The sequence below is a fragment of the Channa argus genome, chromosome 3 (assembly GCF_033026475.1).
Source record: "Channa argus isolate prfri chromosome 3, Channa argus male v1.0, whole genome shotgun sequence".
Taxonomy (NCBI): Eukaryota; Metazoa; Chordata; class Actinopteri; order Anabantiformes; family Channidae; genus Channa; species Channa argus.
The window spans coordinates 12,727,560-12,853,644 of NC_090199.1; the positions used below are offsets into that span (position 1 = coordinate 12,727,560).

Genomic DNA, 126,085 nt, shown 5'->3' on the forward strand with positions numbered 1-126,085 from the left:
CACTAATCCCTCAATTTTTGTTGAGGGATTATACATTTTATATTGTAAATATTGTAATGAAATTAAGTATAGTCAAATTACAGTTCCATCTAAATTTCAGCTCAAACTTTTGCATCATACCCTTGAAGCCGGTGCTTGAGGGTGGTCTTCATCTGCTCTTACTCTGCAACTGTGCTGAATGCCAATGCTCTGATACTGTAGCAGTGTGGTTTAGCTAGGTAGCAAATACAACTTGGCAAAGGCACAAAAGACATATCCAGGGTAAAGAGCCATCCCCAGAGAGAAGAGTGACACCAAGGAGTCCCTCTTCTCCTTCTCAGCAGCAGTGATTAATAACCCTTGTGCCCCATAATCTCTCCATCATCTATCTATGTAAATGCCCCCGGACCTGCAGCGCCAACACAGTTTGACTGATGGCTGTTCCACAACATTGGGCTTTTGCGTGTGTGTGTGTGTGTGCGCATGCATGAGTGTTTTTTTGTGAGAGGTAAGGAGGAGATGAGAAAAGTCACGTGGTCTAACTGACTTGTCATAGTATGGCCTCACAAACACACTCACTGTCTGTTCCAAACACACACTAGGAAAGGATGCCATTGTACTGAGAACAAGTCACAAGGAAGATCATAATTTACTCCCAAGAATAAGTAAGAGTGAAAATTATATTTGAATAAAAGCTCCTCTTCATTAACACTGTAGTAAACAGGGACAATGACATTAATCTGCCATCTCAAAGCTACATTTTAAATTGTACATACTTTATTAAAGCTAATATATAGCTAATATATAGGTAATAATATATATATATATATATATATATATATATATATTTTTTTTTTTAATATCTCTTTAAATTTGTGAGAGTTTTTGTGGTTTCACCTTGCTATGCTGACAACATTCCTATGTGTGTCCCATGTATTGGCAGTATTTAAGCGGGAAGTTGTTTTTTTATGAGATATGAGGCAAACCCAGAGGAAATAACACAACCTTCACTTTTACACCTCTTTTCTTGGGGTTGGGAAAATTTCAAGGCTTCATGTGCATGCAGCTGTTGCCTCCAGTAACTTTGTGTTAATGGTTAAGTAGAGGAGAGAGCAAAACAGAAGAATAGAACATTAGTTAGAGCAAGTTGAGAGTAAAGTCGTAATATTGTTCTTTGAGTAAACACTGTGTGTGTCCAAGCCAATCCTGTAGTGTCAGTGTCTTCTGCAGTAGTATGCAATGCTGGTGAGGTACTATGTTATAACCAAGACCAGGAATGCACCAAAAGCACGGAACTTAATTAACTCTTTGTTAAAATCTATTTCAAGTCCAATGTCGAACACCCAATTTTCTGCAAATTTGCTTTACCACATCTGCAATGGTAGATCAAGTATTTGCATCTTTTCCCACCTTGGCTTTACACATGATGCATGCTGAAAAGTTACAGTAGTTGGGCAAGGTAAAAAAAACAAACAAACTGTATGTCATGTCATTATGCAGGGAAATGAAATCCTAAAATGGACACCTGGTGACATCGTATATAAGGGTTTATAGTGCAGAATACAAAGACTCTTAAGCAAGGCAAATACTTTCTTGTTCATTAGCAGGAGGCTAATTACAAAGATAAACAAAGACAATAAAAATGATATATAAAGCATAAGCTTGTGCAACTTTGTTAATATATTTGTCAGAAAGAAGCTTTTCATCAAAGCAATACATTACCAAAACTCCCTTTTAAAAGATTTCATATAAAATCGAGGTTCCAAACAAGAACAATGATTTTTAACATGAAGTGAACACATTTAAAAACATCACAATTATTAGATTTATTTAATTACATTTTTTATCACAGAAGATATTTGAACTTTAAAGTGGCCTTCCACTGTTGCATCAAAACAGTAGTTGTAACTATTTCAATATGTGTTTTTTTCAATGTGTAAAAAAAATGTTGTTCATTTAATGGTTTGATGATGTTGGCTCTTGGTTTGCTAAAAACAAAATCCTGTTCAACTAAAATTTTAATCACGCTCAGCTCTAAAATGACACCCAGTGGGTGTCCTACACATGCAGAACCAACATTCTGATCCTTTAGGGGACTTTACACAAGTTTGAAAGTAAGGATTTATGTTGCAACTGTGTTTACTAAAATCTTGTGCTGACTCAGGGATGGTGAGCGCCGATCCAGACGACCAGGAGGCTTTATGTTTTGCAACAATTACATCCATCAGGCAACGTTAGGACCAAAAACATATAACAGGAGAGTTATGAAAAGGTCAAGGAGTAACATTGTCTTAAGGTTCAAAACTGACTGTCTGAGAACAGGAGCAAAAAAGAGAGAGAGAGTGAGAGAGAGAGAGAGAGTACATCTAACTGTAATACATGTGTGATTGTGTTCATGTAATGACTAAATCCATGGTTTTGTCAGGTTTGAATCTCAACCCTAATAAATACAGTAGAATTTGCACAATATGATTTGTCTGCAATCAGCACATGCACTGTAAATATACTGTATATCTCTGATCTCTGATGGAAAGAAGGGCTCTATATATTCTCTGTTCTGATGGGTGTCCTCTGGGTGATTCCTGGGACGATGGATATCAGTGGTGGCGAGAACCTAGCAGATCTTGACCTAATTCTGGTTTTAATGTCGAGAGTAAACCTGATCTCATTCAGTAATTATCAAACCACCTCAATCTTGTAATTGATAATTACATTTGACTGATTGTTGGATAATTACAATGCAGCTGAAATGAAAACAGACACTTATTGATTAGATGCTATGTACACGCTGTTTGGAGACCCCTTACGTTTCGTAATGCCAAACCAACCACGGTGTATTGGTAAATGTCCATATTATGGGGTGTTATAGGCCTATTTTACTACACATATTATTATTGTTGTTGTTGTTGTTATTAATGGTTAGTTTACTGATCCTTATAGTTAAATTGTCATTGGACAGCTGCACAAAGATGATGATGCTAAGGGCATTTAAACACAAATACATATGTCATAAGACAATGAACAGGAATAAGTCATGTTTACTTAAGTTAAATAATTAATCTTGTTTATTGTATTAATATAAAATGTTACTTGATTTGATCAAATGCAAAATGGATGAAACTGAATATTTGTTTTGAGTGAAGAAGTTGTGAACTTGTTTTTTGACCTTAGTTAACAAGTTTAAATGAATCCCTGAGAGACGCAATTAAATTATTTATGCACGTTTTCAAATTATGCAGTTAAATATGCTACACTGGTGAATCATCAGGTTACCTTCAGCAAATCAACAAATCAGGACTTCCTGTTGTTTATGAAATGAAGAGCCAATCAGTGCAGTTCTTCTGATGGTTTTCCACGAGGGGAAAATATGGGTACAAACCTTTACAAGTGGTCGTTTTCAAATCTTTCATTGGCATTAAATGACGGGATGATGAATGCTTGATTTAAATGAGAGATTATCTGAGTCACTCTGGTTTTGCTTATGTGTTTACAAGTAAGCTTCATTTATGGCCTCACAAAAAAATTTCACATGAGAGGAAAAGGGGAGATAAGTACCTACAAACCAACAACTTTCCCTCAAACACTGCCTTAACGGAATGTCTTAGTATCCAGAGGGTAGTCAGCACCCAGCCCACACTCCAAAGCACCTTTTTCTGTGAGCCGCCCTCACACAGCTCTTCAGAGGGGAGACATGTTGTTAATAATTAAGGCTGTGGCTGGAGGCACGTGGAGGCTAAACTTCCTTTAACAAGTGGCTCTCTGACAGCGCAGACATATGGCTCTCGCTTCCCCATATTCTCCTCAGCCCTCCAGACGTGTGCATTTCACACACATCCAAGGTGGGGGTGAGAAACCTCCATCCCGACTGCCAAAGAACAATAAATCAAATTCCTAATGGCCGGCAACAACCGGACAATTATGAGCATGGCTGTGTGGCACGAAGGGGGATTTTCTCCTTCAAATTGAGTTCAAAGTGTTTAGCCTGATTACTTGCCAATCCTCAGAATGTTTGGTTCACTGGGCCACACTTGGTTTTTCATTTGGAACTGAGACCTCCCAAATGTAGAAATGTGTACATTATTGGTTATGTCCTCGGGCTCGGGATCAGCTAACAGCCTGGTATTGCATACAAGGTCTAAACCTCTCAACTTTGTCAATAAGTTTCCCTGATTTTGGTTGAAATACAAGTCTGGTGTTGGTAATTTTCCTTTTACTTCATGTCCTCTAGTAACTAAATACATTTATTACCCATTTTCAAAGGAACCACTTTAGGGCGGAGAGCTACGGACAGGAAGCTGGAATGACTTTCACATTAGTTTTGAGCTTTTAATGGGATTTGCTGTTGATTAGAAAAATGGACAAGAAAATCAGTCTTAACCTTTAAATGTTTCTTTTATTTTTACAATACTGGAATATACTTGTTATTCTGTAACCTGCGCTTGCTTTGTAACTTAGAACTGAGCCTGAGAAGTACAAAAAACTCAGTAATGTCATGCCCAGAAATTGTGACCTGCAATTTTTCACGTTAGAACACATTTTGTGTCTTTTACATTCTGATACAATGTTGGAACAATAATTTGCAAAAAAATGCCACATAAATGTAATACTTTAGGGGGCAAACTGAGGAGAAAACACAAATCATTTTAAGCAACCACTGCCTTTCTTGCCATCTTCCTCTTTCTCTGCTGGGTGGTGAATGAGGGGGGGGCGACAAATCTCGTTTTGATGCTGCTACTGTCGGGGGGGTAGCCAGAAAGGATAGTAAACACTGCCTTTGCAGAACATTTAAAATCAATCCTTCAGCCACAGGCCTCGAAACCCCCCCTGGCTCTCGTCTCTCTCTTTCCATGAGCCTTTCTTCCTCTTTTTCTCTCTCCCCTCTCTGTAATGTGTCTGCTGCTCTCTGAGAATAGAGGCAGCACTTAAAAGCCAGGCGTAGGGGCTGAGTTTTGTGACAACAGCTCTGGCTTTTATTACCATGCTGAGATGTGACCAGCACCCACCACCACTGACTACAGCAAGCACACATAGAGACTTTTACACACACACATACACATTAACCCATATACAGTGTCTCTCTCTCTCGCTCTCTCTCTTACACACACACACCTCCCTGATGAGCAAATAATCATGTCATTAGCCCGCATGCATTCAAGGCAGTGGCTCATTTGCCAGCATCCAAGCCGTTACCTTTGCTCATGATTGGCCAGAAGATTAGCTGAAAATCATTTTGTTTCCACCATTATTGCTTGATTAAGCCACCATTTCCCAACCAGAAGAAACAGTCGGCAGACACTATCAGACGACCATTGGTGATGGAGAGGAATACTAATGAATACACGGTTGCATAATGATTTGGCAACATATTTTCCATATGTGTTAGTTAAAATGCAAGCAACGTTCTCACATAAGGCTGACTTTTCCTTAGCACTTCACCTGTGGCTTATCTCTGTGTGTGCCATTAGATGGCTGAGCTCCACCATAGTGTCAAACAGTTGCATGTGGTGAGAGCATGTGGAATCTGACCCCAGGGAGGGTAATGTGAACCGTGATCCACAGAGGCTGCGCTCTCACTCTGCACCGACCACCCTGAGGATTGTGTGTTTCCTGGAGTGTTTGATTCATTCAGCACAACTATCTCCCCGCACATACTTAACTTAAATTTATGAATCGTAGGTGCATGTCTTTCTTTTTATTATTTATTCTATACCCAGCAAACTACCTGGGAAGTGTCAATTGCACATATCAGCTAAGCAGTGGCTGGCAACTCAATACTGAAACAGCATAGCAACAATAAACACGTTATCTACCTTGATGCTTTCATCTTTCAGACCAGTCACTGATGAATACTGTCATTTTGTAACCTGTTATACTAAATGTCCCTGTTCTTCTTTGGCCATTCACTGTAATTTCAAAAATAGTTGAGTGTATTGGTGAGATGTACAGTATCATATCTGTTCTGTCAAACTGACAGGCATCCAGGCGGGTCGGTGGAGAAGAAGCAGAACACATAACTCCAACATCAAAGGCTCAACACTACACTGTTAGACGTCCAATAGCAACAACACCATAAAGAGTATGCTTAAGGATAATTTCACTCATTTTCTAAATCATATTGTTCACAATGAACATACAGATGCTTGAGCCAACATCAGCACATCAGTCAGAAACAATCAGATAATCCAGATCTTCCACTGAATGACATATTTCTTCATTACAAAACCAGTGACCTTTCTATTTTTGACAAACATTGCTCCGTGTGCTCCAATTCAGCATCTACACGGCCAGTGAACTGCGCATGCGCAACATTCAAGGTGGAGTTACAGAACTTCAGAGGGATCACTTGCACAAAGAGATATCAAAGATGGGGTATTTCAGGCGAGCAAAGGAAGCGTAGACAAGAACCAGCTTTCATAGTTATTGAGCGAGACGCAAGGTCACCAAAGACCACCACAGACCACCACAGTAAAAATTTACACATTTTACTATCCACACTGAAATAAGACAAAGTAAAATGTCGACATTTCATGGACTCATTAAGTCTTAGAAATGACTTAACACTGACAGCGGCACAAGGAGAGAGTACATTACAAATTTATTACAAATATATACAAATATAAGTTTTTTTCTTTACTTAGTTTAAAGGGTCAAATAGACATTTTTTTGTGTTCTGCATATGATTGAGTATTTTTTTATTTAACACACACACACAAAACACACTATCCCCTTTGCATTTATGGGAAACCTGCTGGCAAACAGTTGCTTTCAGTATTTAAAGTATATCCAGCAGCTGAGCCTGATCTTTATCTGAAAAGTAACTAGCAACTATACTAAATGTACTCAAGTAAAAAGTACAATATTTCTCAGCAAAGTATAGAGCAAAAGTAAAAAACATCACGTACTGGAAATATTTAATGCACAAAGTTCTGCAGTGACCATCAATATTATCAACATATTAGCAAATCATCCATCTGAGAATCACTTTAGTATTTAATTTTAGAATGTAAACAGTCTTTGAACATTTGTCTTTGTCTGGTGTAACTGAATCTTTAAAAATCTAATGAAATTGAATTTCAGAATGAATCAATTCTGGACCCCGAACCGAAATCAACTCAACACAGAAATACAAAGCAAATACTGAGTTGTTTTCATTTACAGTAGGTGTTTGATACTTTCATTTGAGTATTCTCTTTAAACCTTACATGTAGCATCTGACTATGACTGTGAATTTCTGCAAATACATAAACTTTAATATGTATCTGACAGAAAAAAGTGTATCTGGAAAAAGCTGCAGTCACATCAAACATCAAATATTAAACAAGGTCACAAAAGTTAAAACAAAAGACCTACGCAGTGGGGCACTGCTATTTGGTCCAAACATAACAACTGAAAGATCTTAAAGTAATTTCTACCTAATAATCAATACTCAGCAGGAGATTCATTGAGCTCCATTCAATGGACAAATCTGAAAAATGTGCTGGGTTTAACAGATGCACATGGATGGAGGCTGGATTGATGAGCTGCACTATCTTAAAAAGATGATTTGAGCCTAAGTGCACAGCCAACATCCCTCAAATGATATTCAAAGCAACAAGGTCCTTAAGCATGTTGGCAACAGGTGTTGTTTCAGTGGACAGACTGCCCGGGGATGTTGTGGGATTATATCTGGCCTCACACCTCCCATTACTGTACCTAGTGTAAGTCATAATGAGCAGGTTTTGCATTGTGTTGAGGGCTTCCTAAATGCCACAACAGTGATCAATGATACGCATGTCCCTGTTAAGTTATGCTCACCTTTTAGCTTGAGCCAAGACAGGAATTCGATGTAGACTGTTTCATCCCACTCTTAGCAGGAAACCGAATAACATAAGAAAAATGAAGTATTTCTTAGTGAATCATGGGGACAGTGACCAGTTGTTTTATGTTATCTTTTAATCAAAGGAAGATTAAATAAAAATGCACTGGCACAGGAGACACTGCTGCTGGTGTTTGCTGCATGAATTCAGACTTTAAAATGTACACATGTGGGAAAACCCTAAAAGAGATTCAACAGGAGGTGTTTGAACTCACACAGTAAAGTGCAGTTGGACTATACCCTTCACAGTGTTAAAATGCACAGCAAAGGTAATGTTACCCTGTATGGATCTTTGTGTATGCACTGATTGCTCAAAAACTGCATTTTTGTGTATCAAATGTGTGTTCGCAAACATGTAAAGACCCCCACAAAGCGTCTTGTACCAACAGTACGCCTTGGCTGATTCTCCGTTAATTTCTTCGTCCACACCTGTTTGTGTTGAAATCTACACACAAATCCCAAACAGAAATGCCATCGCCAAAAACCTCCTTGAAATATGGATCTTTTTTTTTATTCTGTAAGAGGAAAGCTTTCTTCATGCATGATTTCCGTTTGCAGCACAGTGAAGAATGTTGTTACCAGGCAACAGGCATAACAATGACAGGTGCTCTCTCCCTCCCCGTCTCTCTCGTCCAGTGTTCGTGGTTTTGGCATCCTCTCCTCAATAATGTTAAATGGCACTCTTTCTAAGTTCACCATGAATTTGTTACACTTATAAAAAGGTTGCGCCTTGATTATTCAGAACATCCTGATCTTGTCTCTCGTTTTTTTTCTTTCTTTAGGCTATTGGCTTTGGTTTTTCTTTCACTTTCAATTTTCTGAAGGAGTTAAGAAAAAGATAGATGACTATTCACTGCCACAGCTCCCATTATATGAAGCATTTTTTCCCGTTATTACACCTTAAAACTCTTTTTAAAGTGATATTTGTTATTGTTCTCATAGTAGTGTTCCTCCCAATACCTGTACCGAAATGTGTGTAAACGTATATGATCACACTAAGGTCAAGAAAAAGATATTTGGCCTGAGAACCATCTTGCTACATCTTGACCTGTGTTAAGTCAATGTACAATCAGATATTTTTGTCATGTGTTTTAACAAAATAAGACTTTTAGGACTTTAACTGCTAAGATTTTTATTTTACAAAGTGCAGATAAAAAACAAAGTGGATAATCAACAAGTTCTACAGCCCTGTTGGTTTTTACAGAAACGCAGCAGCCTGCTGCGTTTCTGTAAACAGATTTTCAAAGTTTCTTTCAAAAGCCTGTAGTAATCCTGTCTCACATTTTTCTAAACACCAAATCACAAACAAAGGGGAAGGAGAGGAAGAAAAGCAAGGACAGAACTAACAGGCTGTTAACACCAGCCTGAGCCCGGCCCGATCTCCTCCATGTCTGTCTCCTTTTTTTGCTTTTCAGAGATGGCAGATGCTTTGAGCTTCGTTAAATTGTCCCTACTGCACCTCCCCCACCCTCTCTCTCTGTCTTCTTTCTCTTTTTCCTTCTATCTACCTCCCCGTCTCTCTCCCTTTCTCACTCACTCTGTTCTCTGCATCTCTCCTCCTCCTCCTCCTCCACCCCCACCACCTCTGCCGGCAGTCTTTCGCCCTTAATCAGAAGGCTACGGCTCCCCTCGCTCCTCTGCCTCCTCCCTCTATCCTCCTCATCACCCCATCCACCCCACCCCCCTTACTTCCATCCTTTCACCACCAGCCGCCACTTCCCTCCCAGCACTCTCTTTCTCTTTCTCTCTCTTTACATTTTTCCTTCCTCCTCCCACCTTATTCCCCCTACTACACACACAAACACACACACACACACACAGACTCACACACCTCCTACACCCCTACAGTTAGCGTCTGCCAAAGGCCGCTTCTGTTCATCACTCACCCATGCACTTAGCAACAAAAGATGTGTGGTAATTTCCCTGCGCGTGTGGCAGACCGCCGGCCCGGTCACACCCCGGGGGGCAGTGGAGGGGAGGGGTGGGTGCTGAGGCTGTTTGCCTTGCCGCTGCTCACAGCTGACCCCCATGTCACGCATGATCAACGCTGAGGAGAGTGGTGGCTGTGGCTGCGTGACTGGCAGGCCGAGGAGATGATGGGGGGTTGGAGGTGGGTGAAAGCACTGTCAGTGTGGTGGCAGTGGTGGTGCGATGGTGTGTGTGTGTGTGTGTGTGTGTGTGTGTGTGTGTGTGTGTGTGTGTGTGTGTGTGTGTGTGAAGACAGGGGGGGTGGCTGGCGGGGGAAGGAGCAGTGCTGATGGCTGCCACCAGCCCTGGCCGCCACGGTGTGTTTGTTAAAATGACTTCCTCGTGCAGTATTGTCACCAGCTCGCTGCTGCACCTGCTCTCCCCCTCCCCAGCCACGCTATCAGCCACAGCTCTTTCTTTTACTTTCCACAACCAGCTTCGCAAACGACCATAAATTCTCAAAGTTCAACATAGCTGCACATTTGTTGTGTGTTTCAAAAAGTGGCGCAAAAAAATCAAAGCAAGAGAAAGCATTCACAACCAAACCCAAAGAGATGAGACATACAGGCGAGCCTGCGAACACTTTAACACATGTGAAAATACTGTACAAGCCGACACACACATAAAAATAAAGCGCGCATGTGTGAGTGAAATCACAGCCACACAGGAGAAAGGCATATTACTGGAAGTGTCAGAGCCTAAAGCCCTTTTCCCAGCAAGTGAGAGAGTGAGAGAATGAGGAGGGGCGGTTGTATGGAGCGGGTGTGGGGACACCTCCATCCAATCTGATCAATGGCGCTATTAATCTGAGCACAAGTCAGCCTCGCTGCCCCGGCATTTGATTAAAACAGGGAAGAAATATGACGTAACCAATAAATCTGTTTGTCAAAATGGCACGCAGCTCAAGAGGAAAGGAAATACTGGCACAGATAAGGTGCAGTGAAGGAGAGGGGAGGATGTTGATTGACAGGAAGAGATGGAGGGGGGGGGAGCTGGTAAGTGACCTCCGCAGCATTTCCACTGCACGAGTGAAGCACTCAGGCTGAACCAAATCTTCACCTGTTTACCTCCCATTGCACTTCCACCCAAATACCCTACCCATCACTCCACTCCTCTCTCTCTCTCTCTCTCTCTCTCTCTCTCTCTCTCTCTCTCTCTCTCTCTCTCTCTCTCTCTCTCTCTCTCTCTCTCTCTCTCTCTCTCTCTCTCTCTCTCTCTCTGTTTCTTTCCCACCTCTCCCTGATTCTGTCTCTCACCCTCACCCAGCAGCACCTATGGATAGCAGAATAATCCTGCTATCCTGCTGGGAACCTGCTATGTGCCTGAGTTGTGGAGTTTTGAGCCTCTGCTACTCACAAATAACTCCAGACAAAGTGTATTGTTTTCAAATTTAGGAAGAGACCAATGTGTCAAAGTTTACTGTAGAACACACTGACTGTGTCCAAAATCATATATATAATGCACACGAAGTAGTTCACTCAATAGTGAACAGTCAATTGACATTTCTGACACTAACCATTGTCACATTGCGTCATCACTAACAGCTTTTTAAACCACACAACGGTAATTTTCTCATCTCTTAAACTGTTTACCACTTTCTTTTAGCATAAATGGCAGAAATATCATGATGTTGTTGCAAAACGATGGGTGATGGACGAAGGAGGGTAAATGGGTCAACAAAGCAAAAAGAAGACAGATGCTGTTTGTTTGCTTTTTTCTGCATTTGAAATTAAAAGGCTTCGCAGAGGATATTCTGACATTAAGGTAGAACCACAGTTATGAAGAACAAAATGAACAGTGGTTGAATTCCACTATAGTTGCAGAATCCTTTCTGTCATGGTTTTTGGGAAAATGACAAAACCATCATTAACGTTATCAGTAACACCCACATGTTGAACGCACGGACAGTTGAATGTTATGTTATTCATTTAATATGTGCACATCAGGCTACACGTGAGAGTTAAAAAAATCACATTAAACATAATTCTTAAGCAAAACACCACCTGTGAGCTGGCTAAAGATTTTTACATTTGTCCACACAAATATTTATTAGCTTGTTTCCCATCTGTTACTAAATGACTTTCTTTGATGTTTTAAAGTTTGGTGTGTCAAATTCCTATTTTTTACATCACGTATTTGCTTATTTTCAGGTTTTCTATTGAATGGTCTGCCTATGTAGCACTTTAAAATGTTTGTAAAATTCTTCTCATTCATCCATTCATACGCTGATGCCAGCGGCTCCCATGCAAGGTGCTCACCTACCAGGACACACTTGGAGTTCAAAATCTTGCCCAAGGGCACTTTACCACGTAGCCAGGAGGAAGCAATAGTTGGACCACTGACCCTATGGTCAGTGGACAACTGCCTTAACAACTGAGCTTTGCCCACTGTGTTCACTGATGTGAAAAGAATGCGTATATTAGTTTCTAGAGGCAAGAAACAAAAAGCAGGCTTGCGAGTGGAGGAAAGTTAGCACATTCATTAAATTCTTCTACCCACTTTTGATGCAATGGCACTTTAGCCCAGGGGTCAGATTAAAATGACACACCCTTCCTGCTCCTTCTGTAGAAAATATGGATTTAGTGAGATTTATTAAATCCAATCCCCAACAAAGTCCCATAAAACTTTTCCATTTTCACTTCTTTTGCTCTCATATATTTACCTTTTCAGTGGCAGATGGCTACAGCGTGCAATATCTGCATTAATAAAATCAACCCTTGTTCTGTACCTCATGCTCTATCCTAAGTAAAACATAAAAGCAAACATTCTATTGTCTTCATTACAACTCTGTGTTTCTCATTTAGGAAATTTCAGAAGAATTGTATTCATGACATGATTTATTTCCACAATGAAGTAAAAGAAGACAGCAGATTCTCTGTAAGATTAACTTGCAGAGCTACAGCAGCAACAGGAGTGAGGGTGTTGAAAGCATCTGTGATTGTGAATGCGGTCTCTAAAGTCTAAATGAGAGTGTCTCCAAGAATTTGAAAATTACAAGTGCTTTGAGCATTTGAGCAGCTAAACAGATTCATTCTTGTTTTGGCCAGTCAAGAAATACACAAAGTACCTTAATTAGGTAGTAGTAGGTAGTACTGTAAATGTACAACAAAGAAAATGCAAATTGGAGAAAAACATTTTCTGAACAATTATGGTCAAAAGTTAAAAGTGGGAATGGAATGAAGAAGATTCTTCCTGTTGTGTAGCACAGTATCAAGCACATACAATCCACTTTGCTTCTAGGTTCAAAGTGCTTTTGAACACTCTAAACAAAACAAGGTGTACTTGTTCCCATGGTTAATGTTACATAGTCACCTTTGACCTCAAAGTGACTTTGGAACAACCAGCAGCTGAGTTTATCCTAATCTAAAATTTGCAAGACTAACAAGTCCTCCAAACTCCTATAGAAGCCTTTTGAAACTACCCTTTCATACAACCAATACAATAAATTGTTAAAATAGCGCCCCCCATCCAGGGAGGCTGGCCTCTGTTGAAATTACTCTGCTCTGGTGTCAGCCAAATGGCGGATAACATTTCTTGCACAATGTTTACACCGTGAACATGTCAAAAACATGCAACCTGTGCAAATATAGCAGTCTGGGTAGGGTCAGGCACAAAGACATCAGGGGTTAGGGTAGTGTCAAGCACTACATAAACATGGTGTTTTTATAACGTTGTGGTTTGATTTCTGTTCACTGACTCATCACATGATATATGTCACATGAGTCACTTCACGTTACAACAAAGCAACAAAAACGTGTTTTACACTCAACCTAAACCCCTGTTTCATGGGGCATAGTCACCTTTTTTTGTTGAAGCATCCATCCAATCCATCCTCCTCCTGCCAGAGTTTTCTTTCTCTTAATACTTTGTCTAAATGCACCACAGCACGGTAATACATCTACTGTATGTTAATTGTTTTTGCCTGCTTCTACAACCAACCTACAATACAGAGCTGTATTTTACAGGAGGACAGCAACGTAAGGATGCCAAACTGATATGTACCCAAACTGACAATTACTGATATTATTATCTATTAGGAAATTCTAGAATTTCAGAATTTGAATTGTAATCCCATATCCTACGTGCTACTCAAGTAAACAAATTACAGTAAAGCCTCACTGCCAAACACAGTTTGTAAGCGTAAATATGTTGGAGTGTAGGTGAGGCTGTTAATTAAGTTGGAAAAGAGATGACTCATGTGCAACCCAACTCTATATGTCAGTTCTTCAGTTGAAGCTTTGTGCTGGCCACCATGGACACCACCTTAACAGACAAATGAAACTTGTTTATCTGCTTAGTTTTTATTTGTGTTTGTCCTAATGAATTTTGTAAAGGCATACAATTAAAGCATGTGGATAAAACAACATTTAAAAGACTTGACAACTTTAATAAGTTGTCCTGAAGAGATTCATGTCAAGTGGCTGCTTCCATTAAGCAGCATCACTTTGGGAGGCCAAATAATGCTTTGTTTGCCATACTGACTGACCACAGATCCCCACCATCTGTGTGCAACTCCACCAACTGCATCCTTGAATGTCTTTAAAAATGAGAGGGGCCACAAAGCAAAGACGAGGATAAGATAAAGGGATTACTAAGGATGGAGAAGGATGACGGAGAGGTAGAAGAAATGAAGAGTGAGGCCACACAGGAAATAAGTGAGGACGGTGGTGGAGGAGAACAGACCAAGATGTCATGTGGCCCCAGCCTCAACTCACTGCAGGGGGAGTCGTGCAGACAAAAGAATCTGTCAGCATGCACGTAAACAAGCATACACACACACACACACACACACATACACACAACAGTGCAACACTGCAGCCAGGTGCACCTCTGTGGCAGAGGCTACAGATGAAGGAATGGATTTTTTAGGTCAAGCTAAACCTTCAAACATCAAGGTGGCTGGTATAAATAACCCATCTACCAAGAGATATCTGGCCAGCACAGAGGAGGGCGGTCAGTTCTTGACATCTGCCTTTATCAATATCACACTGCTGTGTGGCCAAGAGGAAGCAGGAAGGAAAACCAGGCACATTTACAGTGTTAACAAAACACTGTATACAGCTGAAGACATGGCAGAGCTCATGTGTGAATCTTCAGGTCCAGGAACAAAACAAAACAAAATAAAAACTGACCCAAAATCACAGTGACATTTGTAATAACTGGTAGATGTTGCTTAATCTTATCTTAATGTAGACTTAAGTAAAACAGTAAAACCCTGCATTACGTTTTTTTTTTTTTACATCATTTGCACATGAGAACTATGGAACTATAAACTACAGTATAGCCACTTTCACATATGAACTTTGGAGAATATCTGGAGAATCAGAAAGGAAATTCTCCGGACCTGCTCTTTCACACGTGTAGCGCACATCAGCAGATAGTCCATGTAAGACATGTTCTCACTTGTGAGAAAATACTCTATTTGGTCTGGGAAAGCGGTGTTGGCTGGGTAGAGGGCATAGGGGGTGAGACGTGATGAAAAACGTACGCTGCAGAAATCCGTGTTCAGTTGACAGCACATCGAAGGTCTCATGCTGTTCCTTAAGTTTGCTTCGCAGTTTCAACAACTGCCCTTGTAAAAGTTCACAACTTTTATTATCTTTCCAGTTAGTAATTGTTGCCATGTCTTCGTACAAATTAATGTTCTTTACTGCAGGATACAGATCCCATCAACACGCCCACTCAAAGGGGAATTCCCTGAATAATTACCTGCTCTATTCACACATAGAACTTTGTACTGGTCCATTGCAACACTGCACATTAGGATATGTGTTGGAGCATATTTCTATTTAAAAATCCGAAACTCAGGGCTCTCTTGCTCAAAGTGGGCTTCCGGGATCTTTTTTCATCGTCCTTCTTCAGTGCATAGAGTTACAGAAGCTAACAGGACTGTGGGAGGGCCAGATGTGACGTCTACACTTTGAGCCTCTATGTGCTTTTATAGCTGTTTGGTTGTGTGTTTATTATCTTTATGCCCTGTCTTATTGCATTCAGTTTCAGTTCCAGTTCACTGGTGGGTGAGGAGAGGAGAGCCATATCTGGGTCTTCTTGCTAATTGAGCACAGCACCGGACCCCAAGGTCTCCCTCGCTGACGCTTTCTTAATCCATGCTGTTTAACGCTGGCTGTGCTTGAGTAATTAAGCAGATAATCTTCAATTAAACCCGGCCCGACCTAACAACCCCAACCCCCATCCTGAGACAGATGGGCTGTAGAAGACACAGCTCCTCTTCCCCAAGATAAATGGTCCACTCCCCGGCCTTGCAGCCTGGGTGTTGCCATGCTTTATGGCAAGTGTGTGTACCATTATCATTTTTCATCACTGGACTTCAATACAGTATTGCTACATTGACACATTTTTGGCTTTGCTTGTCGTATATACAGTATAGCGAGAAATTATAGCAATCTGTTTGCCTCTTGACATTTGCCTTGTTTACAGTTGTTTCAGTATTGTGTTGAGTTTTAATTGATCAATTTGATAATGTTTGTAATGCATCACAGTAATTTTGTTAACACATCACACAGATTGTCTTTCATTTTTGTAGAGAGAGCCGTGTGCACTTACATATACAACTTATGGACAAAAAATTCATATGCACATATTACTAAAACAATTCCCAGAAAGTTAAAAAGTACATTTGCAAATTTTGCATTGGCAAAAGAGAAGCAAGTATTAGGGTTGTAAAAAACAACTCTGACCTTTGGTTTTCTTGTCAGGTGTTTCACTTCGGTGTTTGAAGGGTGTCTGGTGTCCACATTGTCAAGTATTTATAAGATTGAATAATTTCACATTGGGAACTCTGAAGAGTGCGGATAGTGACAACGGCAGTAGACTACAGCAGTGTCCTTGACAAGAGAAAATGTTTTTTTATGTCAGAAATTAGGGAATCTTAGGTTTGAGAAGGTCCTATAGTATCAAAAATGGACTGTAAATTTGCAATTGCCATACTAGAAGAGTTAATAGTGTTAAAATAGCATCATCTGCAAATAAATTAACATTATGGAGTGGTATTTGTCATACTGTTGTGTATATTGAAAATACTAGAGGACCAAGAATGTGCCCTTGTGGGACACCTTAGTGTATTTGGTTATAATTTGAAAACCATTTGTTGAGTTCTATCAGCAGAAGGAAACCCATTTGATTGACTGTCCTCTAATCTCAGTGTGGCTTAAAGAGATAAAATACTGTCAGAGCAGTGAATGTGTCATGAAAATCCTACAGATGGAGTGGTAGCCGACTGTTTTCCAAACATATGGCCAGATAAAATAAAAAGCCTCACATGTTTGATTTACTTATTTGATTATCAGAACGGATTTTGGTGGGAAAGATTTTCTAAACGCATTTGCAAGGGTGGACAAGTAATAGATAGTTAGATTTGGTCTTATTCGCAAGACTGATCCAGTCATTTCACCACCTCATATCATCATTCAGTCTGATGATATGGAATGAAGATGATGACATTATGTTTCTTTTTTTATCATAACCCTTTGAACCTATGTTCATACCAGGGTTGTTTAAATAGTTTTTCAACCAGCCTAAATTTGTTTTGGTCATTAATTTGCCTGTAGGACAACATTGGATCAGGACTGTGGGGTTGAGGGTTTGGGTCTATGCACAGGCAGTTCTACATAGGTGATGAAACAAAATTGCTCGGTGCAATTCAAGAGTAAGACTGTCATTATTTTGTATTTCACCTGCTGTGAAGAAATTACATCAAAAGATCAAGAACAATAATGCAAAAGTCCTACCCCTTCACTATCACACAGTGTTACATTTTAGTTTTTATGGATCAGTAATTTCAGCTGAGCACTGGAGATTTTAGCAAATGTTATTCAAGCGGAAGTAATCAGTACACTTGTCACAAACTATTTTCTGTTGTGAATAAATACACATTCGTGTGTTCTGTGACTATTCACAGCAGTAGTAAAGTGTATTCAGGAAAGATTCAAATAAAGACTCAAAAACAAAAAGACTGCAGGGCTTAAGTTTGTAGTTATGAAGAAACATGGTAGCCAGTGCAAAAGACTGACTCGGTGTGTTTTTTGTAGTTTTTAAATAAAAATAATCTCTTTTATACAAACAGATTAGCCTTTTGGTTTCGGTGATGGCAACAATATTTGTTAGCAGGAAACCTTTATTGTTGACATCATGGCTATTCTGTTGAGATTTTTGTGAGTTTCACTTATGGGAAATTACAAAAAAAATCTATCATTGTAAAATTACAATAGGCAGCAACAAGAAATCAATACAAATATGTCAGCAGAGTGCAGTTAAAATATGATCACAATGCATGAAAAATGCATCCTTATTCAATGAGCACAAATAAGCCTCTGAACTCCCCTGGTATTTAAGATGGCTTTTGAGTTCTCAGTGCCATTTTAGCCTCCTGCTAACAAGCTTCACAAGCTTTGCAGTGCTGCAAACACTTGCACATAACGTTGTCTTTCTCCCCGTCTCTCTCTGTCTTTCTCTAACCACTCCTGTTTCCACAGCGATAATTAAGCCATCAAAGCGTGCAACCATGCCCATCCTCCGCTCTCTAAGGTGAGAATAAGGGCCCGCATGTCAAGTGGAGCGCAGCCACCCATGTGTCTCTTTAAAGTAGAAGGCACAAGGGACAGGGAAAGAGAGCAGTGTGTGTGCGTGTGTGTGTGTGTGTGTGTTTGTGTGTGTGTGGCTATACTCACAGTGTGACGTAAGGTGGATGGCTGATACCTGCTGCCACACTGTTCTGTAGATCCACAGAGAACTGTTTGTCCTCAATTCGTTTTTTGGGGTTTTTTTTCAGAATTTTGTTTCCATTAAAAAAAAAAGAGTTAAAGAGGTCAAACACAACCACCTGTTTCAACGTGCTCTTTCTGCTCTTTCATTAAATTCCACCCACAGACACTTTTGCCTGTGATATTCAGTGCATCCCAGCAGTAATTTTATCCAAGTTAAATTATTTTCACCTGTCTATTTTAGTTAATGATTTTCTGAAAAATGCTTTTTGACGTTCCCCAGAAACTAGGGCTGATGTTGTTGGACTCCACTTTGTAAGTTACTATGCTGGTACTTACTATGATCAATGTTTGAATTTGCAATGACGGTGAAGCAACATATTTTGCTGTGTTTTCCCCATTCTTTATTTCCATTTCTTATTTTTTACATCAGTAATATTTTCAGTGTTCTCCAGAACGGAGATTTTCCCTCCTATAAGTTTGTGCATGAGGCTTGCTGTTCGTCCAAGAAGGTCAAACCCCGAGCGTGACATATCATGTTCATGAGACACCATAGGCTTTGACACAGCTGTATGTGATGCTCTGGGTTAATTGATTAAATGGTCGTTCACACATACACTTAGAAAAGTCTGAGCTTTTTGGATGATAGCTGCCCATTCACTGTCAACGGAAAGCCAGTTATGCTGGTGCACTACAGATTCAACCAGAGCTCAGCTACAACATGTTGTGGCCTGTCTGTTAACCATTTAGTTGGTGTATTAGCTGAATGCAGGATCCAGTAATGCAACCTGTTTTATTTTAAATGGCACACCATCAAAAAGAGCTACACACCTAATTTAACACAGGCAATTTTGCTGTGTAGGCTTATTTTGTAAGTGCTTTTTTACATTTCTTATTTTGTATAAAGTTGAAAGCTCATTGGACAACGGTCCTACATTTGATGATCACAAAGTGTTTCCAAAAAAATGTAACTCAAAAACATCAAGGCTTACTAATTATTAAAAATGTAGCACAAAATTGTGTTTTATGTAGCACAAAATTGGCAGCTGTCTTACTGTTGTCAACAAAAACTATACTATATAATATGAATTGACAACCAATTTGTAATGACTAATATCAGATTAAACCAAAAATAACATTAGAATAAGAGAACTATATAATAATCTGTATTTTTGATAAGTGAATAACAAATGGACAATTTATTTTAATATCTATTATAGTTTAACTGTCTTAATTCTAAAATCGTGTCAAAGACCAGCAATTGTAACTCCTGATAGGAATGAATGAATTAGGACCTGGTGTATAAATTTTTAACCAGAGTATTCTGTCTCTGTCATCAGATGCTTCAGCAGTTTTTGAGGCAAATTCATATAAGTCACTGAGAAGTAGACAAGAGGAAGAAGAAGAACTGAGACAAAAACACGGGCAGCATGCCAACTTTTATGAAAAGGTTAGGTACCTAAGTGCTGTAGATGTGGAAGTAATGTCAACATTACTTTCAGTCAGGTATCTTTTGTGTCGGTATCAAAAGAATAAGGTAAGTAACAGGATTAATGTCAGCAGCTAACCATCTGAATCTTCGTCTAGACATTTACCAACCTTGTAATAGAGGGAGCAACATCTGTAGCCATGGTAACTGACAACAAAGATGACAACAGCTGTAGCCTCAAAATGCTAATGAGTCAGAAATACATTTAGTTTTAGTTGAATAAAATTACAACAACAAACAAATGCTAAAAATGTTACTAAGTCGAATACAATACATGGAATATAAGACTATAAGGCTCAAACTAAATGTTGTATGATCTTACCAATGTGATGCTGACGTCAACCTTGTTTCAGTGGCATTTAAATCTTTAATGTCGTATGCTTTGTCTTATTCTGACATTCACCACTGCGTGTTATTGCTGCCTTGTGTGCCAGCTCCTCATACATGTTTTGTTTGTGGATTCAGTGAACAGGTGCACAGGTGCAGATGTACAGTTGTAGCAGACATAGAAACTCACTTGGGGACGTTGCCAAGTTGGTAAACTTCACCCCATCCCAGCTGTGACAGAACATCAGAGGGGACAAAGCACCAGAGCCCTCATCCAGTCAACTACAGGCCATGTGCATGGGGACCACATGCAGACACACATGATGTAGACACGGATCACAAAACCAGACTAAGAGTGCTGTGTCTGAACCAGAGATTACAAAATGTTATTGTCAGTGTTACTACAAGGTTTTCTTAGACAAATACTCATTAATGATTCCTTTGCTATTACTAAAGCCCAATCTAAGGAATGTGTAATGCTGGTTTTACAGAAAGATTGTCATTAATGAGAGACATATCTGTATTTCATCCTATTATTCACTATGAAACTTCACTTCTTTTACTGGGGGATTGGATGTTGAGGAATGTGATATTGTGACCACTGTGTTACTTTTTTTATTCTATGTGGTTTCTATTACAGTCAAGTTCACGTTTACCTAAATTACCTACATTTTCTGTTCAGGTTTGCCAAAAAAACCTCAAAGACAGTATCACTGTGTGAGAAAATCAAGCTTCCACAGGCTTAAACATGGTTTTTCTGTGTTAATAATGAAAAAATAATCTACCAAGCAGAGATGATAATATACAATGATGCAAAAGTTGAGTTGTCAAGTGCAAGCCTAGATGAGCAAACATACACTTAAGTTATTCTCAACGCACAAGCATGTCTGCATGGTTGAATGATCTATTTTCGATCTCCAGTGATTCTCCTACAGTTCTGAACACTAAATGAAACAAAGGTTCAGGTCAAAGCCTTACACAGTTTGCACACAATACACACATACACACACATGTAACAGATTGTGGACTCCTGCAGTGGCTGGTTGTGTCCCCTCATGTTACTGACAGCTCCTAATGGCGTTGAGAGACCTCGCGTAATTAGGAGACCGCAGGCCTGCCATGAAGCCTGTCTTTCAGAAGCCAATTCCCCCTGATGTTCCCCCACCCTCGAATCTTTACACACACACACACACATATACACATGACTAATCCTCCACCTCTTTTTCTCCCCATTGCCCCCTGAATGACTGCCGTCTGCTCTCCCTGGCGCAGTGCCCCTGGTGGCAGCACGTGTGTGGTGTATCTCTGTGTACGGGTACCTGGGGGAGGTAATTAACGAAATGAGCAGCATGAGGGAGGAGGGTCTAGTGTGTTTGAGCATGTGTGGATGTGGAGGGGATGTCCATGCAGTGTGACTGAATGCTCAAACTTAGACAAGCCCCCCCCACACACACACAAGTAGGAGGAGATTTATGTTTATTTCCATTTCAGTCTTTTTTCTGATCTGTATCCTTCCTTCTCCTTTGTCCCTTAGTTTCAACCTACTCCATGCCATCTGTTTTTTTTTCTCTCTCTTTCCTTTATTTAAATTTTTCTTGTAAATTGAGACATTAACTCAGCTGTGCTTTCAATCCATCATCCACTGAGCATTGAGGTTTTAACACCTGACTCACCAACCATCTTTAATGAATCCCAAACCTCCCAACCCTCAACATTAGGGGACAAAAATGCATGAACCATAAGTATCTCTTCATAATTCCATCCCTAAGATTGGTATCAAGTGTCTTCACTAAGATTAGGTAACTCCTGAGCTAAAGAGAGACTGGAATGGGAGAGAAGGCGTAAGAGACTAGTAATTATTCTCATTTGATGGGTGCTCACAGGCAGTGGGCGTGTGATGCTTCATGAGAGAGAAGGAAAAAGATGAGAGCCATTTGTGAATGAGTGGAATTACAGTCTGACATGTCAACAAAGTGTGCAACACTGAGATACCTATGGATCACAGTAAAGCACAATTTTAACGAGTACATCAAGACCCTTCAGGTAAGCTTGTCTTAATATGACTTATCACTAACATTTGTCTCCAGATTGAATACACATCCAGTACATGATAAATCTTTGTAAAATGATGATCAATTCTTATAATAAAGCAGGTTTTGGTGTTCGGTCCGGGGCCAGTGGTCCTGAAGGAGACAGATTTAACCTTTGTCTCTAGCGACAGCAAAGCCGGGCGACTGCCATGGATTATACACAGAGGTCCTCACCAGGAGATGGAGAGGGGAGAAAAAGCCTGTGACCGTAGAATAATTTCAGGCTCTCTTCCTCCCTTGAGACCACACGCTGCCTGAGCCACCCACCACCACCGCCACCATTTCCCCTCCACCTCTTGCTACTTTCCTCCCCCTCCTCCTTCCCTCCATCCCTTCCACCAATCCCATAACTGCCTGCCGATGCCGGATGTTTCTTCTTCTCCTCCTCAACATAGTGGGGAAAGAAGTGGGGTGGTGGGGTGGAAGGTGGTTTGTAGGTGGTGGAGGGGAGGGAGACAGAAACTAGAGTCAGGTTCCTGTGCTGCTGCAGCTAAGTGCTGCAGCAAATCATCCCTGCATTAGGAATATATGGGCAATTAGCACAGTGGCACATCCCTCTAGACACACTTTTGCCTAGATGCCCGCACACACACTCACGAGCACACAGCACTAACCAAAATATGACTCTCATCAGGACTGATATGCATCTGCAGTATATTTTTTTGAGAAGTGCATTTCCACTTGTGAAAACTCATTTGTATTTGTTACGCTGTTTTGAGATGATAGTTGTAAATTACATGTAATATAATGGCAAAAATGAGCATTGGATGTTTAGTTTTTGCTAAGATTTTGCTTCAGCCCTCATAAAGAAAGAGTGAAGCCCTTTAAATAACGCAATTCACATCTCAAGGAGAAGACAGATTATTTTCTATAAACACCCTAAACAATAAATCCATTTCTAGCATTAAGGTGTATGTAGGAGGATGCAGAGCAGGAGTTGCTGTTCCACCTTAAGAAAGGTACCTTAAAAGATTATCTCGGTTATTTCACCGCCACTGAGCCGGCACTAATAGTCCAAGGCAGATATTGAAGAGCAGCGCAGGGCCGCAGAGATCTATTAGAAATTCCCATCTACGCGCCTCATACATATTGATTTCTGACACCAAGCAGCAATGAAAGGCCCAGGGGAATAATATATTTAGCAGGGTTTGCAGTGAGGAGGTCACAGAGTGCATAAAGATTAGCTGCACAGACCCCTGACAGGACGCTGTGAGAGCCCAAATTGTAGACAGACAGGCACGCACTTCTGCACACTGCTAGACACACACCAAAACATGCACACGCTCTCACGCATAGATATTTGCATACACACACTGTATACACTCACAGATTCCGAGTGGAAAGCTTTTGTGCATCTCCATGACGCTGGAACAGGGCAAACTGGGGCTGCTCTGTTTTTGAAAGTTGTTAACCCTCACAGGATAAATAAAATAACAAGATAAACACATGCTTAGTGTCAAGCCTCCACCACAGAATATATATACGTATATTTTTTCCCCGTAATGTAACCCTTTGTCTATTTGTGAGACAGGATCCACTGCTAATTGATTCAGCCAATATTAAACATTGTGTTTAGGGTGATCTTATGTTCTTATGAACATCAATTGCTACCAGTGGAAACTGTTTATAGCTGTGGCTGCTGTGTGCAAGGGCAAATGAATACACACAGGATGTGGACACGAAAACAGAAACATCTGCACAGTTACACTATACAATAGACCTGTAGTGTATAATACTTCTTTGAAGTTTTTATCTTTGGTTTGCCTTTATAACTCCGGCCATTGGTTCTATAGATTATGATAATACCACACTGTATCAAGTCATCAGTGAGATCTCAAAATGAGTCAACATTGCTCAGATAGGCCCTCGAGGCAGCAAACAAGTGGCCTGAACGTACTACTGAACTGAACACAGCATGAATCAACAACATATCTTGGGCACATGCAAGGTGATGTATTTATTTGCTGCTGTACATTTAGAGGATCTTATCAATTGAATGTATATCCAAGTATGTCTCTCATGAATAAAGAGAAATAAATGTTCAGAAACTACTCAGTTTGGAAATGCAGTGATGATATGAATCAGCAAAGCGTTTGTTGCTTTCCCCCTCACTACAAGAATACAAACTAACTCATACCAAATTGTAGATGTGAGGTGTTGATTCAGCTCTATGGAAATGTTTCTGTCCTTTATGATGTTGTTGTTGTCTACACCCCCTGTCTGTGCCTAACACTGTCAACCAGCCCCTTTATGCAGTAACATTTCACAGTCGTGTTGGAGTCCTGCATTGCTGCAGTGTGGATGGCGTGGTGGGGATGACCGGAGTGATTCTGCAATGAGCTTGTCCAGGTGAAAGGGTAATTGCTTCAAAGGAGATCAGACTGCCAAGAGCGAGGATGCAACTGGTGAGAGGGAGGGCTTGACTCCTCCGCGAGAGCACTTAACACTGCCTCCCCATCCATTCATCCTCCACACCTCTCCCTGCTCTCACCTAGCTTCTACGTCCTGCATGCCCAATGCCATTGCCATTACAGGCTTCTCCCCTTTTTTCCAGTCCTGCTCTCGCCCCTCCTCCTTCCTCCCCTCCTTCAAAGCACCACTCGGCAGCCTCTTCAGAAATTACAATCACTCAGGGTTTAGGCAATTTGACCAAATGCCAGGCCTGGATGTAAGGATTGGAAAGGGGAGGAGGGGGTGGTTAGGACTACAGGGTGAGCCTGGGGGGGCATTGGAATGAAATTACCAATTCAATGCTGAAGCTCCGTACACCAGTGGCAAACTATGGAAATAAAACAAGGATTATACTGGTTTAGGAAAGAGTGAAAGAGTCCAAAGTAAAAAGTGCAAACACCCCCAAGTCAGCTTTGACAATTGCCTAAAACAAAACGTACATTTTTGCCAAACCCACTCAGTGTTTTTGTGAAACAGAGAGAGATTTTTTTAAGAGATTTAAGCAACTTGTTAATGTTCTAATCACACAGACTGTATGACTGTTGTTGAATTGTTAAAGGGGAGTGAGTAGGCAGAGAAAAATATGTCTTTCTGGCTGATGACATTTGCTCATTTCAGGAGGAAATACAAAACAAAGAGCTGATTACATACACTGGCTAAAGGTTACTAAAGAGTTAAGGATCTGCAGTTTAAAAATGAGGGAAATAACAGCACTAGGAAAGAAAAAAAATCTGAATTCTAAGACAAATGCCAGTTTTTAACTGTTAAAAACAAAAGATCCATTTCCACACAAAGAGATGTAATATACAGTACCAAGGGTCATAAATGCCTTGAGGAAAACTCCTCCCCTGTGTCATTTGAAGCACAGAGAAAGTATTTAGTGAGCACTACCTGCTCTAAGGAAAATACCTGATTTCCCACTCCATCATGGACTGAATGGTATGCTGACAGCCCAGAGTTTCTCTTTTTTAATCTAACTTTGATATGGTATCAGAAGCAAAAAGAAAAATTCTTGAATCATTTATGCGCAACACCATCTCACTATACTCTTCTCCACTGACCATTGGGGACAGTAGATCAGAGATAATTTTTCCAACTCTTGATTTAATGTTTTCACTGATGCATACTTGGAGTAATGTATGTCAAAGTCAGCTCTTGTAAACCCTGTAGTTGTCAAAAAGCACCCAAAGCACTTCTGTCATTTGTCATTACCTGTCAAGGCAAAGTCTCACAGCTTGATGAGGCTGACCGTCACACCTTGATGACAAGGCTCACAGTTTGAATGACGTGGAAAAACAAGCATAAGCTAATCCTCATGCAAACCAGTGAATTTGATGAATCACAATCATTCTCCAAGCTGTGATGAATGGCGATGATGCTAACTACTACCATTCATCAAGCACCATCAGTTATCCTAAGGTGGCTTAATGTTTCATCCACTCAGACCTCAGAGAGAGCGGACAGCCATCCCTCATCACAGCCGCCCGGGAGAGCTTCACACACATTTCACTCTTGTCTTGTCATCTCTCCCTCAGGCGCACACACCCTGCCTCAAAATCATCATTTTTATCAGCCCCAGTAAAGCTGGGACCCTGGGCAGCATTGAAGATGCAGATTTATATGGACTAGAAAAAAACATCAGTACAGCTGAGCGGGCTCGGTCTGTTTACTTGTGTGTGTGTGTGTGTGTGTGTGTGTGTGTGTGTGTGTGTGTGTGTGTGTGTGTGTGTGTGTGTGTGTGTGTGTGCGTGCGCGTGCGCTTGGTGTGTATTTTTGATGGGAGCAGTGATGGGGACAGCCAAGACAGGGCTGAAGGGGTGGCTGCAATGACAGGATGGGTCTTTCAGCATGTTGGTTACAGTAAATTAGCATTCGAGCTGCAATGCGCGTTTAGCACTTTGCGATTGGGTTCAGCAGAGGCCTCGCCCAGACTGTCCCTGGGGGAAATGTCGGCAGCAGTACAGCGGCATGATGGGCGGGACCAGGCTGTCAAAATTAGATAATAAAGCACCGCGGCCCTGGCGGATAAATGCGTGTGAGAGGGCATCTATCTTGCAAGCGTGTTGCGGAAGAGGATGCTGCTAAATGACAGTGAGGGGCTTTGTGTGTGTGTGTGCATGTGTGTTGATACATATGTGAGATGATTTTGGGGAACAAATGTGAAACCAACTTTTCTTTTGAGCTCAGCTCTATAGCTCTCTAAAAACATCTGTTATAAGGAATGTTTTTAAAGAGCTTAATGTTGGATTTATGTTGGAAGAGAAGAAGGGAAAATAGGAAAGGAAAGGACCAAAGAAAGGGAAGGGCAACAGAGAGAGAGAGAGAGAGAGAGAGAGAGAAGAGGAAGGAAATTAAATGTCGGTCGGGCACTTAACCTTTCCCTAATAACGTGTGGCCTGCTGAACCAGCAGAGTTCCTGATGTTTTATCAATACTCCTAATTAATGTGTAGCTGCCATATTTTTGACAGTATTTATGCAATATGGCTGAGTAATGCAATCAATATTAGCCGTATTTATATTCTATATTTCTATGCCTTTAAAATGTGCACTTCACCATTTTAACAGCTATGGTAAAGTTAAAGGAAAAGTCTGGTCACATTCTTCCTCCCCCTCCTTCCCTGCTGTTGGTCCCATGAATAAACCAACAATGAATTGATGCTACTAAGTGCTGTCTGTGTAGCTTTCCCCCTTTTGTGACAAAGAGCCCTATTGTTTTCAAAAAGCTATTAAAACACATCAATAAACCACAGTGTTACACCAGGTGACACGACACTGTTTGGTTTATTCTGAGTCGGTCACACATACTGTTCATGCGTCTTGCTACTGCTCTTAAGGTACGGTAGGTAAGGTTAAGGTAAGCAAAGGTAAGATATGTCTTATGTACGACACAGACTGCCATGTGGCCAGTGTGATAAAGCAACCCCACTGCCCAGCGTCTAGGATAAGGGTTTTTACTACATAGTCCGACTCCAAGTCTTCTGTTTTTCCATTGATTGGGTGGTAGTGGCGGTAACATGCCCGGACGTGTGGCAAAACTAAGGTTGTGAAAAAGAATTCCATCAAGTTTGCAAATGTTTTATGATGAAGTACATTCACCACATTTTAGGACAGTTACACACATGTGTTTCAGCAATAAACACTTACTATAAACAACTTTGTTTACAAGAAAATAAACCAAGGCACATCTAAATAAAGAGATAAGCCAATAAAATCTGATACCCACCAACATTTGGTACCAATACCAACATTTTATATTTGACACCTTTTTAACTCACTGGAGCGTCAAACAGCTGAGTCCACAGTTTACTCCAGTTTGAGTAATATTTGATAAAATATTACTATGTCCATCTGTTTAAAGAAATTAGTAATCCTTGAAGGGACAAAATTGAAATATGTCACGCTTTCAAGGATTTACCTGTTCAGGAGAAACAACACAGACTGAGGAATTGACAGTTCTGAATGATAAACACATTGTTAGTTTTGGCTTTTGGAATTTGTTGACAGTAAAAAAAGTAGAATATTACCAGATTTAAAACACGTTAACCCTCTAAATACAAAGAGTGGCTGAAAAGTTTTAACTTCCATAACCTGTAAACTTAAAATGAAGTGATCCATTTCCGGTAGGCTATTAAAACCTTTGATCTTTTACCTCATTGCCTTGGCAGCTCTCATTTACCAAGAAAATGCTTTGGGAAAGTAGGTTTGAATCCATTTGCCCTAATATAAGGTAGTTCTAATGGTCCTCTTTAAATTTCTTTCTCTGCGTAAACAGAACCTGTCCTTATAATGCTCTGCGTGTATCTAGCCCAGAGAGACACTTTACAAAGAGAGATATCTTTCATTTAATAATCACTCGTTCATTCTCCTTGGTGTACATTGTGCTTGCCATTGTGAGTGGCACTGCTGCTTCTTGATTAATGGCTTTTTCAGAGAGGTGCTGCTAATGGTTCTTTAATTGCTCCGACTTCCTTTGCAAGCTTCCAGGATTTTCTTGTCCTGCATCTCACACTGAAGAAATAGTCCGTTTAGATGGTGTAGGGGAAAATTATTTTTCTATGATGCTTCTCTCTGCCATGTATGTTGGGGCATTAATTATATGTGAACAATCTCACGAGGGCATAACTATCCAAACCCTTGTCCAAGATGCTTGTGATCATCCTGTTGAAGAGATTGGCGTTTTTATCTATAGTTTTATTTGAGACTTTTAAATCACAAAATCTGTGCACCTTATTAGGAGGAGAGGCGTAGTTCACACTGTATGTCCCTATTTGCCAAAAAGGGGTCACAAACTATACAAATACTTAGTATTTCTGCTAACAACACTTAAAACAAAACACATATGCCCACAAGCACATGCACAAAACTTTTCTTTTCTTTTTTTTTTTGTAAAAGCCCAGCCTCTAGGTAGTAGGAATTCTGTTTATATACGCTGTTTAGAGGGGAATATCCAGCAGGCCCCTTGTTAGTTTTTTCACAGCAAAGTTTATCTTATCTGGAGGTCCATAGCTGTCATAAAGCAGAGAGCAAGGAAAAGTATAGCAGGGCATGGTGGTCATCTATCTTCGGTCTATCATCAGGCTCAAAACTAGCCCAGTCACAGAGCTAAATCCAACATTAAAATAAGTTATTATAAACATTTACCAGCATTAAAAGTCTACTGTAAGCAACTGAATCCACCAGAAGCATCGGAGATATAACTAAATAAAATGATTTTAAATAAAAACTAATGGAATGGTAAATATGCCGAATGTAATATGCCGATTTACATGTTCTCCAGCCCATAGAAGGGAGATTCACCCCTCTCATCTACTTATATTGACTGATAGAGGACACATATTCGAAATCGTTTTGATAGAGGCCTGTTATATCAGCTTTATACAACTATTGCAAACAAGCCCAGTGAATAATCAAAAATGTGAAAGGCTTCATCTTCCAGACAGAAGTTCTGGTATATACATCCTGACGTTTTATGTTATTCAGCGTTTTTTTACTTTCCATAAAACTTTTACAGTATATTAAAAAAAAAAAAAACAGATAATGTGCATGACTTAGTCCTAACATTTGTACTTGTCCCCATTGATGTGAGGGGTAGGAGTAATCCAAGGTTTAGATTCTCAGTTCAAACAGCTATTCTATGTGGCTTTGGTTTACACATTTCAGGATAAACGGTTAACAGTTTATCCTGTTCAGGGTCTCGTGGGCCTCGAGCCTACCCCAGCTGCCATTAGTTGAGAGTCAGGGTGCACCCTGGACAGGTCGCCTGTCTATCTCAGGGCAAACGCAAAGAGACAAACACAGCCAGACAACCATTCATACTCACATTCACATCTACATGTTCTCCTTGTGCTTGTGTGGGTTTCTTCCGGGTACTCCGGTTTCCCCCCACAGTCCAAAGACATGCATGTTAGGTTAATTGTTGTCGGTCTGTGTGTCTCTCTGTGGTGGCCATTAGATAGACTGGAGACCTGTAAAGGGTGTACCACGCCCCTCACCCTATCACAGCTGGGATAGGCTCTACCACCCCTGCCCTAAAGGGGTAGGCAGAGATTGATGACATAATTCATACCATTTACGATTGAATTTGCACCGTATTGTAACTTTTGTGATGTTAACTGGTGACAACATTTGTTTCTCACGCTCTGGTGCTCTGGTTGTTTTGTTGTAAGACAGGTTTTTTGTTGAGCATGAATGATGGTTATTCATCATTCGTGTGATGGTTAGTTGACAGATCGAGAAGCAGGTTAGTTGTTGAATTGTTTTTAACAGCAACCGCTTTCCAACATAGTTTGCGAATAGTTGTCTTTTGAACAACATCCATGTTTTTAAAGCCAATGTCAGCTTTCTTGTTTTAACCGAGCCGGGTTTTAACTAATTCAAAACTCAAGTTCGTGCAAATGTTACTCAAATAGCCTAACAAAATACTAGAGTAAGAATAATGAATGGTTGTGATCTGATCGTTGAATTTAGTTGTGTTGCTATGAAGGTTGAAAACCTACTAAGCATGATGCAACACCAAATTCATGTGGCAATGGCAGTGGAGGAGAAAGCTCTTGTATATTCTGGGAATCCCTTTGTGTAAGTCCCCAGCCTCCAGGATTACAGGTAAAAACAAAACTGAAGTGCTGCTTGACACAATGCCACATAGGTTTTTGGATCAAGTGCGGGTTACTTATTTATACAATGTTTGCTCATGAACACGTTGCTCACTGGCTTTTAAGCACTGGTAGATTCACAGCAGCAAGCAAGAAGTGGCAGAGGCAACGTTGAATGATTTGCTTATCTGTTTTATGTGTATGAAATTATACATTTTTTTATATGTTTGCAATTTACCTTGATTTTATGTATAGAACACTGCAAACCCTCAACAGGAAACTAGCACTTTGTGTGCAACCAGAACCCTGTAAAATAAGGGGAGCAAGCAATAAATTCTCAATTTTTTTATTTTATTTTTTTTGTGGCCACAAAGCTAGTGGTCGTTCATTTCTCCATTTCCATTTTTTTTTTTTTTTTTGGTAACAAGGGAGGTTCGGGTGGGCATATCCTTAATAACAGAATAGTGATTCATCATTTAATTATGATTTGACAAATGCTCGCGCCTTCCCATTCTCGGCATCCTCCTCCCTTTCAATTCTCCGCTCTGCCAAACTGTCACGCACTCCCCCCGTGGGATTAATTCGAGCTGTCTGTCTTTGTGAGGCTGCCGGCGCTCTCGGGGCGGCGGGTGCACGACACTGTCAATGAACAGAGAGCCTGACACTTCCAGGGAGCCGCACACAGACGCACGCTCCCCGCTCCCCTTGTTATTGTTTTCACCTTAACCCCTTCTTGCCTGCGTCCCTGTCTGAGTGTATGTGTGTGCACCTTCCTCCCCTCCCATCTCCTCTCTTCTGTCTCCTTCTCCTGCTTTCTCTACTAGCTTTCTTTGCCCCTGTCTCTCTAGTTTGTGTGCTATCTCCTCTTTCCTGTCTATCGCTCTTCATCATCCCTCCCTCTCATCCATCCTCTAAGCTTCTCTCCTTCTCTCTTAACGCTTATGAAGCGAGGGACAGCAGCATCGGGAGGAAATATCACACAAAGAAAATGGTGGTTGTAGCACCAACAGATAGACAACATGGCAAAAAGTAATTCAACTCCATTTAAATGTACATCTGCATGCATGGAAAAGTTCAGGGTGATATTAAATACATTTTAAGAGTTTGTAACCAGCCACAGCACATGCAATAGGAAAACTTAAAACTCAACAGACCCATTTTGAAGCACATTAAGCCTCCTGGCGACAAGTGATGCTAATGGGTGGTCATTAAAACACAGCATGTTTGAGTTGAACTGGAGCGCCTGCGTAGCCAAATCCAGCAGGCCTTAGCTCCAGCTGGAGAGATAAGGTTTAATACCAGGCACAGGGCCCAGCCTTATCTCCCCGACTGATAGAGAGAGCACGAAGGTGGGGGGTGGAGGGTGTGGGGAGGGCAGTCGAGGAGAGAAAACAAGAGGGACAAAAACAAGTGTCTTGCAGGGACCCTGGCTGGCTGGCTGCATGAGTTCGTCCTCCCGCCGTTGGCATAGAAACTAATCCACGTTCACATTTAGCACCTGACGTGTTTTTTTTTTTCACCTCTCTCTTCACGGCTGTGATGCAGTGGGAGCTGGGGGAGGAGGGGTATCCACGAGCTTTCTCCCTCTAATAATGAGGCCCTTAGAAGGGAGAGGAGGGGGACAGGAGAGAACAGTGAAGGAGGGAGGGTCAGTCGCCTGGCTGGTTGCCTGGATGACATCCGTGGCCTGGAGGATCCAACTGTGTCTCTCTGTAGGACGCAAACCTGCTCCCACAACTAGATTTGCAGTACTACCGCTTTTTGCCACCCACCTGGAGGGAAGCAGAGAATAGGTTATTGGCAAGAGTTTTGATCGCCGGGTCTAAATACACATTAACTAGGTGCTGGAAATCATGAATCAGTTTGGGCAGATGTTTGATTTTATCCATTTGTTTTGATCCTGTCATGTCTCTTATTTGCTCATTACAACACACAGTGGACATTATTGCCTAATGAGTCCACACTTTATACTGTTGTTCTCATGCACACAAAAGCTTATGTGGTGTAAAAAACTATTAAGAACACATCAGCCAGACACACCACTGCACTGGTTGACATGTTTCTTCATTCCAAAACCAGTGACATTTCTATTTTTAACAAACATCCAACTATATGCTCCAACTTCCCACTTCCTTGTATTGCAGCTGGTGAACTGCACATGTGCAACATTTAAGTTGGAATTACGGAGACCGCAAAGGGTCTTGGTTTTTTACAATGTAGAAAGGGAGCAAAGAGTGGAGTGATGTGTTTTTTAATAATAAAAAAATTGAGGTCTATGACATAAACAAAGAAGCGAATCCAGGCTGCAGCCTCACAAATAACTAAATGTGAGTAGAGAAGATTCAGTTTTGGCTTTAGCATTTGTACTGTGAATGTCGAAAATATGATTTATTTAGAAAACTCCCAAATTTGTCCTATAAGGTAGTAAAATCTTAACGTTTTTGGAAAATAAATATATTGACGTATTCATGAAGATAAGTCGGTGCATTTATAATGGGATTCAAATGGAGCCAGGACTTTTTGGAGCAAGCTTCAGTGGCATTGCATTTTAAGATTGTGTGTCACTGGCTTCAGCCTACTGCTGCAGTAGTTACTGCTCGGTAGAGGCAGTGACTGATCAGCTTCCGCTGCTTCTTTCTTATCCAACAAGTTTCCAATGTCACTGGATTTACTGTGAGGACAACATGAAGCACATTTCAAGAATCATCAATAATCGTCTCCTTTTTGGTAACATCTAATGAAGCAATCTCTACTCTAAAACTTCCACTGCAAGCGTGGATGTAGTTGAATACAGTCCTATGTCCATTACATCCATGTTGTGCTGTACTAATGTTCCCAACGGGTAAAGTCTGATTGTCAACGATAAATCAAAGACTATGACATATATCTGACATAAATGCTGTTAACTCCTAGCATCAGGTATAAGCCCAGCTTAAATACTTACCTGATCAGCTGTTTCAACTTATGTTGGATTTCAATCCTAATGCCACTTTACACTTGAGAACTTTCAAATTAATCCAGCATAAAGTTTTGTTTATGGAAAAAGTAGGCAATACCAAAGGCTGCTTTTGTTTTTAAATTAAACAAAATTATTAACTGGATGGTGTTCAGATTGCCTGAACACGTGTAAACACACTGATATTTCTGACTCAAACTGATCAAAAATGCCCAGTAGAATAAAAATGGCTTGAAATGGGTGTTTTAAATCAATTAGTGTAATTGAACCAGCATTTAACTGTCTTTCAACATGCTCTTGGCACAGTGCTTTGATAGTCCATCATAAAGACATATTTCCAAGTGAACTCGTTAAGCTGCAATATGGCACAAAGACGTCTTTTTGACAACAACAGAATGTGACGCTCACATAAACACAGGCCAATTTAATGTTAGGTGTATACAACTGCAAATAGACACACATAAACACACTGCCACAGCCTGATGGGCTTAGCAAGGTGTTTATTTTCCTCCGTTGACGTGGGTTGCACTCTCACGTCACTCCGTTTTTTTCCCTGATGGTGCAGCCGCCCCCCCCCCCCCCCTCTCTCTCTCTCTCTCCCTGTGACATCAGTCAATGAGCTGGAAGAAGGAAGAGACGAGAAGAGGCTGCTGGAGCACCATCTCGCTTGTACCCCTACGCCACCCCACTTCTCTTTCATTTGTATGTGTGTGTGCGTGTATGTGTGTGTGTGTGTGTGTGTGTTTGTGTGTGTGTGTGTGTATGTGTTTGTGTTTGTGTTTGTGTGTGTGTGTGTGCGTGTGTGTGTGTGTGTGTGTGTAAGCTCGTACACTCACACAATAGTCTCTTAAGGCTTTTGGAGGATGCAGTATGAGAGGAGTGTGAGGTGCTTTCCCGTGGCTGTCCTTCAACTCCCTCTTACATCTCAGAAGAGCACTCTGCTTCTGTGCTGCCCATGTCACAGCCATTGTCCCTAATTAGGAATTCAGGACCCAAGCCCATTCAATGAATGTGCTGCCACAATGCACCACAGATTCACTCCACTCTTCCCCCTTTCACCACCTCCCTCTGGCCCTAAAAAGCCCTTTCCAACCTCTTTTCTTGCAGCAGCAGCAGTTTACAGTAGATGAGGTGAAAGGGACATAAATGTTGCAAGTACAGGGGCAATTTTCAGAAATTCTAAAGACACAAATCAGACCTGGTTTGGCAAGAAAAGGTAACATATCATTAGAAAGTGTAATGTTAATGTTGTCACTCATTGCAAAAGGCATTTTTACAATTTGCATAAGGGAAGCTGAAACCATGACATGCTGCTAGCACAAAAGCATGTCACTGGTGACTGGTTTAAGTACCTGGAATGTTTTGCAAAAATCTGTGCAGGCCACAGAGAAAGTGTCTGTCACTATATTTCTGCCTTCCAGCAAGGCACTTAACCCCCAGTTGCTCTGATGGAGCAGCTCAGTGGCTGACAAGCTGAGGTCCTAGCGGCCCACTGTGATGTCTGCTCTACAATACAAGGACAAATGTACTTTCCAGAATTTACAATCAAAGTTTTGCAAAAGCCTATTTGGGAATAAAAATGAACACAGATGTACCGTGTTACACTGGATAAAAAAGGTTTTTATGATGGAGGACGGGAAGTCAGTCAAAGATTTATTAAACTATTACTATGACCAAATGTTTCATATCAAATCACATATTTAGAATCTGTTCCGTCAATTTGGATTCCCCTAAACAGCTCTGTGAGACTGTACTGTGAGCCATAAGAGCGTGGTATTCAATTACAGTCTTGTTACAGTCTCTTGTCTCTTGTCTAAAACAGGCCGAGCATAGGCCTGATTTATTCTGATGGTTGGTCTATCCAACGTTAGCAAAGATCTCTCATTATACTGTACGTATACAAATCTGTTGCCACAGTTGCCCAGACTCTGCGAGGACACCTCCAACTGAGTGACACTAATCTTTCTTCTGTGTCAAATGATTCAATTACTTACACTCACCCAGACAGGAAATTAGGGATTTTATGTATGAAGTATTTTGCAGGAGTAGGAGGCGTGAACAGGCTACTTAATGAAGCAAGGCTGCCTGAGTTCATAATGAAGATATCTGAGGAATAGGAAAATTATTATGACTCGACCTGCAGACCTTCAGGAGACATTTACAAATGCATTCTCTCTCTGTCTCTCTCTCTCTCTCACACACACACAAACACACACACACAGTGCACAGGTGGCCACTTGTAAGGTGTAAGCATTCAAACAAAAGCAGAACTAAAATTAGTTAATTTTATTTCATCTGTATAAAATAATTTACTTCTTGAAAAAACCCAAGTGGTAGATAAATAAATCTAAGGAGAGAAATGTAGGATTTCCTCATAACTTTGATGCTGACATCAAAGTGTCAACTGTTAGTGTTGCGGCTAGCAGCTTTACCTCTGCCTTAATGTAAGCTTTATGCACTAACAGGACTAATAGATTGAAAAAGATGAGTGCTGAGATTCAAAAGAACTCGTGTTAGACATCAACAGGTCTGTGCCCTCACATGCTCAGTGGATACACGCAATTTTCAAATATACTACATCATGAAAATCGCTAGTCACAGAAAGGATGAAAGGATGTCATTACACATATCAAGCTGGTGGGAAGCTACAGGAAATTAGCATGGATAAAAAAAAACGCCAACACATTGACTTCAAACCACAAATTAATTTAACTGGACAATGTTTTCATCCCAGTGAGATGTTTAGATATTTTTAAATGGACACTATAACCATATGTGTACCAAGAGGCTCCTTAATAACAGGTTTCTTTAAGAATTTAACTTGCCCTTTATGATAAACATCACAAAAACATTATTAGCCACAAATCCAAAAGTACGACAATGAACAAATTCACAAGAACCCAACAATACCGCTTCAACATGAAAAGAACAAATAGGTGCAAGACTATGTGTATCTGCATATGCACATGTACAAGGTAGGTGGTGTAAAAGTGCACCAGGATGCATGTCTAGTAACTGCACCATCAAAGGTGATCCAATAGGTCTTTATTGCATCATCCTCCTATTTCTGTCTTCCCACATTTTGGTTCCCAAAACTTGATGGCACAGTCCTTGAATGCTAGAGAGTATTGTAGTCAAAAGGCTGAAGTGGTTTCAAGTATTTTTGATAACAGCAGAAAATAATTGTGCAGTATATTTCAATAAAAACATAATTGTGTGTAAAAACAAAATGTAATGCATGCAGTTTTTTTTTAGCTCATTAAGTTGTGTTGGGGTTTAGATGCCTTTCTGCACAGCTGCAAAGCGTCAGTTATCAATTGTTTCATTTATATTTTCACCAGAGGTGAATACTGTTAAACTAAATTATGAAAGTTGTGTAACTTATAATATGAAAAGGAAGACAAATGGAAATAAAATTGATATGCCAAAATCTACCAAAAAAGAAATCTTCAGAACGATTTAGGCTATGCTTCCAGTTCACGTCACGTGTCAGGCAAAAACTATGCAAAATAACATAATTTTAAAACTAGTACTGAGCATTGTGACAACGGCTGCAGTAAAAAGAAGGTGGCTCAATATACAGTCTAATGGCTACAATCATTGCTGCTGGTGTCATTATATATATATATATATATATATATATATATATATATATATATATATATATATATATATATATATATATATATATATATATATATATATATATATATATATATATATATATATATGAATTTTGTAACCACCACAAGTAGAAGGTAATAGCTTCATTCTAAGTGGAATATATTTATCCTTCACAAATGTCAAACTGTTGTTGTTGCAACGTCGTTGCTACAACAGCCATGGTGTGTGGCAGGCAATTGCCCCATGGGCATATCACACAAATATCGCACGGGCATGGACCCAGCCATGCATGCCCACACACATGCAAACACACCTGTAAACATATAGCATGCACTTCAATGTCAGCAACTGTCTCCTCCTCTCGTCACATCCATAAACGCATCTCCTCCTCCCCCCTCTTCTCCCACACCACCTTCCAATCCACACGCAGAGCCTCCCCCTGTGTTGTGGCCAGCCCATGACAGTAATTGAGGGAAGCTGGCCAGAACAGTGTGAAGAAGGGGGAGGTAAAAGGGAAGGATGGGAGGAGAGTGAGATGAGAAGAGGAAAGCAAAGGAAAGGGGGGGAAAACCATTCATCTGAGACCCATGGATGTGGAATGGCATATTACAGCTCTAATGTGTAATTAGATAGATAGGGAATAAGGTCAGGGTGCTCTAGGAGGAAGAAATCATGTCGGCACAGTGCCATCTAGTGGTGCAATGTTAAAGACAAGGCATCATCCGCAGGTGGACAGTGTGGAATGAATAAGGATTAAATTGGAAGTTAACAATGATTTATGACACGTTTTTCACTGTCTGGAAGGGGAATTTCTCATGTGATTGTTCCTTGAGCTGTGCCCAGTGCAGCTTTCATATGCATTGCCACACAATAAGGTATTGGATCGTCATGTCATGTGAACATTGCATTGTTGGCCAGCTGACTGAAATGACCAACAAAACTGAGACATTAATGATTAATGACTAATGAGACAGTTATTCTTACAAATGAGAGTCTGATAAGTTGTTTGTATTATTAGTTAAAAGCAAATGTCAAACACTACTTTTTATACTAGTTTCTAAGGACAGAAAGCTATAGACAAGTGTCATCGCATGTCCTCGTGCCTGGGTCCATGCTTGTGTTCACATGTTTGCTGTGATAATGCTGCAGCCCCTAATGAGAGATTCAGGCCTTCCCTCCCTGCCTCCTAATGACAGATGTTTGGTCCAGACCTCTTGGAGACAGTCAGATCACATGACAGGAAGCTGCCATACCTGCTGGGCCAGTAATAAATGCAGAGAAACTACCATCCGTGGGCATGGAATTATCGCATCCCTACATTTACAAGCTCCACATAATATATGTTTGTGCAGCTTTAAACACTTGAGCACAAGATTTTGATTTACTATTCCCATGATGAGTATTCATGGCAATCGTTTATTAGCATTTGGTCTGTGGTTGGATGTCAGACCTCTGTTCAGGTAACACTGGCAAAGTCTAAAACTTGGGTGCATAAAGCAAGAGTTATAAAATACGCTTAATAGCTAAAAAAAAATAAAAATAAAAAACTTTTACAGCTTTTAGGAGGTGTTTTAGTGAGCTTAAAAAAGCTTGTAGACAGATGTTATGAGACAAGAAGAATAAAAATGATGATGATTTTATACACATTTTGTATCCAGATTGACATATTTCCGTTGGTTGTGAGGATAAAAGTATTTATCCTATGCAATATGCAATAGTCATTTTGATATACTTAGTTTACTGTGTGTAGTACGAATGACTCAGTTGAGAGTGATTTTGATAAGTGATTTCTCAAACAATAATACCTTCAATTTCTTGGCAACAGCTTCTCAATGATAATAAATTCAAAATTATTTGGTCTTTTTGGTTCTTTTTAACCTCAGCAAATTTAACATTTTTAGGATTTTGGACTGGTGATTGACAAAACAGCTAATCAAAAGATGCCACCTTTAGCTCTGAGAAATTGGCACTGGGCATTTAATGTTTCTAGGCTGTGCTAACTGTGAAAAAATAATAAAAGTCATAACAACTATGAAGTGATTAATTGCAGTCCCACTCGTGTGACTTGTTTTAATCACTGCTTTTATCAGTTTTGTTTGAACCCTGTTCTTTGTGACACACTTTATATTCTCATTTGGAAAGTAATTTTATCAAACACACACACACACACACACACACACACACACACACACACACACACACACACACACACACACACACACACACACACACACACACACACACACACACACAGCACAGTAAGAAACAAAAGAAAGAATATAATGCAAAAATGAATGTTGGACTGTGGTTACTCTGCGGTCTAAACGCCACCAAATCATACCGCTCAGCAAATTCGAATTACTTACAAATGTGTGTGTGTGTGCATGTCTACACGGGCAGAGTCCGCTATCGTTCTATTACATGGGCCAGTGACTGCGCCATCTCTCCAGTTTCACCCCTCTGCTCTCCCAGATGTCTCATATTGCCCGGAGGGATGGTTTTTATTGGGGTGGGGAGGCGGGGTGCGGGGGTTGAGAGGAAGGGGGTAGGGAGGAGGACTACACCCATCAGTTGTCTTGAAATAGTTCAAGTTGCACATCCACAGCCTCAACCTCCTGCTGACACTCAGTCCTGTTAATTTAAGACTTCCTTTGTTCACTGCAGACTGACTAATCAAGGTTCAAGGTTACTTTTAACATATCCCTTAGGAAACACTGTGTTGGATTAAGGGAAGTAATTCATTTGTAAAGCCAATGACTATTTTATTCACTCTGACTAAAAGAGGGAAGCAGCAGTGCTGACAGATATATATGTGCAAGTATCTTAGTAGCTTACAGCCTTATACTGATTTATTTTCACCTGATGAGTTCAGTCCAAAAACATAACTATATTCACCACAGAACTGTGACCACGTATGTTCTGTTTAAATAGGCAAATCAAATTTTAAAAAAGACAAACCGTTTCACTAAAAATCAATCAGGTGTCTTAATTTGAATCAGAATCAACTGTGCCCTCTGGTGGTGACATGAGAACAAACATAGTTATCTAATGTAAAGCAGATTACCACAGGTGTGCTGATAGTAAAATAATAATCATAAAGGTAATTGGCATTAAAAAGGCAATAACTGTTGATGGTATGTTGTATACTAATCTGACCATGTGATCTTATCATGAACCAAAGGTCTGTCGTTAAAAATACAAGCTGTCACAGTAATGGCATGAAGCCGATGAGTCAGCTAACCTTTAAAGACAATAATAAGGAGTCCTTGTTATGCTCTTCGTGTATTGTTTATGCTGGTAGCTTTCTCTTTCAGTTCACCTTGCAGGGTAAACGATGACAAGGAAGAAGACAGAATAGATACTATGCGCTACTACTATTCAAAGTCCATCCATTAGGCTCTTTTTTGCCAGAGTTTATACTGTATGAATGCGGGTGTGTCAAGCAGCTTGCAGCATATTTAGGTATATTTTTTAGTACTGTTTACGATTATTAAACTGTACACACTGATTGTGTGAATGGAAAACATGTATTCAGTGTGTTTGCTATCCTCTTTAATGGATGTACTGCCTACATTTCTGCTGTGTCTGTGTTTTAGGGTGATAAGTTCATCAGGATCACACTACATTGTATACCCTCTGAGTAATCCATTCAGTTAACAGCCCCACCAATAAGAAAAACAGGATGACTGCATACTGTTTTTGGGTATCAGTGGAACTGGTCTTCACGGAGGAGGAGGATTTTATGTGGTCAGAATTTCTACTGACAAAAATGAAAACTATTCACCATAAATGCTGATGGCAAGAATAGACAACGGGGCAAATGCGACCGATCCCACCCTGAGCACGGAGCAAATACTTCAGCTAAAGCTCACCTTTTGCCAGAGCTACATATTGATTTAAAAATAAACTAGATTTTATTTAAATAGCTCTAATAAAAGATGGAAGTAATTCTGACACAGCATAAAGTCACGGATTTGCAGCTTTCTGTTAAATGCCTTACTAATTTCTCTTTCCTGTGAGCGTCAGACATTTCAATGAGGCCTGCCCACAGCTTAGAATGAAGGTTTTTTTGAACACCCACACAGTTCCAAGAGCAGATATGACGAGCTTTGTCAGGAACTTGAAGTGAAATGCTGATGGTTCTGGATCCTTGAGAATGAAGAAAAAAACTGTTCCCAAGTTCTACACACACTAGAAGGGAGTGGAACGTGGATAACTGTACACATCATAGTATAAATAGCTTCACTATGTTAAAACATATTTTTAAAAATTTTCAGTCTACACAGAAATATAACTTGAAAATAAGCGTTACCCGAACAGCAAAGTAGAAAAATTAAGACGACCTCAAGTTCTCATATAGTATCACTGAATGCAGTTACCCATAGAAACCAGGTTGCTCTGGCAATCAGGGAACCAACTTTTTACCCTTTAAGAGACCTAGTTAATCTGCAGATACATACTTACATACATACATACATACATACAAGTAATCAGATTTCTCCTCTACCTGTGACTTATGTAACAAAAAAGCCAACTGTAACCTGTAACCTAATGTAAATTGACTAATGTTATTATGCTGAGTCACCCTGATACCTAGCGCCTGCTTACACTGAAGGCCTGTATGCACTGAAATTGACCTTAAACAAAGCCACAAGCTAATAAACCTGACACAAATCAAAACAAATAACACATAGGGGTTATGAGTAAAGGTGTTGGAAACATGAATACTGAAAAGAAGCACAGCTTTTTTAAATTGTTGAATGTACGAGTACACCTTAGTGTAATAATATATTTTAAACGATTGTAAAACAGGTTGGAATACATCTCTGCAACAAATGTGAAATAAATGTAAAATAGCCTGCGACAGCCACAGCGTTATTAGTTTTGGCCTTGCTTATTTTTCATTACAAAATGGTTCCACGTTGTCATTAAATTACCTTAAGTTGTTCTAGCCTCACACAATTATTTTCTGTGGAGTTAGTGTTTTGATGACTGATCGTCCATTGAACCAAGTCCACTCTCTAAATGGCATCCAAGAAAACAAATTCTCCAAAAATTGCTAATGAATTAGCGCAGACATAGTCTGGACCAGCAAGGTGACTGCATAGAGCCGACAGTGCAACACACTGCGTTTTGCTGATATGGGGCTGCATGAGAGCAGCGTTTATAGGGGAACTCACATTTATGGATGGCACGATAATGCCAGAATAAAAAAAGGCATTTTGCAAAATGACATTCTCAAACATGCTGTAAAAATTGCACAAAAAAGAAAAAAATATCTCCCCAACAATTCACCTGAAGCAGCACTGTAAAGCTGAAGGTAGAGAAACAAAATCCCTCCAGTAAAGTGCAGCTGAAAATACCTTGTAAAGACTGGTGTCTTCCATTTAATAACAATTTGCTAAATGACAGGTCTGTAGTTATTGAATGATTTTAATGACTCTGATCTGGGTTTTCAGTTTTGTTTTAAGCTGTTGATTGACACAATCTGAAAAAGTTGTTTCCACTGCGTTATAAAATTTTGTTACATGTGAAAGTGCTGCCAGTAATCACTGTCATAATAGGAGAATGATGTCACCATCTCTTTAATGATTATCCAATCATGGAAGTACTTAAATGCCACTTTTATTACCAAGGAAGTATTTTGAGCCTGTTCACATCCTGGTAAAATCGAAGTAAAAAATCTTAAATCTGTACTATTTTACATAGGTTTTAATATCTCCTGAATGAATCCAGGTGCTTTTATCAGTTCAGTTTTAGCATGCGTCCTAAATCTGAACCCAGGCAAAAGCTTTTTGTCGATGCACAACAGACTCCTTGTTACAGCAAGGGCTGAGTCAGCCTATTTTATTTCCTTTCTCTACGCTTTCTAATTCCCTCATTTGTTTATCTGTTATAGCCCATCTCGGGATTGGCCCGGTGGCTTGAGATAGTCATAAGTTTGAGGGCGGTGACTGCTCCATGTGCATGTGACCAGTAGAACAAAAAAATGGCAGCGGAAATAAAGTCTGAGTACTGTCAGCTAGCTCACACTGTAGCCAAGTCCCTGAAAATCTGTAGCCTTATATGCCTCTGACACACTTACAAACGGCTTATTGATATCATGTGTATGTGTGATGAAACGAGAACAAGGGTAGTGCACAGGCGCTTCACTCAGCAGCTGCTTTTGTGCTTTCTGTTTATGACAAGCAAACGCCACACATACTTTATGGGCTAATACTGTGTGCATATAAAACTAATTTCTTTTATATTTATGAGAGTAGACTAGAAGCAATTTCAAATGAAACCACTAAAAGTTAGCTTTCACTTTTCATAATATACAGGCCTTTTTTTTTGTTAAACTTAGTAAAAACTCATTTCTGGACAACCATCCGAAACACTAAGCAGTGATGTGGTTGTCTTCCACCAAATCAGTGAGAGCATGTGAAATTGGAGACATTCACACAAATGTGAAACGACTTCAGTTACAGTATGATTCAGCTTTTGCTGAGAGGTCAGATAACCTTTGCATCATGCTTGACATTTGGTACCTGAATGAGAACAGTAAATGGAGGAAAACATGCAGCATATTGAAAAATAACAAACCTCTTCAAAACCTCCAGCAGATATCAGATGGCTCACTGTCATTTACACTCAGCATTTTCAAGCTGATGTTTTCAAGCTGATGTTCCTGATCTTAAGCATAGAAAATAGCTCCTATTTAGATTTGAAGAACCTAAATTAATATGTCTATCATAACAATAATATATGTAATACATCTAATGCACAAAAGTATACACTCATTTCTATTTAGAGATATGTATTACCGAATGAAACATATTAGAGATGGTTTTCATATCTGATGCATTGTGTGGCACAACTAAACAGATTGTTGTCTTTTACAAAAAACTGCAATTTCTACTAAACTCTTCTGATCAAATGGGCCACCCAGAGGAAAATTTCACTTTTTCCAAAAAATAAACAATCCAAAGGATGAAAGCAGAGTTTCAAAATGCAAACCAAGGTCAAAGTGGCCACAAAAGCTACAAATGATTGACTGATTAACAGGTATCAAACTACTTCCTCACAAATTCATTTCTTTCGTCCGTTTACAACAATAAAAGAGAAAAAAAGTTTTGATGAAAATGTTTAATAAATTATTGTATTTCTGTTTAGAATAATGTATTAGACTCTGCTAAACTTTGGAAAATGTGCAAGATGAGTAAAGAAGAAACAAGTCAAAAGTAGCTGCATATTATGACTGGATGAAAGAATTGATTACGTCTGTATTAAAAAAGTCACCTCAAGTGTCAAACAAAAACCTCCCTGTCTGTGTTCATGGAAATTCTTCTGTCAAGAGGACTTCAAAGCAAAAAATACCAACATAACGAAGGCTTTATCAGCAATACTGGATACTGAATTGTGTGTGTTTAACCTAAGTCACGATTTCTGATGTGTCTTTGATGTAATGTGCGGTCTGTAAAAAGTAGAGGAAGGGCTGGATCAGTGTGTGTAGGTCTTTTCAGGATACATGAGTCAAAGTGATCTACAACATTAAAGAGTTGTGCAATTTAATCCTTATCTAAAGAGCACAGATACACTGCATGGTTAAAAAAGCCTATTTGCTGTATTACCTTAATTCTTTAGGAATTGTCATAGTTGGTTAAGACACAAAACATCAGGCAAGTGCTAGCAAAAAAAAAAAAAAGAACAATGTGAAAGGCCAGTGTGTAAGTAAGGCAGAGTCTCTACATATTACAGCATGGTGAAATACCACACATTGTGTAGAATTGCTAACCAGCAATAAGAGGCTATCAATAGAAATATGTTTACATGACTTATGGTGCTGATACCCAGGTGACATAGGATAGTTTTAGGCATAGTTCTCATAACTTTGCTAACTTAGTTTAAATGAGGCTGCGGAATTTCCAGGCTTTAGTTTAGGATGTAAATGTACATTAATGTTTTTAAACTTTCCTCTGACTTTCCTGTATTAAAATATGACGTCCCCCAGACGAGTTTTTCATTATTAAGAGTTCAGATGATGTCATCTGGGTGAGCTCCGGAAAAGCAGGCTGACCCTCTTTACAAACTCCATAGTATGAGCAACAAGATAACATCATCTAAACTAAACTAAAAAAAGTGAACTTTTTCAAGCTGATGTTCCTGAACCAAAAAAGCATGTTTAATATCAGTGAAGGCATCCTAAGTACTAAGTATTCTTACAAAAAGAGCATTTTCTGTATCCACAAGCTTCCTTTGATGTGGATATGACAGAAATAGAGTAAACAGAAAAAAGCCTGCACGCCACAGACGGCTGAACGTGTGCTGTCATTGCAAGCCTTTCATATCAAACATTTTTGCAATGTCTGTGATTAGAGTAATAATTGTATTTGTGCAAATATTTGAAGTACAAAGTATTAGATTCAACAGTACTGTCAGCCCTTACAAACCAGAAAACAGACAAGGAAGCCATTTAACACAAGTTATAAAAGGGGAATTTCAGATAGACAGTCAGCAGGAGGTGATTTCATTCAATAGGAATCAGAACATAGGTATTCCCCGTCTCAGTGGTTGCCGGCAGTGGTTTGGATTGCAAAGATAGTGACAACATGCAAAGCTCAGTTTGGTACAAAGTTTAAGTGTGAATAATGAGAAACTAAAAAAGCAAACACAAAAGTGGACTTATTCATTCATTCTCAGAAACCACAGGCTCTAACAATAAAACACAGAGCCGGCTGCTAAACGGCGGTATGTAACTCAAGAGGAGGTTCTGTGAGAAACACCTTATAACTGACAGATTAGACCGATGACAACATGAGCTACTGACCACGTTTCTCCAAACTGAGCTGCTAAATTTAGCAAAATGAAGAGGAGGGTTGTCTTCATAAAGCATTTTTTTTTGACCAAAAGAACGTCCCAAATGCACTGATGTCATAAAATCAAGCCCTACAAAGGAAAACCGCTGGGTAAGACATGTTTGATGATGGCCTTGGTTGTTATTAAAAGAAAGCTTTAATTGTCCCCTACAAAGTCTCTTCCTTTACTGTGTATAATTGTGACCTGTTTACTCTTCCATACTTTAAACAGAACATAAAAGGCATAAGCCATAACGTCTGTAATCATTCACTGTGACATTTTTCACACAAACACACACACACCCCCACAAGCGTACACACACAAGCACACACACAGGGGACTTCCAGAGCAACACACCTCCACCCACACTAAACCTCACCGCCGCTACAAGCTGTGAACCCCGTCTAACAATTCCACACAGGTCTGCTCACATTTACACAGATAAACTGAAAATTCTGACAACATACACACACAACCTCAGTCCCTGGCAGCCAGGATACTGTATGACCTGACACCTCTAGTTCTTCAACTACATCAGATAACTGATGTAAAATCAAGTCAACACGCTGCTGATGAGCTGGGAAGTCATGTGATATTCAATAGTAATTCGCGTAATTTTGTTTTCCCTTGCTTTTGCAAAAGTATTTCTATTCAATGCTGTTTTTACCTTCGTTGCAGATTGAAAATTTACATATTAAACTTATAAGAATCTTATTTAAAAAATGATAATCTAGCATACACTCAGCATCTAGTATAGAAATATGTATAGTTGACATAATCTTAACCGGCTATAATATTAGCACACTATGTTATGCACAGTATGCATGAGTAATAATGCACTAATATAAAAACCCTGACAATGGTAATTTTGCTGCATGAGAACTAAAGTTAAACCTAGCCATAAAATTAGCCTTATGAGTTTAATAGATATTGCCAATAGGGTTTTATTCCTGTCCCTACAGAGGGGTTTAGATGATTTTTCTGAGATGCTAAAGAGAAGATCTGGTGTCAAAGCACTATTGATTACCAAATTCCTGAAAAATTTTCCTGTTGATTTCAGTTGTTTGCACTTTCATATTTTATTGATGTGATTACATGGAAGATGGATGATTCCCATCAAAATTGGCTATTTAAACTTAAAAATATAAACATAAACTACCATTTGCAGAAAAATTGTGACGCTGTAAAATGTAAATTAATACAAAATGCAATGGTTTACAAAACAAACCTTTTGTAAATGGAGATGGTACAAAGACAACAACTGAGAAATGTTATTGCTTATAAAAAAACCAAGGCAACTTTTTGATGATGTGATGCCAGCATTTTAAAAAGGCTGGAAGAAGGCAGCAAAAGACTAAGGAAGATGTACAATGCAAATAAAATGTTTTTAACTGGTGCAAACAAAATCCATAAATGTCACCGGCTTCTCTGGACATTTGCAATGAACTCAGAGGAAGTGGAACCTGAGTTAAAATACATTTGGAAATCATGAATGCCAAGATCTCTGTTCCCAAAGAATTAAACATGGTGACATCATGTGCATTAATGGCCCCACTAATGCTAAATAATATATACAGGTTTTGGAGCAACATACAGTATGCTGCCATCCAGATGTCTTTTTTCAGACAAGGCCTTACTTATTTCAGAAACAAAATGCCAAACCACATTTTGCACGTATTACAACAGCATGGCTGTGGAAGACTGACCTGTCACCCACTGAAAAGATTTGGCACATTATGAAGTGAAAAATATGACAAAGGATGCCCTGATTTATTGAGCAGCCGAAATCCTATATTCTGCAAGAATGGCAAAAACGTTTTACTTTTAAAATCAAAGTCAGTGCTCTCACTGAGAGAGTGCTGTTAAATAAAGAGGTGATGCAACACAGTGGTAACATGCCTCCTCCCCAATGTTGCTGGCATCAAAAAACAATGGAGCTTATATATTTTTTAAAATTAAATTTCAAAAGATGATGTTTTCTTAGCACTATTTAAAATCAAAAAAATTTTTTTTTTTGGAAATCATTTTACTCTTATTTTTTTTTACTTTTTCTCCAGGATCTAAACTTCTCTGGAGTTTAAATTAATTCTATTTGTGTGACTATGCGTCATCGTGGCTAAACACTATTGAAACAAAGAAAAAAATCAGGAACTTCTCTCCCACCCACAAACATGCTGATTAATCACATCAACTTATCACAATCATACGTCTAATCATAAGACTTGCGTGTGTGTGTCTCAAACTTTATGTTGCAAAATTTCATCCATTACTCGGAAATGATGGACCGTGTTTCTCAGCTTGTTGTATATTTCATCTTCCCAGAGTCCTCTGTGTAATGACAAAACCATGACACATATACAGTCAAGTGACAAAAGCAAACATCAACGTAGGTCTACTAACAACTGGGAACAACCATGCAAGCCAGTGCAGGTTTGAAAAAGAGGGTGCTAACACTTTTGTCTCCTATTTTAAAAAGCAAGAATCACACTTGGGGACTAACATTTCTCAGTCTAAGCCTGGTTTGACACCAGGCTTAGACCCTAATAGAATGTGATGACAATTGGGATTTGATACAAGGACATACTGCAGTAAGAACCCATTATTCCATCTACAATAAACAATGACTCTATCTATTCTCACCTGACTCAACACGACACGCATTTCATTTACTGATCAATTATAACTCACATTCCACAGATCTCACATACACGGTTTATGTGCTTGTATCACCTGCTTGTACCTCCACGTGTAGTGGTTAAGCAGGTTAAACAACGGAGAAGCATTTCATTACAGTTTCACTGTGACGTAAACATTTTCCTAATTAACATGCTGATTTTGTTTTGGCTCCGAGTCTTCCCGGACATTAACACTCCATGTATGATTGCCATTGTTTTCAACACAATAGCTGTTGTTTCTTCCATGGGCGAGACAGACAGGCATTCTATCCATGTTTGTCAGAGCTCTCTTTTAGCACGATGAATTTGTCCACTACCTTCTTCGTACAAATCAGCTGTCATAAACAGGCCCCGGTTAAAACCTATTTTAGTGTGCTCAGCAAAAACTGACCCAATTTTAGGCCTGTTTGTTCCTGTTTGTCACAGATGACCTGAAACAGCTGCTATGTGTAATTTTCTCTCAACATAGTGCACTGTTTTGTATATTTCAGATATTTAAGGGCAATCTGGATTGCCAAATGAACGTCACAAATCCAGGAAGAAAAAGCCACAATCGACCTCTTGTGGTTTTGGTTTATTGTAATTCCGCACTATTTACTGCCTAAACACGCTGTAATGGAAACACTGCAGTTCAATTTTACCCTTGGGTCCTCCAGCAAATGAATCCACGGCATGGCAGATCTTAAGGACATGCTTGTGTGCAGTCTTATCACCTTGTGAACCTACAATTTACTATACCATCTCTGCTGAAATACTATCCTGTCATTTGGCACTGACAGTAAATAATTAATAGGTCTACTGAACTCCTTATAGTGCAGGTGTCACACTTCATCGACTTTACAGGCAAACCAGTTACAGTTGGTAAAACAAGGTGCACTTAGTAGTCGTTCTGGGGCTTTTAATCAGATAATCTTTATCTGTTAATGAAGTACGTTAAGTTTTAATGGAACTGTAGATAGGCCTACTCTATTTCACTTGTTTTAATGAATCAACTTTAAGGACTTTCTGTTAATAATGGATTAAAGGTTATGGGGAAAAAATATAGGCAAATGCATCTGTTGATTACGTGGTATGATATTATAAGAGCTCATGAGCTGCTATGAAATGATCTATAGCTGAGATTGTTTAATCACCTGCTGTGTGCAGAATCTAAAATGAACTTTGAGGCTACAAATTAGTTGCAGTTTCTATTAACTGTGCAGCCACCACAGATGTAAATACATAACTTTTATTAATATAACAATACCTGGCAACAAGTAAATGTTCTTCATTTAAATATTAATACACAAAATGTGAGGGTTTAAACATAAAAATATAGACCTAATTAAAGTGCAAAAAGACACATGCAAAGTGGCCCATTTTTTTAAAAATTAGGCAATTAAATAGTAATTATCTATTTATCACTTTCTACGCTACACTGGGAGTTTATGGGACACACCTAAGACTAACCCAGTCTAATAGAGCCATAATCCTCACTTCATGTAAATGGTGTTTTGGTTTCGTTCAAACTTTTCAGAGAGATGTTGTTTGAGCGGTTTTTTAAAAATGTAGCTGCTTCTTTTGAACTGGCCTGAGCGTTTGTGTTGCTTGTGCCGACCACACACACTGTTGGATACCTCAAAACATCGCAGCTCAGAGATCACTGATTATCAACGCAGTGTTGCTGCTTCTGGTTTTGCCGTCTCCTGTCACCCATGCAGCGCATGCGCACGAACGCAACACTGCAGCACAGACAGTGACGTCACCCATTCAAACAGGCAAGCCCAGACACACACCGAGCGACAGCTGGACTGGCGATGCAGGGACCGGTTATCCGACCCACACAGCGGGCGGCCCGGACGAACTGACCAGCCCGGGACGGTTGAAGATCAGGCGCCACACATCGGCACCGATTCGCAGTTGTTCAACACGTGCTGTCCGCCGTGTTTTCGAGCTGTTCCTTTTCCTTAAGTACGCATCAGTCTCCGGTCTACCTGTCACCGAGATTATCGCTGCAGACCTCTGGACTTAACCATGACTCTCGTGGATGAGTTGACGACAGCTGCAGCGAAGGGAAACACGGCAAGCGTGGAGAGGCTCCTGCGGGAGGGAGCTCAAGTTAACGGGGTGAACTGTTTCGGACGCACAGCTCTACAGGTCAGTGTCACCACATGCGCCTTGTTCGGCCGAAACCTGGTATCGATCATATATGTGTTTAAAACTCAGAGTTAACGTCAAGATCAAATCTATTCAGATGGCAAAGAGTATTGTCGATAGGATTTGTTTTTTTTTTTAATTAGGTGATTTGTTTTTTCTATATTGAAAAAGTATTGACGCATAATGTGGAGCATCAAACTTCTCTTTATTTTCGTTAAGAAAAACATAAAAAACACTATCCAGCTTTTCCGTGTGGGAAACAATTCCTCAACAAGATAAATGAACCTAAATTAGGCCTTTAGTTTCCATGGAGCACTACATTATTTTAAATCAGGCTAAAATAACAGGCTGCATTTAAACACTGTGTTGGAAAACCTTTGGAACAACCGTAAGGTTTGAAACCAGCACATTTTTTTTGTCACAATAATGTCTCCAGTTCCTCATAACTCACTCCTCAGTCCACATAAATAAATACAGCCTAATCGCGTGACTTACCTTGTTGTTTATCTCTAAAATAGTCCATTGTGAGCAAAGATGATATTACAAAAGCTTCTTGTGACACTCAGTAGCCTATTGTCTATAGCCTACATCTTCATAAACAAATAATGTACACTTAAAAATTTTTAGTGTTTTACTGCTTTTGTCTGCGGACGGGGAGCAGACGCATCTGTAAACGAACATGAACTTGAAGTGACCAAGCTTGAGCTGTGGTGAGGAAAAACACTACTCTCATTTCCTCAGTTTAATGAAAAATAATTAGCTCACTCCTTAAGATTAAAGAAAACGAAACTAAATAGCTAAGGAGCCTGTTGAACAAGTCATAATAGACCTATAACCCATATGTGATGTTGGATTTCATTCTTGCCTGGCACTGCTTTGTGCGTCAAATGTGGCGTGTCGCCTCTTCCCCTCTCCTCTTTCACCTTCAAAATATTTCGTAGGATAAAATAATTTGTAATTAATGTGGGGCCATATTTCCCCTCCTTCTGTGCTTCACTAAGTAGTTTATCTGGAGCGTCAGTCCACTGGGTGCTGAAAGGTGAAGTCCTTTTAACATACTCAATGAAATGTGGATAAAATAGAGTAAAGATAATTCTAAATTTCAGTGAAATTTATTTTAAAAACACACTGGTTGTTAATGTTTGTATTAGCAAGGCAAATTGATCTGTCGTATTGTCTGTTTTCAGGCTAATGAATAAAGTAGATTGTAACTGACGGTGATATTCTTATGAAGGTGATGATGATGGGGAGCGCGCCGGTGGCCCGGGTGTTGCTGGAGCACGGAGCGCAGCCCAACGTTGCGGACAGAAGCACCGGGACCACGCCTCTGCACGACGCAGCAAGGTCGGGCTTTCTGGAAACTGTGCGGATGTTGGTTGAATATAAGGCGGATCCGCAGGGCAGGGACAACAAAAACTGTCGGCCTATCGATTTGGCCAGAGAGAACGGCCATGGAGACGTGGTTGCTTTCCTTGAGGCTCTGTAAAATATTTAGACTTTTTTTTATTTCCCGCTGCTTGCTGAGCGGATACTCGGGGCTCTGAGAAATGGGGCCCGAAGAGGCCTTTCGATTATGAATTGACTGTCCTGCTAAAACGGGTTTTATTTATTTGTCTGCTTTTTGCTCTATAGGCATCATTATTTTATATCTAACGAAATCGAAACCCATAGGCTTGCTGATGCGACAAGTAACACAACATAATTATTTAAAGAACGGTTATTACAAGTGCAAAGGTTTACATGACGTTTTGTTGCGGATCTTCTGTTGTTCATTGAAAATATTCCGATATGCTCAGTCACATTTGTATAGTGTACTGCTTCTGTTGGTACCAGTATCTTTTTTTTTTTACATTCACTTAATGATATTAATATGCTTTTACAACATTTCTTGTCAAATTTATCCCCACAACACAGCAGCCATTGAAAAGGCATCTTAGAATTAGAGCGTCAGAAACTATTCTGTAAGCTTCATCCTTTATCCTATCCTGTGCTGCAAGGTTCAGAGTCCCGTTCCCTCTTTTTGTACAAACCATATCCACACATCGGCTATTATGCACTTTAATAATACAATGGCACTTATTAAAATTTGTTTTAACTTTTTGAAGGTAGATGAGAAGTAAAACAGTTATGTTTCAGGGATGAATTGCAGTTTGGTGCCAGAGAATTTGTAATCTAGCGATATCCGCAACCTCAGGACCATCATTTTTACGTTTTTAAATCAGATGATTTCTCCTCTGATTTGCTTTGATAGACATGTTTTTGTGTCCATTTAGATCCGATACAGCAAATGTTTTCTATAAAACTGCATGGAGAATAGGCTACGCGATTACAGCTTTATGATCGTTTTGGCTTCAGGTTACCCGACTGATGCATTATTTATTTTTATTTTTTAAGTTAAACTGAAAACAACTATAGTGATTTTTTTAGTCTCACGCAACTAAAACGTGTTTATATGCAAGTCAACATAATAGTTATTTGGCTGAGTTAAACTGACTTTTCCGGTACAATAAGCAACCACTTTCGTGGGTAAAATTGTCTGTATAATGTACTTTTCTATATGAATGAAATCATCTTACGTTTACCCATCAGATGAATCGCTATTGATCATGTAAAGTTTCAGTAGTAGATTTGTAATAAGATAGAACCAACAGTGGGGAAAAAAAAATACCACCATAAACGGAATTTATTATTGAACTTTTTTTTTTTTTTTTTTTGGTTAAACATTAGCGGGGTTTACTTTAAGCCTTGCCACACTCAGAAAATCCCGCTTTAACCACAAACATAACACTTTTTGTCTGTCGTGAGTCCTGCGTGTAGGCCTGGTACTTTAATATGGCAACCTGTTTGTCACAACATTAATGTATATATTAATGAACTAAGTTTCCATAATAAAAAAAGTCAATCGAATAATGTATTTCCTATTAAATATTAAGAGCAGAAATTCACAGTGTCCATTCAGGACATTATAAACGCACTATTATTTTATACAGGCTCAAGAGTGAAAACTAATACTGAATCTTAACTGCTTAAATGATCAGTCCAAATTACAATACTATTAGGTTTTTTTTAACTAAAATCTAAAATCTAAAGCCCTTATTGATCTAATTTATGTTGCGCAACATGTTCACAATGAGACAAGGCAACACAGAGGAAATACAAGGAGACCAACCGTTTTTAGACACTGTGCAGTATATTGGTGTTCAAGTGCAGACAAGAAAAAGGAAACGACAAACATGCTCTACCATAAGTGGTAACAGAAGGCCCAGCACTCATACAAGTATGCTAATTTCATTAGATGACAAATTACACTATGGAAAACATTTTAGGTTTGGTGACAGTGTCAAAATGCGGTTACTAAACTTTTTTTGGGGGGGGAAGCTAAGTAAGCTAAGTTATTTAATGGAAGCTAGAAAGTTTGCATGCACAATGTAAATTATACATGAAAAACTGTTGGATTTCATATATAAAAAAACTCTAGTTATGAAGAGTAAATCAACAGTAACCTATTCCACAAAATATAAAATGTGTGCCCCATAAGATTGAATATTCAAAGTATTAAGACAAGCTTACATTTCTAAGTAAACTTTTCTATGGATATGCAAGCTTTCACAATATGGAATGAGTTCTGTACACCAAGATATCACATTAGTCCAGAATCAAAGGGATATCATTTTTTTTCCTCAACTAACCATTTGCTTTTGAGTCTAGCATTTTGTACTGCATTCAACATTAAAGCTACAAAAAACATCAATGGTTTACAGGCAACAAATTTAGAAATTTGATGTTTTGTACTTGTTCCAGTTAATAATAATAAAAATTAAAAATAAAAACAGCTGAAAACCTAACGGATAGATGATTTTCCTGTCTGTTTTGAGTCACTGAAAAGATTTCCGTTTAAGACATGCATCATTTGTGAGGCACTTTCTCGTGTTTCACTGATGAAAAATCCACAAGCAGAGTGAGGTCAGTCTGTTGTCTGGGTTGGAGTTGGTGCAGGTAGTGTCAGGGATCCATATCCTTTTCTGCATCATTTTTTATATTTCTTTTTATTTTTTAATGCACCCTTAGTGTTTGGGTATCATTATTGACGACTGTGCCACTGACTGTAAAAGAAGAAATAAAACAGTTTTTAATATCTACCAGATACAAAGACTATGTGAAAGTTATTTTTAATTTAACAACCATTTACTAAGGCAAGTTAAGTGCTGCTATGGTTGAAGGGGTGGGAGAGTGAGAAAATTAAAAATGTACGTGTGGTCAAAATTTCCAATACAGTAAAATATTTGGGAGTCCCAAAGTGTAAGCTTTTGTGACAAACATGTGTTTTGATAAGAATGTAACTACTTATTACCCTAAAACCATTAGTACCACAAGTGTGTTCGAAAATATTGTTGCAAATTGGTGTAAAGAATGTATCCAGTGTAGTAACAAAATAAATAAAAATCATGGTCATTTTGTATCAGACCCTTAAGCCTATAGTAATGAATATATGTTAATTGTTTTGCATGAAAAGTTTCTTTCCTCGTGCATTAAAGTAAGACCGAAATTTGCATTACTCCATCTATCATGGTGCATTAATGGTGAACCTCACAGTTGGGCCTAACTTTCATTGCCTCCTTCTAGTAACAATCACTAATAATCAGGTAGTGTTATGAAAGTGGTCACGCTCCAGGTGGTTTGATTACATTTGTGAAACAAAGTCAGGGGAAATGCAGAAACAGAAGACAGGATTAGATGATTAACCAGCAACAAAATAAACAGATCCTCCCTCCTGGGTTCTCTAAAGACTTCCTGAATGGAAATAAATCATAAAAGTGACAACTTACTTTCAAAGTCTTCATTGTCTGAGCCCAGTCCATCTGACTTATCTGCGGTATTGCAGTTAGCAGGATACTGCTGGCTTTGTTAGCATTCTCCTTCATTGTCTTCATCACATTGTCAACACAGACCTGAAAGGAGGGCAAAAAAAAAAAAAAAAAAAAAAAAAGCCAACTGATAAGAAGTAATGCAAATTTCACTTCCTTCTTTCAGTCACTTTGTATTTCCCCTAAAAATGTGTTTTGACATGTATCCTTCCTTATTTGTTTTTTTTTTTTTTTGTAACAGAATGCACTGTGAATAACACTTGAAAAAACTCTCAATTGACATTTCTTGCAGCAATACATGACATGAAGTTACCATGCTGTGATATCAGGACTGCTGCACTGAGTTCAGTCACATGCAATTTCATATTCTAAACAGTTCCATTCATTCGCCCATCTGTCATCTTTAACTGCGGTTATTGTTGTGGGTAGCTGGGTGCTGGAGAAGAGATGTGGAAACGAGACCAGTCTCCCTCGGGGCAAATACAAAAAGATAAACATTCACACTCACACCTATGGGAAATTTGGAGTCAATAATTGACCTAACATGCATGTCTTTGAAAACCCACACAAGTACATAGAGAAAGGCTGCAGCCAAAAGGTAGATCTGAACCAGGCACACAATTTTCCCTCTTAATTTTAAAACAAAATTGGTGGTCATCTGCATTGTTAAAACAAATTCCAACAAGATAAAAAGCTGTGAGTCCGCAATATTTTCTAAATTGCTGAGCCTGTCTGTTTTTCACAACAAAAATGAATTGTTGTGATGAAATTACATTTTGAAAATTGCTTGGTGATATAGTTAAAATTAAAAAAGGAGGAAAAAAAAATTCCTCAAAACATGTGGACACTGTAGCTATTAGCAAGATAGATTGTTTTTGGAGAAGAACAGTTTTAATAGATTTTTTGCCTCGTGGAAATTCCCCATTTATCTTTAGAAGATCTGGTCAATTTATCCAAGCATACTGTAACTATGAAGCAGATCTCAACACAGTGAGTTCCACTGCGTTGGCTGACACCATGGTGCTGACATCAGTACCACCGAATTTGTTTCTTTGTCACAGGGAGGAAATGGGCAGACAGCAGTGAACTGTGTTTGAGACTCAAACCCAGTTTAACAATAATTTTAATTTACTGCTGGCCTGGGTTCATAGCATGCTAAGTGTTGCAAGCTGCTATCAGAGTTTAAATATGATGAGTTCCTTTCTTCTGCCTCAAGGCAAAGTTGACAAGCATTTTGTTAATAAAATATGCAGACTCACCACAAATCATTATACAAATACTTAAATCCATACCAAATGTCAGCTAGCATGAAGATTAAAAAAAAAGAAAAGAATCAAAAACACCTCTGATGGAGAGTTCTTGTGGGTCAAGTCCCTAGAACTGTTTGGTCACAAAGCATTTGATCTTTTTTTAATTTTTATTTCATTATGACGATGGACTAAAGAAAGCGAGTGTAAAGTGAAGCCAAGCTGCATCAGAGCAGGTAGACAACGCTGAATAAAGCAGAAAGAACTGATTCCATGTCTATTTTATTATTGCTATAGCTTAAGTTGCACAATGTAACTTTAATGAGCATTTAACGCAGTGCCGATCATCATTGTGCTGGAACATGTCACCTAATGATAAACATTGTACACTATTAAAAAGACAGGAATAAACTAAACAGTGGAAGTGAACGCACAGACCGAAAACGGGAAAAAAAAAAAAAAAAAGATAAATTCTTGATTTTGGACTTTGAATGCGATAACAAGAACAAAATATACATGCCCATCTTAACATGCTTAACAACCAAAAATTATTAGGTTCTCATTGTAAATCTCAAATAAAGTGTCATTAAATTCCTAAATTGTAAGCCACAGAAGGGAGTGTTAAATTTATGCAACAATTCATGTACTGTCAGTGCAGATTCAAAGAGTAGTACATTGTTTTGCTAGTAGTCAGCTGTGCACTCTAGTTGAAAGTTTATGAAATTCTAAGCTCTTCCATCTGTAATGTCTGACATTGTGAAACACCACTTTATTCACAGGACTGTAAAAACACTACTGCAAACAAGACAGCCCTTTCATTTAGGCAGGATTATTTATCTGGTGTATTCACCTCCAGACACACTGATGCTGCAGCTATAGGGTAAAGATAAAATTCTGTTTGCATGTCAAAAAGTAACAATATCTGAGAAATAAATTATATACTTACTCAAGCAGACACAGTGAGTTACAATATTACTTCTGTCTCAAGTTTAACCTCCTGTAACCCTCATTAACTCTTCCCTTGAGTGCTTTGTTTTTGTGTATTACTCAACCACTTGGTTCATGTTTGTGAGGATGAAAACCATAAAGCTCATGACTCAGTGTGAGTCAACCTCCTCTGGCAGGGCTTCCACCGGAGGCTGGCAAGCAAGCTGACTGGGGGCGGTGGTGGTGGGGTGGGGGTAGGGGGGGTGGCAGGAGGTAGTATTAGGCTGAGCGGAAGGATGTGGCGAGCACTCTGCAACAGGAGGGGGAAGAGGTCAGCTGGAGGAACTCGGAAGTGGAGTTGTGAGTTGGGGTGGTTCAGTGACAGATAAGCCAAAACACAAACACACACACACACTATCCGCTGCATTAACCAGTGTCTAACAGTAGGTCACTCGGAAGCCATAAGAAACCACACATTCTCTATAGTCTACTTATGGAGTTCAAATTGCAAAAAGCTGTGAAAAACCTAGCACTGCATACAATAACAGATTTTAAAAACATGTCTATTTTATTTTACTAATTTGGTTATACATAAAAAAAAAACAACTAAAAAAAACAATGGAAAGTTCAAAGCACTATGTCAGAGAACTATAACTAATTAACGAGGTTTCCTTTTTAAACAAAATGTTTTCCCCCCAGTTACATGTTGTTTGGGTAGACATTAAGTAACGATTTCTAAAACGAATAGATTTGTACTGATCACAAACTAACAAGGAGGAGCATTATTAAGAATTAGTGGTCTCCAGTTATCAAGGTCCATTTGTCACAAGTACTGTTTGAGAAATCTCCAAGACTAAGGAATAATTGATTAAAACAAAATAATTATTATTGCAGCTGTGGCTCAAGAAGTCAGGTAAGTTGTTCAATCGACCACAGGGTCAGCAGTTCAGTCCTCGGGCAAAACACTAAACCCCCAAGTTGGTCCTTTGTGCGTTTGTCTGTCCCTTACTTTGCATTGAATAAACCATCTGCAAAATTAATTTAGTTTGTTTTGAGAAAACAAAAACAAAAACAAAAAAAAACAGACCCCTTACATTTTTTAATAAAAATCTGTTTGTGCAGTGATTCAGATGTGTGGAACAAAGCGACCGTACACAATCTCAAACCCAACAATATTTAACTGAGTAATGTTGCATTGACAAAATGCGTGATACAATAGTGGTTGTTAAACAATGAAACAAACATCAATGAAACAAAAATGAAGGATGTAAAATCACATAAAGGGCCCCAAGATATATCACCCCTGGCCAACACTTACTCACAAAAACAACAAGGACACTACATCAAAGTGATCAAAACAGCTAGTATGACCACCTTGCCACTCACCGCCTCCTCATGTTCCTTCCAACAGTCGTAGTCCGTTGCCATGGCAATGCTGGCATAGCACAAACCAGCCTCCTTGGCGAGAACCACCTCTGGCACAGTAGTCATATTGATGACATCAGCGCCCCACTGGCGGAACATCAGGCTCTCTGCCCGCGAGGAAAAGCGGGGTCCCTCAATGGTCAGCATGGTCCCTCGGACATGGCACTTGATGCCCAAACTCCGTGCCACCTCCACCAAAACCTGCAGCAAGATTAACATATAGTCTCTACTTCAATTAATCCAATAAAGGAAATGCTTCAGTTTCCACCCACCCAACCAACCCCCACACCCACCCCCACCCCCACACGGTTGATTGAGGCCATTGACATCGAGACAAGGAAGCTCCAATACAATACCCAAAGGATTTTAACCTAAATTCAGCATCCTGAGACTGTACACTACGCGGAAGGAAGGATGCAGAGGAGTAGAGAGGGTCAGAGACGATATCCAGGATGAAACAAAGATCAATGAAAGCATCAGGAAGATGGCCCAAAGTGATGACGTGCTTGGTGAATACTTCATGTTTAGTGAGTACCTCAGGCAGCCGAAACCAGAGGAGCAAGAGAAGAAAGAATAGGAACCATCATGAAAAAAAAAAAAAAACAAACCTGTGCACAACCTGTGTTACCACCAGCAGACAGATAAAAAAATCCTACCAGTGCCTGGATAAAGGTGGACTGAAAGACAGCACAGAGGCACTAATCCTGCATGCAAGTACTAGATCAACTAGACTCCAGGTGCAGGCTGTGCAAAGATGCCCCTGAGACAATGTAGCACAGGGGTGCCCAATACGTTGATCGCGATCTAATGGTTGATCCCAAAGGTAGTGTGGGTAGATCGCATGGAATTAACAAAGTAGACATCAGACGATCATCCGTCCTCACTATAAAATTATTCTATTCAGTGCAAATCAGCAGAGTAAGGTAATGACAAAAAATGTACAGAGTTGTATTGTGCAATATGGGTTCATGTAGTTATGCAAGCTACACCAACATATATTGTGGATGTAAAGAATTCTCTGCATATTGATAATTAAATACATGTTTTGTATTTTTATAGTAGTAGATAATTTTGACTTAACCTTTATTTTACCAGGAAAAACAAGATTAAAAATCTCTTTTTCCAAGAGTGTTCTGGCCAAGACAGGCAGCAACACAATCCACTAGTTCCGCCACACAATAAAATGTATCTGTGGCTACCTTAAACTCATTTGAGTGAACCACAAATGTAGCATCTGCTTCTATCAAAATCTGCAGGTGTGCTAGTGTGCGTTCAGCGACACTACAGTGTCACACAAACCCACTAAGTTGTGGGTCTGTATTTCGGCAGAAAGTGGCTTTGTGGCCCTTATTTTGACAGGGGCAAAAAAGGGTAAAAGTAAGAATTTTTCCTTCAACATAATATTTACTTTACATTTAGTACAAATTTTTCATCAGAACTCAATTAGTTCATTAAGAGCTTTACACATAGTATATTTTAGTGTGAATAATTGTACAAAAGCTCAAGAAGAACAGGAAGTGCAGTGTATGAAACGTGAAGAGGAATTCAAAAACTCACCTCTCTGGTTCTGTTGCAGAATGGCTCAGCCATGGGGATGTGAGACACACCTAGAGGACTTGTGGGTTGCCCATCATACAGTGTCTGAGCTCTCTTGGTAGTCCTGGCATAAAGAAGCAAAGAACAAAACACTCAAAGCAATCTATTGAATTTAAAGAAACAGTTTAGGGTTTAGTTACCGTAAATCAGTTCAATCCATATAAAGTAATAACTTAGCTGGATTTGTTTGGCAAATCCCAAACTAAATATCAGACAATTCATTTGAACATATACATTTAATGTAATTTTGTCCAGTAGAGCACCAAAAAAAAATAAAAAAATAAGAAGAAAATGTATAAACAATGAAAATTGTAAACTGAAAACACATCAGAAAAAGAAAGATAGTGAACAAGTACTACGGGGACAGAGTTTTAGCAAAGAATGAGCTGAAGGAACAATTCCAGGAAATGTAACAATACTAATACTAATATGCCAAGTTGAAAAGTAAATCATGTCAAAGTTTCTAAAATCAGCCACCATTTTAGTGATGAACTACATGTTTTCTGAACCAGCTGAAATGTTTCTAAAGGTACAAAAGGCAAAAAAGAAAGCCATTATGAACTCCTGCAGTGGCCAGCGAGACAAAATATTAGTAAAATTGAGACAGACCAGAACTATATTTATTCTTAGGAGCGCAGGTGTCCCTAAAGGAAATACATTAGAGGCAAACTTATTTCTCCAACATGACTCAGTACTGATTTGTTTATGTAATGCAAGTCCCTTTAGTGAGCCAACCTCTGTTTACTGTTCAACTTTAGCAGTTACAAATGTTTGATAAACTCCTAAATCAGAAAACCTGTAGGTTTTTATGAGTTTTCAGTGTCAGTCTAACTGATGTTCACAACCTATAGCTACAACCTAAGACTAACAATAATTTGAACTAAACTATTCCCCTAAAAATGTCTGTGTCAGTATAAATAAAAACAAAAAATAACTAAACATAGATACACTATCAATGTCACCAGTAACAGCGTTGACTAAAGATGGGACACTGCTATCTAAATCCTTTATGAACTTGTTAATAGTGTCAGACCTCGAAGCTCACTTAAACAGGTGTGCCTGCAAAATAAATATTAAGAAAAACTGAAGTCACATTCAAAGACTATGCAAGACTTGCAGGCTGTAGCTAGGTGTTCATAGGTGTTGTTGAAAGAGATGAGAGCCTTGAGAAAGCTGATGTTTGCTTATATGTTAATAACTATTTACATAGTGTGAATGTTGGCACTGACAATGTTTAAATAAGCTCGCTTGCAGATGATTACTAGTAGATCCCAGAATGCATCCGTATTTTATAAAGTTCTCAGAGGGCATTAATAGAGAACAACTGTCCTCTTGTTTCTAGCTGAGTCAGTTGGGTCTCAGTCACATCACCAGCCTGTCTCCTACTTCCAGCTCTTTAAGAACAGAGCTCAAGAGAACAGTACACAAAAGACTGGCTCACTTAGCCCAATGACCTGAAAACATCAGCAATTCTGAGCTTCACTCTAACCCCCAGTTATTTTGTACCTACTGTTCAGTTACATTAAGGTATATCATACATGAATATGTAATAGAGTAAGTAAAAGATTTCTCAGAAGTAAGGTTTCATGCTAAACTTTGGTTTACGTCTATTTTCTTAGGGATTAACAAGCCATAACAAGAAATTATTTCAGACATCTAAAATATGCACGTCTGGCGTGAGTAATCTTAAAATGATGCCCAACCCTATCGTTAAGACTTAAGTAAATACTTAAATATTTTATCCTAACTACAGCACTGCCCTGCTGAAAAAAATGAACAGGAGTGTGTGGGATAAATGGAAGTACAAAGTTTGCTGGGCTGGCATTTTATTAGCAACAAAACATCAGGACCACTATTGCAGATAAAGGCTTATTGCACAGCTTATAACTGTCAAACATTTAAATTATTTATTTAAAGCAAAAAGGATTGGACAACTATACATGTTGGATATGCTGCAAATTCTCTGTTTCCAACAGATCTATTTCACTAGATCTAAATGGCATGATTCAAATTACTAGATACAATAATATGATTTGTAGAAAGGTACTTCTTGCATTTATGTCATGAAAGGTGTTTGTAAATTAAATGACAAAATAGTTAATACTAGCTACTTTCATTTATCTGGAGGTGTAATAATATACTGCTTATGTTTTTAATTAATACATATTAACTAAATGTAAATGTTGACATGCTACTTTTTCACCATGAGCACTTTTATTAATGTCAACATCCACCATTAGAAAAAGTTAAGTGAAAATGAAACCAGGAGAATCTGAATCAAGGGTCATGCTAGGAGGATTTGGAACCTCACTGCAAAACGCCTTTTAAGGCCTGTGGGTGTCTGAAAATTTAAAAACTCAAAGCCATCACTTCCGACAAACAGATAGCAGACGTGCTTTTTTTTTTTTTTTTTTTTGAGTAGTCAGAGAAAAGACATAAACAGAGATTATGACCTAATACTAGCATCAATTAAATGCCACGAAGCCTTCAGAGACGAGCAGTCACATGTTGTAGGACATGTCTGAGCAAGTCCCAACAAGCAACTTCCTCATTTCTGTTAAACCGATCCTCTGTGTGCTTGATACTGGTAGTTGTCCATGCTGGTGAAGGGCATGAATAGGCCAAGCAAAGCTGCAAATATTTGGATAAAGTTGTGTCCAGAGGAACACACCGAAATTACTAACCAGTTATATATCAATTCAATGGTAACTAGGGTCCCATCTTATATATTGAGTTAGTGTTTGCAAATTTACAGCCAACTCTTGCTCCTTAATTACTACAAGGAAAAATGTACTGGTGTGTGTCTTGAGGTCAGGCGTTAAATATGCTTTTTTGTGCAAAAGAAAAAACATATTCTCAGGTTAACCAGTAAATGTGTGTATGCCGAGATCACCCGCTAATCTAAACCACAGAGAAAATACCTAGTGTGTTGCATGCTGTGATCAGCAGCTGTAAATGAGCTGCAAATTCAGTCAGTAACACAGGAGGAGCAATCTTTGTCAAAATTGTCTAGTGAACATATTATTTATAGCCACTTTAACTAATCAGACCAAAAAAATGCCATAATGGGCAAATTTCTTAATGATTAAAATTACTAAATTAGATGAATGAGGAAAGAATGCAGATATTCTTACAACTCAAAGCGATATGGTGAATGAAACATGAGACAGGAAGTTTACAGACTGTTTACAGAAATATCTTTGTAGCAAAGGTCGTGCATTATTTTGGTTAAGCCATGTCTACAGATTAAAAGTAACATTTTTAATTCTCATTAAAACTGAGCAAATAGTGATACTTGAGAGCACAACAAAACATCTAGCAGAGATGAACAGATCTTCTGACATCAAATATGTCAGCAACATAAATCCTGTGAGATGTGTGGGAAAATACGTATATTGTTAGGGGAGACCTCCAGTACAATCATTACAGGATAACAACCAAAAACCCTCCACAGACAAAGGAGTTAAAGACAAAAAATTCAAGTAGCTAGCAAAGCTAATCTTACTTTACACAATTTAAGCCATATAACATCCATAAAGTGTGTTTTTTCTCTTGCACAAATACAATTTGTGCTCAGAAGATCAGTTTATCTCAGCAATAACACACACAAAGGTTCTGTAGGTTATGCACCTCAAGGCATGAACACACTTTTCAATCGCAGTGTTACAAAGCCCAAAGCAGCTTGAAAAGAATGTCAGTCATATGAGTCACGGATTTTTAACAGTATGAAAGCAACTGCTCAGCAAATAATTCACCAAAATTGCTCACGATCCTACATTTACCACACTATGCTGAACAGCACAGATTGCATGGGGGTGCCTGGATTGAAACACAAACAGAAAAATTAAGCTCATGCGGCCAGTATCCATAAAGAGAAGCAACCTTGGTCTCATACAAAAATGCAACTGTTTGTTTTCTTGTACCTAATTTCACTTTACATAGGAATTCCTCCATTACCATCACAACCATTTTTGGCCCAATCTATGGAGACAGCTGCTCTAATATTGAATATACCATTAGTACAATCACTTAAAACTAATTAGGATTAAATGTTGATCTAACTCTTGTGTTTTACCTGATCTAGCAAAAGAACCACCTTTTATGTTCCGCCATGTAATAAGTATAAAATGTGAGTCAAATTATAACATGTTGAAAATAATTTCTCTTATTTCATTCTGAAAAGTATAACAAGAAAACAGATTAAATGATCTGAGAATCACACTTTCCTGCCAAACTTCTCTATCCTGTTAGGATCGTATCTGGAACTCCTGTTCTGGTTATATTCCACCCACCTGTCAATGAATTGATCTATGATGACAATATCTCCTGGCTGAATCTCCTCTCGGAGTGAACCACAGGCTGTGGTGACCAGTAAATGTGTACAGCCCTCATTTCTCAGCGCCCAAATGTTGGCCTGGTAGTTCACATTCGATGGCATTATAGTGTGTTGTCTTCCATGCCTAATTATTGGGAGACAAAACATGGACATGCACACCTAGACCTAAAACAAACTATTAAAAAAAATAAGACTTTTAAAAGAATTGCAGATGGTAGATTTTATGCAGATTTTATATCACATTACACATGCATGCTTTTCCACTAGATGGTGCTAAAAGAACACATTTTCATAGATTCACATTTCAAACTTTGCTAAAAACACCCTTTCCTACCTTGCAAGGAGCACACACTCAACGTTTTTTATCTTCCCCAATATTAGAGCATCTGATGGCTGTTCAAGAAGAGCAAAATATATATTAATTTTCCACTGCAAGAAAAAAAGGTAGAAATATTGCATATACTACCCTTTCTGAATAAGAAACATTTGTGGATCACAAATTCAGAAGATACAACTTACCTTTCCATATGGTGTGTCAACATAACGCTCAGTCCGTCCCTCCAAGATATCTGGATCATCAAGGCCTGAACCACCAATTATTCCAATCTACAAAAAAAAAAAAAAAATGTAAAGTCATCAATAGACAGTTCCATCAAAATCACATCTGACCAAAACAAGGTAATAACTAAGAACCTTGAAATCCTTATATCTCATAAAGTGGAAACAGCAAATTGTTGACATTTCTTTTAATAAAAACGTAAATAATAATTAGTCATTAAAATAATTGCCCGTTAATCGTCTCTCAAATTCAATAAAATGCTCTTTTTGGTGGATGTAGGTGTGGTGATGTTGATTTGTGTTATACTGACATATACTGGAAGGGCAAAATCCTAAAAACACCGGTTACTGTAATAATCAGGAGTTTAAATAAGCACATCTCTACAAGTTTGATCGGAAACTGAACTCTTGTATTTAAGACTGCATGAGTTTTAGCTAGGTGGTACCTATCAGAGACATTGTATTTCAAACTGGCAAAAATGTGCCTGTGTAACAATGACTCGGGTTACTTTCAATTTCAGCTAGATCCATTTTGCTGAAAACACTTCAAGTTAATGGACTGCACACTTCTTCAAACGACGTTTACCAGGCAGACAGCTGGCACCGTGCAGTGGCTATAACACGTGCCACAGACGCTGCACCTGAGATCATCCACCTTTAGCTGTTACCACGAAGATACCCTGCAGTTAGCATGAAAGCGTTAGCTCGTCACGTTGCAATGGCCATTAATTTAGAAATGCAGACACGAAAAATAGCTTTGCTAACGCAATGCTAACTGCTACATTCCCATATGGAACTTCTTACTAACGTTAAATGCATATCTACCATTTTTTTAACCCTAATTTTTCAATGATGTCTGTCAGCGGTTGCAAACACACAATGTTCCGCCAGTGAGAGCGTCTTCTCATGCGACATTAATTTTAGGTTATTACCTTAATTGGCACAGCGGAGGCCATGACGATTGTGTTCTTGCCTATTTATGTGAAGACTTGAGAAAGTTATGGGGAAAGAAAGACAATTTCTAACTAATAATGCCGTTAACAACATCCGCCCGTAACGGATTTTAGCTAACGAGCCTCTTCCTGCGTAATTTCGTTTGTTTTCAAAATAAAAGCAAATCATTAATGCACACTACAGTAGTGGCCTACCGACCATAGGGTCGCAGGTTTGTAACCCGCTCCTCACGATCACAGGTCGAAGTGTCTCTGGGAAAGACACTGAACCCCGAACAGCTAGCTCATCCCCATTCCCGGCCGCGCAGTGGTAGAAAACGGCCTAAAATGTGTGCCAAATCAGCATGACTCACAGGATAAGCCGAAAGGACAAATAACTAAATAAAAACTTACAAGAATGCGTTCATTCAGCTGCTACGCGAGCCAACGCACAGAGTCACGATAGAAAGAGAAGTGTGCTTATACGTTTTACAAGATGTTGCACGACACACTAGTATGTGGGTCTTAATTTATTTATAAGTTATCAGTTATCGACAGCCCAACACTTTTCCGTGTGTGCATTTTGAGTGGCGTGGTAACACAATTCCCAAAATAAGTCTGCACCATTCGTGTAATTTTAGTGTTAAGAGTAACACACGCAACATTTTGCAGAATACTCTTGTTCCCAGGTTCTCGTTGCACTCACGTCCTTTTATTATAATGCACAACTTCCCCCCCAGACACGCAGACTGTCTACATCCCACCACCCCCCCTTCAAAATATGCAAGGAGTCGGTGAGTTGATTCGTCCACACGCAGAAAACCAGGAAGTCCGCAGGCCCAGATAAGTCCTCCGTCTTTTATCCTGTCCGATTGGGTCCAATGTTCACACTATAACACTCAGTAACAACTGACCTCACACTTACTGCTATACTCTAAAAACTGAACATACTAATACTCAACCACTACATCCCCACACATGACACTCGCCAACATTTTAAGTATGCAAGGAATTGTATTGGAACAGCCAGACATAATGCACCTGGGTTTGCCTTCTTCAGGTTATTCCACAGCTCTTATTTTTGTCTGTTATTGACATTGTTATATTGTCTGTATTTGTTTACTTTCTTAACATTTCCTTAGGAGCTACCAGAAGCAAATACCTTGTAAGTGTTAGCATAGTGGGCCAATAAAGTTTGAATTGATCAGAAGATCAGATTAAAGTACAAGAACATTGTTTTGAAATTCTTTGAAAACTGTATGGTGTTTGTGCTGCTAAAATAACATAAAACCTTCATAAACATGGGTATAGTCCGGACATAAAACACATTTAGCTAGGACAATAGATAGTAGATAAAACTTTATAGTAAATTTATAAAAAAAATTATCGGTTTAAATGTTTGCGTCCCCCTTGACAAATTTATTTATTTTTAAAAATCCAACAATGACTAACAACCCAAACCCTAAAGACATTCATTTTTTATTAACTTTGACAAGGATGAGCATAAAAGACAATCAATTTAACAAAATACCACAAATAGCTGCTATTTACAACTTATTTTTAAATAAGATTCAATACAAAAACCCCATTCTGAACTCCAAACACCATCTGTGAATGATATCTACACCCCCATGGGCAGCAGCTAGGTTTTTTGTTTCAAGAATTTAGCTGACATAACAAACATAATTACTGTAATTAATATTATCCCTGAGAGCAGTTTAGAAATAAAATGCGTCATTAAAGATTTGACACTTAAAACAGATGTGCAAATCTGAAGCATTATTCAATCCTGTCTTATGAAGTGGCACCGTGCATGTAAAATAATTTAATAAAAATAATTATTATTTTAGGTGTTGATTTACAGTCAAATTCTAGCTGGTAAAAGGTTTAAAATGGTCCTTTATCCAGTGATAACCACTCTCCACTTCAAGACCAGTATCTATGTATGTCACATTTTCTAGTGTCCAATGAGCTTTAACTATAAAAAAAACTTGTGGTGTGTAGGGATGTGTGTGTTCATCATGTCCCAGGTCTGGTGGCCTTAAAACTTTTTGTGAACATTATTTTGATCTAAAATACTGCTGGCTAGAACTGTCAGCTAAGGGTTAATACATTTCTAGCAAACATCCGAACTTCCATATAACTACACCACAGAGTCTGGAGGGGTGGGGTTTGCTGGGTCATCTGTGGATTTGCCAGTGGCATTATTCTTGTTAGCGCTGCATTCCCGGGGAACCCCGTCATCAGCATAAAAATCACTGTCACTGTCAATAGTTATGATAGTGGGTGACTGCTTCTCTGGGTGCTCTTTAGTCTTGTGCCTTTTGCTTTTCTTCTTGTGTTTATTCTTTTTCTTGTGGTGGCGTTTGCTCATTTCATTTGAGTTTTCCTCATTGACAAGTTCCACGCTGAGGCTCCTGCTATTTTTTCTTGACTGCTCTTTGGATTTTTTGCGATGCTTGTCTTTGCTCTTTTTCTTCCGTTTTGTACATAACTTGGAAGAGTCTTCTTCAGCATATGAGCTCGAGAGACTTTTTTTTAATGGTTCCTCCAAATGTCTTGTTTTGTATTTCCTCTTTCCACCAGGCTTGTCTTGATGAGATTTTCTTTTGGCTGAAGGGGAGCGACTGCTGGAACAAGTCTTAGATCGAGAATGCCTCCTGTCCTTTCTTTGAGGGTCTCTGCTGCGGCTCCTGGAGCGAGAGTATGAAAGCCTATCTGAGTACTTGCAACTAGAGTAATAGTAGGACCGCCTCTCTGTATAATTCATCCGACTGTCATTTCTCTTTTGGCTGTAATGGCTGTATGAATGATAGCTTTGATCACTGTCCCTCCAATTATACTTTCTGTCACATTGCGAATACAAGTATTTGTTTCTGGAGGAAAAATAACCTCTTTCTTTGGATATATTGCTGGCACTGCTGTGAGAGATCACTGGACTCCTGCTACAGTGCCTGCGATTTCGACTTCTTGACCTCCTCCTTCTCCTATGGTCTTTGTCTTTTGACCAGTGCCTCTGCGTATCTCTCTCATTTTTCGACTTCCTGGAAGTCTTATATCTACTAGATGTTGGAGATCTACATCCTTCTTTTGAATGCAACTGATAGTTGTCCGTGTCCACATTTTCTGACTGACCAGCACCGCTTGGTTCACTATTCTGTGAAGCCGGAGGACTGACACTGGGGAAGAAGATGTGCTGAGGTAATAGAGGTACTTTTTTGCTGTCTTCATTGGCAGACTCATCCGAGTCAGAGGAGAGCTGAACCAGCTCAGGTGTCCTCTCTGCTGTTGGCTTAACAAAGCCTATAATAACACAGTCATCACTGCCAGGAGACAAACAATCTTCATTGTTTACTTCACACCGAGTTACGTCTGTTTGATTATAAGGAGAAGCCCCAAATTCTAGGGTCTCATCCTCTATATTGCTATCTGAGTCTGAGTTTAAGACTGACAGGTGCTCTGCCCTGTTTTGATCGACTGTCGTAGAATACGATGGCCCAGGGGTCTCATCATCCCACACTGAATGCCTCAGACTAGATGTGGGCTCTCCTGGAGGCTCTACTAAACGTTCCTCATCCTCTGAAATAGCTATTACAGATGAGTCAGAACTGCCGTCTTCATTTGAGGAGGGGGCTGGGCAGTCGTAGACAGCATGCTGGTCATAGGCTTCCACACTGAAAGGGGACTTTGCAAAGCTGATGAACTCATGTAGAAAGTGCTCAGTACGCCCCTGAAGGAACGGCCTAAGTTCTTCTCTAATAGCGCCATCCTCCATGTCATAGCGTGTTATGCTTGACATGATTATGTGCTGAACTATGTTAACCAAAGAGCCATGGGCCCCATATAGCACTGTCAGTTCCCTTTTTAGCCAGGGAATCAGTCTATGTAAGCAGGCTGGATTTCTTCGGTAGAACTCAGCTGAGGTGTCTCGGGAGCGGCCACCATCCCGAACAGTCCGAACCCTCACCCCTTGTCTGTACAGTTCCCTCCTAAAGTTTATTATTTCCTGCTCTCTTACACTGTTCACTGCCGTGCCTTCACTTGCAGCTCTCCTTTTAGCTGCCAATCTCATCATCATGCGTCGGATGTACCGGTCCTGCCGCTGTTGCGGAGGGTTTGTTGAGGCTTCAAACATTACCCCATTGTCTGGAGGTAGAGAGGTCCTTCCCTGGATCTGTCGATGGACTCCAGTAAGAGTTGTGCGGTATCTAAACCGTACTCCACCAAACATCCCAAAGGAGCCATTCTCCAATGGCTGCAGGTCATACTTCTTATAGTCTCTTTCTGATTTTATACTATGATAAATTGAATTAAATGGCTGTTTACATAGAGGGCACTCAGCTTTGTTTTTGGACCACTCATGAATGCAGCGGAAACAGAACTTGTGCAAGCAGTGGTCAAGGTAGGAAATGTTGTTAAATATGTCCAAACAGATGGGACACTTGGAGTCTGGTGACACCTCTGCAGACATTGTTTCAGAGGATTTCCTGTTGCCCCTCTTCTGTCTTTGCTCCAGAGCAATCTTGATTGCTGACATGATCTAAAATCACAAGTTAAAGAAGATTAAAACCAATTGAAAAGAATCAATTACCAGAAAGGATTCTAAAACCAAATAAAACCCAACATAATTTAGATAAAAGGCTGTATAATACAATTACTCTGACTTAAAATATATTTTTCTGTATAATGTAAAAGTTTTGTCTACAAGGTATTGATGAACTATGTTTTAGCAAAAAGATTACTTATCTTATTGACACATACTCATTTCTAATTCTGGTATTCTTAATAACGGTCATCATTATGAAACAACAATGAAATAACTTGTGTATAACAATGTAAAAAAGCAATAAAAAATATGATTTCCACCAATGTCTTTTTCACAGAACACACTCAACTGTATTATACATATTTATTTCGCTATAAAATTAGTCCCCATGTGTCAGCAATAATGAAAATACACTCATATACAGAGTAGCAACATGTAGTTGAGTGTACTTAACGCCCAAAGCACCTTTGTTTTGTAGTAGCTAATGTTATTAAAGTCAATAAAACATAACTATAAAAAGGATAGCCAAGAAGAAAATGCTCTGTGAACACATCAGCACTGAAATTATTTTCCAAGCAACTGCTTTTGCAAAAATAGCTGAAAATTAGCTAAAAGTTTAGCTTTTGCTGAAAAAGCTGAAATGAAATGTCACTTCCTCATATACTGGTTAGGCAAATGTGAAAGTCAGTTGACCTCAAAAACTCCAAAGGCAATTATGTGATGTCACTGATCACGTCATCAAAGATATTGAACAGCCATATATAATCAATAATGGCCTTTATAAGCTGAACATTTTAAAATTTGAAAGCTGTTTCTAGCTAAAAGTTTGCCAATTTAGGTAGGCACCAAATACATATGGAAGACAAAGCCATAATAATAATCATAATAAAGATTAGAATACCATACGGTGAAAGAATAATATCATTACTAGATAATAATAATAATAATAATAATAATAATATCTACTGTGAATATTACATGAGGAGAATTTTTGGACCACCATTATAATGGGGTCTAATGGGAGTTTCAGACGACACTCTCTCTGCTTCTGGACAAATACTGAAAGAACCTGTCACAACTCCTGTCACTATGAGTTACACTTCCATAAAGAACACAATAATACCTACATTTTAATGTATAATCTTTTGAGGAAAGATGAAAGTTGACTAAAACAAAGAAGAAAAAGTGAACAAAAAGTTTACAAAAGTTTAAGCTGAGAAGTTAGAATGCGTGTGATGTCACCCACTCTAGCTGGTCCAACATTCTGCAATACACACTAATGGAGAAGCTGAAAATTCACCAAAAAGTACCTCAAACTAAGACTGTGATTATTCAAAAACCGTGAGGACATTAAAACGCATAATACAAGGCTGATTGCTAAAAGTCTTGTGATTTGCTTAAAGTTTGAGTGGTCTCTCTAGGCTAAAGTATGCCTGACCAGTTAAAGCTGAAAGTGGACAAAGCTGAGACGAGCTTTAGATTCTCTCCATACACTTGACAGAGAACAAGTTGCTGAAAATAGCTAAATATTTAAAAGGGTATAAAAGATATTAAAAAGCTGAATGGAAGAGCACATTTCCTCAATAAGCTGAACGTTTTGGAGTTTGAACGGTGTTTGTAGGTGAAAGTAGGCTGAAGTAGTTAAGTGCCGAAAATGTACAGAACAAGGAAATCAGAAGAATTCTAATAATAATGATAATAATAAAGATTCTATTATCACTACGGCATTCACGGTAGATAAAGATGAGGATAACATCCAGTGAATGCATTCACAGTAAATAGAAATAGAAACGGTCCAACACTAGGTCTAATAACCTTTACATCGTCTTGCCACACTTGTCCCAGCCAACGTTACGCGTTGAATATGACAGACTTGCCACTTAACGCAGTGAACTAGTAGCAGTGCTATTTGGTCTGCTATCGTTAGCGTAATTTAGCGGGCTGTGCCAGGAGCCTCAAAAGCGCTGCCTGTCGGGAAAAAACTAATGATAGTTGGGTTAAACTGTTTAAAATATGTGGGATTTAACGCTAGACACGATATTACCAATCCCAGTGTTTACATAAACGTTTTTGGGAGAAACACCCTAACATTACCAGTGATTGCAAATGCAGAGTCTGCTTTACGAGGAGGTTAACTTGGTTAGCTAAAGTAGGCATGCTAGCCAAGGAGGCTAAGGTGCTACGTAGCTAGCTTAGCAGGCTAGGACCTCAAACATTACCCCTAACTTCTACAGACATTTGACAAAAGTTGTTTAAGTTGATACTTGCCACTGACTTCCTCAAACACGAATGCCGTTGACAAGGGATTAACCCTCTCCCTCGTGTAGATACCCGTTCGTTTCTACATTACGTTACCTCTCATTCCCGAGTAACTGTTTACAACACCAACAGCCTGGCTTTCTGAGACTTCCGTCATATCTCAGCCCACCAACATTTTTTTTAAATCTAGAAGCCTTTCAGAATAAAAGCATGTGATACAGCTGAAATCACAACCTAAATATTGTTCGAAAAAAATTTTCCAACCCCTTTCTATTTGTGCTCGTATGTTCTACACTAGACGTTACTGTAAACTGTAAGAAACACTTTTCCGGTCCGTGTTTTCGTTGTTTTATTGTTGTACCACGTAGTATACACATTGTACAGGCTTTGAAAACGTTCTGTCCAGTTTTATAGGAAGCCAAAGCATGTCTGAAACTTCCTACGAGTCTTATCAAAATGAAGTCAAAATTTATCAAACAGCGTGTTTTATTGTTTCCTGGCAATCCAGGACAACTTCACTGGTTACTATGTAAAGTTTGGTTTAAATCTAAAATTTAAAACAGAGAATTTTAAAACCTACCCAACTCTGTCTCACTTACCGCAAACTGATGGTCTTTTCATGGTCTCATCTATGTGTATCAATGGTTTTATCTCAATTTACATCTGAACCTTGATTTATGTTTCAAACTGTAAGCAGCAGAACTGCTAATTTGTTTACCGCAAACTGAAACTCTGAGACTGAATTTAAAAATACTTTTTACCTTAAACTGATGTGGTCCAGCAGCAAACTAGGAAATTGAAATGTTAAAATTGTAGATAATGTAGCTGATTTAGATAATGAGCTTAGTGCTTCAATTTGGGTAAAATACAAGAAGTGGTGCTTTTTGTGGAGAATTATTTTAGCCAATCATTGCACATTTACTTGACTATCAAGTTTGAGTACAGTGTTACAGTGTTTTTCGGATAATTACTGTATATTAACAATGATTACATATAATTAAGTTCATACTTTTTATATTCACATGTAAAATTTGAAACATAAACCTAGATTACTTTGTAATTTTTTATTCGCATATACACAGTTTTTATAACAGAAACTCAACAAAAAACTTTAACTTCAGTGATGACCATGGGTCTCAGGGAGATCTGGAACAACTTCGCCTGTCTCCAGAACAGTGTCACCCTAATCACAAAATCAGAGAGCAAAAAAAATAAAAAATAGGTTAAGAAAAAAAGGTCTGTTTGCATGAGATTAGACTGTGGAACACAGATCTCGTTGTGACTAGTAAAGACATGACATTGGCGCTGTACATGTAGTAAAAAGGATAATTATAGGATAAAGAAAAGTGTAATGTCAACATCAACAGTTGAGTCATACTTACAGGAAACAGCTTGGGCTTCAATTCCACAATGCCATATGGCCTTTGCTGTGGAGGACAATTACAGGGTTATTTAGTGAGCCCACTGAACAGTACATTGTCACATGACTGAAATTTCCATTTTTTTAACTGAAGTTGCATGAAATGAGGAATGCCTTTGTCAATTCCAACAGAATAAGAAAGAACATGAATAATGTCATGACTGTACATCTGTGGGGCAAATCAAAGTATTTTAACATTACCTAGAAAAATAAAAATACCACTTCAGACACTCAAATTTTATGTGTTTATTAGTACCATCAGCAAATGTGAATGTTTACCAGAGATGTACGTGTACAGGTTTCTAAAAGAAATACCCCTACAAGAAATATGCAGCAATAACAAAATATCAGCTTGTAAGAAACTGTTAAAGTTGTAATGAATCATGCTTATTGTGAATATATAGCATAAGTTGCATGTAGTAAGTCTCTGTGTTGCGTATGCAAAGTTTGTAAATTTCACAAATTATGTCTATAATTTTTGTGGACTTACAGCAACATGGTATTTCACGTAGTAGTGAACAATCCAAGCAGGTATCAAGAGCCGGGTTAATGTGAAAACTCCACCTCTGTATGCTTTGTAGGTCTGTAAGAGGATACATATTTAAGGCAGGTAAGTTACATAGCAAATCCCACTACTTATCTGACTGCTACAAAAAGGTGGCACTGTACTTCTAATTAGAGTGGAGCCTGTTCTCTCAGTAGTTGAGATATTTATGCATGCAAGACAAGAATGATCTTCACAGACAATAAGAATGACATGTAAAATGCCTTTACAGAGCTCTGTTGTCAACATCATGAATTCGGTCTTGAATTTAACAAAAAACACTGGGACGTGACTAAGGTTTCATCCATTTCCTACATTTAGGACTAAGTTAAATTGTTATTACAAATATTAACCCTCACTTCACTATTGGTGCCCGAAATATTTGCACATTGCATAAATTGTCTCAAAGGCCATTGTACACATACGTGGAAAAATGCTGACTCTCTCCGTCTGCAGGGACAACTATGTGAAATCACAACAAATGGCTATTTTACTTTAACAGTCATGTGCAGTAACTGCAGAATTGGATCTAGGCCCGCTGTTTTGGCCACCACGGTACTGTAGGTGCTTAGCTCTAACGCTATAGCTGCTGTAGCCAAGCATAGCGTTACATACCTTATTCTATTAAAATCATGCAGTTTGATTCACGATATATAGCATGTTACTGCGTTTTATGACAGCTTGCTACCGTTAGATGTACTTCGAGGACTCACGTAAAGTCTCCAGAGGCTCTTGGGCTCCAGAAAGTTAGCCCAGAATCTGGCGACGGCACCAGGAGGTTTAGGTTGTACCACGGGCTCCCTCGGACTAAGCTCCTGGTCTTTTAGCCACTGCCTCCTGAGCTTTGTAAGCTGCTCGAAACGGAGCTTGTCGTCTGGTGTGTAGCCAGACATTTCTTAATTCTGGATAGTCAACCTCAAAGACCTACAATGACACCATGGAGGACATTTCCCTTTGCAAGCAAGCGCACTAACGAAGAAGAAAAGGCGGAAACGTTGACTTGATTTAACACTTGCACAAAAGTTTGTGCGACACCTTCTGGGCAGAATAAAATCATCTGCGTTAGTATTTATTAAGGCCTACTTGTTTTCAATTAATGCAGTTATGAAACTCGCTGAACTATGCGAACAGTAACATAATGCTGTGGGGGGTAAAGTTGCGGTGAAGTCTCTCTATTTGTACAGTAGTCAGTTTTGGTTAACAAAAAAGAAATAATATGGCCAAAGGAGGACTGATAGAATCTGAGACTGAAATATATATTTAAGGTTGTCTCATATAGCAGCAGTTGCAGTTGCAACCAGGCAGATTATACCTGAAAGAGATGAGTGTTTATTGCCCCCTAACTGTTTATTATTATTTGGAATTATTATATGACTATTTGGAGTTAAATATAGTACAATACAACAAATACATACGTTATGTATATGGCATTTCTTACACTGAACACTTAGTGGCCAACTTATTATGGAGTTAATTATATCAGAAAAACGTTTGAGAATGTTTTCTAGTTTAAGCATGTGCCCTACTCTGTCGAATAAAAAATTCTAGAGTCGCCCTCACGCCTTTAATTGTGTTTTTAACAGAAACGGGAATAGACCAAATTTACATTTTTCCTGCTACTCATTCATACTCCAGTCCGGCAGGTGACGGTAATGTACCTGTAAACTGGTTTCACAGTTTGCCACGGTAAAACAGAAAGAAGAAGAAGGAGCAGCGCAGAGGGTTTGTGTGTGTGTGTGTGTGTGTGTGTGTGTGTGTCTGTGTGTGTGTGTCTGTGCGCGCGTGCGCGTGTTAAGTGGTATAACGTAATCCTGACTGGTCATTTGTTTTCCGTCTCTGTCAAATGTAGCATAATGGACGTTAATAGCTAGTATTATTTATTTTGTTGGCTAGAGGCACAGCAAGCAGACTCTTATGTTAGAGAGTTCAGGTAAGTTGAGCCTGAATTTTCTGATAGACAAAGGCTTTTTAAATTGCAGTCACTTTTCACTCAGTGGGAGCCGAGCTAACGGTACCTAGCTGGGCTAAACATAATTAACGTTAACATGCTAGGCTGCAGTGAGCTCCACCATGACGCGCGTTGACGTCAGGTGGCTGCTCCCTCGTCGTTCCTCAGAATCGCTATCTCCGTTCACTTATGCTCACGCTAACGTACGTTACGTCATGCTGTGCAGTTAGCTATCTTGTTGAAGCTAACGTTAACCTGGCGTTTATCTGCGCTTTGAACTAACGCGCACAAACGGCAACGAAAGCCTGCAGAGACAAAGCTATAGCCTCGGCTAACACGACTGCTTAGTAGAACGGTGATTCCAAAATACAATTTGCGTTATTGAGCTTTTCCAGTATGTATAAATTGTATTATATGTATTACAATTACATGTATTACATGTGTATTATATATATACGTATATAAAATAGCTAGGCTTATTTACAAATAACTATAATTTGGCTAAATAATATTTAATTCTGTAACGATACATACTTAAAGTAATCGTTTTAGTCAAGTGGAAAAATAGAACACACACGAAAAAAAACTAATACCCCGGAGTTACCGAGAAGATGGCTAACACCTTAAGCAAGTCAAACACTTTTAAAGCAGCATATAGACTTTCTGAGTGCATATGATTTGTAAGAGCAATATATGTTTTTACTGAATTTTGTCTTTACTTTTACAGGTCTGTGACTTTGGATGGAGTCAACCCCCAAGTTTCCACTGCTTTGTGTAGTCACAGCAAGGGACCTCAGGGTTCAGGATTTAGACCATTCTACATTTCAGCAAGAGAAGAATGGTCAAGTATTTTTGCAGTAACGCAGACATCAAGAGCACATGGGACCATGTTGTCTCAGCTTTCTGGCAGAGGTACCCTAACCCATTCAGGTAATGTAATATTATAGGTATTTACAAACGTACCTGCTTCAAACAGGCTACTGAAGGTCCTGATATGTTTCCCCCCCTCTCTCTTTGTGCTACATAAAATACAATTTCAAAATAACATATATCCATCCATCCATTATCTGGAAATGCTTATCCTGCTCAGGATCTTGGGGGGGTGGTGGGGACTGTCCCGGCTGTCATTGGGAAAGAGGTGGAGTACTCCGTGAGCAGATTACAAGGTCTTTCTTAGGTCCAAAACACAGAGGCACACACACACACAATCATTCGCGCTCACATTCACACCTATGGGCAATTTAGAGTTTCCAATCAACTTAACATGCATGTCTTTGGACTGTGGGAGGAAACCCACCCCAGCACGAGGAGAATATGCACAGAGACTGTAGCTGGCAGGTAGATGTGAACCAAGGGCCTTCTAGTGCACTGTGTTGCCCAGACACAAATATACTCAACTTGCAAATGAATATTGAAAATATGTGATTTAAAATAAACAACTAGCATTGAGAAAATTACATTAATTCAAAATCAAATGAGAATTGATTTATATTTAAAAACATTTTTTTAGAGCAGCAACAAGGACACGTGAGAAAACTACTTTGCACACACTCTGTTACGTACACAAAGCTGAATCCACTCTTAATAATTCCTCACTTCATTAAGGTTACAATAGTCAGTTTTTGTTATGAGCTGAGTCACCTGTATGATTCACATGTATGATTATTTTGAAGTCTGGAGTGTTTGAAGCTGTTAAGTTGTGCACCATTCTACTAGCATAAAGCATGATTTTTTATTATTTATTCACCACATCTGTATTAGTGAAGCCATACCAAGTACAGAAAGACCTCTCTGATAGTTTAACAACAGTATCTTCCACACTGATCATACAGCAGCTGAATCAACTCCTTTAAAACAGTGTCAAACTGAACATTCATGAAGTGAATCTTTTGTAAGATTAAAAGAGAAGAGACAGCTGCATGAACACCACAATTCTATTTCTGTTCTGTTGATTCTATTCACTGATATGTTCACTAGCCAATAAAAAGCCAACAACTTTTACAAAGATATGCTTCGTTTGTCCATTTATTAGTTTCAATCATGGGTTTAACTTTGCTGATGGTGAAGGTGATGGTGCTGAATCTACCTGGTACTTCGTATCAGACACCTGATTTTGAATATTAAAGTTATTCATATAGAGCATTGGGATGCACAAGTTTGAACTGATACAATTTTCAATATTTTACTATAACACTATACTCAAACTCTTTTTACCCTTTTAATACGTTTTGTTACTTCTGATGATGACGTGACATATGTACTAGCTTAATGTACAAAAAACAAATTTGTTTTTATATTTACTCTGGCAATTTCAGCACACCGGATTGCACACTTTATCATTCAACTGTACTTTGTTAAATGAAACAAAAAAAACCAAACACAAACAACACTGCATTGTAAAAGTGTTTACATGTTTCTGATTAGTATTAAATATAATTTAAGAATGTTACTGCAGATGTTGGGATGTTACTGCAGAATTAGTACAGTTGCAGAAATCTTTAAAAAATGTTTTTTTTATTTTAGCATAGATGGAGTAGGGAGTATGGTTTAATCCTACTATACAGGATAGCTTTAAACTTGGTTTGGATTTATGAACAAATAGCTATTAAATCTCACATTTTAAATTGAGAATTAAAGACACATCTGAGAAGTAAAACTAAGTTTATCCTACTTGCAGTTGGGCGGTCAGTCAGTTTGATTTGCATTGTGACGTTCCCTAAAAGCATTAGGAACTAGAAAGATAATATAATTTTTAAAAAGCCTAATCCTGGGACCTGGCACAACTTGCTCTGCACAAAGATAATCTTTATTATATTTATTTGGGGCCCGGAGATAGACTGGTGACCTGTCCAGGGTGTACCCCGCCTAGGATAGGCTGCAGCCCCCCCTCAACCCATATAGGTTAAGCGGTTACAGATAATAGATGGTTGGCTATACATCTTAAAATTGATCTACTGTTTTAAACTTATTAAAGCACAAACAGATGTGAAATTTAAAAGTAAATATTAACTTGTTCTTGACAAGTGTGTTTTTTGTTGTTGTTGTTGTTGTTGTTGTTGTTGTTGTACAGTACCCATGTTCTCACAGAGGATGTTGTGTATCGCGAGGTGACTGGGGACCACCGGCTTCTCTCCAGACGCCTTCTGATGAAGACCAACCGACTCCCTCGCTGGGCAGAGCGCTTCTTCCCTGCTGGTATGTCTCGCTCTGTGTACATCATTGAAGACTCCATCGTGGATCCTGTCAACAGAAGCCTCACCACCTACACCTGGAACCTCAACCACAAAACTCTCATGGTGAGGGTTCAGAATCGCATTTGTTTTTTAATTTACCTCTCATCTTTGAAACGAGACTTTTCCAGTCAGCATAGATGATGTCAGTCCTCTTCGTCTTTGCCTCACCTTGCATACTAGGCCTACGTTTAGAGAAAGCTCTAACTTTCAATTGAGTGAAGTGTTTATGGTCTGCTTGAGTTATCCTTACAGCTGAAATGTAGTTTGTGCAGATTTCCAGTTAAATTTGTTACAATGCTGATGTGAGGGTACTCTGTGTTCTGCTGTTATGTTGTGTTGCGGTTACATTAAAGTGAATCACACATCTGGCCACATTCAACATTTATTCAGTTATTGTTAAAGGGGTAAAAACCCATTGGCCAGAAAGAGGTCTTGATATGAATTGTACACTATGCAGCTTAAGGTGGGATATTTTCAACCTCTTACGGCTTTATACTGTACAATAATAATGTTTGGATTGTAATGATGTTTTAAACAGAGTGATGAAACTGATCTAACTGGTTGTAATCATAGAAATAGTCTAATCAAAGCATTAACAAATAAAGCCAAGAAAGGTGAAGGAGAATAGAAGGCTTTCTATGTTTAAGAGTTGAGGTAGTATTTGAAACCTTAAACTGGTTATCACATGTTTTGAACAAATTCAGATATTGCTAAAACACAAAAAAATGTAATAGCAGATTTTTAAAATATAAATTATGTTTTTAACTGAGTATGTATTTGGATCCAACCATGAAACACAAATCCAAATCAAATTGTAAAATTCCCAGATATTCTTACCTGTGATTGGCTGTACTCATGTCACTTCTCACTCTCATGTTAGTCGGTTGAAGAACGCTGTACTTTCCGAGACTCGGTGGAGCAGCCATCCACTACCCACCTCAAAAGGGAGGCATGGATATCGTCCAATGTCTTTGGCTTCTCGAGACCCATTCAGGTACATTTCACTTTTTCCTGCAATAATAAATTATGCTTAAATCAAAAATGGTAAACTATTCTTTTTTCTGCCACAGTTTGTCTGACGTCATTCACCTAGAACAATTAGGTTCTTTACACGAGTCATTTATCAAGGAATGAGCCCAAGGTTATAATAGTCTTAAAGTAGTTCTGCACTTACAAACCTTTTCCTAGAATATGTTATAGCTTGTGCAGCAGACATATGCATAGATTAGTTAATGCCAAAAATATGTCAGCCTAACATTGTTAGAATTAGATTAGTGAATTAGTGAAAGATACCAGGCTTGTTTTGACATCCCTAAAAAGACGGGAAGACTTTTAGTAAAGTGTTGTGTTTCAGACGTCTCCCACATATAAAGTAATTTCCTGTTCTGTCTCTTCCCAGGAGTTTGGATTGGCCCGTTTTAAGAAAAACCAGGCGAAGACTATGAAAGGACTGGAGTACGCACTGTCTAACCTACAGGGTATGTGCAGTTCAATTGCAGTATTGTGCAAAAAGTGCAAGGAAAAGATTAGACAGAAATAAAATTGTTCATCTTTTACTTTTGCCATTTCTAGAAAAAAGGAAAACTGTTAGTAGTAGGGTTTCATTTTCTAATTATTTCTAATAATTACTATGAATTTATGGTTTAATCTATAAATGCATCTTATTTTTCCTTTTAATACATGAGCAACTTTTCTGCTCATCCCAGACAGCAAAATACTTCCTTTTTTATTTGTGTTAAGTCTTCTTGACTATCTCTAAGGAGTTTGTCGTAATAATGTTACAGGAACAGGATGGTTGTGGCAAGATACATTGCAGAAAAGTTTGTCATAGAAACTAGTTAATTTAAGTACCAGAGGCAGCGTAACGCCATTGTCGTTGCTGCTAAACAAGTTCCATGGGACTGCACATGGACTTAAAACCATGACAACTATAGTGACAAACAGCTTGGCTGTCTGAATTCTAGGATGAAACCACAACACTTAGGTAGTCAGTGTTGCATGAACAAAATTCTATTGAGAAATGACAAAAACAGTTTGAAAACATTGACTACAAATCTGTCTTGGTTGACTAATCATTCCAGATCTAATCATAACTGTTTGTCATGCACAACAATTGTGAAAAATAAATAAATGGAAGTTTTGGCTTTCTTCAATGACAAATAAATACAAACAAAAAAGTTTAAAAAGTTTGAATCATGGCAGAGTGTTTATTTCTGTGGGAGAACCCTTACACAGAAAGGTAGTGCCTTGTTTGGCTGTGGGCCCTGATGACTGATCTTTCTGTTGTGCTACAAAGCGTGTGTTGTGCTGACACAGCATACAGTTTTCTGAAAGGACATTGTCCTATTGTTGTGATTCTGTCCCACTGCTCCTTTGTTGATGGCACTGCAGGGATTGGCATCAGGCTGCACATTGTGGTAAGTATTGTAGCAGTGGGGCATCGATCTGCCATCCCAGGCCTATGCCCAGGACTGTAACATGATGCCATATGAGCCTCACGCACTAGACTGTGTAGCTGAGGTGGCGTCTCATTTACCCTGTGTGTTGATTATGCAGACACACACAGTATTTATCTTGTGTGTGCTATCTTGAGTAGTCAAACTAGGTAAAGTAAATTAAAAGTTAACCTAGTGTCAGTATAGACATGTATAGTTTAGTTGACCCTAATGTTTTTTGACAAAGAACCCTACTCATCATCCTTTTGTACCAAAAATACTACAGTAGCATTTTCCCTTTTCCCCAAAATGCAACAGTTAAAATCTGTTGCTATAAATGATTCATAATGCATAACTTTAACATATTCCCTTAATATCTCCTCTAGCGTTACTACTACCACAACAGTTACAAAAAATGTTCTTGGCCAGTGTGGTGTGTGTTGTTTTATTTATTTTTGTGTTCTTAATTTAAATCAAAATGTCTACATTTGGATTTGGATCTTTTTTATCTCAAGTGAGCAAATCTGTATTGAAGAATTGTCCTCATGTCAGTTTTTCTTTCATATTACATTGATCAATATTATATACAGTAAAAAAAAAACTAGGAAAAATAGGTAATGTAGTATCAAATTTATAATGCAGTAATTACTTTAGGTAATGTTTTTCATTTTCGTCTGTATCTCAGCTGTTGCACTTTTGATGCTTTGTTTTTGGAGTTTAGAGATGAAAACTCATACCTTACAAGAAAATACATTACAGGAGAGAAAACCATTTTGACTTTAGCAATGGTATCATTTACTGCATGGATGCCAGTGCATGCAATGATAAATGATAGAGAACACAGAGGACCTAAAGTGTTTTAAGTGTTAAAGGAAATGTATCTGGTTGTTTGGCTCTTTGGTATATTTTGGAGCCTTCCCTCAAAACTGGTCTTTCTTGATTGGACATGTTGTGGGAGAATTACAAGGAAACTATGATTTCGGTAATGCTGAGATTGCACATGATGCACCTGGGTCTGTGTGCCTCTACTGTGGAATGTAGAATCAAAGTTTATGCTTTTTATTTGGTCCATTCATGATAGTTTCATGTTTGTGACATTATTCACATAAAGCATTTTCAAGATTTACTTTAGACACCATCCTCTGATCACTTATTGAATAAATTGTTATTGAAACACATTTACATTTAGTCATTTAGCAGACGCTTTTATCCAAAGCGACTTACACGGGAATTACAAGGCAGCAAAAATCTAAGTCAGGGCAAAAACATCAAAGCAGAGTCCTATCAGAAAAGTGTTTACATTTCACGAGATGCAAGTGCGAGAAAGAGCCGAAAGGAAGCTTTTTTTAAAAAAATTATAATAATTTAAGTGCATAGGAAGATACGGAGTAGTTCTGTTTTCAGCAGTTTTTTGCAGTTAACAAATACAATTGCCAACTAATTAACTAACCATTACGCTGATAGAAATGTATAAAATAAATACATCTTAAAATAGGTTTTCAGAGATGCCTCTTACTCAATTACCCTCGCTAACTAGAATTGTATAGCAATTGTCCGATAGCTGCTGTATCAAAGACAATTCAGCTGCCTCTAATGAAAGCCCTGTGTGCTAAATACATTTAGACAGAATTACCAGTCTGGCTCACAAAGTGATTAACTTGACCACTTACATGGACAATGATGAACATAATGTTTTATACTTGCTGTGTACTGACTGAGAACATTCCTGTTTCATTTTATGCTTTTTGACTGTTGCACTGACCTGCAGGGAAGAACCCAAACAAGTGAAAACCAAGTTTTTATAACCAATTTATGAAGCTGGATGTACTTTAGCAGAGTGATTATTTATAATGCCAATATCCACTGCCCAAACCATACAGTATTTAGTCATCATTAGATCATTGTATCACTTGATATACTGTACATTTGATATAAAATGATTTATAGCATATTGTATTTTAAAACACTGTAATGCAGTGAATAATTTGAAAAATCTGAACCAGTAGAATTTGAGAAATGACTCCAGTGTAATTTTATTAATTATTCATTTACAGTAGTAGCAACCAGCACACAACCGCTGTGGGAATGGTTGGATTTTACTGATTAGGGAAAGCACCTGTGGGTAGATTTGAACGTTTATTTCAGGTGCTTTTAAGAGTAAACTACCAACTAGTTGGCTTTCACTTTCAGATTGATTTAGTGGGTCTACTGATCCAGATTACGTGACACAGTCTGTGAATCACAAGATTTGTAAGAAATCAACTCAGCTTTAGTAAAAGGAAACATGAAAACCAGTTACAACGAAAAGTCAACTTCCACTAAAATATGTGGAAATTAGTTTTGTTGTTTAAAACAATACATGTTATAAAAATCCACTGTATAAACAGTTAAAGCATTAGTTGCTTTGCTTTTGGCCTATATTAAATCCTATGATCCTCTCTCTCCAATTGTTGTTTCTCCCTCTATGATCATGCACACATGCTTCTGAGCATCTGCCACTTTGTAAAAGCGTGTCACTCTATGTCTCTGTCTCACAGTTTAGGGAGGCCACACTGTTGTATGGGATCTCTGGCTGTTCTCATATGAGCTACTTTAGGTTGGAGGGGGTCACAAAAATAAACGTTGCAGTCCATAGAACAGAACCCAGTTTGAGGCAGTTCATATCAGCAATCAAGGTTGTTTTTGTTTTTTTTTATCCATAATGTTTTAAGCTTTTCAATATGCATCTCAATATTTATCCCATTTCATACACGTATAACTAAATTTGACACCAACTTAAAATGTCAGTTTTAAATGTCATGTTAACGGTCTCGCCAACTAACATTTCCGTAAAATTTTCAACACATCTCAATTGAAAGTCAGAAAGGCTGCAGCAGCACAAGGTTAAATACACAGAGGGACTGATGTCGTGTATACCAATACACACATGGGGCACTTTGTCCTTGCCAGTGTTAACTTCAGGTGTGTTTTGGTTTGTCCCCAATCTGACTGACTCAGTGTTCGTACAGCCTTGACAAATGATAAATTGTTTGAAAGCTGCATGTCTCCTTTTTCTGTTTGTGCAAACAACGTTAAGATCCCCATATCATTGCAGCAGCTGCTTTCCCTTATGTAGCACTGTAGGTTAGCACGCACCACAGATAAGTCATTAACTCTTGCATTTTCAGTCACAGATGCATTTTCACCACATAATCAGAAAACATAATCAGAGTAGCCCTTTTTATATTTTCAAAGCTCATTCATGTCAATTGCATCACTGAAGTAGTGATTATTCAGCATCTGTACTTTAAGACACTAAAATAAAGGCAGTAATATACAATTTAAACTCCAGTCTCGTGACAGAATAGGGAAAAATTTGTGTGTGTGTGTGTGATAAACTAATATATAATTGTGTGTGTGTGTGTGTGTGTATATATATATACACACACACACACATATATATATATATATAAACGTGTATATATATATGTGTGTATATATATATATATATATGTATGTGTGTGTATATAATTTTTTATGTTTTAGCAGTGATATGCTTCCTCTCACATACCATTTGCCAAATATTTCAGATTCTTTTCAGAAATGTTTGAATTAAGCCTTTATAAGCATTCACATAAAAGTCAACTATGAAAGATGTAAAATTATAACTTTAGCAGTTTGATGAAGAAAGCAACAGTAGCTTTTGAAAATATCTGAAAAGTCATTGTGAAAACGTGTTGCTCTTTTCATTGTCTCTTTCTGAAAACTTTAAGCAGGAGAGATGCCCCAGCGGCTGCTCAGGGACACAGTGAAAGATGCCTCTGAGAAGGCCAGAGAGGCAGCCAAGAGCCTGGCTTCAGCTGCTACTGTCCCACAGAAGCCTCAGCAGTACGTCTGACAGGACCATGTGTGAAATACTGTATGGGTGACCTGAATTCAGCAAAACTAACTTTGAATCATCTCAACTAGAGTAGAGGTTTTGCTAGGATCTGACTAATCCTTCTTTTGTCTCTCACCTGTGAGTCATCTCTGTTTCTCTCAGCTTTTATTAAGTCTCAGGTCCTTTGGGCCTTTGTATAAAACGTATTGCCTTTGTGTACAATTTTAAATATTGTTTAATGCTGTAACTGCATCAGGTGTGAATGCATCTACTGTGGAACACAATTAAGTAATTGTACAGTGCTAATCAATATGAGTGTTGTTGTATTTTTACATACAACAGCAATTCAAAGAGTTTGTCTTAAAATGTGGCCCAGTCTTCATTTAAGCATGAACAATCAAAATGTACTTTTTGTGTGACACACAAAACAAGGTAATATTACCTATATTAAATACAACATTAAAACCTTCCCAGTGAAGGCTGGAAAAAGTATTGAAACTCTAAGTTTAATGACATAAACAAAAGCTAGCGTGACTCAGGAGTTAGTAAACTTGAGAGTCCAGTCAAAGAAAGAAAATTGAAGCTACTTGAGAAATAAAAAATGTATATTTTATACATGGCATTTTATTTTAGTATATGGCATAATAGTTTATTTGGCTAAAGCTGGGAAAGGTTAAATGTATTTTCAAGGAAGTTTAAATATTTATCAGTCCAGAGTTAAACAACTTATCTTTAAATGGTGATGATAGTACTGTGACAACTCTCCTTTGAAGTGGGCATCAAGCTAAAAATGACTCCAAAGCCAAAGAAGCCAGAGTATTAACTAAAGACTTAAACATAACATTTTAACAGTTAAGCAGAATACAATTCCAGGGTTCATGTACTTGTTCTTGCCACTGTGTATTGTGCTTTGGACATTGGTCCAACCTTTAGTTCATATTATACCAATTCACGATACTGTGACTGTGTAGTTTTAATTTCACTTTAGACTGTTTTATGATTATGAATTATGATTCAGTGTGTAAGGATGGGCTATTTAAATAGTGAAACATATTTTAAAATTGTTCCTTTCCTTATGATTTCTTCATTTCACACTTTTCAGGTTTGAAAAATAAAATGCCCTCATTTTCAAACACATCAGTACACAGTATGCATTACTAAAGTCCAGACATAACATATTCTGTGATACTGCAAACCTACAATTAAGGTTTAGTATCAGCGCTTCTGGTTAGTCACTGCCATCATGGCCTGTGCTGCACCATAGCTGATTACAAGATACCAAAGTGACTTTCATCAAAAATGACAGAATGAGCTATTTCACAATGAGCCATGTTCATGCTAAGATTAAATATGTATTGTGGTTAGCCTTTAACTATGTGAATGCCAGGATAGATCATATTAAGCTGACTGTTACGAAGCTGAACTAATGAAAATATTGTAAAAAATAATGATTGCATTCCATTGAAAGAGTTGGAATTTTTTTTGCTGCAAGACCTGATTTGTAGCTAAACAACAATGTGATGTACTCCGAAGGATAATTTTAGCATCACGCATTTGTAATATTGGTTTATGACTATTTTAACAAGGTATTAAGATGTCTACAAATAAAAGAACACAATCATTGGACTTACAAATGAAGATGTTTAGCATCCTATCTGGGTATAACCAGTTCAACCACATTCTACATCTGTATTTCCAGTGGTTGTTTTCTTGTATTTTGTTCAATTAAGCTTTAATAAAATCTACTAAGTTATTGATTTAATGTCGTTTCTCTTTATTTCATCAGTTAACTTTCTAACATAACAGTGACACATAATGAACTCTGACCTTTAAAAGTAGTTATATTCCAGACTACAGATCAGTTTCACAGCTGCAAAAACCAAACAGGAAGCCCAATAACATTTAACCATCTTTATCTGCATATTCCTGCTGCTTTGTTCACTCAAACGTTTTCGCATCACTCAATAAACAGCATGTTCTACCTTTTACAGGCAATAATGAGACATTGGCAGCTTTATTTATAAAAATTTTAATTATATTACAATGAGATAATACACAATACCTTCAAGTGTTTGCTAAAATGTAGCCAGCACCAGGTACTAGTGTACACACACTCGCACAAAACAAAAAAAGGAACTTATATAACATCTGAATGCATATTATATATCTGCTAAAAAGGAACATATTCACAGGTCTCTGGCACAGAACTCTCCCTACTCTGCACAGTATGTCAGCCCAAGAGTAACTCTCCTCTGTCCTCCTTTTAACTAAATCCCACCCACCTCTGGGTTCTTAACGCTGCCGTGACACGAGACTTGTCTCATGAACACAGACCTAGATCATCACTTTATACGTCAAGTGAAAATAAGGAAAAAGACAAAAAAGATGTTGGGGTTCAGAGAATAGGAAACTGACCTAAAGCCTACAAGTAGTTAAAGCTATTCATTACATGAAGGAACTTTTACTAATCATTCAACATAAAAGGTTTAAAAGTGACTCTTTATTTGGCAGGAGTAATATTTCGTGGAACTCTGGTTGATTTTACAAGCACCATTAATCGGCAGGCTCTTCGATGATAAGTTTGTGCACGCAGATGACATTTTATCTGCTTTGACCCTGCTCTCTGTGCAGACTGTCCCTTGTCTTTGCTTCACCCTGATTTGATCCCTCTCGCTCTCTCTCTCTGTCTGCCTGCTGACTTTACCAAACACCTCGATGTGCTTTTGTGCTTTGAGAAACCCCAACACACCGAAGTAAATCTCTTTGCAACAGCAACATAAAAGCGAATTTCTAACCTTGTCTGCACTTGCTCTGAAGTGTGTTTTTTCCGACTGAGCCCATCTCTCTGATTACTCTAAAATTGCACTTTGATCTTAATGGGAGTTCACTGAAGAACTCTCTCAGTGTCTTGACGTGAATGTTAACCTTTCTTTTGCAATGAGAAATGAATTGGTAACATCTTCTGTTGCCTAGCAACTGTGACTGATTAAACAGTCATCATTAACTTGCTTTTTTGTTTTCATGAAAATAACTTTTTTTCAAGGCACATCATTAAAAGAATTAACATAAACACTCTCCATCCAGCATTCAAACAAAATGTTACCACGTCCAGTCAACTGCTCAAAAAAAAAAAAAAACACTTGATCTGAGTGTTGTGCTATGTACATTTTTCAATGATGCCACTGAAAAATTATAATCTCATATTTGGCCCTTCATCTTATCCCATTCACTCTGTCCTTAGCTGTCACTTTTTGTACTAGGAGGTTCTGTGCAAGAGAATCATTTTCTGTCATTAATATGGTTCGCTAAGTTGTTCATTTGACCAACAAACTGAAAACAGACAATTTTCCTACAGTCATGTACAAATCCATTGACATGAATGTAAACTCATTGACAAAAAGCTTTTCCAAAACTCTTTTTTTTGCCCTCCTGCAGTGTATGTATAGAGTGCAGATAGGAGGTCAAATTTATTAAAATAAAATTAGTGAGTTGGTCATCAAAAATGCACCACAGAGTCAAAAGCAAGACCACCTGCTTGTCTTAAAATCCCTCAGAAAGCACAAGATGGTAATATTGCTGTGTCTCAACAGGTCCCCTGATCAATGGGTAACACTATTTTTAGGGCAAATCACTGGGAGCAAGGAGGAAAACACCTTAAGCTGCCATTGATTGTATTATTCTTTTATCTCCTCTCCCAGTGACTCCCGCTTAACAAACACATAGTCAACATACAATAATAATAAAATGATGAGGAAAAAAAAAGATAAACACGCTTCAAGTCTAAAAGTTTGAACCCCATTGGTGACCATTCGGGGTGACTGGAAGCTGCCATGGGAGTTTACCAGTGTGTTTTTAACATGACAGAGGTGGCACTGGCAGACGGGCGGGTGGGGAGTGCCTGAACAGGATGTAGTACAACAGCGGCTTCTCAGCAGAGACTGAAGGGGCCTTTTTGTTTTTTTCCTTTATTTATAATGAGGCGTTCTCTTCACGTGCCCCTTGCTCATAAAGTGTTTTGGCATGACAGTGGTGAAATCAAAGCTTCAAGCCCTGCCAGAGGAGAGGAGGACAAGAGGATGGGATTAAGAGGAGGGGAGTGTGACCTGAGCAGGGACTGTGCGTGGGAGGTGGGAGGAGGAGGAGGGAGGTTGAAGGCTTGCCAAGGCACAGAATGACAGCAGGAGTGTCACTCAAGGGAGAGGGGCCAGTGTATGCTCCCCAGCCCTTCAACAAGCTTGGCCTCCTGTCTGTCTGTTTCTCATATATATATATATATATATCTATCAATCTATCTATCTATCTATGTGTATATATATATATATATATATATATATATATATATATATATATATATATATATATATATATATATATATATATATATATATATATATATATATATACACATTATATCTATCTATAGATCTATCTAACTATCGATAGATCGATAGATAGATAGATATAGATAGAGAGAGAGAGAAAAAGAGAGATACTCACTTTTTAGGAAAACTCACTCATTTAGGAAAATATAATGCAAAATGTAATAAAAGAAATATAGACTACAATGGATAAAATCACTTTTAGTGACAAGTAGATTCTTTTGTATTCAACTTTTTTTTGAAGTTTTAAATTTTTTTTGTCAGGCCTCCCATGGTGGACCGGCCCTTTTTGTTTTAGAAGTGTAAGGATGCCAAGCCCTAAAGACAGCCAGAAACCGAGGCCTAATGATTATTAAAATAGTCAGAGAGCGGCACAAGCACTTCCTTCGTCAATAGTGACTAATAGTGCATAAGTTAGAGACAAGTTAAAGTAAAACTTTGTCTACATTGGTCTTCGGCAGTAGCCAGAAGCTTCAGAAATATGTGGCATTTAGCAGAAAGAGAAAAACAGATCATTTAGTCTTGTTATAGAAAGGCTCAACTGAATGAGTTAGTTTTCTTCGTTAGCTGAAATATTCACTGATACAGAGACCTTTCTATTTTTTTTTCTTTTCCACGTTAACAGCTTTGACTTGTTAATCGCGACAAAACCAATTTAGACAAACATAAGCAATGCTTGAAAAAGTACCAGAGCTGTAGAGAAATACAAATTCTGGGTAGATTGCATGGTGGGCAAAGAGAAGGATCCCATTAGTGAATAAGAAAAAAAGGCAGCCCATTTTTCTATAGGTCCACTCTTAGCAATCATCCACTCAGCATCTACAGGGTAAAAAAGTAAAGGAAAAAGTCTCCCGTAACTCCTCATGGTCCACCAGAATATCTTAAACACTCTGAGGAAGCAGGCGCCTCTTTATTTATTGCTACATCAATTCGCTACTGAGAAGGAAAACAAGACTTTGAATATTCTTTAAAATAGCGTTTTAGTTTTGAGGCAACTCCTTTGTTTTTCATCTGACATAGTAGTCCATCCACACTATAGAGTGGTATAGTGTAGTGGTCAGTAGTGTGGAGTAGTGGTTAGGCAACCCAACCAAAGGGAGACATGAGGGTTTGGACACTAACTGTACATCTATTTACATTCTTTCTTCTCTCCTACAGCTCTGAGACCTTTTCAGTTCGTCTTCAGACCCAGGTTGCCTGCATTTGATAATGACGATGCTATCATGTAAAGAAGTAGCTACTGGAAAAGTCCCACATTACATCACACAGTTAGAAAAGTACTGATTCAAGCTGACAGTGTGTGGAAACATTGACAAATTAAAGCAATAGTTTGACATTTAGGGAAAGCTGCTTATTCACTTGCGTGGTAAAAGTTAAGAGGAGGAGACGGATACCACTTTCATGCCTGCACAGCGAGTATGGAGTTACAACCAGCAGCCGTTTGGCTTTGCATAAAGACTGTAAACAAAGCAAAATGGCTAACCTAGCTCTGTACATGGCTAAACACATCTGCCTTCAAACACCTCTAAAGATGACTTCATACTTAGTTTCTTTGATGTGTTTTGCACACAAAGTATAAAATGTCAAGTTGCAGTTTTCAGGGGGCAGGGGCTATGTGCCTGACAGTTTCTTGCCCAGAGGCTTTTGAAGTGTTGTTGGCAGACTTTTACCTTCAAAGAGGCTAAATCTTTCCCCTTGTTTCCAGTCTTTATGCTTAGTTACACTAACCAGCTGCTGACTGTAGCTTTATTTTCAGCAGACAGACATGATAGCATATTTCCCACAGTGACAAACTATCCCTTAATTCCTGACATGTAGGATGTAGGAAATCTGCAGTAGCTGCTGCTTTAAATGGTGTATAAAAGGAACATACTGTATGATGAAAATCTTTTTTTTTGAGGTCCTGGTGTTGCATATATTGTAAAACAAACAGAAGTGCTTTACCTTTAATATGAAATAGTGCAAAGCCTTCTCTGTGTATTATTGCCACAAGTGAATGACACAAAACCTATATTTTGTGTTTGTGTGTCTTAAACGGGCACATATTTTCTGTCCTGCACACACAGACATTCACAAACACATATGCATAAACACACACAATACAAAATCCCGATTAACAAGTCAAAGCTGTCCACCACACCACAGGAGCCACAAAATCTGCTGCGCTCTCTCTGAGCCTGCACCAACAGTAGGCAGGGGTTGGGAGGGCAGTGGGAGTTCAAGGTGTGTCAGGAGAGACGGGTTCAGGCAGGATGCAGTAGTAGAGGTAGGGTCAGTGGTCAGGGGTGTGGGGGTGAGAAAGGCTTCAGTGGCTTTTCAGCCTTGTATGCTTCCAGGAAAGGAGAAACTGGTTTAGGGTGTACTGCCATTGTGGGTTGGGCTGATGTACATTGTGGGCGGCGTTGGCGATTGCAAATAGTCAGAGCAGGTAGAGTAGGGGAGGAAAAAGACAGGTGAGAAAGCTGGTTGGGAGACAGATGGCTGCACGGTGTCTAGCAGTGGTGCAGCTGTAGTCTGTGGGAATGTGTGGCTGTGTAGCTGGTGTCACTCGAGCTGCTCTGGAGGCTGTAGTGGTCTTCCTCCTCACCATCGCTGATGCTGTCCACGCTGTCCGCCTCCACGGGGGTGAATTCCATGCCCTCGATGTCCACCTCTGCACGCAATAAGAAAATAATCACTGTTATTATCGGTATTGCTGAGAAACAGAGAAATAGAAAGTAAACTGTTTAGTTCCACCCAACCGTGGACATATTTATTAGGGAGCCTGCTGCTCATGTAAATTAAACCCAGATTCAGGCTGCCAGTAACTCAGAGCAAACAGGCAGATCTTTATGCTCCCATCGCTAATCCCCATCCATTGATAACCAATTGCATGTGTGTTTACCTCGTCCAGGATTAGTAACATTACAGTAGAACACCCTGAACGTAGAACATTTGAGCTTAGTTTGTGCTCGCGAACAACTGCAACTTGTGTTCAGACTACATGAATATGCATAAGTGTTTATATATTTCCTGATCGGTCTCACACTGCAAAGAGTGTGGGGCACAACAAATCGCTTGACCAATGAAATAATGAAACACGCTTTTACACGGTGTCTCCTGGAAATCACTCAGTGTTGCAATTTGGGGCAAAAAAAGTTACAGAAATGATCAGCGTGTGATGCAGAGGCTACTGTATTTGACCAATTCCTGTTTGTATTTAGGTCATTTTTTGCAGTGGAAACACGACAAAGCTCTTAAGCCGCTACAACCACGTGACATGGACTCTCCTACCGTCAGTAGCTAAAGAAGAGATTTCTTTGTCTGCAGTCTGAGGTCTTAACCTTTGACCCTGGGCTAGGCCAAATCACAGAGTTTAGTTTATCAGAGAAAAGCAAACTGCATTTACACATGGAAAAGAGCAACAACAATATAGGGTTCAGGCTTGTTCTGTGCACAGATACAGTATATGTGCAGCTTTAGGGTATAGACCCAGAGCAAAGTACCATGGCCATTACTGCTTTGCATCAAATGTAGACGAAATCTAGATTTTATTTACATTCATGTCATAGATAAATAAATAATAAATAAAGGCCTGCTGCCATCAGTTGTAAAAGTGGCACCACAGAGCTGAATATTATGGAGACATTAGTGAGATTTTTTTTCAAAATCTTTTTTTCTTCAATTTTTTATATTAGATAATGACACGTATGTTTATGCGCTCTACGAAATTACTGTATGCAAACATGTCCTTTCTGACTCGAATTCTCAGAACGAAAATGGTATGTACTGTAGGTTTACCTCTGTGCACAGAATTGTGACAAATGCTCTATAGAAAATGGATCCTTGTTGTTGTACTACTGGTTTAGTTTTTAAAGCCAACTTACCCTGCTCGGAGTCAGTGGAGATGGTGGAGCCCATACTGTCAGTGCGGATGCGCTCAACAGATCCCGACACAGAGAGCTGCTCCAGACGGCGTTTGAGGTAGCGATGCTCTCTTTGCAGCTGCTCCTTCATGTTTAAAGCCTTCCTGTCCTGTTCCTCCAGCTTCTGCACAGGCACACAAATAAATACAGAAATTAATGATGTTCACTAGACTCGCTCTTGAATGTATACTGCCCAATGTTATTTACAGTTTCAGAATTTAGCTTTCATATTTTATAAGAAAGAGAAGCCAGTCCTCCACTGTGTATAAAACATGCTTCACATTCACAAATGAGGCCAACACCATAAAGTAAAACCAATTTTTTTTAAGTACTGTAAGGATATGTTATCCGTATTATCAGTATTTTATCCCGCTAAAATAATCTTTTTAAATACATGACATACCCCCCCCCCCCCAAGTTTAGACATAGAAACTGTAAAACTGTATACATTATTCATATTGCTGCAGGAATACTTTATCACTTGATATATGATGTTATAAATGTCAAACTTTATGAAACCAGCTTTGTTTTCTCTAACCAAACAGATCTCTGCCAAAGTTACAAAAATAACCAAATGTCAACATTATATGGGGAAGTGGCCGTGTGAGGTTTGCAGGTTTGAAAGTAAAAATAAGTGCAAAGCCTTGTTAAAGTTTGACTCAATGTGGGATTAGATTTTGTGCTTCTTTGCATATGAAAGTTTTCGGTGGTGAATCAAAGCGAAGTCAAACACATGTGGCCCGTGGCAGTGCGAGAAGACAGACAAACAATGACGAGAATCAATGCAGGTTGTCTGAGCAGAGAGGACATACATGATAAACAGGAAATGAAGGGTTAAAACTCAGTACATCTGAATTTTCCAACAACCACAATGTTGCTGCTTGTAAACAGCAAGATCAGTGCAGGGTGCCTTTACTTTTACAGTCATTTGTCCTGCTGCATGTCTTATATTCCGTGTGTGTTTGTGTGTGTCTGTGTGTGTGAATCGGGGAGAAGGAGTTGGACTTAAAAATCAAAACATTTAGGTATCTAGTTTCATACAGTATATCTGAATCTCAACCCCCAAATGCCCGATGGCTTTTTTTCAGTGTCAGATTCTGATTAAAGGATCAGAAAACATTATATCACTTTATTTTTAGCAAAGAAGAACAAAAGAAAGTGGAGAATGAGAATGTCTATACATTCTTTTTATTAATCTATTTTTGTTTAGACCTAAAATACTCAAAACTGCATTGTAATATACCAGAATCCACAGTACTGTCCTCAAATGGCTAATTTGAAACTGAGAAAATCGGCAAATTCTCACATTTGACAATGATAAGACAACAAATGTTTGGCATTTTTGCTCAATAAATAAATATATTCATCATTTATGAAACTGTTGCTCAACTTTCTGTTGAAAAACTTATAAATTAGGCATCTGAAAATCTAATTTATCAATCACGGTCTTGAATATTTTTATTTTTTCACAGCGCTGCATCGTTTTAGTACCTTGATGTGCATCTTGGCCCGTTTCAGCAAACTCAGTGTGGTGTGTCTTGTGCTGTCTGGACCCAAAGGCACCAGTTTCTTCAGCTGCTCCAAGTACAGCCTTAGTTTGGCACGTCTGCAAACACACATGCACACGGTGAATCAGCACACATTTCACCAGAAGGGGAGTGAGAAGCCATCCACTCAAACAGACCAACAAAAGCTCATCTACACATCCCTGAAGGACCGAAAGGTTGCTCCTCATATGCTTTGACTTTCATGTTACTTTGGGCTTGACCGTGAGAAGCTGCATGTTCAAAGGGTTCAGAGGGTTTGAACTAAACAGTCTTGGTGGTTACACATGTTCAAAGCTCACAAAGGCTCCAGTGAGCCACTTTCAAATCTGTGTGACGATTGACGTTCCTATTTTCTGTGATGCAAACATCCTCCTCAATGACTAAAAGCAGACTATACAGTAGTTCTAGAAAAGAATCTATTGAAACCTTGAACATGTGGTAGTACGTTGTCAAACTTTTCATATCAGATTATCTCAGCTAGACTTTATGTAACTGACTCAACATTTACATCTGTCATTAACATTAACAAGTGCTGTTGTTGCTCTACACTAACGAGTGACACAAATTCGGGAGCCACATGGGCCATGAGCTTGGACATTATTTCGTACTGTTTCATGTATTTTTAATCAAACTCTTTATTATCAATGTCTGTCTATCTGACAAATTTTATGTGTGGTTGATGTAAACCCTGCTGTAACCCTGTTCTGGTGATTCCGTTGGATCGATTCAAGACACAGAACTTTAACCACACATCCCTGCCAAAGCCCTGCCGGCCAACCACCCTGGATCAGCAAGTAAACACTCACTGGATGGAGTATTTGGGTCTTTATTTCAGTGACAGTGACAAGGCAAAGTTCACCTCTGTGTGGACTCTGAGTGCCTCTGTATGGATACTGTGCATTATTTCAATGGCCTGCTTTTATTCACAGCAGTTCTATCAGCAGATTACCTCCCTGCTCTGTCCTTGGTCCATTCAAATTTGTTCATAAAGGCCTTTCAATCCTCCATTAGTCAAGCTAGTCCATGAACCGTTTCTTTGTTCTTAGCTAGCCTTCCCCCTATTCTTCCGTTTCTTTGGCTTACTCCGGCTGAACAGTAAACAAACTCCAACAATGCAAGGTCTCCACTGGCCATCGCTGCAGCCACAATAAACCTAATCAGAGAAATGAAGCTCTCTAGGGATGGCTGCAGGACCGAGCACACATAGGAGATCATAACTAGTGCACAAGAACATTCATGCACGCGCACACACACACACACACACACACACACACACACACACACACACACACACACGCTCACTCTTTTCCCAGTTTTTCTTTTTTTTTTACAGTTTCAGGAAGGGTGTTGTCACCATTTTTCACATGAAGTAAGACCCTCTCACTAGCCCTGTCTGTATCAATTAGAGGTCAGCCAGAGTCAGAGGAAAGTCTAAGGGACTAAATCTAATAATCCAAACTCCTAAATGATCACTGCACCTTTAATTTTAAGGGATTTGATTGTAGCTAAGAAAATGCACAAAATTTAGCAATAAATACTTAAACAAATCTTTACCTCTTTACAGGTGCATACCGGCATTCACATACAAGGGCGTGTGAAAGTGCTCTTGTTCTTTTATTTCCTTCTCTCCCAAGGGGCAATTCCACCCCCCCAACCCCCATCCGCTGAGCCCCTCCACCCCACTGCTCCACCCTGCCAACACCAACACACCCTTATCCCACTGGAAAACAAGTGTCTTCTGAGGACAGGGGAGGGGGTCCACCTCCAACCTGCCCCAGTTGAGCCACATGAAGCACTTGGAGTCCAGCCAGGGGGGAAGCAGGCAGGAAGGAGCTGGGGGTCTGCCTCAGAGGGGGTAGAGGGGTGTTGTTTTGGAAGGGAACGAGGTCTGTGCTAGTGGATGACTTACTTTTGGGTTGAAAAAAGGGCTCTTTGAGTGCAGTGTGCTCAGCTGCACAAGGCAGCACTCCATGCACATCATCCAAATGGCAACTTGAGCCAATGGGCAACCATCTTGCACCTCGACCCCCCCCCCTCTTGTAATGAAAAACAAAAACAAGGCGTTCCTAGAATACTCTGCCTTCACCCCCAAGAAAACTCTGACTACTTCATCACACACCCCACCTCTATTTTTGCCAGGTTTTTTAACTGGCAGGAATGTGCACACACATGCACCTTCACCATCACTTCTACCACATAAACTAAAATCAATGTCTCTACTGTTTGGCAGTCAAGCTCTCACATGAACCACTTTATTTTTTCATTACTTCCCACCTCAAAAGCAGACAACTTGCTACTCTAGCTGTGTTTACCCGGAGGTACAACAAACCCATCTTTCTGGAGCGTCTTTAACATATCCATCTGTCCATTATCTGATGCTTATCTGGGGATCAGGTCACAGTGGCAACATGTTTTGCAAGGCATGTTTTCCAGAGATGCAAAAGAGGAGTAGCTCTACTCAGATGTCTGAACTCGCTAAGACCTTTAAATGTTACTGAAACAGTAAAACATATAGGATCTGGTACAGGCTGAGATTTTCTGGTAGCCAATTAAAAAAATAATTCATATATACCATTTTAATTAGTGAGAGTTACAGGTGCTGGTAAAAGGATTTTGCCGCCTTCAAACAATACCAAAGGGATCTACAGTAGTTGCTGTGCTAAGCTAAGATAGCTCATTGCTGGTGGTTGCTTTATTAACCATACAGACATCACAGGGTGTTGTCAATATAAATATTTCATCATATGACAAGCTACTCAAAGTACAAACTGATAGTTGGTGAGAATGTATTTGAAAAACTTGTTTTGGCTCTTGACTTTACATTGAACCATCTCTTCCCTTGACATGTTGATAACCATCCACTGTTTGCATTTGTGTCTCATATACTCAAACAGGTCTGGGCAGAGTTATTCTGATGTTACATACTGTCTGTTCCTTTTTGTGACTCTGTATAAGAAAAGCTGCATGTTTCTGATGGATATCAGTAAGACAGGACATTGTTAAAGCATACCGTGTGTCACTGGCAACTCCCTTCCATCAGGACAAGTTCCCCTTGTGCAAGACACGCTTACTATTTTTATTCAAAAGTGCACAGCCGATATAGAGTGGGGTTGGGGCCCTCCCTCCCTCACGTTTGTTATTCCTAAACCAAGTCCTGGTCACGGAATGTTTATCAGATTGCCTCAAAAACAGCCATGCAAAGCGTGGCACCAGATGAACGCGAATGTTGTGTCCATGGCAGACAGCACATGGTTCTGAATCACAACAGATTTTTCAATGTGTCTTGGTCAAAAATAGATGTTCTTTGAATGCTGTCTCAGTGTGAGACTATTGTGTGATGTCACAGAAGGGTTAAGGCTGATTTCTCTGTGTCTAAACAAGTTCACACAGTGCAAAAACCTACATTTCATTACATACCACATGCAATACTTGTTTTAATACAAGCAAAAATATGCTGTAACAACAGCATTTGAACACTGAAAGCAAACTGTAAAAACTGCAAAAACAAAATGGCCTTTAATTTTTCTGCACTGGAGAATTTAATAATAAATCTGCTGTTTTATTTGCTCTGCAGTCTGCAGGGAAATGACCACCTGACCGTTTTCACGTGCAGAGTACCACGGGATGATTTGTGTCTGATCTCTGGCCTTCCCTCCCCCTCCTCTTCCCTCTCCATTAGGGGATCCGTGCCAAAACAAAGCAGAGGCAGAGAAAAAAAGGAACTTTTGCTCAGAAAGCTGCACACAGCTGAAACTAGAACAAGCTTTTTAAACTGGTGTCTTATGCTCAAGGTTACTGGGTACAGAACAGGCCTTTCTCACAGATCAGCTCACACGTTGGGACTTGGGACTACAAGAAGCGTGAAATATCTAGTTTTGCTGCTCAATTCATAGGCAAGTACTGCATGTAGAGAAACCTGTGTATGTCTCGCAAATGAAGAAATGAAGAACAGTTATAGATACTGCACCAAAGGAGGAAATCAGTGACCATGACAAGTTTTACAGCATCAATATATATGCAGATACACACACACATACACACACACACACACACACACACACACACACACACACACACACGCACACTGTCCTGGTGACATGTTTTGTACTACCATCCAGTGGTATTGCAAATCTATTGACACACAAAGGGCTACAGGGCCTGAGAAGGCAAGCCAGTGCAAACAACAGGCCTTCACCCCTCACTCACTGCACTGTTTAATGAGCTCGCTGAAGCCCAGCGCATTCCTCAACCCATGCACACAGGACTAAGTGGCTTGTCTGGCACGGAGCCAAACCCACTAAACTGAGGTCAAAGGTCATCAGAAACACCACTGCAATGTTTCCTTTCACTGTCTGAGCTGGCTTGGTTTTCTCCCTTTATCTAAAGAATAGAAAATGAGATGCCAGGCCTCTATTGTTGTTCGGACTTGAGACCACAAGTCAAAATGCTACATATAAATTTGAAGGAGGCTCTAATCCATGTTGTCAAGGACTTGAAGATTAAATCCAGTTGATTACAATATATATTTAATAATCAGTAATAATAACATTGCCCATTGGACTGTATGATCTCGTACTGCTTGTGGTTTAGACTTTAAAATTCTTAAAGGTGTGGTAAATTGGATTAAAGTCTTTTTTCTATCTGTAAAAACTCATCTCTTATGGACAATCATTTAGCAACACTCTAAAGTTGTTAGATATTAGATATAGATAAGGTGTTAGATATTATTTTGTAACACAGCAATTTATTTAAAACAATGTATAAGTCTTTCCTTACTTTTAAATAGAGGGGAAAAATTAACCCAAACTTTTGGCCTGTTGTTGGCTCTGAAACTCTGTTATGTGAAGTGAAAGTGGGGCTGGGTTGCGTGAGTGTGGATCACTATGGTGAGATGGTGGAATTTGGGGTTGCCAGTAGAGTGGCTCCACATCTGGCTGGCAGATTTCTGAAGACCACGAGGCAGATGGAGGGAGGTCTGAGATAGTAAGGGACCCTACTCAGGGGCCAGCAGGCAAACACAACGCATACATAGATACACACTAGGCCTTTCAGCAGCCCACTTCATCAGTGGGCCCTGCCCTGAACATGTTTACATTTAACAGAGATCTCTGAAAAACAAGGGGGTAGAAAAATAAGACCGCGCTAAACCAGCTCATGTCAAATGACGGGTTGTGGTGGTATGCCAAGTTGCCCACGCAAAACGACTGAGTCTGAGGTGCAGGGAGACGCGAGAGACTTTTATCGCACAAAAAGGAAATGTCATTCGTTTGGGACAAGCTATGTTTGTTTTCTATCATCAAGGATGCCACACCCACCCACTGTGTGCAGTGACAACTGCAGAGGCAGACAGATACAAGTCCCCCATAAACACATTCAGGAACACGGAGCTCGCCCTCACATGATTCTGCTCTCACACGCAAGCAGCAAACAGAAACTTGAAGTCGCCAAAACAGCAGCTCAGATGTAAGGAGGGGCCTAATTACTTTACTACTTGTAGAATTACTCTGAAGAAAGAGAACTGCATGCTTTAATTGTGAGTAAACAACAGGAAACTACAGACTTAGGCATTTTTGCTGTTCAATAGTAGTAGTAGTATTTCTTCAAAACAAACTGGGTGTGTAAGTAAATGCCTGGTAATTAGATTCCTTTGATTTTTTTAACATGTACTGAAACAATCTCCTGTATGAGGATGGATCATAACAAAATCCCCTCCTCAGCACAGCCAGTTAATAGTGCTGTTAACAGAAAAACAGATGTCAAATAGAATTTAAAGAGGAGAGTGTGTGAGCCAATGGGGGCGGGGGGTTCGCTGTGCATCTCTGAATCATTTCAACACAATGCCAAATGACAGACCTGGACATTAATTGCCTTCCGCTACGTGCACTGTAAAGTACATCTGCAAATGTTGGACGGGCTAGCGGAGACAAGTTCAGTGAGCTCAATAAACACATTCCCCTGACACGAGAAGCTCGGTTTTATAATGAATCCATGTCAATGATTAACACACAGGCATCTAGTGGTATGAGAGACGATTCCAGCTTCCATGTTGACTGTAACAGTGTGGTTGTATATTTCTCAGAGGAGGTTTTAGAAAAGTTGGGTGAGATCTGATTTGAGGCTCTTAAAGGTATTTTGAGACATACATGAGGGTTGAGAGGGGACATTATCCTACATAGAATTTTTTCTTTTGTTTTTAAACCCATTGGACATTAAACATCTTGTAAAACTGGAACAAACACCTGTCTTTAGATGACCTTGTCACAACCTATATGCTTATAGTATACCTTGTGACGTCACATGAAAAACGGTTGAGATCTGCTGTTTTAGATTTGAACCTACTAGACAGGAAACTAAAGAGAAAAGACACTGAATGTGGACTTGGATGGAAAGCATTCTAAGAATACTTGGCCTGCTAGATTTGTGACCCCAATCCACCCACAACTACCCTTCCCCCAACCTGCTTCTCCTGCTTAACTCTACATTCCAGCGTACAGTATGTGTGCATACTCCGCTGACCTGAATTTCAGGCTCCCTGCTCCAAACACAGAGCAGCCACGTCCTACTCTGCTTTTCAAACCTCCCTTCAGCAAGTCTCATGAATGTCATCGCCTACTACTTCGACGTATAAGGCCCAGGGACAAACCATAAATGTTGCACTCTACAAACTTTCATCCTTGCTTTCCTCTTTATCACTTGTTTCTTTAATTGGTTTTCTCCACCCTTGGAATCCTGCCCCAAAGCTATGGCTGCACCTTTTCAAAGTTCATCCCGCGCTGTTGTTTTTATGAGCATCAGCTGCTTTGCGGACGTGAACCAGGTTTACTGACACAGAAACCTGGTTGTACCCTTCAGCAGCGACACCTGAGACAAAGCAGGGACGTTCTCATCTAAATGTGGGCCAACAGCGGTTGTGTTCACTTACTGAAGCTTCTCTGTTTTAGTGTACAAACACACAAAAAGTCAGTGCACATGACCCGTCGCAAAAATAATTCTTCCACAGATAGTGTAAGTGGAGCGACCACGGCTGAGTGTGAGCTTGTGTGCTGGGAGAGTTGAAGATCGTTTCAGTGCCCAGTGACCTTGTGCACATAGAGCTTCTCATTGGTTACAATGCAGACAAGCTAAGGCTATACTGCCTGACTGCATCAAACGTATAACAAAGTGGACAAACCCAGCCTGTCATTAATATACTATCAGTAATATGACAGAATTTATCTGGAAGTGATACACATGTGTCAGCCATCTGAAATCTGTGCATATTATTTATAACAATAAAGATATGCCTTTTATATATCTGACTTTATACACCAAAGGACTAATTATGGTATTTGTTGTATTGTAAATGTAATTTTGCATCAAATTCAAAAATACAAAAATTTTATTTTACAGTTCAGGTAATCCAAACATTAACACCTTATTTATATTATGTCAGTTTTTTAAAATAAAGAAATTATAGGGACATTTCTTTTAATAATTCCATGCACTGTAAAGATGAAACCTGCAAACTACATTCATATTTAAAAAAAAGTCATTTATGTGGCAATATAAAATCACCATGATTTATTCATGCAGTCTATACCAATTCAGACATTCACTGGTTTTATGTTGAATATCCATTTTGCTACTAATGACTACATGAGGCCCAATGACACGACCATGTGCATCACTCATTACTCTGGTTTATTTGCTGTCCGCACCAGCTGAACTGCCTCCACATAACCCCACTCCAGGAATTTAAGTGACAGTGACAGTGTGACATTTGAGGAAGTTAACTACAAAAGTCACGTGCAATCATGTGAGCGTATAAAGGCCACATTAAGCCTAAAACTGGAAGAAATAAAGACACTTCCCAAAATGTGTTTGTGTAGGCTTCTATAGGAGGCACACATGTCAATAAAGTCTTTGAGGTTTAAAGTATGCATTTTAAAGCATGATGTAGATGAAATATAACCTTCACCCTGACAACAGCTGTGAGGTTTACAATCGACATTAAAATGCAGATTACCAGGCTCAGACATAAGGGGGTGCAGGTGTGAGCTCAACCCCATCCAAATGAAAGAGGTGAAAGATGCTTAGGCCAATCTAGATATGCTGGTCACGTTTCCTCCGTATCGCTTCATGTTTTCTGCTCTTGCTGCCTGTGTACACCACCCATGTGTGTCCTATGTCCTAATTGCTCATATGAGCCCCCAGACCACTGGTTCTCAGCAGAAAAAAATCATCTAAGGCCCCAGGACAAGAACTACCTAAACTCTCTTTTGCAATATCGATGTTTCTAAAATCATTGACCACAGAGATGGTCCTCCCTATTTGATTAAAAAAAAACTTAAATAAACTGTGTTTGTAGCTCAAATTAGTCAGTCAGCTCATTTTAGTCAGTAGTGTTCATGTGGGGTTTTTTTCCAACCATTTTCAGTCGATTTGCTACAGGTTATCCTACATGTCTGCACTAAAACTGAGATCCAGCCCAAAAATAGTGTTTTTCCAAGGCTGTGGCACACAAAGACATAAAACAATAAATATATGTATGTCCACATAAAGCCACAAGGACAAAAGCTAAAGGTTATGCTGACTATAACAATATGTCCCCTTGACATTTTTTACTGCATCTCTAGACAAGACATGCTAGATCCGGCCCTACATCAAAGCCTGCCACCTTATACATAAACTCGCTGTCACAAAAGAAGTTTTATGTCTGAAAAGGGAAGAAACGGGCACAGAAGAGTTTTGGCAGGAGGACCAGTAAAGAATGATAAAGGCCTTCTGTGAGTAGGGAGCTCGGCCTCCTCCTCTTTGCTGCCTCAGGTTTCTGCTGACTCAGGCACATTTAGAGCAAAACAGAAGAGCCAGAAAGAAAAAAATATTACAGGAGAAACAGATGTGGTGTCGGGAAAAAGGGAGACAAAGAGAAGGTACAGGGGTGAAGTAACAAGGCCGTGGATGACTCTCCCTCCCACTGACACACCGCTATAACTCAAACAGCTCACTGAGTTGCTGCCACTGCCCAGGAGCCTACACACACAAAAACACACAGCTTTACTAGAGGGGAAAACACTCCTCAAAGCCAAATAAGTCGTCCATCACAGCTGGGTATAGAAAACATTGTGAGAGGGCAAATTCAATTAGAGAGATCAGACCATGACAAACTGAGTTCCTGCTCCTGTGTCCAGGAAGTGTATGCAATTTAAAATAAAAGTTATGTTCAATAGGTGTAACACAGTTGCTGCACATCATCTGCAGTGTGATCTGCCGTATGATGTAAGAAAATATATATATATATTTGTTGAAATCAATCCACTAACAGTCATCAGTTGGAGTACTCCCAGAAATGAAACCGAGAGCACTTGAGAGTCAAAATGTGTCTAGAGAGATAAAAATAGATCTGTAAATCCTTTTCTCAATAGAGGGAAGCACCACAAACAAACCAGTTGCCTGATGTTACGTGACTGTGCTGTGCTTTCCTGTAAACAGGTGACATGTGGGAAACAAAACGTCTGCAGTTTCACAATTTCTTGGCATTGCTAGAAAAGGAAACTTGTGGCACGGACGAGTTGTCACAGGCGTGATCAAGAGCAGTTGTATTCAGAAATGGGAAGGAAGCAATGCCATCAGAGATGAACCACACACTAGGGTTTGGTTTCACAGAATCACCAAGCTGATGCTCTACAGCTCTGTCCTGTGGCGATGCAAAGATGAGAGAAAAAAAAAAAAAAAGCTGTAGAGGCTCACTTGAGATGGTCTTTACAAAGCTGCACTCGGGCTGAAGCCGATAAGCAGGTTGTCAGGAAAGACGACCCAGCGGGATGGAACTGGCATCCACCCAGACGTCTTACTCTGATAAGAGGACACAAATATATGCAGGGTGTCTTCAGAATGGCTGCCAAGCCTGCCGTCGGTTTCAAGAGAGGCAGCTAGCATACATAAGATCATTAAACAGCTGCCAGTGAGCCTGGTGTCCACAGGAAATGAAAACTGTTTTAATTCTGAGTTATACAGTATGTGAAAATACAGGCCTAAAATGACAGATGCTTCACAAGTTTTTCTCACAGTTTTTACTTTCTAACTAAAAAAAAGAAAGCTGTCTGGTCAGCATTTTCGACCAGCAGCTTTCTCTGGTCAGATAAAGTTGCTGTTTGTTTTTTTGCATTACTGAAAAAATGTATCCACTTGCCTCACAAGATAACCTCAATGGACTATTTGACCATGAACAAGAAATTGAATGTGTTCTGGAATCTTAATCCACTCAATCATCAGTTACCTTGTGTACCTTGTGAACAAACAGTAACAGGGTGTCTGTTTCTTTGTTGCACTGTTGTGAATAAAACACAACAACAAACAAAGACCGCTGATTATCAAACAGCAGCACCTACTTAGAGGGTGTGAGGGACGTTGAGCTTTGTAGACCGATACCGGTACTACTGTGGATGAAACAGGGCTGAGGCTCCAAATTGATCACACATTGAACTCATTGAACTAGTTTGACAAGGCACGGTGAAAACTTCTGCTTTTCTTATGAATCATCAGCAGACAGACATAAATCAAACAAGGACGCGGCTTGATTCCTTTCAATAGCATACCAATAGATTTGAAACTACTGAAATTATTTTTGGTTTTATATATTTGGTTTTATATTTGAGGACCTGGTCTCAAATATCAAAATCTAAAAGTTTTATATATTTGGTTTTATATTTGAGGACCTGGTCTCAAATATCAAAATCTAAAAGTTTTGGACAAGAATTGCAATTTTTGTTGAGTAATATTCTGTTGTTCAACTAATCATTTCAGGAATGTACGTATTAATTGCTCAACTACTCACATATTGTATGCATTGTCACACAGTTTAAACTTTTAACACTTTTATATTGGAATAATGACTGTGTAAAATGAGGCCACAGATTCAGACAGCGGTTGAATCAGGATAATTTGTGATGCAAAGGATCACAATAAAACCTCATCATTGCAGGGCCTGTCATTACAAATAAGCAGGTTGAATTATTTCCTTAAAAGGATAAGGCAAGGAAGTCATTTTGAATTTATAGAGCTATGATCTGTTCTTAGTAATGAGTGTGACTTCAAGAGTGTTCATCATAATTGTATTTTTTTCAAGCCATTACATCGTGTAAATTTTTTAGAAACTACAAGGGAAGTGACAAAGTGATTATGGAACACTTTACTGGCACTGTCAGTTTGACTGGACGTCACATCATTGGTAACGAACCACACCCTAGTATCGGACATGAGGTAACTGTTGTGTCTCAACACCTGCAGTGTAATCAGCTAGGGCTTTTTTGTCCCTCAGGTCAGAGGGAGATACGTCTTTACATGTTTCTGTGTGCTCCACACACATCCATTACTCACTCCCAGACATGTGACTGGCAAACCCCATTCCCTCAACGTGGTTGACTGTGTTTCATGCACACACAACCCAACACACCCATCTCAACGTCCTGCTTACATGCTGACAGTCACATCAGCTGTTTGCTAAATTTGCTATTAGACAGGCAGGTTTGTTTAAGAATCAGATGGGGTGACCTTGAGGTCATCAAAAAGTGCCTAAACTAACAGTTCCTCTGCTACTACCAAACATTCTTCTCTAAAGCAGCGAGGCTTTGTTGCATCAAAGAGACATTTTGCTTCCTGACGAGAAACCCCTTTTTATCTGTAAAATTAATTCCCCTATTGATAAAGTCAAAACACGGCAAAAAAATCTGTGCCTTTAATGACCAAGGTTGTCACATTATCAAGCTGAGTGTTGTACCACAAAATCAAGACTGCAATGAGGTGCATGCTGGGAGTTGTAAAACAGTGTGTCTGTGGATTCTTGCGTATTGACGAGAGAGAGACCAATTCACCTCTGCCTCCATTCACAGCATCAGTCCGGGCAGGATTATCACATTACTGACAGGATTCCGTTTCCATAGATGGTAACGAGACAGATCTAATCAAAATGAAGGTGTTCTTTGAAATCAGCTTATTATCTATTTTCACACACAATGAGAATTATTTGATTAAGTCTCCAGTGTTTCTGTGCTCTGATCTGATGCTGTCATCTGAGAGAAAAATATCTGACATTTACTAGCAGCCAACAGCCCTTCACTTAGTATGTTAGGAACTGTGTGTTGCTGTGTAAAGATGTGCACACAAATCAGACATACATGAGAGATGGGTAAGGCTAAAGAACATAAGAAGATGCCTTACCTGTGTTTCTCCAGCTCATTGTGCGACGATCTGGAAGGGCAAACCGACACAAAACAAGCGTGAGATTTAAAACATCAAATACCAAAAATACTTTACAACAATCGAACTATGTGACGTGAGAGTTAGGATGGGTTGTAATGAATAATGCCAAGGTGAGAGGGTTGGTTAGTAAATGCTTTTCTCTAAATGCAAGACAGATTAAAGCAAGAAGTTTAGAGAATTAAGCCAAGTAACAGCAGATATAAAAAAAACTAAAAAAAAAATGTGTCAAGAGATTACAGAAAGGCCCTGATTCTTCTCTGTTTTTTTTTTATTTCTTTCTGCCTCCAGGTGCTTCTAGGGCTTTTCAATGCTGCAGCTGACACACAGTAAAGCATCTTGTAAGAGGTGCAATATTATAATTCCGTTAAAACAGTCTGTTGCATGTATTTTAAATGTGGGTGAATTAAGGGCACTGCATACAGAAGCTTGGTCGCTAGTTCTAGAAATATACATTGGGTGACAACTGCGAAAAAGTGAAGCCTGATTTTGAAAATCTGATATCTGTCAATGAGTGTGCAGTGGAGGGCAACGATGGCCCAGAGAAACAGCAACGTCTGTGACACTGCACAATAACCCCCTTGCCTGTCACACCGGCACACATTCAAATAACATTCACACACTGCTGCTGCTGAACAATGACTGAACTGCAGCATGGACATGGGAGAAAAACACACTCGTGCATCTGGAGGCCTAAACGCGGCAGAATTCCTCAGCGTGTGGGCTATTCCGAGGAGAGTCCCTATTATGATGTGTAGCCGGGAGCAGTGAGCACACTGCAGTCCATCTGAAACAGGCCCTCTGTTCATGAGACCATCACGGATACCACGGCAATCCAAACAAAAACAACAACGACAAAAGGCCAGACTGACAACAGGCCTTTTCAGATTTTCCACTGTTTGAGAGCCCTTGTCCTCATGATGTTGTGGTTCCCACAGCTGTGCTGGAGGAGGGTGAGGCATCTGCACCAATAAAATGGTTACAGTTGACCATGCAACTAGTATAGTGTGGCCTCTGCACATCCAGGGAGGAGCACAGGATGTTGCACTGCTGCTAATAACCTGATCCAAAAGGCCGACAAAGCGCTTTGTTCTATTGTGGAGGAAGTTGTGCTATTCAAACCTGAACAAGTTGGGGAAACATTTCAGTCAAAGCACAGGGCATGACCAGGAAGTCGTGCAGCAGATGTCTTAGGAAGAGTCTGCACTTAGACCTGTAATAACAGTAAGTTATCACACACCTTTACATATGAACTAAAAGCATGGTGTGACATGCAAAAGACTGTGTGATCTGATGTCATAAATTCTGGCCTGATGATCAAAGTCATGTAAATTATTGTTTCACTTTTTTTAATCAGATATAATATTGTCAAAACTCAGCCTGTGAATATTTTCCCACATACTTAGGACAGATCAAGATAGTAAAAGATGTTGAACTGGGTTTTTTCATTTGAGCCTTTCATTTTTCATATGTAGTGTGATAAACAGGTGAGGCAGGAAAACTGTCACCACTAAAATTCCAGGACTCACTCTTTTTTTGTGTTCTGAATTAAAAAGAGCACCACGAGTAAACAAGGAAACTCCACTGGGGTTCCTGTTTTCTGTGTGCAGAAATAGACTCCCAAGTGCCCTGAATATCACACCACTAAAAAACAAATAATGTTTTAATTTGCAGATTTGATTATGATATCAAAAGCTGGGAGGCCGATTGTTCCTTCCACAAAGCGAACATTGTGCTTTTAAACTAACAACAACCTTCTGTTAAACTTAAGTACGATTTCAGTCCGAATATGTTTTCCTTCGCTACCATCCAGTATCCTGTTGATGTTTAAAAAAAACAGTAGATGAGTATAAAGGGAGCTGGGGAATTTGGAAAAGCAGGTCTGGTGCATGAAGCCCAGTGGGCTGGTGATTGTCACAGTATGTGAGTGTCTGTTTTAGCCACCACACCCACCTGCCACATCCTCATACACACCCCTCACCCACACACTCACATACTTAATCTAAATAATTGTGTTACTCTGTCTGCGATTGTGCCAAAGGAATGTGGAAAGGACTGGATTCTCATTTGTGAGCTATACACCTTAAAGGGCAGTGTAATTACAATAGTAACAACACCACAGATTGACATGTTGTACAGTAAATGCAACAACTCTGAGACTTGCTACTGTGAAAAGAAGGCTCACAGTGCTTCCCTAAATGGATATTAGCCAAGAGGAAATGTTAATTTGGTCATTGGTCCTTAATGTGCAAGGGTTCCTGGGAATGAATGCCTGACTGAGACACATCACGTTTCTAGACATTTACTAAAAATCGCTGGGTGACAATGAGTTAACTTTTGAGCACCTGAACAAAATAACCCTGCAAAAGGTCTACCTGGTGTATCCAACATATAACGTACAGGTTTTGGACTTATCTTTGATGTTTAAATGCCATTAACTGAACCGAAAATGAAACCAATGCATGTATATTATCTACTAATTCAACTAAAACTTAGTCATCAGAGCCATGTTTGTATTAGTTTAGACTGCGACAGCATATAAATGAGGTCAAGAGAATTAAAGTCTCTCCATGTTCCCATGTTCTGATCAGAAGTTTCGATCTGTGTGTGTGTTTGTGTGTCTGTGTCTGTAGATGAGAGCAGGACAATGGCTGCAGATATGCGACCCCTTAGTAAATGACATTTAGTTTCGTCTAACATCGCACACATTCGCTCTAACCACATGAAAAAAAGCACAGTGTTGCGCAGGTGAAAGCATGGCAGCCGTGTGAGACAGGGCGCAGAAACGAAAGGTTACGTGCATGTCGAGTGTGTTTTCTCTCAGCACGGGGAGGGGTTTTGGTGTGTGTGTCTGTGTGTGTTTGTGTGTGTGTAACACAGACAGAGTGGGAGCAGCAGCACAGTTGACAGTGTACGCGTGGCAGTGTTTACTGGGGAGACCAAAACAGAGAGCCCAGCCCAGGCTGCAAGAAAGTTGGCAGTGTGCGTGAGAATAGTTTCCTCCACGGTGTGTGTGTGTGTGTTTCTGTGAGCTGACATGGACACAGACAGATAAAAAGCAAGACATATATTTACCTATTGTTCTGTGCTTTTCTGGAAATTGGCGAGGCTTTCGTTTTCTTTCTGGAAAAGTCGCTAGTGTACGGTAAAACAGACGCGTAACCGTGTTCTGCCTCTATTGACAAAGGAGACACAATGAATTAAGTTCATTTGTTGTGAGGTCTGCCTAGAATAGCAAAAAAACAGACAGTCGAGGAGTCGTTGGGAGAACTTGTTAATGGTGAAATAGCAACAAAGTCTAAATGTCATTAAAAGAGAAAAAGCCCTGATCGATCCTGCCTGCTAATAGCCTTCACAGGACATCCAAACCTTCGGTAATATTTATAATTTACACTAGCAATGCTACATGACCATTATACGAGTATCCTGTCATTACTAGCTAATATTCTCAATGTCATTGTTGTTTACTCATTCTGAGCATGTACAGAACGTATCCTCTATGTGAAACAATACGAACACTTCACAGATGCCATGACATGCGTTAAATAAGGGATTACATCTGTTCGTTTCTTGCATACATGCTGCCAAGTCCAGTTTGTACCCATCGCCTGGTCTGTGCTCCATTGTCTTTAAAGTGACATCATACATGCCCTATGACAGGACACGGTAAAACTTTACAAATGCTACTGTTGGTTCCAATACCTACTGCATTCGCAAACCAATCGTACAAATGCTGTCAACTTGTCACTGAAGCTGGAAATACCTCTGTCTCTTCTTTCCAAGTACTCTGCAGCCTCCAGCAGAATTAAAAGAGAATTAAGTTCCATCTCGTTGTTGTCTTGGTATAAAAATAGAAACACTGTCTTTACAGAAATGTACAAGTCATAAAAAAATTATGGAATGGAAATTTAGAAAACTGTCTCAGAGCGATGTAAATGTGCTTCTATTTTCAGTTCTGAGTCTTAGTGACTCCAAACTACAGTATCAACAGCACCTAACTAAAACTCAGGGGGAAGTGAGCGATCGTGCCTCTGTCCAATAAGAATAGCGCAAGGGCGGGCTTTACTGGAGTGACTTAGCCAGTAGGCGTGCTTGGAGCAGTGAAGTGCAATATGATTGGCTTCAGAATGATACAGTCATCATGGACATGCCCTAGCAACAGCCTGAATGTCCCGCCTCTTCGTTGCTTACTGGTTTGACAGGAAAACTGTCCGTCTCTGATTGGCTGATATGAATTCTAGGCGTGTCGCGCAGTTGAACTTGGGTGTTTTCGTAGCCAAAGTTCTCTAAAGTATGGTTTTGGGTCTTGACCGTGAAATAAATTACATTCAACGGCCATTCAGTCTGAAATCTTTTTTATCTAAGTGAGCTATTTCTCATGAGAGTGTGCAACATTACAGAATTATTAACAGCATGTTTATTTCCTGTTCGAGTCATTATGAAAGTCTTCTGTGAGGTTACAGAAACAACATTGGGGTATGAGCAGACTAGAAGAGATTAAATAAACGGAGTGTCTTTTTCAAGGCCGGAAAATGTAACTTGCATCACACATTTTAGTCAAAATATTCAAATATTAATATATTAACAGTGTTTAGAATAGCAACATGGATGTAGTATGAGAAGTATATTTCAATACAGCCACAACTGGAACAGTCATTATTTTGCAACCACCAAGTTAATACGCATGCTTGGTGTAATTTAAAACCACTGTGAATTTACAATTATAATTGTGAATTTGCAACATTAATAAATATTTTTACACATACCTTCTAAAAATGAAAAGCAAAAATGTATTTGTTACCCCAGTCCCCCAACTTAGTATGACATTATTAACATTCTCTATTAACCTCAGACAAAATCCATGCCAAAAACCCTTTCCTAAAATTTGGGTGTTTCCAGGAGCCCAGTGGTCACAGTAACTCTGAAAGATTGGTGACATAGAACCTAAAAGTCAACCCAACAGAGTTTAGTAAAACTGCAGAAACTGGAGAAAGTCCTGAAAGCACACCCATCTCAGCAGCACTCCAGCAAGTGGGCATCTAGGGTAGAGTGGCTAGACAGAAGCCATTTTAAGTGAGATAGATATTATATATTATAACCAGTTTGGAGTTTGCCAGATGGCATTTGAAGGACCATGCATGCATGAGGAAAAGATTTTCTAGCCTGATGAGTCAAAAGTTAAACAGTTTGGGCAGAACTCAGAGCACACCGTCTGGCAAACAGTCGACACTGGTCATCACCTGGCTAATACTATCCCTATAGTAAAGCATGATGGGAGCAGCATCATGGGGGAGAGAGGGGTTCTAAGTAATAGGAACAGGGAGCCTGGTCAGGACTGTGAGAAGGCTTCAGATTGCACGTGTCCTGAGATGGAGGCAATGGTTCACCTTTCAGCACTACAATACCCTGAAGCATGCAGTCCAGACAAGCCTGAAGTGGCTTGAATAGAAGTCTCTTAATCACACAGATGCAGCCCAGACTGTTCTAAAAGAGAGATTTTAATTTTTAGAAAATTCTAAAAATGTGTTTTTTTACCTTGTCATTATTGTGCTATTGACTGTAGATTGGCAGACAAATATGGCAATTCAATCAGCTGAAATGGAAAAATATACCAGAAAGTGTACAGGAGGCAAATGTTTATTGTAGTTCTGCAAAAACAATGTAAGCCTCATTTGGTTATGGAAAATCATGTTTGGTGTTTTAACATTTTAACATGACATTTTAAACTTAAAAAGAATCGCAACTTTATACAATCTACATCTGTATTTTGTCACCCACAGTAGAATTACTGCTGTGTATTGGCAAGAATCTGACAACATAATATGTACTTTAATACAGTGGTTACAATAGTGTAACCAAAGTACTATGTTGTAATTTTGTTGTATATCAATTTTTAAGAAAACCTGCCATAGAATAAAAGTTTTCTTTACATGAAGTAGATAATCAACACGTCTATCTAGTCATGAGGAGTCTAAACATAACACTGAATAACAACATGTAAATTGTTGATAAAAATGGATACAGTACGTTTGAAAATTGATAAAGTATCTCAAAGCATAATACCAAGATAAGCCAGTGTATTGATAATTTTTTCACACCTATAAGCAGAATTTACATGCGAATATAATTTTTCTTTTGTCTCTATGTTGGCTTGCATTTCCCTCTGCTGTTCAACTGCAAAATTTTTTGTTTGTTTTTTGCTTTTAAGTCAGAGGCTACTTCTGGCTCCAGATTCAGTTCCTATACTTCATTTCAGAAGGAAGACTTCATCATTCCTTAATTTTTTACTGCAAGCCCTCCCTCAGCTGTGTAATGTGCTTGCAGCTGAACGGTGGGAGTGAGCAAGGTGTCACAATTTCTGAAGCAATTAAAGAGTTAGAAATATCTCAGCGGGGGTTTCTGCAGAGTATAAATGTGGTTTGCACTGCATGCCAGGCAGTTTTAATTTCTAGCAGCCAGATGTATGTGCCTCCAATTTTTGACGTACATTCTGAAGAAATCACAAAGGCGTTACAACAAGGGAAGTGACTGTTACGATGAATGATGGGGAAAAGGCCCTTGAAGCCCAGAGCCACAAGCATTGTTTTTGCTGTAATTTCATGGTAATAAGTGTCACACTAAATCCTCATAGGGCCTGTTGAGTAGACGGTAAATCATAAATTGCAAGACTTTAGACAGTACAAATTGCTAGTTAAGTCTGTTGTAAATCTAAATGAGCTTTCATGGAGAATAAATTGCATACATGTTAAAAAATGATAGCTGTGTGTGATTGCCAAACAAACACAATGAATATATATAAGTGGTGCTAATATTTATCTATATAAATAGAAAAACAATGAATTCTCTACAGAACAAGCTCTGGGAAGGTACTGTAAGATTTGCATTAGTTTTAGTAAAGTGTACCTTTAAAACTGGTATAAGTATGTGTTTATTGTGTATCTTCAATCCACTTAGAAGTGTAAAAGACAGGATGCAGGTGATTGTAACTGATGTGACATTTACAGAAATTGTGATTCTATTTGGTTCACCCAGCTGAAGCCATGCAGAAACCACATTCAGCTGCAAATGACACTGTGTATACATTTTCTATGTCAAGAGCTTTTATTTCCTTGTTTTGCCGGCTTTAATTTTGCATGACTTAATTTCAGTGTCATCTGAACAACCCCTGTTCAATGTAATATTACATTTCTCATTACAAATACATGCGGTTTTTAGACTATGTTGTTTTAACTGTCTTTTGTTTGTCCTTTTAATGTATCCTTCATGAGCCAAAGTAGCCTGACAGTAAGATGACTAATTACTTCTTTTGCCATGCAATTTAAATTTTATCATCTAGAGATCAAAGGGGGATATATTAGTTTTTTGGTGTCACTCCTTGAGCTTAATGGAATACAATGATTTATTTAAGAGGAGATTTGATAGCTTCTCACTTGAGAAGATCGTTTGCTATTCTCCCTGCATGTGCTTTCTTCATGGTGATGTGGACACACAGTAAACAAGAGACCGATATAGCCTCGCTACATCCGCATTTGAAACAGTGGAGCCACTATACAGTCATAGTAAGAATGTAAGCCAGTCACACATACATGCAGAGCAATTTCATAATAACTAAGCAATTGCTTTTTGTCAGGTAGAGCCTCGTGTTGTGTTTGGGCTATACCTCATGACTATTCCATGGGGTAATTAAGTTATGCAACATGTACACTTCTTATCAAGGGCCCAGGACATCTGCAGCTCATTTCACTTTGCAGAATTAGTTTCATCAAGGTCAGTGCAATAGTGCAAACACCAAACTTGAACCTATCTCTGGAAATTATATTTTTCCTAGGTAAGCATTCATAAACCTGTGCATATTTTCACTTTTTAGCTTTGTACATTTATTAACCTGTAATTGTTGTAATTATTTAATGATTTTGTTTACGTGGTTACCATGGTTGATGGATACTAAAGAAGTACATATAAAGTAAACAGAATTATTGTTCATTCAGAATGTAAAATGTACTTGGAAATCATCTGGTTGTTTTGTTTGAACTTTTTGGATATAGCTTTTAAAATGGAAACCGAACCTCTGTCAATTGTTTAAAAACTTTACTAAATCTCTTGTGCAAAAGGCGCATTTTTGCAGACATAATTACTTCCTGTTATCCATTTTTATGGTTGCATAATGTAGTGTTTGCAGCATGCATTAATTACTGCTTTTTAATGCTGTATTTCTTACAACTGATAATACTGTTGGAGAAAACTGGTCATTATCATCCCATTAACCCTCTGGTGATTTGTGTTTACCAATCACACCTTGTGTTGCTTGGTTTAAATATAGTCAGGATGGGTATAAAGTCTAAAATAAATGCAATAATTGCTGGTCATGTTTTAAAGTGCTCATTAAAGCACAGAAATCTAACAATCCTTTTGCATCATATGAAAGGAAGTAGCCTTTGTCCCTCCCGCTGCATGCTTCTATTTATAGATTTATCATCTGCATGCTCAGTGGATGGCTCAGTCTTCCACTGCTCATTTCCTCAGGCCTGTCAGCCAAATGACTACTCTGCTCATTTGTATTTGTATTTTTTTCCCATCCATTTTTCTATCTTACTTAAATATGTCGATCCTGTTAAGTAGCAACCAGCTGTCCTTAATAGCAGCATTTGTGCTGTCAGAGATTAAATAGCGTACATTAAATTATAGCATTATAACCCCTTTTTGAAAAATTAGGTCAGAATTTGAAATGGAAAGAGCTTTTGATTGTAATTTTAGTTTCTGTGCATCGTTGTCTTTTAAGTAATTATGAAGTACTGCATAAACAACCTTAACTCTCCTGCTCATCTTCTTATTTCCCTTTTCTGTTGTTTACACGTATAAAATTGGGTTAACTGTTTCTCATCGCAGTTAATACACACTGTGTTGCAACTCTGCAAGCCTTTAACATGTATTAGAAAACCAACAATCAATAAATGGAGACCTTTATCTTAATGTGAGAATATTCTTCATTCTGAAGTTCACGTACGTACCATACTCTTCAGTCAGAAACGGAATTTCATGAATTGTAACTCAAATGTAATGTTTCATTCTCCTGCTTTATGCAATGTCCATTTTTAGGCATCCTCAAGGAACAAAATATCAGTAACATGTGTTTTTTGCTTCCTCAACCACAGCAGGCAGTCTCAAAGTGATAATTCCCTAATCAAAGTGATGTTAGGAAATTACCCAAAATGTTTTCAATATGTGACTGGAGGGCAGTTCCTTTTTACGTGAGACTCGTTTGTCAGTCTCATTGGATTTACAGTCAAGCTTGTGGCTCATAAAACGTCTTTTGGCAATAAACAGTGTAGAGGCCTGGAGCCAAGACAGAGATGGACAACGGCCATGCAAAATTTAAAAGGAATCAGTTTGAGTTGATTATTGTTCATCTACTCAACTTTTCTATGTCAAGATGGACTATAAATATCTAAGACCTATTTGACAAATAATCTTGTATTGCATTATTTTCTAGGCTCTCATACTGTAATTGTAGCTCTGCTATAGCATGTGAATGTGTGAGTGTTCAAAGAAAAAACTAATGAGCAATAAGGGTACAGTACAGTGAGTTGAGGGAGTTGTTTATCTTGTTGACACTGATCGTTTACTCTCTACGTTCTTCTTATTTGCAAGCACCTTCCACCTCCCAGCCTCCACTCCATCCTTTAGGCCAAAGGTCAGCTACTGTAGTTTGTTTTCACCATTTTGGGTTTACGCATAATCAGGATTAGCCTTGTTAATGATCCTCAGAGGATCTAGTGTATTTGGAAAAAAAGCTGAAGCCAATGGACATATTATGCATTTTCTGTCAGCAGGCCTAGGATCAGATTTTTGTAAAAGGGGTGAAATTATTTTTTAATTACAAATCATGGCATATAGATTGTGTCATAATCAAAATAGATGCTAAAAACCCTGAGCTGATTGAGTTAAAGCCTATTACAAGGCTAAGATCAGAAATCCAGTGTTCATGCCCATACTAAGCAAAGGTCACATGGTATTAGTAGAAGAACGTTCTGATTGGTCTCAAGCAACATCTCGTGTTCACCAGACTAATTATGTCCCATGACAAAAAGGTGCTTCTGCTTGTTTTTGTTTCCTTTCAGCTTAAGCTTGATGCAATACACCACATGATTTGCACAGTCGACTCTGACACTAAAGCCTTAGTCACTGAAATGACATGTTCCGTCACCCATCCCTCCTACTGTGTGTTTTCAAGAGCATCCTGTTTGTCATTGTTGATGTATGAGACAAATATCAAAGAGTCAACTGTCTGGAAATACTCCTAAAGGGTGAGGTGGGGCGTGTACACAACCGGGGTTGTTTCTGTGCACCTACTGTACAGGATAGACACATGCACTAATGTAATCTAAAATCTGAGCCTGGTTCTGCTGGAGGTTTCTTCCGTTAAAGGGAGTTTTTCTTCTCCATTGTTGCCTAGGGTTGGGTTCTCTCTATACATCTTTATAGTCTTGACTTAATTCTGTGAAGTGCCTTGAGATTACTTTGTTGTGAATTGGTGCTATATAAATAAAGTTGAATTGAATTGAATTAGAGAGCATTTCTTACTGGACTTACTGACTTTTGTGTATTTATTTAAAACTATAAAAAACATGGAAATATGTCATGTAGATTTGTCTGTAATATTCATCTGTAATAGAGCACAAACGTTTCTGCAACAAGCAGTACTGTACTTATGTTATTATAATATGGCAGGGTATTCTCATGGTATAGTTGACTGTTTCCATCACATAATGAAACCTCTGAAGGCCTGAGACTGAGCTCAACCCTCACTTGAAACCTTTGATGTTGCTAAGTGTCAACCTCAGTCTGTGGACTTATATTTCTGTCATTCAGCCAGAATATCTGGGATGTATGGGACACTCCTTCCACACACACATGAATGTGTGCACACAGTCTAGACATTTTTTCTTCCTTGATCATTGTTCAACTTTCTGTGTATGTTGTGCAGTGACATTTGGGGATGACCCTGTCTCGTGACTTTCTTTAAACTTTTTAAGATTTTAAAGACACCAATCACAGCTCTGTTCTAACATGACGGTTGTCACGTCTGCTTTAGTCATATCTGATCCAGCCATACGTATCTCAGCATGATGATATCCATATTATCAGATCACAGTTTGGTTATTTTTAAGAGGAAACAAGGATAGACAAAATAATGACAGCAGTAAGCTTAGAAGTTAATGAATCTTTGTAATGTTAAACCCACTGGAAAAAACATGGAGTTCAGTGTCTTATCCAAAGAAACTTCAGTATAATGACAGGAGGAGCTCAAACCATCAACTGTGTGATTTTCTATATGTCTTTTTTATGTAATGATTTTGGAAGCTATTCCACTTGGTATTATTCTTTCTAACGTTTGCTTTAGAAATTATCAGATAACAGTCCACCCAGGTATTTGTGATTTGTGAGTTACACGAGTCCTTGAATTCTGCATGACCCTGCAATTTCCTCCAATCACTGAAACTTTTCTGTAAATTTTACTTACACTGTGCAGTGTCCCTAAATGCCTAACATTTGTGACAAACCAGAGTTGCTGACATACTGACACTACATGGTGTGAAGGGAAAGTAAAACCGTGAAGGGATTGACATAATTAATTTGGGACTATGAGGGTCTCTTTTACCAGTTTTTTCTTCATCTATATGTGTACATAAAGTACAATCTTATCTTTGCTTCCACCCATGCATTCTCTCATTTTTTCTGCACCATGTGTCCTACTTTCTCCATCAGGGTAGTTCTGCCCACAGAGCTAATGGCTGTTCAAACAGCAAGGGTCTGAAAGGTGGCAAACTGTTCTACTATCCTATGCTGTTTCAGTCCTGTCATCCAGCATTTTTTCGGTGGTACTAGCGGAAGCACCTGCCCTCCTTTCTGTGTCTGGCAATGCTCACGTGGACTCCCTACAGATTCCTGAGTTCCTCAGTTCTTCTGCCTTCCTGGCATGGGTGCTGCAGCATTGCCACTGTCAACTGCTCCTTCCCCTCTTGTGCTCGGTGGCACATGATAGCACCATGTTGCTGTGGCATACGTCGTCCATGGGACCTCCAAGATCACATGCAGTGTTGAAGCATGAGTGCACAGGGCTGCCACATTCAGAATTGTCGTGTAGGATGTGGATATATCAAGGAAAACCTGTGCCACTGTTAAAAATAACATGAATTTTGTATTATCAGCCTCAGTGGTTAACTAGTGAGAAAAAAATGAGACTCAGCTGAAACACAGAAACATCGCATAAAAAAGCCATACAGCCACAGAACCTGAAGGGGGGCAGGGATGTCTGTATGTGAGGTTGAATGGGCTCAAATAAAACAACCATATCCGTGACCATGGCAACTGGTGAACTTCAGCTAATTCATACACTCAAACAGCGGGTCTCTAACAACAAACATCCTCCCAATAAATATGCAAACCAGGCCTATCTTATTTTGTGGGTGGGCGGCAGAGACGGACAGTGACAGACCACCCACCAATGGATGTGATTCTCTCTTGATAATGGATGAATTTTAGAAAATGAAAGCGGCCTCTTGTTGAAACAGGAATAAAGAAGAAGCCTGTGTCTCATGGTTTGAGAACCCGCTGAGAATACTTGTCAGGATGTCTGGATTTACAAATCCCTGGTGTCCCATTGCTTTTAACCTTTGTGACATTGTTTACCGTGTATTTCCGTGCATTCAGTCGAAGCGATACTCCACCCAAAAATTATGCTCCAAAGCTTTTTGAGTATCACCCCCTGTATGTTTCAAAGGTGGTTGAAAGGTTTAAACGTTTTCCTTTTTAACAAAACAGGAATTGTGATCAGCTTGAGTGTGCATTTTTCAGCTGCTGAAAAAAAATTGTGTGGTATGTATAGCGATACAGTCAGCCGTTAGTCTAACTTGCTTACATTGAACTAAAAAAACAAAACACACAAACACCAACCAGAAAGAGAATCCAAAAGCTGACAATCCGTGTTTATTGCAAGTTTCATGTTGTACTGTTATCATTGCCTCGTGACTCCAGCGGCAAATGTAAATGGTCTGCACTTATATAGCGCTTTTCTACCTATTGGCACTCAAAGCGCTTTACACTCACCGGGAGCAACTAAGTTGGGGTTCAGTGTCTTGCTCAAGGACACTTCGACATGTGACCAGATTGAACCAACAACTGTGAGATTGGTGGACAACCGCTCTACCTTCCTGCGCCACAGTCGCCCACAAACACATAAACATAATGGTAGTATAATTCTCAGATTTAATTCTTAGTATAAAAGCAAATATTTCAAATTATTACTTAATTTAATATTTGTTATTGTGACAGAAAAATGTTGAACCACTTTTGAACCACATTCCATTTTTAAACTGTATGGACTAGACTTGGTAATACACGACTAAATACACTACAAGAAGCATCCAAACAAATCACACACACAAATCAAAACAATTTAGTGACACTAAATAGTCATAACAAAGCACAAATTAAAAAAACAGCCAAATCTTAAAGCGTCTGTTGAGAATCTGTATATGTGTATCTGTGTATGTGTGAGTATCTTTTTGTGTAAGTGTGTGTGTGTGAGTACCTCTTGATGAAATGTCTACCTTAAGCTTTTCATCAGCTAGCTCTCAAGTGATCAAAGGGGGTGGCAGTGACAATATGCCACTGTAATTACCATCATCTTACAGAATCATAAGCACTGTGAGACTTGTTTTTTGCGATAATTGCATGTGAACCTTTTATTATCCTCTGTATGATTGCACGCATAGTTGCACTGTGAGTGTACTATATATATGTATTATACAGATGTGTGTGCTGGATGCATTATTTTCGGTCCAAAGATAAGTTGGCTATGGACAGAGGGTCTGAAGTGTGAAGAGTCATCACAGCTTCCCTACTGCTGTACATGCCCAATGCTGCACTTTACACATACACAACTTCAGTTTTGTGCTTGTGCATTTCTATCTCTGGCTTTGGGGAGGGGATCTTTCTGTCTTTTTGTGTAACACAGGATATGCACTCCTTTCCACAAAAACAAGACATATTTCTTTCTCCACACACACTGAGGCCCCTGACAGGTGGTGTCCCAAGGGGTTTTGACAGGTAATTACCCCCAGGTGCTGTAGTTGTGTGTGTGTGTGTGTGTGTGTGTGTGTGTGTGTATAATATATATATGTATTTAACAACCCGCAGTGACAATTAGGGCAGATCTGGAGGGGCATTGAAGGCTAATCCAAACAAGCTTGTATTGGTGTCACCTTCAGGACCACCACAGCTTTGATTTGGCCCAGGCATTTTCTAGTTAAATTATGGTACACATCAGCTATTGTCCAAAACAGCATGAGGGAAACGCATTCTGCAGTTGAGCAATGTTTTCATCAGAAAACAATAGACAGAGGCACAGATATGCCGGCTGTTTTTAAAGGCTCAGAGAAAAAGGAGGGCAACAACCCTCCTGGGGTGTATTTTATGCGGAAGCCTAAAGACCAACAAGACCAACAAATATGTATGTTGGGAAAGATAAAAAAATGCTAACACATTGTTTTTTCTCCACATGCACAGAGGTCAGTAGGACAGCCTTGATGAGCATGATTCATAAGATTTGATTGCATTTAAGTCTAAGAGCATTGTTTTAAAGAACTGACAACACTAAAGTGCTTAAACACGACTATTATTCATCACTTCTGAGGAGAAAAGTGGAACAAAGTGCAGGAGTTTCAGAGCAGAGGGTCATATGAAAAGAGAAGTTATAGCTGAGAGAATGGCCCGCAAAGGCACAGCTGTTTCTAATCGGTAACTCAGCACTGATGGCTGACCTACATTCTGGTGCTTGCGCGTCTTTGAACCCGTGGCCCTGCCAGACTCAGCCATGGGGGAAGGTAGAGAGAAGAAGGGAGAAAAACAAGAAGGAAGAGAGGCTGGAGTTCATGAAGGGTGAAAAACAACAGGGTAAAAAGAAGGGGAAAAAAGAACGTATTCCTTACTTTCTAAGTTTGTTTTTGTAATGTATTGTGCAGGTAATGCAACCACAAGGGTGCACAACTGAGTGTCTTCTTGTGCCAGCCCTAAGTCTGGATAAATGCATAGGGTTGTGTCAGGAAGGGCATCAGATGTAAAACAGTTAAACGGTAGAAATTGGGCTAACGTTGGCGGAAGAAAGAGAGGAGGAAGGCGTGTTCATAGGCAGAGAGAGAAGAGGAAAGCCAAGAATGTAGGACTGACAGTAGGGACTTTTAATGTTGGGACTGTGACAGGGAAGGCTAGAGAGTTGGCTGACATGATGCAGAGATGAAAGGTCGATATATTGTGTGTCAAGGAGACCAGGTGGAAAGGTAGCAAGACTCAAAGCTTAGGAGCATGGAAGGATGTGGAGCAGGTTAGGGTGATTAAAGATAAGGATTGAAATGTATTGACGGGTGGCAGAAGAGGGAGTACTTTGAAGACTTGATCAATAAGGAAATTAAAAGAGAACGGAGAGTAGAAGAGGTCACTGGTGTGGAGCAGGAAGTAACAAAGATTAGTAAGAGTGAAGTGAGGAGGATGTTGACGAGGATGAAGAGTGGAAAGGCAGTTGCTCCTGTGTAGGAACGGAAGTGTCTAGGAGAGGTGGCAGTAAAGGTGGAGAGGAGTTAAAGTTGGAGGTGGGTCGGCATTGAGAATCGGCTCTGAGCCCCTTCTTGTTTGCTCTGGTGGTGGACAGGCTGACAGATGAGGTTAGACAGGAATCTCCCTGGACTATGATGTTTGCAGATGACATTGTGATCTGTAGTGAAAGCAGGGAACAGGTGGAGGAAAATCTAGAGAGGTGGAGGTCTGTTCTGGAAAGCAGAGGAATGAAGCTTAGCGGCAGTAAGACAGAATACATGTGTGTCAATGAGAGGGACCCAGGTGGAACGGTGATGTTACAGGGAGCAGAGGTGAAGAAGGTGCAGGACTTTGAGTTTTTTGGGTCAGCAGTCCAGAGCAATGGAGGGTGTGGAAAAGAGGTGAAGAGGTGAGTGCAGACAGGTTGGAACGGGTGGAGAAATGTGTCAGGTGTGTTGTGTGATAAAAGAGTATCAGCAAGAATGAAAGGAAAGATGTTCAAGACGGTGGTGAGACCAGAGATGTTCTTCGGCTTAGAGACAGTGGCACTGAAGAAAAGACAGGAGGCAGAGCTGGAGGTAGCAGAGCTTAAGATGTTGAGATTTTCTTTGGGAGTGATGAGGATGGACAGGATCAGGAATGAGGACATCAGAGGGACAGCTCATGTTAGATGTTTTGGCCAGATTGAGGGGTTTTGGACATGTTCAGAGGACAGACTGTGTATATGTCGGTTGAAGGATGCTGAGGTTGGAGCTCCCAGGTAAGAGGTCTAGAGGAAGACCAAAGAGGAGATTTATGGATGTAATGAAAGAGGACATGAAGTTAGTTGGTGTGAGAGATGAGGATGCAGAGGACAGGGTTAGATGGAGGCACATGGTTCACTTTGGCGACCCCTGAAATCAACAACTGAAAGGAAGAGCAGAAACAAGAATGTATTGCGCAGGTATAGCTTTTACACTGGTTGCATGTAGTGCACTCATGTTTAATGACACACAGCCAGAGCTTTGTGCCTGCCTGCAAAGTTTCCACACGCCCAAAGTGCAGCTGTGCACACCTAAAAAGAGCTCAGAAAGTCATCCTGACTGTCAATTTTCT

General features: G+C 39.2%; 6 protein-coding genes across 14 annotated transcripts; 2 read left to right on the forward strand and 4 right to left on the reverse strand.

Moving 5' to 3' along the window:
* Positions 1 to 50,363: 50,363 nt before the first annotated feature.
* On the forward strand, positions 50,364 to 53,951 carry cdkn2a/b (cyclin-dependent kinase inhibitor 2A/B (p15, inhibits CDK4)). The gene is made up of 2 exons (XM_067496821.1): positions 50,364 to 51,201; positions 52,436 to 53,951. Exons 1-2 carry the CDS (start codon positions 51,079 to 51,081, stop codon positions 52,685 to 52,687), a joined length of 375 nt encoding a protein of 124 aa, XP_067352922.1. The 5' UTR covers positions 50,364 to 51,078; the 3' UTR covers positions 52,688 to 53,951.
* A 421-nt stretch (positions 53,952 to 54,372) lies between these two features.
* On the reverse strand, positions 54,373 to 67,449 carry mtap (methylthioadenosine phosphorylase). Of its 4 annotated transcripts, none has more exons than XM_067496818.1 (8): positions 67,308 to 67,449; positions 66,117 to 66,203; positions 65,932 to 65,990; positions 65,554 to 65,721; positions 61,223 to 61,325; positions 59,615 to 59,866; positions 56,028 to 56,150; positions 54,373 to 55,304 (listed from the first exon to the last, which is right to left on the reverse strand). In XM_067496818.1, exons 1-8 carry the CDS (start codon positions 67,308 to 67,310, stop codon positions 55,266 to 55,268), a joined length of 834 nt encoding a protein of 277 aa, XP_067352919.1. In that variant the 5' UTR covers positions 67,311 to 67,449; the 3' UTR covers positions 54,373 to 55,265. The 4 variants fall into 4 exon arrangements, with proteins under 4 accessions (XP_067352919.1, XP_067352916.1, XP_067352918.1 ...); XM_067496815.1 differs by lacking the exon at positions 67,308 to 67,449 and adding an exon at positions 67,088 to 67,250; XM_067496817.1 differs by lacking the exon at positions 67,308 to 67,449 and adding an exon at positions 67,088 to 67,247 and having other exon boundaries at positions 59,627 to 59,866.
* Positions 67,450 to 68,543: 1,094 nt separating this feature from the next.
* On the reverse strand, positions 68,544 to 74,802 carry toporsa (topoisomerase I binding, arginine/serine-rich a). 2 transcript variants are annotated; one of them, XM_067496814.1, is made up of 2 exons: positions 73,909 to 74,802; positions 68,544 to 71,627 (listed from the first exon to the last, which is right to left on the reverse strand). In XM_067496814.1, exon 2 carries the CDS (start codon positions 71,622 to 71,624, stop codon positions 69,231 to 69,233), a length of 2,394 nt encoding a protein of 797 aa, XP_067352915.1. In that variant the 5' UTR covers positions 71,625 to 71,627; positions 73,909 to 74,802; the 3' UTR covers positions 68,544 to 69,230. The 2 variants fall into 2 exon arrangements, with proteins under 2 accessions (XP_067352915.1, XP_067352914.1); XM_067496813.1 differs by having other exon boundaries at positions 73,902 to 74,802.
* Positions 74,803 to 74,941: 139 nt separating this feature from the next.
* ndufb6 (NADH:ubiquinone oxidoreductase subunit B) lies at positions 74,942 to 76,843 on the reverse strand. Its single transcript, XM_067496820.1, has 4 exons — positions 76,570 to 76,843; positions 75,803 to 75,895; positions 75,275 to 75,319; positions 74,942 to 75,075 (listed from the first exon to the last, which is right to left on the reverse strand). The coding sequence occupies exons 1-4, from the start codon at positions 76,747 to 76,749 to the stop codon at positions 75,010 to 75,012; spliced, it is 384 nt and encodes a 127-aa protein (XP_067352921.1). The 5' UTR covers positions 76,750 to 76,843; the 3' UTR covers positions 74,942 to 75,009.
* Positions 76,844 to 77,600: 757 nt separating this feature from the next.
* LOC137123303 (PRELI domain-containing protein 1, mitochondrial-like) lies at positions 77,601 to 89,088 on the forward strand. 4 transcript variants are annotated; one of them, XM_067496824.1, is made up of 6 exons: positions 77,601 to 77,786; positions 78,532 to 78,734; positions 80,875 to 81,100; positions 81,918 to 82,031; positions 82,437 to 82,515; positions 87,225 to 89,088. In XM_067496824.1, the coding sequence occupies exons 2-6, from the start codon at positions 78,643 to 78,645 to the stop codon at positions 87,347 to 87,349; spliced, it is 636 nt and encodes a 211-aa protein (XP_067352925.1). In that variant the 5' UTR covers positions 77,601 to 77,786; positions 78,532 to 78,642; the 3' UTR covers positions 87,350 to 89,088. The 4 variants fall into 4 exon arrangements, with proteins under 4 accessions (XP_067352925.1, XP_067352929.1, XP_067352928.1 ...); XM_067496828.1 differs by having other exon boundaries at positions 87,228 to 89,088; XM_067496827.1 differs by lacking the exon at positions 77,601 to 77,786 and adding an exon at positions 78,008 to 78,159.
* Positions 89,089 to 89,344: 256 nt separating this feature from the next.
* On the reverse strand, positions 89,345 to 113,388 carry mxd4 (MAX dimerization protein 4). 2 transcript variants are annotated; one of them, XM_067496822.1, is made up of 6 exons: positions 113,106 to 113,388; positions 112,475 to 112,574; positions 109,361 to 109,390; positions 97,107 to 97,221; positions 95,577 to 95,739; positions 89,345 to 94,363 (listed from the first exon to the last, which is right to left on the reverse strand). In XM_067496822.1, the coding sequence occupies exons 1-6, from the start codon at positions 113,224 to 113,226 to the stop codon at positions 94,203 to 94,205; spliced, it is 690 nt and encodes a 229-aa protein (XP_067352923.1). In that variant the 5' UTR covers positions 113,227 to 113,388; the 3' UTR covers positions 89,345 to 94,202. The 2 variants fall into 2 exon arrangements, with proteins under 2 accessions (XP_067352923.1, XP_067352924.1); XM_067496823.1 differs by having other exon boundaries at positions 113,163 to 113,386.
* Positions 113,389 to 126,085: the final 12,697 nt, after the last annotated feature.

What these genes read in the sequence shown, in the direction of transcription:
- cdkn2a/b (XM_067496821.1), top strand. Translation starts at nt 51,079, where the DNA reads ATGACTCTCGTGGATGAGTTGACGACAGCTGCAGCGAAGGGAAACACG. An exon ending in TCGGACGCACAGCTCTACAG is followed by an intron (nt 51,202 to 52,435) that starts GTCAGTGTCACC and finishes ATTCTTATGAAG; the next exon opens with GTGATGATGATGGGGAGCGC.
- mtap (XM_067496815.1), bottom strand. Translation starts at nt 67,111, where the DNA reads ATGGCCTCCGCTGTGCCAATTAAG. An exon ending in CCTCCGCTGTGCCAATTAAG is followed by an intron (nt 66,204 to 67,087) that starts GTAATAACCTAA and finishes TTTTTTTTGTAG; the next exon opens with ATTGGAATAATTGGTGGTTC. An exon ending in TCTGCAACAGAACCAGAGAG is followed by an intron (nt 59,867 to 61,222) that starts GTGAGTTTTTGA and finishes ATCTTGCTGCAG; the next exon opens with GTTTTGGTGGAGGTGGCACG.
- toporsa (XM_067496814.1), bottom strand. Translation starts at nt 71,624, where the DNA reads ATGTCAGCAATCAAGATTGCTCTGGAGCAAAGACAGAAGAGGGGCAAC.
- ndufb6 (XM_067496820.1), bottom strand. Translation starts at nt 76,749, where the DNA reads ATGTCTGGCTACACACCAGACGACAAGCTCCGTTTCGAGCAGCTTACA. An exon ending in ACGTGAAATACCATGTTGCT is followed by an intron (nt 75,320 to 75,802) that starts GTAAGTCCACAA and finishes TGTCCTCCACAG; the next exon opens with CAAAGGCCATATGGCATTGT. An exon ending in TGAAGCCCAAGCTGTTTCCT is followed by an intron (nt 75,076 to 75,274) that starts GTAAGTATGACT and finishes TTTTGTGATTAG; the next exon opens with GGTGACACTGTTCTGGAGAC.
- LOC137123303 (XM_067496824.1), top strand. Translation starts at nt 78,643, where the DNA reads ATGGTCAAGTATTTTTGCAGTAACGCAGACATCAAGAGCACATGGGAC. An exon ending in TCAACCACAAAACTCTCATG is followed by an intron (nt 81,101 to 81,917) that starts GTGAGGGTTCAG and finishes CTCTCATGTTAG; the next exon opens with TCGGTTGAAGAACGCTGTAC. An exon ending in GCTTCTCGAGACCCATTCAG is followed by an intron (nt 82,032 to 82,436) that starts GTACATTTCACT and finishes GTCTCTTCCCAG; the next exon opens with GAGTTTGGATTGGCCCGTTT.
- mxd4 (XM_067496822.1), bottom strand. Translation starts at nt 113,226, where the DNA reads ATGGAACTTAATTCTCTTTTAATTCTGCTGGAGGCTGCAGAGTACTTG. An exon ending in AATGAGCTGGAGAAACACAG is followed by an intron (nt 97,222 to 109,360) that starts GTAAGGCATCTT and finishes GTGTGTTTGCAG; the next exon opens with ACGTGCCAAACTAAGGCTGT. An exon ending in GGGCCAAGATGCACATCAAG is followed by an intron (nt 95,740 to 97,106) that starts GTACTAAAACGA and finishes GTGCCTGTGCAG; the next exon opens with AAGCTGGAGGAACAGGACAG.